This window comes from Nicotiana tomentosiformis, chromosome 2, assembly GCF_000390325.3.
Source record: "Nicotiana tomentosiformis chromosome 2, ASM39032v3, whole genome shotgun sequence".
NCBI classification, from domain to species: domain Eukaryota; kingdom Viridiplantae; phylum Streptophyta; class Magnoliopsida; order Solanales; family Solanaceae; genus Nicotiana; species Nicotiana tomentosiformis.
The window spans coordinates 90,497,449-90,641,627 of record NC_090813.1 but is presented as its reverse complement, the minus strand read 5'-3'; the positions used below and the strand labels follow the sequence as shown (position 1 = coordinate 90,641,627).

The 144,179-nt window shown below is 37.8% G+C and overlaps 8 protein-coding genes and 1 non-coding gene across 9 annotated transcripts; 1 reads left to right on the top strand and 8 right to left on the bottom strand.

Annotated features, from left to right (window-relative positions):
* Positions 1-5: 5 nt before the first annotated feature.
* On the bottom strand, positions 6-2,898 carry LOC104098785 (membrane-anchored ubiquitin-fold protein 2). Its single transcript, XM_009605607.4, has 5 exons — positions 2,517-2,898; positions 1,818-2,112; positions 748-912; positions 452-542; positions 6-366 (listed from the first exon to the last, which is right to left on the bottom strand). The coding sequence occupies exons 2-4, from the start codon at positions 1,948-1,950 to the stop codon at positions 487-489; spliced, it is 354 nt and encodes a 117-aa protein (XP_009603902.1). The 5' UTR covers positions 1,951-2,112; positions 2,517-2,898; the 3' UTR covers positions 6-366; positions 452-486.
* An 863-nt stretch (positions 2,899-3,761) lies between these two features.
* On the bottom strand, positions 3,762-9,460 carry LOC104098786 (probable galacturonosyltransferase 14). Its single transcript, XM_009605608.4, has 6 exons — positions 8,713-9,460; positions 7,648-7,703; positions 7,365-7,520; positions 6,547-7,137; positions 5,168-5,470; positions 3,762-4,719 (listed from the first exon to the last, which is right to left on the bottom strand). Exons 1-6 carry the CDS (start codon positions 8,939-8,941, stop codon positions 4,438-4,440), a joined length of 1,617 nt encoding a protein of 538 aa, XP_009603903.1. The 5' UTR covers positions 8,942-9,460; the 3' UTR covers positions 3,762-4,437.
* A 24,081-nt stretch (positions 9,461-33,541) lies between these two features.
* Positions 33,542-47,694, bottom strand: LOC138905242 (uncharacterized). Its single transcript, XM_070193747.1, has 7 exons — positions 47,422-47,694; positions 46,356-46,639; positions 45,650-46,284; positions 44,929-45,117; positions 43,601-43,715; positions 33,684-33,892; positions 33,542-33,600 (listed from the first exon to the last, which is right to left on the bottom strand). Exons 1-7 carry the CDS (start codon positions 47,692-47,694, stop codon positions 33,542-33,544), a joined length of 1,764 nt encoding a protein of 587 aa, XP_070049848.1.
* A 7,991-nt stretch (positions 47,695-55,685) lies between these two features.
* LOC138905241 (uncharacterized) lies at positions 55,686-56,180 on the bottom strand. Its single transcript, XM_070193745.1, has one exon. The coding sequence runs from the start codon at positions 56,178-56,180 to the stop codon at positions 55,686-55,688; it is 495 nt and encodes a 164-aa protein (XP_070049846.1).
* Positions 56,181-57,098: 918 nt separating this feature from the next.
* Positions 57,099-59,533, bottom strand: LOC104098789 (pentatricopeptide repeat-containing protein At5g39350). Its single transcript, XM_009605609.4, has one exon. The coding sequence runs from the start codon at positions 59,380-59,382 to the stop codon at positions 57,343-57,345; it is 2,040 nt and encodes a 679-aa protein (XP_009603904.1). The 5' UTR covers positions 59,383-59,533; the 3' UTR covers positions 57,099-57,342.
* An 800-nt stretch (positions 59,534-60,333) lies between these two features.
* LOC104098790 (BAG family molecular chaperone regulator 8, chloroplastic) lies at positions 60,334-62,350 on the bottom strand. The gene is made up of 2 exons (XM_009605610.4): positions 61,619-62,350; positions 60,334-61,392 (listed from the first exon to the last, which is right to left on the bottom strand). The coding sequence occupies exons 1-2, from the start codon at positions 62,213-62,215 to the stop codon at positions 60,709-60,711; spliced, it is 1,281 nt and encodes a 426-aa protein (XP_009603905.1). The 5' UTR covers positions 62,216-62,350; the 3' UTR covers positions 60,334-60,708.
* A 989-nt stretch (positions 62,351-63,339) lies between these two features.
* LOC104098791 (uncharacterized) lies at positions 63,340-65,358 on the bottom strand. Its single transcript, XM_009605612.4, has one exon. It carries the CDS (start codon positions 65,045-65,047, stop codon positions 63,677-63,679), a length of 1,371 nt encoding a protein of 456 aa, XP_009603907.1. The 5' UTR covers positions 65,048-65,358; the 3' UTR covers positions 63,340-63,676.
* An 11,691-nt stretch (positions 65,359-77,049) lies between these two features.
* LOC104088823 (UDP-glucose 6-dehydrogenase 3-like) lies at positions 77,050-80,212 on the bottom strand. The gene is made up of 2 exons (XM_009593564.4): positions 79,978-80,212; positions 77,050-78,783 (listed from the first exon to the last, which is right to left on the bottom strand). The coding sequence occupies exon 2, from the start codon at positions 78,759-78,761 to the stop codon at positions 77,319-77,321; it is 1,443 nt and encodes a 480-aa protein (XP_009591859.1). The 5' UTR covers positions 78,762-78,783; positions 79,978-80,212; the 3' UTR covers positions 77,050-77,318.
* A 16,646-nt stretch (positions 80,213-96,858) lies between these two features.
* LOC117274444 (U5 spliceosomal RNA) lies at positions 96,859-96,976 on the top strand. Its single transcript, XR_004504543.1, has one exon. It is a non-coding gene; the product is annotated as a U5 spliceosomal RNA (small nuclear RNA).
* Positions 96,977-144,179: the final 47,203 nt, after the last annotated feature.

Below are 144,179 nucleotides of genomic sequence, written 5' to 3'. Positions count from 1 at the left end.
GATGCTGGAGTAGAGAAATCCTTGGATTTCAAATGCAATATATTCCAAATCCTTTTTCGTATCTATATTACATCGACCAAGGTAAGAAGATATTCAAGATTTATGAATTTCACGAACGAGTTAATTTGTATTTTGTACAGACAACCGAGTCCTACAGATATGAAATGGTATACTTGACAGCAACACAAATTTTCAATCAATGCAGAATGGACTTTGCGCCCATCAAGCACTTAAAAAAAAACAGCAGCAAATACAAAAGAAAATGAGACCAGACCATACACGATCTTGAGAATGGACGCCCTGCCAGCAACTCATGTTTGTCACTAATCACCAATTTCAGTATCATGAACAACCACCAGTCTTTATCTGAAAGTAGAGGGTCCAAAACGTCGGTTTACAGAATTTGATATCTGTCAATGACAAAAACAAAACATAAAAAACTAGCACCTACCTTGCATAGAGCCATCCCTCTGTTGGAACTGCATATCATAGTATAACACAGAGGCACTTATTCTGCTTCATGTCATCTGATGCTTTTTTCTCTGTTAAACCAATGGTAGAATTCAAACAACAAACGTTAGTTCAGAAACAACGAGACAACAAAAGAGCACATATCCTAGAAAGGAAAATGGCAAAAGACAGGAAAAAACAAAATGAATCAAACATATTATAGGCAATTCAATGTATACTGCTTTCTGTTTCGATTCATGTATATGCCTATTGATATGTTTAGTGAATTTAGCTGACCTTTCTCTTGAGCTGGTGGTTGAACAACCACATGCATGGTTGTAACTCCTCCTGGAATATCACATAATGGGCTCCTGCACTCACCCACTGTTCTGTTATTTTCCAGTATTCTTCCAGCACTGATTAACTTGACATCTTTTACCGTCCGCGGACCATTATCCTTCTCTGTTAAAAAAAAAGTACAATACACGTTTCAGGGAAACATGACTTGAAATTCAAGATTGAAACCAAGAAATCATCCAAGAATAGATGATAATAGCAGATATTCTTTGACAGCAGAGAAAGTGCACAACATTTACGCAGATAATCTTAAAAATATAAAATGCAATTTGAGAAAATTGCTCAATTTTCTAAATTGCTAGATTTCTCTCTTGCCTTTTTTGCATTGCAGCCTAATGCTTCCTCTCTAAAGCTGAGAAACAGGATTTACTCTATACTTGCTCTGTTGAACTGAGCAAAGCATAAAGTTCAGTCAAGGTTTTGACGTACTTAGCAAAGTGCGAATTTAATAGATCATTCTAAACCATATGAATGAACATACTGCCATCGGAACTTGGTGCTTTGAAAATGTTGGTTGTTATTAAATGAAAGAAATGGATACCCAGTAATTGAATAACAGAACCGGCATGCTCAGACAATTTGAACTTGAAAGGCTTGATTAGCCAGAGGTTCATTATGCCAACTTTCTTAACTAATAGTATCTCTTTAGAGAAGCCTAGAACAATCTCAAGAGCAAGTATGCCACTGTTTGATTGAAGCTGCAAATCGCCTCAACTATCTGAATAACAACGTGTCAAAAAAATTTCATTCAGAGTCCTAACAAAATTTCTCCATAGAGGCATAAGTAAAGGAACTATCAACAGAACTGGATATCCAACATAAGTCACAACTACAGATCATAAGACTAAAAGAATCTAGGCAATTGACATCAATTAGCTGAAAGCTCCAAAGTAATTTTGGAGTCTTAACAACCACGATTATGGTTCTCAGAGCAATCAAGCATCCAACAGAAATCTTGGGTAATTGAAAAACTCACACACAATTAACAGCTATTGAAAGACTAAACTAACCTTTAGGCCACTGAGCAAGGATGTTCTCCTTTAAAGTCGCAACGCTTGTAGCCACAGAAAAACTCTTCGGACCAATGTCCGTTCCATCAATCAATCTAAACTTGATCTCCAGTTGATCTTGAGCTGCAGACATCCTTGTTCCAAATTACAAAACAAACCCCAATATAAGGAATCTTCCTAAAAGCTGTTCAGCCTTAATTAACACAATTGCAGGAGCTCACAGGACCAAAGAATTTAGTCTTTGGTTCTTGACACTCTATGGATCTCATCAAACTTCCAAATCCCAGCCTTAAATCTTCAGAAAAAACAAATTATATAAATTCATAAGAGACTATCAGATGCCAATATTGACAATATGTACATAAAAGCAAGCAAAATCAAATAAATCATAAAACCTTCTTAGATTAGAATATCAAGAAGAAGAAAAAACAGAGACAAAATATAATTTAAACAACAATATGCTATACAACCAACAAAAGAAATTCAATAATCAATACTGTGAGGTAAAATTAACCAATTAATCACTAAATTTAGGCACCTCAAAAGTCAAATAAGCATTTAAAACTAGAAAATAGCTACAATATTTACTCAAACTACAGACTGGATTCATCAAGTAATCATCAAAGTTTTAATTCTGCAAAAAAATGATTGGATCTTCAATAGGAAAAAAGAAGAAAATTTATGCATGGTTGTACTTACTGATAGGAAAAACTGATCTGTAAACTGTCCTCTTTTTAACCAACAGATTAATTTCATATGATTTTCCTCTCAAGGCAAGAGAGGAGCTACAAAAACTAGTCTAGGTAAGAAGAAAAAGAAAGGGTAGGTAATACGTGTAATGCATTAAGAATTTAAAATAAGAAAATAAAATAGTATTATTTTTTATTATTAAAGGGAAAAAAAAGAAAGGAAAGTGGTGGGGGGGGAAAGAAGAGGGAGGAGATGAAGAAAAATCGGCAGTTTCGGAGTTTTCAAAGTCTTCTTCTCTCTCTACATCTTCGGTCAATGAAGTTACTCTCTTCTTTGTTCCCTTCACCTTCTCTTCCTCACTCTATGGAATTATCGACATCTTTTCTTCTTCGAACTTTCCCCCTTTTATTTTTCTCTTTATTATTAGTAGTACAATTATTCTCACTTTTTGTTTTTAAAAGGTAAGTTAATATGGCAATTCAAGAGTATGAAAATTGGTTATTTTCTGAAGCCTTTCTTTACATAGGAATCTTTATTGCTTCTTTTTATCCTTTGAGTGCATTTAAAGGGATTCTTATCTAATTTAGTTTATTTAATATTGAAAGTTACACAAAAACAAGGCTGGTACGATGCACCATTAGTGTTAAGTAGCATATTACTTTCCTCGGCAGGATTTATTTATCAATTTCTACTTTGACCACCTAGTGATTCTCACTGTTACTTATCAAACCCATAATAAGTACATTAAAACCTTTCCCCCCACCCAAATTTCGGTTTCACTAATTGAATCATATCCGATGATTAGGATAATACCCTTCATTTTCTAATCTTTCCTTTATCACTGTTTACGAGCTAATCCCACCTTAAGAATTCATCATAAAAGAACATCCCCCCCGCCCCCAAGGTGGAATTCTTCCATCCGTGTACAAAACGCGTTGCTTATTGGAGTAGAATTGACAGGTATTACAATTCCTCTCACGAACACAAACATGATCAATAACAGAATATTCAAAGTTATATACAATAATAGAGCAAATAATTATGATACTAGCAGTACAGTAAAAATCAGGCTACACAATATTAGTGCACGGAATTAAAATAGTGATCCTCAATCTGTATTTCGATTACTACCAGCTAGCAATCAACTCCCTTGAGGACATATATGCAACTGAAATGTCTTGAAATATCAAACCCCAAGACATGCCAAGTTGCCAACCCACGTTAACAGAAGCAATAAGGTAAAGAGTAGAAAACTTTTCTTAAAAAGAATCTGCACATATCAATTGTATATCATGATTCATGAATCATACAAAACAAGTACATAAATAATAACCAAGGGAGTTTCCCAACTATATGAACCAAATTTCCATAGCCTACAGTCTAATATGACCAAGATGATTGAATCAAGAAAACGGTAGAAACGTGGAGTAATGACAGCAAAACTAACAAGGGAAAATGAAATTTATAGGTTAAAAGAATCATCTCTATGGCTAAATGGGGGCAATGCGGGAGCCTCTAAACAGGGTCAGCGCCTAGCTTTTCTTCTTCCAATGCACCAACATGCATCACTGATGGCAATAATAAGCATTTTCCTGGACGCCCCGTCATTGCCTCGTAAGCTATAATATAATAAAGGGTAGGCTACACCCCAGATAAGAGGCCAAAAATACTGTCCTTTGTCCAACCAATATTATTAGGCCACCAACTTCTATTTTACAGACTGAAAGAATGAATCTCATGCCCATGCTAGAGATGCAAGTTCTCTTTTGTAGGACTCAAAGCAGCAAATCTGAAAACCTGAATATATCCGGGCAATTAGCCAAGTGTCAGAATCTCCTTGTCATCTGGATTTGAAGTTCCCTAGCACCAAAGAAAGTTTGCAAAGCCTGTGGCTTTTAAAATTCTCCTGTGTTGTCCTTGAAACCATTGACTACTCCAATATGTGGCAATTCCTGATAAAATCGTTGGAGCTGTTAACGAACTTGGTCCAAAAAGGACGGAGATGCTCAAAGCCTATCTCAAGCCAAGGTTTAGCCTGGCCATTGTAATGGATTACGGCAGCCTTCTTCACATTATTGACATTGGTCTTCTTCTGATAGCCCAAGCCAAGCATGTGCCACGAGAGTTCAATTGGGTGAACATGACCCTTGAATGCAATCAAAGCAGGAGGTAGCGTTCCAAGCTTCCACATTGTCAAGTTTGACTTCAGATTCTACAATGATTAAAAGTTTAACAATATCTACTCAGAATCTAGAGATATTTGATGAGATCAAATCTTTAATAATTAGAACAGCAATAGCAAATGAAGACCCTTTGACCTAAAAAATGTAGGACTTCAAATCCTTAATCACTATATTTTTATGTCACAAACCGGAAATAAAAGTAGCAACGTAATTACATAAAACTAAGTAGTAGAAATACTGAAGTTCAAGACAAACTCAGTCCTAGACAAACATGTCAGTAGAAAAGGCTATATGAGCAACAAAGTGGACAACTAAGAGACAGACACAAACAGGATTGACAGAAGAATTACAACACTCTAGCAAGATCAAAAATCTAATCACATCGATGCTGGAACTCAGATGACCGAAGATTCTTTTTTATTTATTTATAACTAAAGATTCTTCTTTTAAATCACAAAGCATAAGAGATCTGCATACCTCTTTAAGCCATGCATGATAAGTATCCGTGATGTTCTTCTTTCTCCATGCACGCAAATCGAAGATATTCATCCCATAAGCCCATGCACAGTCATCCGGGTTCAAATGCTTTGCTATTAGAGGATGAGAAAAATTGAAGTAATTTCTGAATCGCTTAGACATCACCCACTTATCTTCACCTTTACAAGTCTCAACTGCTCCGTTGACCTTACCATGAAGGTCAATGTCCCACAAGGGAGATAAATCTCGCTGAATTACAACATCATCATCTAAGAAAACCACTTTGTCAAGGTTTGGGAAGAGCTGCAAAGTACAACACCAGAGAAATCTCACATTGCTATTTGAAAAGTGAGTGGATATCCACACAAATGCAGGACCGGGGAGCGAATTACATGTAAGATCTAAAGGGGAAAACTACAAACAAAAAAACGCAGTCCAGTGACAAAGCATCCCGCATCCATGCAGGGTCCGGAGAAGAGCCGCACCCCAAGGAGCAGGCAGCCTACCTTGATACAAGCATCAACGGCTAGTTCCATGGCTCGAACCCGTGGCCTATAGGTCCGTTGCTCCAAGTATTGTTGGGAGTAAAGAAAAGGAAACCGAAAAGTATTGCTGCATAAAATTCTTACTGAAAAGAAAGAAGTGCTTGGGGATGCCAAACTCGGAGTATTGGCAAAGACATTTTCAATTTTATCAGAACAAGAAGAAGATAATAACAAAAGCAAAATCTGATTAAAACTGTGCTTCACTCTCCATAATGAGTAATTAGAGAACTATATAAGAATCTGGGGTGCTAAGGTCTCGTCTTGAATGGAAAGATGATATTGGAACTTTGACTGGCCAATGTGGTTCAGGACAGTCACAAAGAAGAGTTGGCTATTCCATTTTATGGGCATGTATGTGTAAAGCAAATGATCTCTGGAGCGGAAAAAAAAATCTTAGGCTTAGCAAAATGAAAAAATACTATCTGCATAAGCATTGGAACAGTCAAACCTATAGGCTCTGCTTATATATATGTCTACACAACATTTTAAGCAAGAAGTCTCGATGTCATATAAAATTGGCTAAACTTTGTGTCAAGAGAAATTTGATCAACTTATTTTAGGTTTAGAACAATAATGCAAAGAACATTCACTAAACCAGGCCTTGTGCATGTTCCTTAAGCTATCCAAAGTTTCTCATTCACATGCTTAAGCCTACTGATTGACTCTATTTATATATTGGAAACTTTTTCTCGCCAGGCATTACTTCAATAGAGTACAAGAATGTCCATGTGCCTGTGAGAGAGGAATGGAAGTAGAAAAGACATTGGAATTGCACCCTCAAAAACATACTTAAGAGAAACAGAAGAAAGTTTACAGGACATGAGAAAGAGGTACCTCTGGCAAATATATGCGAAGATGATTGAGCAAAGATATATACTTTGGACTTCGAGACTGCAATTTGGAGGCAAAAGACCGCGGAGTTGTGTCACTGAGATTGGCACCCGTAACATGATTTCCATGGTAGTATTTCCGAATACCATGATGGCTCTCAACTGCTTCAAGCACTGGAACATTTTCTCTTGTCAACCAGTCAAACTGATGAACACCTTTAACCTCCACAAGAGCAGGAGTGACAGGATTCAAAGCAAACCATGAGTGCATGCCAGCATATGTTTTCTTATCAGTGACAACATGGAAAACAATCTTTTCAGGCTTCAGAGATGACTGCAGAGCAGAATTGACAACAACTGAGGCAGCCAAGATGTTATCAGTGGACACTACAAGGTGATGCAATGAATTGTCAGATAGCAGAGGGAGTAGCTCTGGTGACGGCAACTGTCTGCGTGCATGAGCATTTGAGGAGTACTCATCAGTCAACCGCAGTGAAAGACAGTGAATGCCTTTAGGAATTGCACTTGCAGCAAAGTGTTTATTCATCAGCTCTGCAAATTTTGATTCCTTAATATCCCTTTCAGATTTCTCCATCTGCAAAATAACAAATTCAACACAAAGTTGAGCTGAGAAGGACTATATCTTTCTGCGCCTGTGCACACTAAAAACCAAAGTGGGGGTCAGGAAGTAACTCAACCTAATCCCTGGCCCGAGTGTAGAATGCCCAACAGGAAGGCAAGAGCAAAATAAGGCTACTGGACATGCACACACCAAGTAAATATATCTTGAAAGAAAGCTAGAGAAGAGTTACGTGTACATACCATTCCCTTTAGCATCAAAGCAAATTCTTTTGCGCTGTACTTGTTGTTTTTCATTTCAACAACAAGTTGATTAAATGACTCTGGGAGCTTCAAGCCAGCAGGCACTTCCTCAGAGTTCACTTGATTGAGGATCTTAACAAAATCCTTGACCAGCCTCTGCTTAAAGAGCAACAGAGAAGCAATGACATAGAGTTGGGTTAAGAAACAGAATTCCACGTAAAAACTTAGCAACAGATTGGAATACAACAACAGCAACAAACAATGTAGAATGAAATTTACTCACCCCTGAATCATCAGTTCGTCCAAGAAGCTTTGGTCCTAATCGTCTACCTAAACAATCTGAATACCAAGGAGAAGAAAAGGAAATGATATTTTGCAAGAAAAATGGAGGGATAAAAAATATTGGAAGGGAACCCTCATAAGTCATAAGCAACAATATTTGAAGTAAGATTGGGTGACAAAAGGAAACATTAACTAGGAGCATCATAACCAAGTCCAACACTACCAAACAGGGTTCTTGGCACACTGGTACTTCAAAAATTCCCCCACCCACAAATCGAAAAAGGTCCCGCCTTCCTTTTTCATCCCACGGAACAAAAAAATAACATTAGAAGGCATCCAATAACAACTAACAGATGTGATCATAACACGTGATCCAACAGGAACTTGTTATTCAGGATAGCTTAATGCTACATGCATAAGAAACAAACGTTAACCAGACTCGAGCATACACATTGGTTACATACTTAAGATAAATAGTAGTAAGCTACATAAATGAGAAGCACTTACTAATTACCATACGTGCAAATTACTACAAATAACACTAAGCAATTTCATCCCCCTGCCCCCTCCCCACAAAAACACCATGCACTTACAATTCGGACAGAATCCACACTTTGCTTCCTAATGTGGACAAAAAATGCATAAACGGCTCTTTAATATGAATGGTGGAAAAGTGTAGAGTAAAATTAAAAGAATATGTAAGGATTGCAAAATCATGTATCCCTCTATCCCTTCTTTCCTTTTTGAGGAGTATTTGTCATCAAATTCAAATCCTTGGGCAAGTTAATGAAAGAAAAGTAAGTTCAGCCTTAATTTTCCCCTAATCCCACACAATCTTAAGATAAATACAGCTACAACAGCATTTCTAATTAGAGTGAAAAACAATAATTTCCAACTCAACTCAAACAACACCTATGATACCCAATAATATTCCGCAAAACAAACCACCAACATTGCAACATTAAGCAAAAGAATTAAGTAATTGCATAGAAACACATTAGGATCCGGGAAGTATCTTATAGATTAATAATTAAATGAAAATAAAGGGAGAGAGGAAAAAACGTACCAAAAGAGGAGCACTTGTTGACACCTTCAAGGGTAACAAGAGCAGTGAGAATGAAGACAAAGGGCAACAAGAAAGCTAAGATAAGAATGGTATGAAAAAGTGTTCGGTAGGAGAAGTGGCGAGCTGCGACCTTGATCTTCATCAAATCCCCAACATACCCTCCATTTCCACTATTGCTGCTGCTCGATATTGTTATACTTCTCATACTAGGTGAGAAGTGCAGCTGCATCTCTTCCTCCCTCCCTGCTTCTCCACCGTAACTTTCTCTGCACCCCTCACTACCCAATCCCAATTCCAATCCACCACAACTCCACCCCCCCTAGGGCTTGTTGGATTAATATTTTTAATATTATTCTCTTTGGAAATTCTTAAACAATCTAAATAAAAAATTCTTTTTCTCACCATCAGATCCAACAACACAGCAATCAAATGATATCGAAACTGGTCTCTTCCGAGACCAATGCATTTGGATATTATCAAAATTTCAGCTCTGCACCCAAACTCCCACAAAACTACACAAATGTGTGTGTATGAATGTGCGTGCAATGAATCTGGATATGTTAAGGTATGTATCTATTGATTTTTTTGTTGTATGAATCAATTAATCAATCGAATGGAATAAATTTAAAACAAATTTGGGAAATTGTTGTAACGTTGAAAGAGGATTTGGTATTCTCTTCCTGAGATCGGAAGATTGAATGTAGAGAGAGGAAAAAAAGAAAAAGGAAAAGCGTGAGAGAGAAAGAGTACGTGTATTGTGTTGCCTGTGTTCTTCCTTTCTAAAATTGATTATTGTTATTATTATTAATACTAATTCAATTTTTCAGCTGAGAAAATAAAAGAGTGACTCGAATTAGTGAGTTAAAAAAAAAGTGAGAGAATAAAATTGAAATAACGTGTATATTTTGAGTCAAAACCGTGTGGGCTAGAGAGAAAAAATGCTGAGTGAAAATCTAAGATAGAGAATATGCTGAGCTGGAGAGAGTGTGTGTAGCATCAGGTTGCTGATGGTGTGGTTAAATGGAAGCTAAATTATGAGCTTGTCCTAAAATTATGGGATGGAGTATATTATGATCGCTTTAATTTTTTTTATAATATGAAAATTTCATAGATGGAGTTTAATAAATATCCAAATGCAGTTTTTAAAATTTTGTGACAGTAGGTATTACTATAAATATACATTTTAAAAAATTGTTAAATCAGTATAGTCTCTGCTGTTTGCAACAAGCCAACAACTTGGCTACTATAGTCTCTGCGATAATAGTAACACAATTAGTAAGCTCTCAGATGGGCCTATTAACCTTTTTATTATTCTTTTCATTCTAATTTATTTATTTGATTGAGCACGGAGTTTAAGAAAAAATAAAAAAATTTAAAATTTATGATCATTCATTTTGGAACGAGTTATAATAAACTTGAACGGAGTGCGTAGTAGGGTTGCTTACTTGGAGTTGTATTTTAAGATGATTAATAAGAGATGCTCACTTTTTCGCTTTTTTCATGTGGATCTGAATAATACGAGGCACTAAGCTAAGAAAATGATTGGCAAAGCATACTATATTCTACGTACATCGAGTATATGTTAATTATTATTCTTTTTCTTTCTCGAATGCCTATACTCTGTATTTACTTTTCAATTGATGGGGTGCTCATAACTCGATTTGTTCGACCTCTTTGTTTCTGTTAATTTTCTTTTTAAAAAATCTTGCCACGTAAATATAGTTGCAGTCTACTAAAAGTATGGATAAACTTTTCATAAGTAAATGCATGTGTAGCAAAATTTGAGAGAATTGACTATTTAATTTATGATCTATTGAAATATTTTAACGTGAAAAAATCTCTCCACAGCAAAATATTCATGTACTCTTTCAAGCCTAGACCACATTTTAATAATTGTAAAGAATAAATAAAATAACTACGGAGTATATTTTTTTAATATAGACGGGAACTCAGTATGAAACTTAAACATAGGTTAAGGACGGGAAGAAGAATCAATATTTTTATTCCTTCTCTGTCTTATGTTTCGAATTTAGGAAGGTCTATAATATAGTACTCGAAATTGGAAAAGCTATACGAGGATTAATAAATTTTGGCTTGCAAATACAAAAGAACAATTAGAGTAAAGTATTTAAACAACACTTGCTAAGAGTCAAGTGACCATACATGTCAGAATTAAACATATTAATAAAGAAAAAATAATCTAATATAATAGTCATATTAAATAGAGCATTATGTTTCAAGTAAGGATCATGAATATGTCTAGATTAAATTTTTAAAAAATTATTTATAAGAATAAATATATTTATATGTCATTTGTTTGTTTTATGTTCAATATAAAACTATATCAAACGAAAACTAAGTCGGCCTAATTCAATTTTTCGGCACCCCCAACAAATGACGTAAAAACTAAACGGCGTTTTTCTGTTATTAAATTTATTTATTTATTTGGCGGTAGTAGTCCATTCTGTACTATTCAGTGATGCAACCTTGAACGTAGAAGAAGAATTAGTCGTGTAAGGCACGATGCATTAATAGGACTCTTGCCATTGAATTTTTGTGTCGGCAATCTTTATGTCAATAATGCAGCGCTAAGCGGCATCTTGAGGATCGTTTATCATTTTCTAACTTATGACTAATGTAAAAATATTTTATATAATTATGTCGCTTATAAGATAAAATAAATATTAATAATTGATAATATAATAAAAATAGAATAACTAAACTGTTATAATTGATTAAATTACATTATTGTTTACCCTCAAAATCGGATAACAATTAAATTTGTACATGGTTTTAAGGATACGTGATCTAACTTGATACAAAATGATAAATCAGATTAAAATTGAAATAAACAATGGGAAAGTAAATGCAAACCGCACAAGTTGAACAGTCTGAGCCTTAGAAGGTTAGCCGCCCTCGAGCCAAAAGTGTTTTTATCGATATTAGAACAGAATGATCAGATAATAATAAGAACTAAAAATAACAATATATTACTTTGGGATGTATGTTACAATGTGTTCAATGAATTATCACACCACATTTATATAGTAGAGGAGTCCTACTTTAGGTACAATTCTATAGAAGGTAAAAAATCTCTTAATTTGCTGATTGTCGGTTCCTTATTGATACGTCCCGAGATTCCTGCCGCAATATCCGACCGGTCACGGATATTTCAGTCTTTTGTTAGTTATCTCAACAATGTCTCTCCAAGCTCGTTCGAGGCTAAGGTCGACATCGGACTCACCGCTAGTCGAAGGTAGGCGTTCCGACCTCGGGTCCTAGCTCGGTGGGACTCGAGGTCGATCTTCATTCCTTGGTTTCCACTGTGATGACCCGGTAGGTCATCTTATGTTTTAGAACCTAATTCTGCACTATGAAGCCTTAATTACCTTGTTCTAACCTTTTTCGATTTACGTGTACAGTCCGAGTATTTTTTCGGAAAGCTTTTATGTTAAAAACTGAAAAAATATGAAATTTTTACCTTAAAATCCATTTGAGTTGACTTTGGTCAACATTTTGAGCAAACGGACCCGGATTCGTATTTTGACGGTCACGTGGATCCGTATCGTGATTTGGGATTTGGGCGTATGCCCGGAATCGAATTCGTAAGTCCCTATCTCGAGTTATCACACTTTGTTAAAATTTGAAAGTTAAAGGCTTAATGACTTTGAAATGTTTGACCAATGTCTGACATTTTAGATATCGGGTCCATATTTTGGTTTCAGAATTCGGTACAGGTCCAATACTATATTTATGACTTGTCTGTCGAATTTGGTGAGAAACGGAGTTGGTTTGACGTGATTCGGACGTCCGATTGTGAAATTAGAAGTTCATGAGTTTTCTTGAAAATTTCCTTTGATTTGATGCTAAATTCATAGTTCTAGGTGTTATTTTGGAGATTTGATCGCGCGAGCAAGTTCGTATGATATTTTTAGACTTGTGTGCAAGTTTGGTTTGGAGCTCCGAGGGCTTGGGTGAGTTTCGGATAGGCTACGGAGTGATTTGGACTTAGAAAACTCAATTGGTTCTGCAATCTCTGGTAACTGGTGTCTGATCTCACAATTGCGAGATCAGTGTTCGCATTTGCGAACATTCCCCAATCCTGACAGGCTTGCATTTGCGAGCAAATTCTTCGCATTTGCGAAGAGTACCTGACTCAGCATGAGTTTGCATTTGCGATCAAGAGGTCGCAATTGCGGGGAGGCCAGAGTTCGCATTTGCGAAGTGGGGCAGGCTTGGTCGCATTTGCAATCAATTTGATTGCAAATGCAGAAGATCAATGTTCGCATTTGCGAACAAGCCATCGCAAATACGATGAAAGCAGAGATGGGAGGACTTCGCTTTTGCGAATTGATTCTTCGTATTTGCAGGGTTCGCATTTGTGAACCCCAGGTCGCAAATGCGACATCTGCAACTGATCAAAATGGACTTAGACGGGATTTTGGTTCATTCTCTCAAATTTTCAAAACAAGAAACCCTATAGCCGATTTTTCGAAGAACCTTTCTTCCCCAAATCATTGGTAAGTAATTCTAAACTAGTTTATTTCAATCTTTCACTACATTTCCTAAGATTTTAACTAAAAATCTTGTGTTTTCATGGTGGAAATTGGGGGTTTGGGGTAGACTTAGAGATTTTTGTAAAATGGGGATTTAGACCTCAAATTGAGGTTGGATTCCAAAATAAATTACATAACCGGGCTCGGGGGTGAATGGGTAATCGGATTTTGGTCCGAATTTCGGGTTTGGACCAAGCGAGCCCGGGAGTTCACTTTTGTTGACTTTTTCAATAATGACCTAAATTGAATCCTTTGCAATCGTAGGTAGTTCATAAAGCTTAATTTGAATCGATTGGTTGGTAATTTTATAGATTTTATTAGTTCAAAGACTTGTTTGAAAGGCAAAGTTGTGATTGAGCTTTGAAGTAGACCTTGGGAGGGAGGTAAGTGTCGTGGTTAACCTTGACTTGAGGGATTAGGACTTGTTTGTCTATTTGATACATGTTTAGATATTAGGTACAATGTATATGTGAGGTGACGAGTACTTATGCGTTGTTGTCGGGTTAAAGCATGCGGGTGGGGACTTGTTCCTTGTAGTTTATTACTTACTTTGATCTTGTTATCCATGCTTAGACTAGTTACTTACTAAATTAATCATTCTTATCGTGTTTACAGGCCTTTGTGATAATTGAGTATTGATTCCAAAGTTGAGATTGGTATTGTGGAACCATTGTTGAAGTAAGTCTTGTTCTTGTTGATTCTATCTCCCTGGTATTATTGTTATGTGGTAAGGGAGAGTGTTAATGCACGAAGGGTGATGCCATGCCATATTGTGAGTGTTAATGCACGAAGGGTGATGTCGTGCCATATTGTGAGTGTTAATGCACGAAGGGTGATACCGTGCCATATTGTGAGTGTTAATGCACGAAGGGTGATGTCGTGCCATATTGTGAGTGTTAATGCACGAAGGGTGATGTTGTGCCATATTATGAGAGTTAATGCACGAAGGGTGATGTCGTGCCTTATCTATTGATTTATATTGTGAGGCTGAGAGAAAAAGCACGAAGGGTAATGTCGTGCAGTATTATTGTTTCATTGTGAGGTTGAGAGTAAAAGCATGAAGGGTGATGCCGTGCAATTTTATTCATTGTGTTTAGTTGTTTTCACTGGTTAAAAGCATGTTGCCTGTTCGGGTTATCATTTCCGTTATATCTCTTACATCTTGTGCCCTTTTAGCATGTCCCCCTCCCAATAGTACATGTTTAGCTGTTATTGTTATTTTCTTGTACATATATTATTATCTGCACAAGTTTATTATGTAGGTGTCATGTCATAGCCTCGTCACTACTTCGTCGAGGTTAGGTTCGACACTAACGAGTACATGGGGTCGGTTGTACTCATACTACACTCTGTACTTTTTGTGCAGATTTTGGTACCGGCCCTAGCTGATCGCGAGACTCGACAGTACGGACTTGCTTATCGGAGACTCAAGGTAGATCTGCTGGCGTCTGCAAACCTTGGAGTCCCTTCCTAGTTTCCTTATTTTACTATTTCTTTTAATTCAAAACAGTTGTATTTTCTTTCAGACTCTGTTTGTAGTAAATTTTAGAAGCTCGTGAGTTGTGACTCAAGATCTGTATTGTATCAAATATGATAGGCTTTATGTTATTCCGCATTTTAGTTTTAGCATCTATTTAGCTTAATTGATTATGCTATTGAAATTGACTAAAAATTGGTTTAAAGAATCCTCTAACGTTGGCTTGCCTAGCAAGTGAAATGTTAGGCGTCATCACGGTCCCGAAGGTGGGAATTTTGGGTCGTGACAAGTTGGTATCAGAGCACTAGGTTGCCTAAGTCTCACAAGTCACGAGAAGGCTTAGTAGAGTTTGGAGGATTGGTACGGAGACGCCTGTAGTTATCTCCCAGAGGCTATGAAATTTAGGAACAAATTTCACTTCTATTCTTCTATGTCGTGCGATTTTGTTCTCTCATTGCTAATTGAACTCTTCTACTCTTGTTCTCTCATGGATGGAGAGAACACGTACTGCATCTTCAGCTGAGCAGCAGCTAGAGCCCCCAGTGGCAGCTCCTACGAGGGCAGAGGTCGAGGTCGAGACCGTGCCAGAGGCCGAGGCAGGGGCAGAGCTCAGCCCAGAGCTCGAGCAGCAACACCAAGAGTGGAGCCTCATGTAGAGTTTAACGAGGAGGTTCCAGCCCAGACTGTTCCTGTAAGACCAGCTCAGGTCCCGGAGTGGTTCATCGCCACCCCAGTACTTCAGGACACTTTGGTCCGTTTGGTGGGCCTTATGGAGAGTGTGGCCCAGGCCGGTACATTTCCCATGGCACCAACCGTCTCTCAGGTTGGGGGAGGAGCACAAACCCTCACTACTCCCGCTCCGGAGCAGATGGCTCCCCAATATCAGGGCCCGCCAGTTAGAGTAGATCAGCCGGTTGTTGCGGCACAGGCCGGCGATGGACCAGCTATGTCTTCTGAGGGCTTATTGAGGTTGGACAAGTTCACCAAGCTCTTTCCAGTTCACTTCAGTGGTGCACCTTCTGAGGACCCATAGAATTATCTTGACCGCTGCCATGAGGTTCTGTGGAACATGGGGATAGTTGAGACCAATGGGGTCGATTTTGTTGTATTTCAGATGACGGGTTCCACCAAGAGATGGTGGAAGGATTTGTATCGACCAGACCAGTTGGGTCGCCTGCTCTTACTTGAGACCAGTTCTCTCAGATATTTCTTGAGAAGTTCCTTCTTGTCACACTGAGAGGGGATTTTCGCAGGCAGTTCGAGCGTCTCCAGCAGGACAGTATGTCTGTCACTCAGTATGAGACCCGTTTTGTATATCTAGCCCGTCATGCTATTCTTCTGCTTCCTACTAAGCGAGAGAGGGTGAGGAGGTTTATTGAGGGACTTGTTCAGCCTATCAAGTTGCAGATGGCTAAGGAGACCGGGAGTGATATTTCTTTGCAGACGGCTGCCAATGTTACCAGGCGAGTCGAGATGGTTCTTGCACATGGGGGAGGTTAAGGGTCTGACAAAAGTTCTTGTCATTCCGGTAGATTTAGTGGTGCCTCGTCTGGAAGCAAGGGTACTTTCGGTAGAGGCCAACCTCTCAGGCTATTTCATTCAGCACTCCAGGCATCTCACAATGCTTCAGATGGTCGTGGCCCTCATATGCCTTATTCCGACCATCTATCCTACAGTGCACCACCAGCTCCTATTAGTGCACCTCTGCTCCAGAGTTTTCAGGGTGGTTATTCGCGTCGACAGGGTCATTTTCAGGGTCAGCACTCACAGCAGCCGAGGTCCTGTTATACTTGTGGTGATCTGAGGCACATTGCTAAAAATTTTCCCTCGTGCATCGAGCAGTTCACAGCATCAGGGTTCTCGTGCCATGGTCCCGACAGCTGGTGCTCCACCGCCCGCTCAGCCAGCTAGAGGTAGGGGTCAGGCAGCTAGAGGTGGAGGTCAGGCCATTAGAGGTAGAGGTTAGGCCGCTAGAGGTGGAGGCCAGCCAACTAGGGGCCGTCCTAGAGATGTAGTTCGGAGTGGTAGGGCTCAACCCCGATGCTATGCTTTTCCAGCCAGGCCTGAGGCTGAGTCATCTGACGCTGTTATCACAGGTACTGTTTCAGTTTGCAGTAGAGATGCTTCAGTTCTATTTGATCCGGATTCTACTTATTCCTACGTGTCATCCTATTTTACTTCATATTTGGTTGTGCCTCGTGATTATTTGAGTGCTCCTATGTATGTGTCCACGCATGTGGGAGATGTTATTGTTGTAGACCGCGTTTATCGTTCATGTGTGGTCACCATTGGGAATCTTGAGACTAGTGTAGATCTTCTACTTCTCAATATGGTAGATTTCGATATAATCTTGGGTATGGATTGGCTGTCACCTTATCACGCTATATTGGATTGTCACGCTAAGATGATGACCTTAGCCTTGCCGGGGTTGCCTCGATTAGAGTGGAGAGGGACACCTGGCCATTTTACCAGAAGGGCTATCTCTTATATGAAGGATCGTCGTATAGTCGAGAAGGGGTGTCTAGCTTATCTGGCTTATGTTCGTGATTCTAGCGCGGGGGTTCCTTCCATGGATTCAGTACAAGTTGTCCGCGAGTTTCCAGAGGTGTTTCCTGCAGACCTGCCGAGGATGCCACCCGACAGGGATATCGACTTCTGTATTGACTTGGTTCCAGGCACTCAGCCCATTTCTATTCCGTCGTACCGTATGGCCCCGCCAGAGTTGAAAGAATTGAAGGAGCAATTGCAAGATTTGCTTGATAAGGGCTTCATTAAACCTAGTGTCTCGTCCTGGGGTGCGCCTGTGTTGTTCGTGAAGAAGAAGGATGGATCGATGAGGATGTGCATAGATTATTGGAAGTTGAACAAGGTCACCATCAACAACAAGTATCCATTGCCGAGGATTGATGACTTATTTGATCAGCTTCAGGGTGCCAAAGTATTCTCGAAGATTGATTTGAGGTCTGGCTACCATCGGTTGAGGATTAGGGTATCCGATGTCCCTAAGACAGCTTTTCGAACTCGGTACGGGCATTATGAGTTTTAGGTGATGTCCTTTGGGTTGACAAATGCCCCAGCAGCATTTATGGATTTGATGAACCGAGTGTTTAATCCCTACTTGGACTTCTTGGTGATTGTGTTTATTGATGATATCTTGATCTACTCCTGCAGTCGAGGGGAGCACGAGCAACATCTTCGGATTGTACTTCAGACTCTAAGAGATAGCCAGTTATATGCTAAGTTTTCAAAGTGCGAGTTTTAGTTGGATTCGGTCACTTTTTTGGGGCACGTTGTATTAGAAGAGGGCATTCAGGTGGACCTTACGAATATTGAGGCAGTTCAGAACTATCCTAGACCCACTTCAGCCACGGAGATCCAGAGTTTCTTGGGTTTGGCAGGCTATTACCGTCGATTTGTGGAGGGGTTCTCATCTATAGCAGCCCCATTGACCAGGTTGACCAAGAAGGGTGCCCCGTTCATATAGTCAGACGAGTGTGAGGAGAGCTTTCAGAAGCTCAAGACTGCTTTGACTACAACATCGGTGTTGGTGTTGCCCACGGGTTCAAGATCTTATATGGTATATTATGATGTATCCCGTGTTGGGCTCGGTGCAGTATTGATGCAGGATAGCAGGGTGATTGCATATGCGTTGCAGCAGTTGAAGGTTCATGAGAAGAATTACCCTGTCCATGACTTAGAGTTGGCAGCCATTGTTCATGCGCTGAAGATTTGGAGGCACTATCTTTACGGCGTGTCGTGTGAGGTTTTCATGGATCATCAGAGCCTACAGTATTTGTTCAAGCAAAAAGATCTCAATTTGAGACAGATGAGGTGGTTAGAGCTATTGAAAGACTATGATATCACCATCTTGTATCATCCCAGGAAGGCCAATGTGGTGGTCGACGCCTTAAGTAGAAAGGCAACGAGTATGGGCAGCCTTGCGTACATTCCAGTCGAAGAGAGACCGCTTGCATCAAATGTTCAGACTTTGGCCAATCAGTTTGTGAGGTTGGATATTTCGGAGCCCAGCCGTGTCCTAGCTTGTACAATTGCTCGGTCTTCCTTATTTGAGCGCATCAGGGAGCGGTAGTATGATGACCCTCATTTGCTTGTCCTTAGGGACACAGTGCATCACAGTAGTGCCAAGTAGGTTACTATTGGAGATGATGTAGTTTTGAGGATGTAGGGTCGTGTTTGTGTGCCTGATGTGGATGAACTTTGTGAGTTGATTCTTGAGGAGACACACAGTTCTCGATATTCTATACATCCAGGCGCCGCCAAGATGTATCAGGACTTGCGGTATCATTATTGGTGGAGGAGAATGAAGAAGGACAAAGCTGCATATGTAGCTCGGTTTCTAAATTGTCAGTAGGTAAAGTGTGAGCATCAAAGCCTTGGTGGTTTGCTTTAGAAGTTAGAGATTCCTGAGTGGAAGTGGAAGCGTATCACTAAGGATTTCGTTGTTGGACTCCCATGGATTCAGAGAAAGTTCGATGCAGTTTGGGTCATTGTGGGCAGGTTGACCGAGTCAGCGCACTTCATTCCTGTGGCAGTTACCTATTCTTCGGAGCAGTTGGCAGAGATTTACATTCACGAGATCGTCCATCTTCACGGTGTGCATGTGTTTATCATTTCTAATCGAGGTACGCAGTTCACCTCGTACTTTTGGAGGGCAGTACAGCGTGAGTTGGGCACGCATGTTGAGTTGAGCATGTCATTTCATCCTCAGACGGACGGACAGTCCAAGCGCACTATTCAGATATTGGAGGATATGCTCCGCGCTTGTGTTATAGACTTCGAAAGTTCTTGGGATCAGTTCTTGCCACTTGCGGAGTTTGCTTACAATAATAACTACCAGTCGAGCATTCAAATAGCTCCCTATGAGGCATTATATGGTAGGCGATGTCGATCGCCAGTTGGATGGTTCGAGCCGGGGGAGGCTCAATCGTTGGGTACAGATTTAGTACAGTATGCCTTGGATAAGGTCAAGATTATTTAGGATCGACTTCGCACAGCTCAGTCCAGGCAGAAGAGTTATGTCGACCGTAGAGTTCGTGATATTGCATTCATGGTCGGAGAGAGTGTGTTACTTCGGGTATCACCCATGAAGGGTGTGATAAGGTTCGGAAAGAAGGGCAAGTTGAGCCCTAGGTATATCGTGCCTTTTGAGATTCTTGAGAGAGTGGGAGAGGTGGCTTACAGGCTTGCGTTGCCACCGAGTTTATCAGCAGTTCATCCGGTGTTCCATGTGTCCATGCTCGGGAAGTATCACGGCGACCCATCCCACGTGTTAGATTTCAGCTCTGTCCAGTTGGACAAGGATTTGACTTGCGAGGAGGAGCCGGTGGCTATCCTAGCCCAGCAGGTTCGTCAGTTGAGGTCGAAGAGTTATCCTTCAGTCCGAGTGTAGTAGAGAGGTCAGCCCATTGAGGCAACTACTTGGGAGTCCGAGTCGGACATGCAATGTAGATATTCCCACCTTTTCACCAACCCAGGTACTTTTCTATGTCCGTTCGAGGACGAACGATTATTTTAGAGGTGGAGAATGTGATGACCCGATAGGTCATCTTATGTTTTAGAACCTAATTCTGCGCTTTGAAGCCTTAAATACCTCGTTCTAGCCTTTCTCGATTTACATGCGCAGTCTAGGTGTTTTTCCGGAAAGCTTTTATGTTAAAAATTTAAAAGATATGGAAATTTTGCCTTAAAATCTATTTGAGTTGACCTTGATCAACGCTTTCAGCAAACGGATCCGGATTCATATTTTTACGGTCCCAGTGGGCCCGTATCATGATTTGGGACTTGGGCGTATGCTCGGAATCGAATTCGGAAGTTCCTAGCTCGAGTTATCGCACTTTGTTAAAATTTGAAAGTTAAAGGCTTAATGACTTTGAGATGTTTTACCAATGTTTGACTTTTTGGATATCGGGTCCGTATTTTGGTTCCGAAACCCGGTAGAGGTCCAATACTATATTTATGACTTGTCTATCAAATTTGTTGAGAACAGAGTTATTTTGACGTGATTCAGATGTCCGGTTGTGAAATTAGAAGTTCATGAGTTTTCTTGAAAATTTTCTTTGATTTGATGCTAAATTCATAGTTCTAGGTGTTATTTTGGCGATTTGATCGCGCGAGCAAGTTCGTATGATATTTTTAGACTTGTGTGCATGTTTGGTTTGGAGCCCCTAGGGCTCGGGTGAGTTTCGGATAGGCCACGGAGTGGTTTGGACTTAGAAAACTCAACTGGTTCTGCAATCTCTGGTAATTGGTGTCTGATCTCGCAATTGCGAGATCAGTGTTATTCCCCAATCCTTACACGCTCGCATTTGCGAGCAAATTCTTCGCATTTGTGAAGAGTACCTGGGTCAGCATTAGTTCACATTTGCGATCAAGAGGTCGCAATTGCGGGGATGCGAAAGTTCGCATTTGCGAAGTGGGGCTGGGGCAGGCTTGGTCGCAAATACGGAAGATCAATGTTAGCACTTGCGAACAAGTCATCGCAAATTCCCATTTGAATGCGAACCCCGGGTTGCAAATGCGACATGTGCAGCTGATCAAAATGGAACTTAGACGGGATTTTGGTTCATTCTCTCAAATTTTCAAAACAAGAAACCCTAGAGGCGATTTTTCGAAGAACCTTTCTTCCCCAAATCATTGGTAAGTGATTCTATACTAATTTATTTCAATCTTTCACTATGTTTCCTAATATTTCAACCAAAAATCTTCTGTTTTCATGGTGGAAATTGGGGGTTTTGGGTAGAATTAGGGATTTTTGTAAAATGGGGATTTAGACCTCAAATTGAGGTCGAATTTCAAAACAAATTATATAACCGGGCTCGGGGTTGAAATGGTAATCGGGTTTTGGTCCGAATTTCGGGTTGGGACCAACCAGGTCCGGGAGTTGACTTTTGTTGACTTTTTCAATAATTACCTAAATTGAATCCTTTGCAATCGTGGGTAGTTCCTATGGCTTAATTTGAATCGTTTGGTTGGTAATTTTCTAGATTCTATTGGTTCGAAGGCTTGTTTGAAAGGCAAAGTTGTGATTGAGCTTTGAAGTGGACCTTGGGAGTGAGGTAAGTGTCGTGGTTAACCTTGACTTAAGGGATTAGGACTTGTTTGTCTATTTGCTACATGTTTAGATGTTGGGTACAACGTATATGTGAGGTGACAAGTACTTATGCATTTTTGTCGAGTTTAAGCATGCAGGTGGGGACTTGTTCCTTGTAGTTTATTGCTTACTTTGATCTTGTTATCCATGCTTAGACTAGTTACTTACTAAATTGATCGTTCTTATCGTGTTTACGGGCTTTTATGATAATTTAGTATTGATTCCAAAGTTGAGATTGGTATTGTGGAACCATTGTTGAAGTAAGACTTGTTCTTATTGATTCTATCTCCCTACTATTACTTGTTCATTGTTATGTGGTAAGGGAGAGGGTTAATGCACGAAGGGTGATGCCGTGCCATATTATGAGTGTTAATGCACGAAGGGTGATGTCGTTCCATATTGTGAGTGTTAATGCACGAAGGGTGATTGTGGGCCATGTTATGAGAGTTAATGCACGAAGGGTGATGCCGTGTCGTATCTATTGATTTATATTGTGAGGCTGAGAGTAAAAGCACGAAAGGTGATGTCGTGCAGTATTATTATTTCATTGTTAGGTTGAGAATAAAAGCACGAAGGGTGATGCCGTATAATTTTCTTCATTGTGTTTAGTTGTTTTCACTGGTTAAAAGCATGTTTTCACGAAGGTTGTACTCATACTACACTGTGCATTTCTTGTGCAGATTTTGGTACCGGCCCTAGCAGATCGCGAGACTCGGTAGTCCGGACTTGCTTATCGGAGACTCAAGGTAGATATGTTGGCGTCTGCAGACCTTGGAGTCCCTTCCTAGTTTCCTTATTTTACTGTTTCTTTTCATTCAAAACAGTAGTATTTTCTTTCAGACTTTGTTTGTAGTAAATTTTAGAAGTTCATGAGTTGTGACTCCAGCTCTGTATTGTATCAAATATGATGGGCTTTATGTTATTCCGCATTTCAGTTTTAGCATCTATTTAGCTTAATTGATTTTGCTATTGAAATTGACTAAAAATTGGTTTAAAGAATCCTCTAGCATTGGCTTGCCTAGCAAGTGAAATGTTAGGCGTCATCACGGTCCCGAAGGTGGTAATTCTAGGTCGTGACATCCACGTTCCAAACCTAATCTACCAAGTCGTAGGCGATCTCGATTTCGATCGTATACAGATAGTCCCCTCATTTTTCGGAGAGTAGATTACGAGAAACGACATGAAGTGGCAATCCCGAAGGGAGGCCCTCGAGGAAGTTCACGCTTAGAGTTTTGATTTATCGGCTGAGATCGAGAATGCCAAGGTGCTCGAAGTTGAGGCCAGGAAGTTGGCCTATCACGAGGAGGAAGATTCCGAGGAGTCTGAAGAATTGGGCGAGTCCGAGGGTGGCGGAGACCCCGAAGGTGATGATGCAGTCCCCGACAAAGACTAGGCCACTTAGGCCCTTTTTAGATGTTTTTGTTTTTTGCTTTTTGTATTACCTTTTTGTTGAGGTCGTTCGGCCTTTGTAAAAATTTGCATCGGGGCTGTTTGGCCCTTGTAAAAAGAATTTTTGATATGTATATAAGGCTTTTTCCCTTCAACGACTTTTGAATTTTCCCTTTGCTTTATTACTTATCTTTGCAAAGATCGAAATGCCTTAGCATGAAATAGTTAGGTTACGTTCGGAGGTTCGAACAAACCTTGCCTTCAACATTATTTCATTTTAAGGCATCGTGAGGGTTCGGTATTACCGGAAACCTTTTTGCAAAGTAGTTTAGATTATAATTTGCCGAGGGTAGCCTTTAGAATCGGTTATAAAATTTTGAAGGCCTTATTTTTTGTTACGGGTCTCGGACGTCTCTGAGCCGTTTTAGTATGGCTGTAGCCTTTTTAGTTCGGGTATTTCCCAATGGGTTTGTCACCTCGATTTATCCGGACTTGCCTTAGATAACGATCCCCGAACGGGGTTAGTCGTCGCTTTTTAGAGTTTGGGCAATGATAAATATACTTCGTGTCCTCGGGTTTCGATTTCCCAAAATGGCTGTAGCCTTATAATTCGGGCAACGCCAAATAGGCTTTGTGCCCCCGGGCTCCGATAATCCGAGTCGTCCGAGTTTGTTTTCGGACGGCAGCCTCCGATTGGGAGTAATCGTTTAAACCCGGATAAAGGCATCCCTTGGGCTCGATACCTTTAGGGGATCGAATGTAAGAAATTCCTTAAGAGAAAAAAGAGAAACTTTTAAAGGACAAGGTATTTATCTGCAAGGTAGAAACTTTTATTCTTATGCGTGATAGTTACACATGTGTACAAATTTTGTGCCAGGGCTCGAGTAGTCTATGCGGGCACGGTTCATGTGACCGTTTGGCCCTTATAGTAAATCCTATCAATCAAGTCGTGACCTTCAATCATAAAGTTTTCTTCCTTTCTAAAGTCGTTAACCGAGGGTGATCCCCCCAGTGTTCGGGGCCTATCGAAGAGAGGCTTCGAATACTGTTGTGTTCTTCGATACTTGTTCGTAATCGACCTTCAATTCTAAGTTAGCACGATTTACTTGTTGACTCATTAAAAACCTTGCCGAAAAATCCATTTGGGACAAAAACCGGTTCAAGGGAAAAGGAGTGCAACGCGTGCTTTCATGCCTAAAGGTTGTATCGTTCTTTGATGATTCCCTGCAAGTGTTAGTTCATAATGTAAATAAATAAAAGGAAATGAATGGGGTCGTACCTTAGCAGTAGTATCGCTTCAAGTGAGCTATGTTCCAGTTGTTCGGTAGTTGCTCACCGTTCATCGTTCCGAGTTTGTATGATCCTTTACCGGTGATCTCAATAATCTGATAAGGGCCTTCCCAGTTCGGACCCAACTTCCCTTCGTCGGGGTTCAGGTGTTTTGTGTAACCTTCCTTAGTACCATGTCCCTGACATTGAAGTGTTGAAGGTTGGCCCGTCATTATAATACTTTTCGATTCACTACTTTTGGGCGGCCAATCGGACAAGGGCTGCTTCGTGCCTTTCATCCATTAAACTTAGGCTCGCGTTCATAGCCTCGTCGTATGATTTCTTGGTTCCATATAGGAACCTGAGACTTGGTTCTCCGACTTCGATCGGTATTAGAGCTTCGACGCCATATACTAGTGAGAACAGGGTGCCCTCGGTACTGGACTTCGAGGTCGTTCGGTATGCTCATAAGACTTCGGGCAGGATTCGCTTCTATCTTCCTTTGGCGTCAGTTAACCTCTTTCTGGGGTTTTAGAGTATGGTTTTGTTGGTAGATTCTGGGGTGGTAGGGTGTTGATAGGATCTTTTTGATCTTATGATCTTCGAGAAACTTGTTTACCTTGCCGCTGATGAATTGTTTCCCGTTGTCGCACGCAATCTCGGCCAGCACTCCAAATCGGCATATGATATGGTCTCAAATGAAGTCGATGACTTCTTTATCCCTGACCTTTTCGTATGCCTGGGATTCCACCCATTTAGAAAAGTAGTCAGTCATAAATAATATAAATTGAGCCTTACCAGGTGCCCATGGAAGGGGCCGACAATATCTATTCCCCACTTCATGAACGGCCATGGTGACAAAACCGAATGCAGCAGCTCCCGGGGCTAATGAATCATCGGAGTGTGTCTTTGACATTCATCACATTTTCGTACAAACTCCTTTGCATCCCTTTCCATATCGATCCAGTAATAGCCGGCTCTGATAACTTTTCAAACCAATGATTCGGCACATGAATGGTTTCCACAGGTGCCTTTATGGATTTCCCTCAAAACGTACTCAGTGTACCCTGGTCTTAGAAATGTCGCGAGTGGGCCATCGAATGTCCTTCTGAATAAGGCTCCGTGTAAGGCCCCGTTACAAATTTTCTAATGATTTAAGATTTTAAAGTGATCCAACGATATTCGGGAATAACGTATTCGAGTATTAAAGGAGACCCATGGGATAGAACCACATCATTTTGAAATGAAAATATATGTTTAAGGTGTATTGGAACATACTAAGGAGTTTTGTGAATGGAAAGAATTTGTGTGGAACAAGTTGGATACATTAAGCGGAAAGGATGTCTCAATTCATACAAGATCCTACTTCTAATGCATGTTGCTACCAAACTATAAAGACTTAGGAGGTGATCTACATATCAAATTAAAGCCCTTTGAGTCTAGTTTTCAACGCATAAATTGTTCGTCATTTGGATATTTCTACAGAAAGTTATGGCTATTTTACCAGACCTATGCCATATGCGCGCCTAGATGTGCGGCCGTACATATTAGAGGGTATTCTGCCTCAGGTGCGCGACCAGATGCGCGGTCACTTGTCCATGTGTGCGATCACGCACGTAGGATCCCATTAAATACCCCCAAGGCCGGGTAGAGAGAGGGTCTAAGTCATTTCTTTGAGATAGGGCTTGCATATCAAGGGAAATCCGTCCAACACTTCCCTCCCATGAACCAAGGTAATGTTTTTGGAGTATTTTGAGTTGATTACTACTCCTAAACACCTATATTAACAAGGATTAATCTTGAAGATCCATAGATTTCCATTCAAATCCCCAAATTGGTCAAGAACCCTACAAGTTAGGATTTTTAAGAGTCTCACTACAAGAGGTATGTCTACCATCTCCAACTAATCTATGGTGATTATTTGATAGAATTTTGTTGGTTGGGTGTGGATGGTCATGTATGTGATGTTGGAAGTTAAGAATTGTTTAAGAATAATGGTGGGATAAATTGTTGGTAAATGGTAGTAGTTGGATGAACTAATTCTATGGTTAAGAGATGCAGAGATTCATGCCTACTAGGTGTTTGATAAAGTGCCTAAATGGCCTAAATTATGGAATTTGTTACTAATATTGGTCCCATTTGATGTTGTTATTGTAGATTGAAGTTGCTTAGTGTAGTGGATCGTTGTAGTATCATTAAGGGACGAATTTGAGGTATGTTGGCTAAACTACTCTCTTAGGATTGAATTCCATGATGTTCCCGTGAGTTTCAAGTATGGTTGGCTCAAGTTCCTAATTTCTATGTTCCGAGTTATATCTTATAAATTTGACTATTCTTAATGAGCCTTATGTCGAAAGATATATGTTCAAAGTATGGTTTGTGTATTAAAATGTTATGGCTTGGAGTCGTGTTCCAAATGAAAGCTAGCATGCCAAATTGTATGAGAAAAACTCGATATGCTTAAGACTCTAAATTGCTCATATGTGGTGTGTACCTAAAGTCTTGATTTGAAATGCCTTGTTGTTGATAATATATAAAGAAGCTCAAAAGTGAAAGAAGAGAGTTGGTGATATAAAGTGTGGCCACCGTGCCAAGAATGAAAGTTATACTTGTGGCCAATGGTGCCAATGAAATGAAATGACGTGAGAAAGGTTAATAAATGAGTCTTGATTCAACTGTTTCAAATTGACTTCGAAAATAGATGTGCCTAAAAGCTTATGTACTCAAATCATGCCCAAATGTGGTTGTTTCAATTAATGCTATGCTTTGTGTATTTCCAACGTGTTTTGAACTCCTATATATTCATGAGTTGAAATTGTGTATTGTCCCTTTTTTGGGGAAAAGTATCTCAAGAATAAATGATGTGTTACTCGTTTATGATTTTAACTTGTGCTTTGATTGCCAATCATTTTACTCCATTTTGTGGAATGAAATCCATTGTGTTTAAAGTCTTCATTACTAATTAATCTAAAGTTGTGATTTTCGAAATATTCTATTTGTTGATATTTATGATGATGATCCATGAAAGAAAAAAATAAAAGTGTGGAATATGAAATATGGTTATCGTGCCATGAATGATGAATCATATGTATGGACAAGAGAGCCAATAAAATAATGATATTGTAAGTGGTTGAAAGTACCAATGAGGCTATATACGGTATGAAAAGTTATGAGGTAAATGCATTTGTATTGTTGTTTCCTTTATATGCAAATTAAAAATATTTTTGGGTATATCGATAGTCACCGAGGAAGGGTAGGTTGAAATAACCTAGCCCCGAAACTACACATGCCAGCGTAGGAGTGGATTGTGATCATTCCCCTTATTTAGGATGAGATTGATGTGATAGAATTATTCTCCTTATTTGCGATGAGATTGATGTGATAGAATTATTCACCTTAAGGATGAGATTGATGTGATAGAATTATTCCCCTTATTTAGAATGAGATTCACGTAATAAAATTATTCCCCTTAATTGGGATGAGATAATTGATAAAAAAGGATGATGTCGATCCACACGACATTGTGGTGAGATGGCCTAGACGATCGGGTCGTGATCGGATTCCATGCCGCATACATGGTGGTGATTGTGCTGGAAATTATAATTGAAACTGTGATTGTGGTTGATGCCTTGGATGAGATGACCTAGCCGATCGGGTCGTGATCAGACTCCGTGCTAAAAGTACGGTGGTATTGGTATTATAAACAGTGGTATATCGGTGCTAAAGATCTCGCAACCAAAAATAATATTATCATCATATTTTGATTATCACTTCACAGTGTTATCTTTATATTTTGGAAATTATTATGTTTTAACTTGGCATTTGAATATTATTGATTGTTGATTGTTGTTTTCATGGTTTTCTCTTTCTTACATTGGCATTCTATTTTGAAAGAGGACAATTAGCTTTACATACTAGTACTATTCCATATGTACTATTACGCAGCGCCTTCCTGAAGTTCCTTGGAAGGGCGACGTAAGGCTAAGCAACCGATGTCAGTGCGATTGCTATCCGCCAACTGAGGTCCCCTCCGTACGCTAGACTAGATTGTCAGTACCGTACAGAAAAACCAATGTCGTGATCAATTGAGAGAGAGAGAGCAGAAAAGAGAATTGAGAATGAAAGAAAGTTTGATTGCATTGAATCAAAACTATTACAGAAAAATAATACGGTGTCGGGGGAGGGGGAGGGACACCAGTACAGAGAATTATTTGCTTGCTTGAAAGTTTGATTGCTTGGTCCCCCTTAATAATGCTTAAAAAAAAAAAACAAAGTTACATGACTAGACCTATGAAAGCTGGAAAATCACACTTAAAATAAATGCAGTAAAACTACTCTATATTTACAATGAAAAAGACTTAGTATTCTACAAAGCAGAAACAAGTCCGTTGGCAGCAACTTTGTCTTTAGCATCAGGGTCTGCACGCGCAGCATTGTCTGCGTGCGCAGTGTTGTTGGCATCTGCCTGTAGCTGGGCGCTGGCGATGGCTATCGGTGGGGCGACAGAGGCACATGCGCACTTGTCACTTGGAGCTGCCGAGACCACAGGGCCGACCGTGGCGATGGGCATTGGGAAGCTTGCCAGGACACCACGGGACGCGTCCAAGGGGTCATAGGGCATGGCTAGAAAGCCGCCCATGACAGTACTAATGTCCCTTTTGCCGGGGGCACTGCATCTTTAATGGATGCAGGTGGTTCATCAGCGGCCAGCTTTGGTCCTCGTTCGCAGTCACTCTCTATTCAGCAGGTTTTGGTGAGCTCTACTCTATTCCGGGCCTGATGTCATTTGAGTTGTACATTGTGTTTTGAGGTATAGCCGGGGCCTTGTTGCCGGCACTTCCATACTTCTCTTCTGTTATACTTCGAGGCTCCGTAGATAGGTTGTGGGTGGTGTTTGATGTGGGGAATTGAACTAGAAATGTTGGTATTTGGCAAACATGGTTTTCATTATATCTATAAACTTGTAATATTTTGGAAGTTATGAATGAAGGTGCTAATGAAAATGAAATGAGAGTCGTTAATAATATCTCTTCAGTGTTTAATTAACGGAGTGCATCTCCTCTTTATTCATAGATGAGTTTGGGTATAAGGAAATTTAAGAGGTTTGCTCGGTCGGGTTCACTCGGTTGAGCGCCGGTCACGCTTCCCGATTTTGGGGCGTGACACTCTGTCTTCGGATAGGTTAAACCAGGCTGCCTTTGTATGTAGGGCCCTCGATTCCTTTGGATCTGACGACAGTTTTCTGGTCTTCATGTATTCTATATATTTATTTCTCCAGTCCCAAGTTAGGCTAGTTGAGTTAATCTCGGCACGACCTTCTTCCACTACCGATCTCATAAGTTGTATGACTGCCCCCAAATTGAACTTCGTCTTCGACTGATGACCCTAAGTTAGCGAGGGCATCAGCCTCACTACTTTGATCCCGGGGTACGTGTTGCTAAGTCCATTCTTTGAACCGATGCAATGTTACCTGCAACTTGTCCAAGTATCTTTGCATTCATTCTTCTCTGACCTCGAATGTTCCATTAGCTTGGTTTACCACAAGGAGGGAGTCGCACTTGGCTTCGATCACTTCTGCCCCCAAGCTTTTGGCTAGTTCAAGGCCTGCAATCAAGGCCTCATATTCGGCCTCGTTGTTAGTCAATTTCACAGTTTTAATAGATTGTCTAACTACATTGCATATTGGTGGCTTCAATACGATGCCAAGTCCGAACCCTTTTGTGTTTGAGGCGCCGTCCGTAAAGAGGGTCTAGATTCCCGAGGAGGTCCTTGAGTTAATTAATAACTCTCTTTCGACCTCGGGTATTAGGGTCGGCGTAAAGTCGACCACAAAGTCTGCCAAAATTTGAGACTTAATGGTGGTCCGGTCGGTATTCAATATTGTACCTACTTATTTCCACGACCCATTTGGCCAACCGGCCCGAGAGCTCGGGCTTATGCATAACGTTCCTCAACGGGTAAGTAGTTACGACACATATTGGGTGACACTGAAAGTATGGTTTTAGCTTTCTAGAGGTGCTTAGCAAAGCGAGCGCCAGTCTTTGTAGGTGAGGATACCTACTTTCGGCCTCACCTAGGGTCCTGCTAACATAGTAAATTGGAAATTACGTACCTTGCTCTTCCCGGACCAGGACTCCACTTACCGCTATCTTCGAAACTACCAAGTACAAGTATAGTTGTTCGTCTACCTTTGGTGTGTGAAGCAGCGGTGGGCTCGATAAGTACCGTTTAAGTTCCTCCAAAACTCGTTGACAAGTAAACTTCCATTAATTTTTCTATTTGTTCCTCGAACATCCGGTTTACTAGGCGTTGATAAGTGGCACCGTATTTTTTAATCCGAATGGCATCACGTTATAACAGTATGTGACGTACTTTGTGATGAAGGAGGTTTTTTCCTGATCATCCGAGTCCATCCGTATTTGGTTGTACCCGGAATAGGCATCGAGAAAACTGAGGATCTCGTGATCAGTCGTGGCATTGATCATGCGATCGATGTTGGGCATAGGAAAAGAGTCCTTGGGACACGCCTTGTTCAAATCCTTATAGTCTACACACATTCTTAATTTGTCCCCTTTTTTAGGGACTACCACTATGTTCGCTAACAAATCTAGGTATTTAACTTCCCGAATGGACCCTATTTTAAGAACTTTAGATACCTCGTCCATGATGAAAGCATGTTTGACCTAGGACTGGGGCCTCATCATCTATTTGACCGGATGGAATTTTGGGTCCAGGCTTAGCTTGTGAGTGGTTATCTCCGATGGGATCCCTGTCATATCAAGATGGGACCAAGCAAAACAATCTTCATTAGTTATAAAAAATTGAATGAGTTTTATCCTGAGCTCGGAGCTTAACCCCGTGCCCAGGTATACCTTTCGATCGGGCAAGTGTTCTCTTCATATGACTTGTTCCAGCTCCTCGACCGTTGATTTAGTGGCGTCGGAATCATCGGGGGCTATGAAAGCTCTAGGAACCCCATAATCATCATCCTCGCCTTTCCCTCGTTTGTCCGAATCTGCCGAGGTTGGTATCAGTGATTGCTATTTGGGCCTATTTTTTACCATTTGGTTCGGATCCTTCGATGTTGAGATTGTAGATGCCGGTATCACCTCCTCGACCGTGAATATTTCCTTGGCAGCCGGTTGTTCACCATATACTATTTTGACTCCGTTAGGTGTTGAGAATTTCAGTGCCTAGTGCAGTGTCGAGGGCACTGCCCTCATGTTGTGGATCCATGGACTTCTGAATAAAGCGTTGTACCTCATGTCTCCTTCGATCACATAAAATTTAGTTTTCCTGGATGGTCCCAGCGGTGTTTACTGGTAACGTTATCTCGCCCTTAGTAGTTTCGCACACCATGTTAAACCCGTTTAGAACTCAGACTGCAGGCACGATTTGGTCTTGTAGACCGAGTTGCTCTACGACCCTCGATCGGATGATATTGGCGGAGCTACCTGGGTCAATTAGCACACATTTAACTCGAGATTTATTCATGAGTACAGATATTACCAGTGCATCATTGTGGGGCTGCACGATTTCTTCCGTGTCATCGTCGTTGAAAGAGAAGGTTCCTTCCGGTATGTAATCTCGAGTCTGTTTCTCTCTTCTAATAGATACTTTGGTGCATTTCAAAATCGGCCCCTGAGGAATATCGACCCCACCAATAATCATGTTAATGACGTGTTGAGGTTCTTCTTGCTCGTCCTGCTTGTTAGAATCCCTATTGCTAAAATAATTTTTTTTTGCTCGGTCACTCAGGAATTATCGAAGATGCCCGTTGTTGAATAATCGGGCTACTTCCTCTCTCAATTTTCGGCAATCCTCTGTTCTATGGCCGTGAGTGCCGTGATATTTACACATCTGATTAGGATCCCACTGGGACGGATCGGACTGTAATGGTCGAGGCCATTTGGTGTCCTTGATACGACCGATAGTTGATACGATGGCGCCAACATCAATGTTAAAGTTGTATTCTGATAATCTCGGTGCTTCCTTAGACCCGACAGGCCTGTCGAAGCCATTTTTACTCATGAGTCCCCGACTGTGTTGATCTCGATCGTTTCTCCTTTCGCCTCTTATGAGATTTCTCCTAGATCTATTACCTCTTCGGTCCATATTGCACGGTTGTTAGCGATCCCTACTCGATCTTGGTTCACGGTCGATGTCTCTCTTGGTTCTATCAACAGTTATGACAGGATAAACGAACAACGAAGGGCCCCCAAGTTGATCATCTTCGACTTTGATTTTCGATTGATACTGGTTATACACGTCGGTCCAAGTAACGATCGGATATTCTATCAGGTTCTGCTTCAACTGCTGTGAAGCCACCGAGCTTCGAATATTGAGTCCCTGAGTGAAAGCTTGAACAGCCCAAGCATCAGCAACCGACGGTAAGTCCATCCGTTCCATCTGAAACTGGGACACGAACTCCCTAAGCATCTCGTTGTCCTTCTGACTTACTTTGAAAAGGTCCGATTTCCTGGTTTCAACCTTAATAGCCCTGGCGTGTGCTTTCACGAAAGAATCCGCAAGCATAGCAAATGAATCAATAGAATTAGGAGGTAAGTTGTGATACTATATCATAGCCCTTTTTGACAAGGTCTCTCTGAACTTCTTCAATAGGACAAACTCGATCTCATTATCCTCCAAATCGTTTCCTTTGATGGCACATGTGTAAGAGGTCACACGCTCATTTGGGTCGGTCATTTCGTTATACTTAGTAATCTCGGGCATGCAGAATTTCTTAAGGATCGGCTTCGGAGCCGCGCTCGGAGGAAAAGGTTTCTGCACGAACTTCTTGGAATTCAGGCCTTTCAATATCGGTGGTGCTCCTGGAATCTGGTCTACCCTGGAATTGTAGGTTTCTACCTTCTTGCCATTAGCTTCGATTTTCTTCTCCCCTGATTCCATCCATTTTGTCAACTCTTCGAGAATCTTTATGATCTCAGGGTTAGCCTCTGATTCATGTTCATTCGACCTTTCTGCGATCGGTTCATCCATGCGGGTGACTTTCCGAGTGGATCGGGTTCAACTCTGCTTGGTGCTCGGCTTTGGTTCTGTAACTGAGCTATCACCGCCTATTAAACCTGCAACATTTTGAAGATCACCCGTAAACTGATCCTGTCCCCTCCAATGTTTTATGTATTTTGAGTTGCCGATCGGGCTCTACCATGGACGTAATTCTCGGGGTCAGTTGGCAAGTTTGAGTCGATAGCCACATGTGAATTAGCGTCAATTGGGTCTACGACCAGAATCTCAAAGGGATCAGCGGGTGGTACCTCGTTACCGGGTGCTACGTTGTTATTTTCACCGTGGTAACCGGACTCGTTGTCAACATGTAGGGGTGCTGATTGAGAGTTCGACATTTTGTGTTTTAACCTGAAATCAGAGACATTTCAAAGAGCAAGCGTAAAGTAATATGTGTTATGGAGATTTGTATCAAATAACCATTGTTATCTTTAGCCCCACGGTGGGCGCCAAACTGTTTACCCTCAAAATCGAATAACAATTAAATTTGTACGTTGTTTTAAGGATACGTGATCTAGCTTGATACAAAATGATAAATTGAAATAAACAACAACAACAACAACCCAGTATAATCCCACTAGGTTGGCCTGGGGAGAGTAGTGTGTACGCAAACCTTACCCCTACCCTGGGGTAGAGAGGTTGCCTGAAAACTCTTCATGTTTTCAAGCAAAGAGGGGCAGCTGCGAGCACCTAATTTTTGACTATATTTGAATTTTTATCACCTTCTACTATGTAAATATTTCAAAATTTAATATATATATTTTTTTAGCTTTGTTACATATATATATATATATATATATATATATATATATATATATATATATAGAAAATCTCTCTCTCTCTCTCTATATATATATATAGATAGATAGATAGATAGATAGAAATAATTATTAATAATTTAAAAGGTCAATTATTACTATTAGTATTATTTTTATTATTATTTTTATCTTTATTTTTAAATAAAATGAATTAAAAAACGAAAATAAATAAAAATTAATTTTTTTTAAAAACAAATTTTGGATGGGAATTAAAAAATAGGAAAAGTAGAAGTATAAAATTAAAAAATAAAAGTAAAAGTAGGTAGAACTTGTTTAATAAAAAAAGTAAAAGAAAGTGGAAAATTAAAAAAATAAAAGTAAAAGAATGTGGAAATTTAAAAAATAAAAAGTAAAATAAAGTTGGAATTAAAAAATAAAAGTAAGGGTATCTGATTTTTTTTATTTAAAAAAAGTAAAAGTAAGTGGGAAATAAAAAAAGAAAAGTAAAATAAGTGGGAAATAAAAAAAGAAAAGTAAAAAAGTGGGATTTTAAATATATTAAAAGTAAAAAAAGGTGAGAAATTAAAAAATAAAAGTAAAGGAAAGTGGGGAATTATTTTTTTAAAAAAATAAGAAAAATTGGAAGTGGAAATTCTTTTTAATTAAAAATAAAACAATAAATAAAAATAAAAAATAAAAATCTGAAAATTCCAAAAGAAAATTCTATAAATAGAAGAGAAATGTGGTGAAAAAAAGAGGGAGAGAGAAAAAAATAGGGAGGAAGGAATTGAGAGAAATTTATTTTCTTCTTCTAGGATAAGGAAATTTCTACTCGTGTCATTCTTTCTTCGTCTTTCTTTCGAAAAATCCAGCAAAATCACTCCCCCCAAAATAAATAGCCTTAAAACCCAGCAAAAACAAGTAACTAAATCACCGGTCTTGCAAGGTCGATTGAGGTTGCAAGTCGCGATTTGTTGTTATAGGTTTCGTGGCCGGTGAAAGCTCCAGTCAACACTCGTCGAATTGTTTAGCGCTCTTGTAATTTTATCTCTGTTAATTTATATCAAAGGTCCGTTATTTCCCTTTCTTCACTGATTATAATTGTCCATTTACCTTCTTGTCTATTGGTGTGATTATTGGGTAGCATGAAGTAGTAGTTCACTCTATTGATATTTGGATCATTTGAATCTGATTGTTTCCTTGTTCATATGTTTATTGGACCATGATGTTAATTTTAGAGTTGCAAAGTTTTATTTTGAGTTGATTTAACCGGATAAAGGGTCTATTGAATCACTGTAATTTGGCTTGTTTACTAATTTTGTTCATGAGATTGTGGTGTCATTAGTTTTGTTTAAGAAATGTACAGAATATGGGATAATGAGTTGGATAATTTTCTTGGGCCACGATTTGTTTCTAAGAAAATTGGTTTTTCTGCTGTTGGAGAAGAAAAGATTTTGGGCCAAAAGATTTAGTCTCATCAGGCCCAACGTAATAAATAACATAGTTGGCACATCTTTCTCTAAACTAGCCTACTTTTCTATAAATAATAAATCTAATTCTTCCACAAATAATTACATACCTCATGACCTTACAATAATCTCAAAATTAGTAATTGAATAATATTCGAACATCGTAGCTTGCTTTAGGTGTGATTAATAATAAATCATCGTGACTGTGGGTACGGTTCTCGTGGCATGGTCACGATACGTAATCCCCAATTCGAGTGTGCGTTTCACGTGACTCGACCACAACTTTAAACAATAATAAATAAAATTAAACGCGTTGTAGATTGCGGGTGCGTTTCACGTGACGCGATTTGCGATGTGTATAAACAACGAGTGTACGACAACGTAACTCGTCTAATATTAATTTCATAAAAGTTTAAAATGCAGTAATGTAATAAAAGCGGTAAAAGGAATAAAAATGCACATATAGGTTTAAAACATGTATTAAATCAAATAACTAGGCCAATTATTAATAGTTGAGCGACCGTGCTAAAACCACGGAACTCGGGAGTGCCTCACACCTTCTCTCGGGTTAACAGAATTCCTTACCCGGTCTTCTGTGTTCGCAGACCATAAATAAGAGTCAATTTTCCTCGATTTGGGATTCTAAAATAAATCGGTGACTTGGGACACCATAAATTATTTCAAGTGGCGACTCAAAAAAATAAATAAATAATCCCAATTCGATTAATGTCACTTAAATTGAAAAAACTCCCCTATCCCTGTGGGAAAAAGGAGGTGTGATGAAAAGAGGATCCTCACAGTCACTGGCATCGACACAGTCCTGGGCAAAGTTTCTCAGTCTCAAAGCAAGAGTTGTGATGAATATCTGAGAGTTGGACGGTTTACACAGATCAGGCATCTAGTCCAAGAGGCATGTCATGTTCATTGAAGTCTGTATACACTCCATATAAGTCATTCTTTCTTTTCCTCGAAAGGGATACCTCTTGTCTAAATTCATTTGTCCAGTCCATTATTTGCTTTTCTTTGAATCCTTTTCGGTTTAACTCTATTCTGAAACTAAGACAAAGAAGGGAAGGCAGGACTGATTTACAAGGTTCTCACTTGATACAAACCAATATGCAAAAGAAAAGGCACCCAATCTAGTCAAGGGCATCAAGTTGACTCCAACTGGCCATGTTGGCCGATGTTTCGAAATCAAAAACTGTTGAAAGAGGAAATTCAAAGTCAAATGCCCACAAGGGCAAAATAAAAGTTGAAAAGGTTAAGTCCCACGTGACTAACCATCATGGCAAAGTTCGGAAAAGCCAGAGGTTCTCCGAGGTTAAAAATGCAATCGATATTCAGGAAACAACCAGTTGCAACTGAAAGGACCGAGACCAAGTGACTGAAACAATCAAGGCCACAAAACCAACCACCATTTCAAACTGACAAATTATTCTTTGTTTGAAAAAAAAATAGGGAAACAGGTGCAATCCAAAAGCAACCTTGCAAGAAGCAGGTGCAACCAAAACGAAATTACGCAAAGGCTAGAAACAGTTTTGCAGCAACTACTGCAAAAGGGAAGTCTTCTCCAAACTCTTTCCCGCATTTTACTCATTATCTTAAAACAATATATGAAATTAAAAGGAAAGAAAAAAAATCATAGAAGTATAGGGTCTCCAATCCCTAGCTGCGTTTTCCAACATAGGGTCTTCACTCCCTAGTTAATAATTTTTAGACATAAGGTCTCCACTCCCTAGTCTCTTTTCCAACATAAGGTCTCCACTCCCTAGTTGATATTTTTAGATATAGGGTCTCCATTCCCTAGTCTGCTTTTTCAACATAGGGTATCCACTCCCTAGTTGATATTTTTAGACATAGGGTCTCCACTCCCTAGTCATTTTTCCAACATAGGGTCTCCACTCCCTAGTTGATGATTTTTAGACATAGGGTCTTCACTCCCTAGTCGCTTTTCCAACATAGGGTCTCCACTCCCTAGTTGATTTTATTTTAGACATAGGATCTCCACTCCCTAGTCTATTTTCCAACATAGGGTCTCCACTCCCTAGTTGATAATTTTTCAACATAGGGTATTCACTCCCTAGTTGATGATATTTTATACATAGGGTCTCCACTCCCTAGTATCTTTTCAAACATAGGGTCTCCACTCCCTAGTTGATGATTTTTCAACATAGGGTCCCCACTCCCTAGTTGATGATTTTTAGACATAGGGTCTCCACTCCCTAATTTATTTTCCAACATAGGGTCTCCACTCCCTAGTTGATATTTTTAGACATAGGGTCTCCACTCCCTAGTCGCTTTTGCAACATAGGGTCTCCACTCCCTAGTTGATGTTATTGTAGACATAGGGTCTCCACTCCCTAGTCGTCTTTTCCAACATAGGGTCTCCACTCCCTAGTTGATTTTATTTTTGACATGGGGTCTCCACTCCCTAGTTGATATTTTTAGACATGGGGTCTCCACTCCCTAGTCGCTTTTTCATTATAGGGTCTCCACTCCCTAGTTGATTTTATTTTAGACATAGGGTCTCCACTCCCTACTCGCCTTTTCCAACATAGGGTCTCCACTCCCTAGTTGATTGATATTTTAGACATAGGGTTTCCACTCCCTAGTCTCTTTTCTAACATAGGGTCTTCACTCCCTAGTTGATGATTTTCCAACATAGGGTATCCACTCCCTAGTTGATGATATTTTAGACATAGGGTTTCCACTCCCTAGTTGATATTTTTAGACATAGGGTCTCCACTCCCTAGTCTTCTTTTCCAACATAGGGTCTCCACTCCCTAGTTAATGTTTTTAGACATAGGGTCTTCACTCCCTAGTCGCTTTTCCAACATAGGCTCTCCACTCCCTAGTTGAAGTTATTTTAGACATAGGGTCTCCACTCCCTAGTCGCTTTTCCAACATAGGGTCCTCACTCCCTAGTTGATGATTTTTAGACATAGGGTCTCCACTCCCTAGTCGCTTTTCCAACATAGGGTCTTCACTCCCTAGTTGATTTTATTTTTAGACATAGGGTCTCCACTCCCTAGTCGCCTTTTCCAACCTAGGGTCTCCACTCCCTAGTTGATTTTATTTTAGGCATAGGGTCTCCACTCCCTAGTCGCTTTTCCAACATAGAGTATCCACTCCCTAGTTGATTGATATTTTAGACATAGGTTCTCTACTCCTTAGTCTCTTTTTCAACATAGGGTCTCCACTCCCTAGTTGATAATTTTCCAACATAGGGTATCCACTACCTAGTTGATGATATTTTAGACATAGGGTATCCACTCCCTAGTCTCTTTTCAAACATAGGGTCTCCACTCCCTAGTTGATGATTTTTAGACATAGGGTCTCCACTCCCTAATCGCTTTTGCAACATAGGGTCTCCACTCCCTAGTTGATGTTATTGTAGACATAGGGGCTCCACTCCCTAGTCGTTTTTTCCAACATAGGGTCTCCACTCCCTAGTTGATTTTATTTTTGATATAGGGTCTCCACTTCCTAGTCACTTTTTCCAACACAGGGTCTCCACTCCCTAGTTGATTTGATCTTAAATGCAGGGTATACCATTCCCCGATATCTTTGCCAATATAGGTTATCCCATTCCTTGCCCACATTTTTCCAACATAAGGTACACCAATCCTTAGTTGAGACATCCTTTTGATAATAAAAGAACACAATCCAAAAAACAAAAAAAAACACATGACATTTTCAGGGTACACCACTCCCGACCTTTTATTGCTTTCAATAAAGAAGTAGTTTAGAATTTTGTTACAATAACTCACGAAATTTTCTTAGTACAAACTGGGGCAGAAAAATTTTGTTCGATTGTTTGTTTTGGTGTCTGGGTAATTTTTACCTCGAGCCACAAGGTTCGAGATGATCAAAAGAAGAAGTCTCAATTCAGAATAAAAGAAAAGAAAAAAATAAGTGAATCCAAAATGCAAAAGCAATTGAAAAGATGTGGAATGCTAAGACATGACTGAAGCCACGAGCATTGGAGTCCCGGTTTGATTAGAAGAAGCTATAGAACAATGAACTAGAACCTAGAGCTAGCGAGCATCAAGGTTTAGATCAGAGTCTGCATGAAGAACCAGTCAAGACTCAAGATCAAGTTTCTGAAGACTCATAGATAGGAATCTTGTAACTCATAATTGATAGGCTTGTTTAGTTTCTTTTTTTATTTTGATATAATAGCAGGACCGCGGACCGGGGCCTCGACAGAACCTCACTCTACTCCTCAACTCATCATTCCACCATTCTCCTTGAACTACATGCGACCTGATTCCCCTATAACCCGGGATATGTAGGCTGTCCAAAATCAGGACTCGGTTGCACCCTATCTTTTATTTCTTTTCCTTTTGAATAATGGTTTGGTCAAAAATTAGTCACGTGGCTCACCTAGTCTTTGCCTGAAAACTCTTCATATTTCCAAGCAAAGAGGGGGCAGCTGTGAACACCTAATTTTTGACTATATTTAAATTTTTATCACCTTCTACTATGCAAATATTTCAGAATTTAATATAAATTTTATATTAGCTTTGTTAAATTATATTAGAAAAAATTATTAATAATTTAAAAGGTCAATTATTATTATTAGTATTATTTTTATTATTATTTTTATCTTTATTTTAAAATAAAATGAATTAAAAACTGAAAATAAATAAAAATTAATTATTATTATTTTTAAAACAAATTTCGGATGGGAATTAAAAAATTGGAAAAGTAGAAATATAAAATTAAAAAGTAAAAGTAAAAGTAGGTAGAAATTATTTAATAAAAAAAGTAAAAAAAAGTGGAAAATTAAAAAATAAAAGTAAAAGAATGTGAAAATTTAAAAAATAAAAAGTAAAATAAAGTTGGAATTAAAAAATAAAAGTAAGGGTATCTGATTTTTTTTAAAAAAAAAGTAAAAGTAAGTGGGAAATAAAAAAAAAAAGAAAAGTAAAATAAGTGGGAAATAAAAAAAGAAAAGTAAAAAAGAGGGGTTTTAAATATATTAAAAGTAAAAATAAGTGAGAAATTAAAAATAAAAGTAAAGGAAAGTGGGAAATTATTTTTTTAAAAAAATAAAAAAAATGGGAAGTGGAAATTCTTTTTAATTAAAAATAAAACAATAAATAAAAAATAAAAATCTGAAAATTCCGAAATTATTTTCTATAAATAGAAGAGAAATGTGATGAAAAAAAGAGGGAGAGAGAGAAAAAAAAAGAGGGAGGAAGGAATTGAGAGAAATTTATTTTCTTCTTCTAGGATAAGGAAATTTCTACTCGTGCCATTCTTTCTCCGTCTTTCTTTCGAAAAATCCAGCAAAATCACTCCCCCCAAAATAAATAGCCTTAAAACCCAGCAAAAACAAGCAACTAAATCACCGGTCTTGCAAGGTCGATTGAGGTTGCAAGTCGCGATTTGTTGTTAGAGGTTTCGTGGCCGGTGAAAGTTCCAGTCAACACTCGTCGAATTGTTTAGCGCTCTTGTAATTTTATCTCTGTTAATTTATATCAAAGGTCTGTTATTTTTATTTCTTCACTGATTATAACTGTCCATTTACCTTCTTGTCTATTGGTGTGATTATTGGATAGCATGAAGTAGTAGTTCACTCTATTGATATTTGGATTATTTGAATCTGATTATTTCCTTGTTCATATGTTTATTGGACCATGATGTTAATTTTAGAGTTGCAAAGTTTTATTTTGAGTTGATTTAACCGGATAAAGGATCTATTGAATCACTGTAATTTGGCTTGTTTACTAATTTTGTTCATGAGATTGTGGTGTCATTAGTTTTGTTTAAGAAATGTACAGAATATGGGATAATGAGTTGGATAATTTTCTTGGGCCACGATTTGTTTCTAAGAAAATTAATTTTTGGGCTGTTGAAGAAGAAAAGATTTTGGACTAAAAGATTTAGTCTCATCAGGCTCAACGTAATAAATAACATAGTTGGCACATCTTTCTCTAAACTAACCTACTTTTCTATAAATAATAAATCTATTTCTTCCACAAATAATTGCATACCTCATGACCTTACAATAATCTCAAAATTAGTAATTAAATAATATTCGAATATCGTAGCTTGCTTTAGGCGTGATTAATAATAAATCATCGTGACTGTGGGTACAGTTCCCGTGGCATGGTCACGATACGTAATCCCCAATTTGAGTGTGTGTTTCACGTGACTCTACCACAACTTCAAACAATAATAAATAAAATTAAACGCGTTGTAGATTGCGGGTGCATTTCACGTAACGTGATTTGCGATGTGTATAAACAACGAGTGTACGACAACGTAACTCGTCTAATATTAATTCCATAAAAGTTTAAAATGCAATAATGTAATAAAAGCGGTAAAGGGAATAAAAATGCACATATAGGTTTAAAATATGTATTAAATCAAATAACTAGGCCAATTATTAATAGTTGAGTGACCGTGCTAAAACCACGGAACTCGGGAGTGCCTCACACCTTCTCTCGGGTTAACAGAATTCCTTGCCCGATCTTCTGTGTTCGCAGACCATAAATAAGAGTCAATTTTTCTCGATTTGGGATTCTAAAATAAATCGGTGACTTGGGACACCATAAATTATTTCAAGTGGAGACTCTAAAAAAAAAATTCCAATTCGATTAATGTCACTTAAATTGGAAAAACTCCCATATCCCTGCGGGAAAAGGAGGTGTGACACTCCTCACCTTGCTCTTGGGGTGACTCGAACTCACAACCTCTTGGTTGGAAGTGGAGGGTGCTCACCACTAGAGCAACCCACTCGTGCCGAAATTGACATAAACAATGGGAAAGTAAATGCAAACCGCACAAGTTGAACGGTCTTAGCCTTAGAAGGTTAGCCGCCCTCGAGCCAAAAGTACTTTTATCGATATCATAACAGAATGACAATAGAATAATAAGAGCTAAAAATAATAATATATTGATTTGGGATAATGTGTTCAATGAATTATCATATCTCCTTTATATAGTAGAAGAGTCCTACTTTAGGTACAATTCTATAGAAGGTAAAAAATCTCTTAATATGCTGATTGCCGGTTCCTTATTGATACGTGCCGAGATTTCCGCCGCAATATCTGACCGGTCACGGATATTTCAGTCTTCTGTTAGTTATCTCAACAATGTCTCTCCAAGCTCGTTCAAGGCTAAGGTCGATATCGAACTCACCGCTAGTCGAAAGCAGGCGTTCCGACCTCGGGTCCTAGCTCGGTGGGACTCGAGGTCGATCTTCATTCCTTGGTTGCCACGTTCCAAACCTAATTTACTAAGTCGTAGGCGAGCTCGATTTCGACCGTATACAATTATAGTATCGTGCAAATAACGTTAAATAATTTTTGTTAGTGAAATGAAAAGGGAAAGGAATTGCTTTTAAAAATGTGGAATTTAGGAGCTTGTATATAATTTGGCAAACTTACAACCAATACCGTACAACTTTCCTTTTAATACTATAGCAATCGACAACTTAATATTTATTTTTGTTGCTTTGTTTCACATCTTCTTTTCTCCTATTGCGCATTTTTCGATTTCGTCTGGTGATTTAGTAACCAAAGAGATTTGAATAAGGTTAATTTGTTTGGCACACTATTTTGTATTAGTCCAAAAAATTTAACATAGTTTTATATTTAAAAATAATCTATTCATGTTTAAATTATTTAGAAAATACAAGGTTATAGGATCGGCCAAACCTGCTCTCTGCACTTTAGTCCAAGTGAACACAATAGAATATAGGTTCGTTTTGTAATTTACAAATGTTATAACAATCATGGTTAAGTAATACGTATGTTCATTTTAATCTTTTAATTACTAAGATTAAATTATTATTATTATTATTTTCGTGTGATATTTACTTATGTAATTGCAGTATATGGCAAAGTGCAAAACACTGATTGGTTAAACTGTTTTGTTTCATCTGCTGCTTAGCCCTTCTTGCATAACTTAGGAGCACAACTACTTGACGAAAAGCTACAAGACAAGTGCAACATTAACATAAGGAGGGGACAATGTCCCACTTATCCACATGCTATAAACATGGTCCTAAAAGGGGAAACTTAAAAGTAGAATAATCCATAAAACGAGAACAAATAGCGAGTCAACACCTATTCTCACAAGGCAAATTCTTGAGTCATAGGTTCAGTTTTTGTGATCTAAATGAAGATTTTAAGAGATAATGAAGTTTTGTATCTTCGATTGAATAATCAGGTGTTAATATATACAAACCTATATCTTGTTAACTAAGAAAATTATCTTAGAAAATAAGGCAACCACTACTATAGTCTCCAAAACATATACAGTTTCCTAAAATAAACATAAAATAATACTACATCATATTTATAATTATGTTATATCTCCCAATACTCCCCCTCAAGTTGGAGCATGAAGATCGTGAATGCCCAACTTGCGAAGTAGGTACAAAAATTGTTGTTTCCCAAGTGCTTTAGTAAATATGTTTGCTAGTTGTTCAGAAGTGCGCACATGAAATGCAACAATGTTACCAACTGTTATTTCATCACGTACGAAGTTACAATCAACCTCAATGTGCTTTGTACGCTCATGCAAAACTGAATTTGCAGATATATATAGAGCAGCTTGACTATCACAATACAAACGAACGAGATCCTTGTGAAAGACACCTAAGGATCATAACAGGGCCTTGAGCCATTTTAACTCACACATCGTTGTCGCCATAGAACGATATTCCGCTTCGGCCGAGGAGCGAGAGGCAGTATGTTGTTTCTTGGTTTTCCAAGAGATAGGTAAATTTCCTAGTAGAATAAAATAATCAGTTAAAGAACGTCGTATCATCGGATAGCTTGCATAATTAGAATCACAATATGCATGTAAGAGCAAATTGCTATCAGCTCGTAAGAAAATTTCCTGACCTGGATTGCCCTTCAAAATCTCAGTACACTCAATGCTTCCTCCCAATGTCTCTCTTTTGGACAATACATGAACTGAGCTAATATATGAACTGAATAGCACAGCTCGGGACGAGTGATGGTCAAATAAATTAGTCGAACGACCAATCATCTATATTTTTTAGGTTCAACAAAATTATTACCATTGTCCAATGCGAGCTTATGATTCTGCTCAATAGGAAAGCTAGCAAGTTTGGCTCCAAGAAGTCCAGTTTCACTCAAAATATCAAGTGCATATTTTCTCTAACAAAGAAACAGACCATTTCTGGCCACTTCTATCCCCAAAAAATATTTTAATGGCCCAAGATCTTTCATGTAAAAGCAACGATGCAAATATTGTTTAAAGTAAGCAATAGCACTAGAATCGTCTCCGGCAATGATCAAATCGTCGACATAAACAAGAACATGTAATGTTAAACCATTTTTTATACAAGAGAATAAAGAATAATCTGCAAATGATTGCACAAAACCAAATGTCCTTAAGGAACTAGCAAGTTTAGCAAACCAATCTCTTGGAGCTTGTCACAATCCATATAAGGATTTGCGAAGGCGACACACTTTCCCTTGAGTCGAGGTCTCAAATCCGGGTGGAAGTTGAATATAAACTTCTTCATCTATATCCCCATGCAAGAATGTATTATGAACATCCATTTGATGCAACTCCCATTTTTTAGCCACAACAATGCTAAAAAAAATTCGTACAGATACCATTTTCGCCACCGGAGCGAAAGTTTCATTGTAATCAATTACAGTCACCTGCTTGTTACTAAGAACCACAAGCCAAAGCTTTAAATCGCTCAATTGTACCATCAGAATTATATTTGATTTTATATACCTACTTGCATCCGATAGTCTTCTTTCCCGGGGGAAGAAACTCTAATGTCCATATACCATTCTTTTCCAATGCGTCAATTTCTTCTTTCATAGCACGTCACCAAAGAGGGTCATGCACAACATCATAAAACCTTGTGGGTTCAATACCTGCAGCAACAGCTACCAGAAAGCTCTTGTGTCTAGAAGAAAAATTATTGCAAGTCACATAGTTAGCTATGGGATACGGCATACCTGAGGACTGTGAATGAGTGGGTGATGAGCTTTGCGTTGGGGTATCTATGCACATAGTAGTATGATACTGAGTTGTGTAACATACATAATCTTTTAATCTGGTGGACACTTTATGTTCCCGATGTCCCCGACCAAGAGCTTTACCCACAGTAGTAATAGTAGTATGAGGAGTCTCTGTACCCACAATGGTAGAACTTGTGTTCATATTTTCCTCATGAATGGGACTAGGAGAAGTAACATCTACCCTCATTTCTTCATTTATGTTAGGCTCAATATCAAAACTCCCCCTTGAGTGAATAGAGGCTGCGTGATCATGTTGCATGATATGATCATTAGTGGGGGAAGCACCAGAGAAATCCAGCGGAGTGCTAGGCTCAGAGTCAAACACTAAACCAACATAAGGGAAGACTCTTTCATCAAAAATAATATCACGAGACACAAAAAAGTCTCCAGTCTCTAAATCATAGACACGCCATCCCTTCTTCCCGGAAGGATATCCAACAAAAATACATCGACGACTCCTAGAGCTAAACTTATCTTTTTCATGGGACCTAAGATGAGCAAAGCATAGACATCCAATACTTTTAGAGACTTATAGGAAGGTTCTTTTTCAAAAATTAACTCATAAGGAGTCTTTCCATCCAATATGGGAGTAGGAGTATGATTAATAAGATAAACTGCAGTCAAAACATATTCTCCCCAAAATGAGATCGGCAAATTAGCTTGGAAACAGAGTGCACGAGCAACATTCAAAATATGACGATGCTTCCTTTCCACTCGTCCATTTTGCTGAGGTGTATCAACACAAATTGTTTGATGGACTATTTTCTGCTTCGCATAGAAAGTACGAAGACAAGCGAACTCCTTACCATTGTCGCTTCTAAGTATTTTCACCCTTTTCTGAAACTGAGTCATAACCATGGAACAAAATTATTTTATTTTATGTTTAACCTCACTTTTCTCGGCCATTAAGTAGACCCACACACCACGAGAAAAATCGTACACAATAGTAAGGAAATAGACAGCGCCACAAGAAGAAGGAACACGATAAAGGCCTCACACATCACAATGAATTAATTCAAATAAATTACTTTTATTCATACTATTAGGAAATATTCCTTTTGTTTGTTTTGCTCTTAAGCAAACATTACATAACTCATTTGTTCTAGTATGACTACTAATTCTAGGAAGAAGAGAAACTATCTTATTGGAGGGATGACCAAGCCGACGATGCCATAAATCAAAATTATCCACCTTATAGGTGCTATTTGTTTGTGCTCGTGCCACTAACATCAAACAATATACCCCATCGCATTGTTCACCCATACCAATCATTGTCCTCAAAGTCCGATCCTAATCACACAAAGCATATCAGCAAATATGACTAAGCAATTATTTTCATTAGCGAGCTTAGACACAGAAATTAAATTATATTTTAATTGAGGTACATAAAGAACATGATGCAATTTGAGATTATTTTCGAATATAACAATCCCCGCCTTCGAAGCCGTAGTCGTGGAACCGTTTGGAAGGCCTACTAGAAATGGTGTCACATCATATAAATTTATAAATAATTTGGCATTACCACTCATATGGTAAGATGTCCCCGAGTCGACAATCCAACGAATTCCAAAAGTGTTACTTGATAATTTATCATAGTTCTTATTGTGGAAATTAAGCATAGATACCAGTACACTCCACTGGTCATTAGATAATCTCGTCCAAGCATTAATATCTGCCTTTATTTTACTATTTGACTCAGTTGCTTGTGCAGCATTAGCAACTGCTGTAATCCCACGTCTAGTGCCACCACGTCCATAATTACCAATGTTTCCAGATCGTCCACCACGACCACATCCAGTAGTCTTTCCTCCTCCTCGTCCTGTACCCCACCATTCAGGATACCCGATTAACAGAAAACAATCTTTCTTTTCATGTCCAAGTTTTTCGCAACTATACATGTTGGTTTATCCGAATTATTAGATGTTCTGCTATTGTAGTTGATGCGAGCATTAGATAAGGATTGCACAGCAAAAGTGTTGAGGTTCTGTTTTTAAGATGAAATAGTCTTAAAATGAGGGTGAATGGGAAATAGAGGGAAAATAAAATTTTTGAGTAAAATTTTAAGTTTCCTCCTCTTGACAATGAGACATTGTCCCATATTGGAAGAGGAAAAGATTTTTGGTGGGTATATATATAATTGCTCTTCTTGTAGCTCTTAAAGAGTTAAGAAGAAAGCAAGCCTCGCGCCGTCGTCGTCGTCGCTCGCTCGGCTCGGCCTCGGCTTAAATTTTTTGGACCAAATTTATTTGTTAATAGTAAATATTAACGTAAGATTATCCGCATTTATAACGGATATTTTCCAATCCGTGTATTGACCACCAGCTGCAATAGCAGCCCTTCCCACCATGGCCAAGTGCTTGCTCCACAAACAAGCTAGTGCATGATTCACCATGGAGGATGGAGGGTCGTTCATCTTCAAAGCTGGCTGCTATATATATGTGCAGCAACTGTTGAAGAAAGACACGAACGAAGAACGAAAACACCAACAAAACTGCAAAATGCTCAACTTTGGCTATACATTGCACTCCTTCCTCTCAGCATTTCCATACGATTTTCTGAGTTTCTACTCCTTCGTTCTGCATTGTTTTAACGTCAAACAAAGCAACTGTAAGTATGATTTGCTACCGAACTTTGTGTTCGCTGAAACACTGGGGTTTGAAGTACCGCTACACCAGTGTGTGATTTGTTCTATCCTGAGAGGAAATAATTCATTACCTTGGGTACTAGGAGGGGATTAAATTCCTTAAGGAAACACTGTGAATTCAGTGGGCTCGAATTAATTACTGTTTCATTACGATAACTTATATTTTATAGAATTATTATTTACAAATACAGCAATATTGGCGGGACTAACAAAAAGCAATAGAGTCTGCACGCTCCACTTAGCTCGAGCAACATTCTGATGTCGTTCCTCTTGTATAATCATGGCATAAACTCGATTCAACGTAGGTAGGGGTTCCATGCTTAATATGTTGGAGCGTGTAGTCCCAAACACATCATCATCAAGTATCATTAAGAACTTATGTACTTTCTCATTTTCGCGTTCTTGTACCAGTTCCTTTGATGCCCCACACCTACACCCAGCACATGTACATATCAGATTCTTTGTGTAACAATAAGTTCTTCCCACATGCTCTTCAATTTACCGTAGTACGCAACAACAATCTGTCCTTCTTGTTTACAAGATGCAAGTTCGTTTTTCAACTAATGTATTCTCGTGTCATTACCAATTGAGAATCGTTCACTCTAGTCTTCCCATAGTTCTTTAACAGTTTCTATGTAAGAGATCGTAGAACGAAGTGGACCCATGCAATCAACATCGAATTGACGGCATACCAATCATCGAGTTCAAATCCTTCTTCCTTGGGCTTTGTAATCATTCCCATTGATAAAATCCAATTTCTTTTTTGCTCTAAAAGCATTTCTCACGGCCTTAGCCCATTCGTCATAATTGTCGCCCATCAAAACCACATGAGTTATGCATATTCCTGTGTGGTCTGCTGAAAGCAAGAAATATGGCGATGTTGGATTATTCATGGGAGTTTTGCTGCTTCGTGATTCACTGCCTCCGTCTCCGTCCTTTTTCTTGTTGGCGGCGGCCATCTCACTCAATTCCTTCTGGGTTATGGCTCTGATACCATGAGGAGTTTAAGAGAAAATGAAGTTTTGTATCTTCTATTGAACAATCAGGTGTTAATATATACAAAATATATGTCTAGTTAACTAAGAAAGCTATCGTAGAAAATAAGGCAACCACTACTATAGTCTCTTAAGCATATACAACTTCCTAAAATAAACACAAAATAATATTACACTATATTTACAACTATGTTATATCTCCCAATACTAAATGCAACATCTAAGTTTGCATAGAGTTAGTTATAGTCTACTTTATTAGGTAGCATTGCCCGTGATTATGAATATTTTGTGAATAGGAAAAATAAAGCAGTAGCAATAAGCAAGCTTTCTTTAACCTTAGCAGGAACATTTGTTTTATAACATCTAAACTCAGAAGCGCATGGGCGTATCTAGGGGGTTCCATGGGGCACGTGAACCCATGCTCCCCGCCCTAAATATATGTGTGTGCACCCATGCTCAAAGTATTATATGATGTGATGGTTATTGAGTGTACCTCTCTAGGTGAGGTTGTGAGTTCAAATCTTATGTCAATCTTGTTCCCTCCGCCTCCGTCTAAACCAGCCATTCCTAACATGGAAGTATCTTTGAACTCCTCCCACCACGGCATAGTAACATGTGGGAACAACAAACAGAATAATAATCCCATTATTGTGTTAAATAATGAAAGGCACATGGCTTTATTATAGGGTCGATTTTTCGCAATTAACTCAACATTAGGGGCTCACACTCTTCCACAAGGATGCTAGTGACACAAAGTTATGGGGGAAAAAGTCTTTAAAATAAACAGAACAAACCAATTAAAGAAAAATAAGAAGATCACAGTCCAAATGCCTTAAAGCTCAAATCTGCAAACGAGCATTGCTAACTTTTTTCAACGGGAAGAGGCTTTCTACATAAGTATAAATGCCATAATTGTCAATCCAACCCTTTACTGAATGCATCAATATTTCCAATTTTCTCCAGCTATTTTCCCTAACGTCATAATTATATCTCAAATGATCTAAAGCAGCATTCCACAATTTGATATTTCTTTTAACATGGAATGCAACTATAATTTTTTTGGAATAATTCGACATATAGATAACTCCACTAATGCAAATTCCACTTTTATATGGTAAAAACTCAGCCATGCTTTTAATCTCTCTCCAACGTTCTTCTGTTCCTAAAGTGAAAATCCAATTTCTTGTGAACCCTCTTGAAACACCAAGTGTCATCAAAATCTTCTGGTTCATCACCTAGTAAATAGGAACATTCATAGTATAATAAAAGATCAAGTTCTTTTAATCGGGGAAGAAGTCTTACTTCTTTTGTAGCGGGATTGAAAATTCTAACAGACTCTATCTTTTCCTCACAGAAGCAGAAAAAAACCATTAGCGTGTGATATATTAGGGGTGTACAAAGTACAAACCGAATCGGGGGAACCGAATCGGAGAAACCGCACAAATCGAAAAATCCGTCAAAATCGAACAAATCCAAACCGATATAGTTTGTTTGGTTAAGTTTCGATAAAAATCGAATCAGCCCGGTAAACCAAAATTACATCCAGAGACTTTTCCATCTTTCTTCATCTCTATACTATAAAATCCTTCTCTTTCTGGCACAGAGAATTTTATTCTACTCGGGTGTGTCATAGAGCGACATTGATGGATATCGACCAAATATTGATGACGTTGATGGATAACTGTTTGCTCAATCCATTTTGCTTCCACTATGTGGCAACAATATTTTGGATGACCAAATTTGTTTTACAGTAGTAACTAAAGCAGCTTATCGAATTTCTTTAATGGATAGAATTTTTTATTTTTATTTTTACCTCTCCCAAATTGGAATTACAAAGTAAAATTCAGTTTAGAGTTGAAATTCTTATTTTTCAAGCTTATTGTTAGAACTTGAATTGTGAGCTTACAATCTATGAATGAAGAAGTGAGATCAAAGGAATTTTCTAGAAAGAGAAAGAGAGAGAAGTCTGTTATTCTTCTTACATTGTTACCGAGAAGAATGAAAGAGGGAAAATGAATTAGTACTAATTAATTTCTGAAAGTTTACTATTTATTAAAAACTAACCGACTGCTAACAAACTCTAACTTTCTCTAATTACACATTAACCCTATAGTTTTGATACTACCCCTCAAGCTGGAGGGTGAAATACATCTAACACCCCCAGCTTGGACAATAAAAGATGGTGTTGGCTTACACCTAATCCTTTGGTCATAATGTCTGCAATTTGCTCGTTGGTGGGCATGTAATCAGGTGCAATCAGTCCTTCTTTAATCTTCTTCCTCACAAAATGAAAGTCTATTTCTATGTGCTTGGTCCTTTCATGATAGATTGGATTAGCTGCTACTGCATTGCTGCTTTACTATCCGTGTATACTCCCACATGTTCTTGTACTCTTACATTGAGATCCTTTAGCAGTCCCACTAGCCAAACAATTTCAGCAGTGACTGCTGCCATACTCCTGTATTCTGCCTCTGCAGAACTTCTGCTCACTATCTGTTATTTTTTAGACTTCCATGAAACCAATGAGTCACCCAACTTGATCACATAACCAGTCACTGACCTTCTTGTGTTTAGGCATACTACCCAATCTGAATCACAATAGGCAGTTACTTGTGTTAGTGCTCCTTTTTTCAGAAATATACCCATGCCTGGTGACTTCTTGATGTATCTGACAACCCTCATGGCTGCTTCTAGGTGAGACTGTTTTGGATGTTGCATGAATTGACTCAGCAACTGTACTGCAAAGCAGATGTCCGGCCTGGTTATAGTCAAGTATATCAACTTGCATATTAACCTCTGATATCCATTGATATCCTTCAGTTCCTCATCATCTATCTTGTTCATGTGTTTGTCATAATCAATTGTTGTCAGCTTCAGATTTTGTTCCAATGGAGAACTAGCAGATTTTGCACCACTTAATCATGTGTCTGAGATGAGTTGTAGAGCATATTTTCTTTGGTTTAATAGGATCCCTCTCTTGGACCTCATGATCTCTATTCCCAGAAAATATTTAAGTTCTCCCAAATCCTCATTTTGAAGTTGTTATGCAGTGTGTTCTTTGCTTCATCTACAAGTGTGTTGTTGCTGCCAAAGTTGGTGATTGAGTGTGCATTGTTCCGAGTAGGTGTCCACCCAGTGACAAAATCTTTATGCCAAATAGGTGGTTTCACTCCTCTACCAGATCTCCTCAGTTCAGTAGTGCCATTGACTGGTTGCATAGGCTCCCCTATTGAAGATGTTGTAGGTGCTGAGGCATCGGATGGATCATGTGCTATTTCTTGTGTAGGATTTCCATCTGGTTCAACTGCTGTCTGATCTGCTGCTGTTGGTACTGGTAGTTCTGCTTCAGCTCCTGTTTGATTTGCTGCTACTGGTACTGGTAGCTCTTCTTCAGCTGAATGTGCTTCATCTTCTAAAATAATATCTCCAGCACTTGCAGTATCATCTCCATCTACTGCAGCAGCATTTCCATCTCCTGTAATAGAAAAATGCTCACCTTCATGTGTTGGTCTTCCTTCTGAGTGTATTAGTGCACCAGTAAATTGAGTAAATATATCCTCATTGTCTTCTGTGAGATGCTTAAAAGGAAATATGTCTTCCCTGAAGCTTACATCCCTGCTAACTAGGAAATCCCTGGTGTCCAAGTCATATAATTTGTACCCCTTTTGAGTTTCTCAATACCCAAACAAAACAGTCATCCTTCCCCTTGGTAAGAACTTGTCTTTCCTAGGTAGTATACAAGCATAACATAGGCACCCAAATACCCTCAAATGGTCTATTTTAGGTGTCCTACCAAACAGCATTTCATAAGGTGACTTTCCCTTTAACACTTCAGTAGGCAACTTATTAATCAGATAGACAGTAATTTTTACACAATCACCCCAAAATCTTGAAGGCAAACCACTTTGGAATTTTAGAGCCATAGCTACTTCCAAAATATGCATATGCTTCCTCTCAACCACCCATTTTGTTGGGGTGTATAAGGACACTACGTTGATGTATAATTCCCAGTGAAGATAGTAACTCATTACATTTGCTATTGAAGAACTCTGTTCCATTGTCAGATCTCAATGTCTTTACACAAGTACCAAACTGATTCTTTATTAATAATAAGAAGTCCATCGATACAACTATCACTTCACATTTTGAATGTAACAAACAAGCCCATGTATATCTACTAAAGTCATCAACCAAAGTAACAAAATAATACTTCATGTCATAAGGTGTTGTCTTATATGGACCCCATACATCAATGTGCACAAGCTGAAAGATACTATTAGTCTTACTGATACTAATAGGAAACTTTAGTCTACTTTGTTTTGCTAATGGACAGATATGACAATCTCTTTGTACATCTAACTTGACTTTATTTTGCAAATCTAGTAGGTGTTGCATAGCTGTTGTTGAAGTATGTCCTAGCATGTTGTGCCATAGTGTAGTGTTTATTTCTTCCCTTTGAACAGATGCTACCGCTATATCCTTCTCCCTTCTAAGTATGTACAATCCATTGTCCTCTCTACCAATCCCCAGAACCTTGCCATTGTAGAGGCCCTGAAAGATGACAAAGTAAGGATAAAAGCAAGCTGAACAACATAGTTCTTTTGTCAGTTTTGATACTGAAAGCAAGTTGAACTTAAAATCAGGGACATGTAGAACATTTGTAATTCTCTGTGTATCCATTACTATTGCATCCCCTGTGTGTGTAATTTCTGATCTAGATCCTGTTGGAGTTTGTACTTCATCATTACTCTGTCTGTTTATGCTCTGGATACTTTCCAAAACATTTTTGCAAAAAGTAATATGATGTGAAGCTCCTGAGTCTACTATCCAATCATAACATTGGGCATTAGACAGTAGTGACATAGTACCTGCCAAGTTTGAGGATGCTCCCCGAATTGAAGAGTTTTCACCTATTGAGGTCTTTGACAACAAGTTCACCAACTGATTGTACTACTCCTCAGTAAAGTAACTCCCCTGCTGAATTTGAATCTGATTCTTCCCAATGACACTTTCTTCAGTATTTGCAGTGTTGGCAAAAGGTTTGGTCACATTGTATTGTCCTTTCTTTTTGCTCTTGAAGTCAGGTGGATACCCGATGATTTTTGTAGCAATTTTCCTTTAGGTGACCCTTATAACCACAATGCTCACAGATCATTCCTGGCATTTTGTTCTTAAACACTTGGCCTTTTCCTGCTGCTAACATCGTTAAAGGATCCTTATTGGAATCCACTACACCTAATCTTCTTTGGCTTTCCTCCTGAACTACAATTGCATATTGTCACGGGCCCAAATCCTTACGTTGGGTAGCGGCACCTGCTCGCCCGTGCGGCGCTCGCGGCTCCCCTCGCCGCGGGCCAGCCTTTTTCCTGTCCCAGGATTCCCAAGCACGATCATGTGCCTGTTGGTGGGGCTCGCCCGTAGGCATGCGCCCCACCTTGTGCCGCCCGTAAGATGCCTAGGCCCTAGACATGTCGTGGCGCTTCATCTTAGGATCACAATCCATGCGCGCCCTGGGGACTTGGCTTAGGACATGTCTTGTCCTTAGCCCGAGACTGAGCATCGCTCCCGCGTGCACAGCCCAATCCTCAAGCTTACACTCGTCTAGTGCATCCGCGACTAGCTCGTGCCTCGCCCGAGTTAGGCAACCTTTAGCCCTTGGCCGTTGTCATGCGCCTCTTTCGTGCCATGCCCATACATAGCCCTCTTGCAGTACGCTTCCATTCCGAAGTAGAGCAGTGTCGCCCATACCTGCACCTTTAGGCCAACGGACCCTTGCTTGCATGGTTAAACCCAAGCCATACTCACAAGTCGACACATGATGCCTCTATGACAGGTGCATCAAGTATCTAATCGGCACGGAGGTCTCGTTCCAACATTCGGTAGCCCGCGGGGCTGGCCGTTCCACACATCGAGCCTCCAACACCACTTTGATGCCCAACGCATGCCCGAAGGCATTGCGCAGTCCATACGAGTTCCCAAACTCGTGTGGATACCTTTGACACTCCTTTGAGTCATCTAGGCAGGCCCTTGAGGTTGCCCCCAAGGCAGCTCGTTCGATACGGCTCGGTGGCAGCACGTATGGGGGAGGCAGGTCGGAGCTTTCATCACCTATACCCCCCTTATATATGCTTAAAATTAAAAAGCCCAAGTTGCCCGAGTAGACTACTCTACGTCAGACCATCAGAAGGACCTTTTCTCACCAGTTCTTGGCCGAAATCACAACTCCAAAATGCGAGTTGTGACAATATGCTTAATTAACACTTAAAACTGGTCGTTTCAGCAAAACATCACTCCTAACATGACTATAACTCCCATTCAGTCCCATTAGAAATTGTAGCAGCCTTTGTCTTACTAGGTGTTCTACATAAGGTCGAGATTCCTCACAATCACATGAAGGTAAAGGTGCTAGTATATCTAGCTCATCCCACGGATCCTTCAATTTTGAGAAATAACTTGTGACAGAATCTGTACCTTGTCTTAGGGTTGCAATCTCTGTCCACAACTGATAAATTCTAGTCAAATTGTCTTTATCAAATCTCTCCTTGAATTCAGCCCAAACCTTCCTTGCACTAGAAGCGTACGTGATGCTTGGTACTAATTCCGCCGAAACAGTACTGCTCGGCCATGACACCACAACCGCGTTACATCTTTCCCACTTTGTGGCCAAATCACCTATATAAGAGCTTTTGACAGAAGTGCCATCCACAAACCCTAATTTGTTCTTCACCAGCAGCGCAACTCGCATAGATCTACTCTAAAGGGCATAGTTTTCTGGCCATGTGAGTTTGAGCGAGATTAGAGTTGTTCCTGGTGCATCAGAATCTTTTAGGAATAGTGAATGATTATGATGTAAATTCGCAATCTCGTCGTCCGCCATTGATGAACTTAGGTCAAGCTTCGAAGAATGAAATTGATGAAACAGAGTCGCAAAACTACTTCAATCCAGTAATCGATGCTCCGATACCATGTTAGAACTTGAATTGTGAGCTTACAATTTATGAATTAACAACATGCAATGAACGAAGAAATGAGATCAAAGGAATTTTCTAGAAAGAGAAAGAGAGAGAAGTCTGCTATTCTTCTTACATTGTTACCGAGAAGAATGAAAGAGGGAAAATGAATTAGTACTAATTAATTTCTGGAAGTTTACTATTTATCAAAAACTAACCGACTACTAGCAAACTCTAACTTTCTCTAATTACACATTGACCCCTATAGTTTTGATACTTATGTATCAAAAGGAAACAGACAAATATATTACTTCCAAAATGATCTGATGGACTTGAGAATTCTATTTCCGTCTGAGGACCTGGAGTGACAAACAAAAAATTAAACATAATGAAGAACACAAGTCCAAATGCCTTAAAGGTTAAACTTGGTGACGAGTTTTGCAATTTCATTCCACTGGGAAGAGGCTTTCTACTTAATTACTAATTATAGCTTAATGATTCATCAGGAGTCCTAAATCCATTTTATTATAGAAAGCGAAAGCAATGACCATACATCTAAAACAAATAAATATATAAAAGCTTGGACTTCAGTTTCTGCTCCAATAGGAAATTAGGAATCACAATATCACTCAATGGTTTTCAACCTTTTCTTGCCATAGTGACTCGAGCTATGTAAATTCTTAAAGTTAAATGGTGATATCAACCAGCTTCAATTTCAGCATATGAACAGTTGTGATTGACTGAATGTATAAAACCAATCAACCTAACTATTGCAAGTACGAGGAGCATTGCAGATTTATAATTACAATAGCAAAATCGAGGAGGTCATTAGCAACTAATAGGTCTCATCCTACTATTGCATATTCCTCGGATGTTTCCATCCGCTTCAGCTCTAGTTTGGATCTATTTGCATCGGAAAATGGCTTTCAGCTACAAGGATAAGGAAAGTAAAAGAAATCACCTACTTGTCACCCCAATGACACTTTGAGCTGGAGTCTTTACTAGTCCAATTTCATCCATCAAAAGTCTCACATTCTCTGCATCTTTCCATCTTCCAACTGCAGAATAGATCTTTCCCAACAGTACATAATTTCCTGTGTTCTCTGGCTCCAGCTTAAATAGCCACCTTGCAGCCAATTCTCCCAGTTCCACATTTTCATGTATCACACAGGCACCTAGCAGTGCGCCCCAGATGGCATGACTTGGTTCGAAAATCATAGTTTTTATAAGTTCATATGCTTCCTCAAGTCGTCCGGCTCGACCAAGAAGATCAACCATACAGGTATAATGATCTGTTCTAAGACTATCAGAGTGATTTCTAAGCATGAAATTAAACAAACAAAGACCGTCATCCACCAATCCAGCATGACCGCAAGCATGCAAAGCCGAGGTGAAAGTGACTTCGTTAGGTTTGATCCCAGATTGTACCATCTGATTAAACAGCGACAGAGAAGTCTCGCCGTGCCCATGCATCCCATAACCAGCTATTAACGTACTCCACAAAATTATGTCCCTTTCTTTCGTGGGTATCCCATTGAAGATCTTGTGACTATTATCTAAATTTCCACATTTTGAGTGTATATCAACTAATCCAGTAGCCACCTCAGTTCTTGTAACAAATCCAGATCTTACAAGATAGCTGTGTATGCTCAACGCTTGCCTGAGATCAGCTTCAATAGCAAATGCAGGAAGTACACTCTTCAAGGTTGCATCATTAGGTTTGACAGCTTCTGACAACATTAGCTTGAAAAGCTCTATCGCTTCTCTTGCAAGCTGATTATGAAGACACCCGGACAAAATTGCATTCCACGGAACAGTCCTTTTCTTGCTAGTCCTTGCAAACACCTGATAGCCAAGTCTAAAACAGTTGCATTTAGCATACATGTCAATAAGGCCAGTTTCTACATTAACATCAGACTGAAGGTCCTGCCTGATAGCCCAGCCATGCAGGCATTTACCAAGACTCAAATGAGGCAACCTAGCGCATGCAGCAAGAAGGGATGACAGAGTTACTGCATTCGGCTTTGCACCTTCAAGCTGCATCCTTTGAGAAAACCATAGTGCGTTTTTTATGTCACCATCTGAAATGAACCCGTGGATCATTGTAGTCCAAGTCACCACGTCTCTATCAACCATCTTCTCAAAAACCAACCTTGCCTCATCCATTATACCACACTTAACGTACATATCAACGACGGCATTCCTAACTGACAAATTGTCCCAAAAACTTAATTCTTCGACCAGTGAGTGAACCTTTCTACCCATCTCAAAATCCTTCAGACGCCCACACGCAGGCAATAGGGAAAGCACAGTGGCACAATCAGCATCAACACCAGCATCTTCCATTCTCTTGAAAATCATTAGGGCCTCCTTGGGACTATCATTTCGGCAATACCCACTGATCATAGTGTTCCAGGTCACAACGGTTCGAGCCTGCATTGCATCAAAGACCCTCCTAGCGCCCTTCTTATCTCCACAACTCATATACAAGGTCAAAAGTGAATTTCCCACAAAAGTATCCCACATAAACCCACTTATAACAGTCAACCCATGAATAACAACACCCTGTTGAAGTAAGAACAAGTCACTGCACGCCCTAATCACATACGGAAAAGTATGTCTGTCAGGCTTGTGTTTATCCAATCGCAGCATTTCCCCGAAGATTTTGAGCGCAACTTTAGGCAACCCCTTTTCGGTGTACATTCTTATCATGGACCTGTATGAGAGCAAGGTTCGTTGAGGCAATTCATCGAACACTTTGCGAGCGTATGAAGTGTGACCACAGAGTGCATATGCAGCTGTCAGGAGAGAAAGCAAATGATTCGAACTGAGGGACTGAAGGAGGCCGAGGGTAATGGTATGGGCATGGACTCCTTTTGTGGTTCTTAAAGATTTGGTTTTGGCGCAGTTTTCCAGGAGAGACTTGCATGGCTCTGCTGTGGCAGTTGTTTTAACGACTCGTTTAAGGTGCGTCAACTTCTTTGATGGGCCATTCATGAATTAGAACAGATGTCTTTTCTGCGCTAAAAGCAATTGACCATTTTCTATACCATCTCAGTTATAGTACTCTCTTTTTTCACTAAATTTGTTCCTCTGTTTTTATGACCTCTTTTCTTGTTTTTGGTCTAACTTTTCGGTTTATGGCAGGTCAGCTAGTTGGTTAAACTAGATGATTATATGCAACAACTATAATATTTTTTACTCACTTCTTACCAAAACCATTTTTTGTTCATCCAAAGTTAATTTAATCAAGTTTTAACATAATGACACAAATTAATTCCTTCTTTGAAAAATAAAATTCAAATATTCAAAAAGTTGCATACCAAATTCGAATTCAACTTACCAAAAAAAGTTTTACATCGATACATTTTAGTCAAAGTTCACGTAATTTGATCCTCCGAAAAGTAAAATATGAGGAAATAAAGGATTTTTCTTTTCTTCGTTCTCACTTTCAAATCGATCTGCAAGTTATCAACGGAAGCTCTGAAAATAATATTATCAACTTGGACCTATATTTCACAAATTAACACTAGTAGTAAATTTGTGCGTGTTTAGGCTCTTTGACTCTCTCAGATTAACTTAGAGTGACTCCCTTCTTGAAACTTCCAACATATAAGCCTTTTGACTTTTCTTGAGCTGATCACCTGTAAGTTTGTTTAGGCTTTGTTAATAAGTCGACCACACTTTTATCTAGAAGAAACTTATGCATCCTCAACATTCTTTTAACATCAAGCGACAGACATAAAATGTACTTTAGCTTTCAGGACGACAAGTTTGGAATGGATTTTGTTTTCTTGTAAGTTTGGAATGAAATTAGGAGGCTTTTACTATAAGAATTTGATATTTATCATAAGTTACCACTGAAAGCAAAGTAGTAGTACTTCTCCAAATTGACCATTCAATTCAGCAAGAATCAGGAAGAAAGAACTTTTTTAAAGGTTAAAACAATTCCACAAGAAATAGCCACCTGTTGATTTATTTTTGAACAAAATGCGACCTCTAACACTTCAACAATCTTCATTAAGATTTAAGACTTACAGACCAAGGCCATTACACCCAAAAGATCTCCCTTTCGTACAACAATGGCAGAAAAGAAAACAGCCAAAATCCAAAACTCCAAAACACATGAACTCTCATAACCAAGCCTAACAGTAGTCATCAAGATCAATATCATCACTAACAGTTACAAATAATTCCTGAGAATTGCAGAAGCTCTAAACTTCCACCTAATTGTCAATGCTCAGCAAAATCCAGCAGGAGACTATTCAATTGTCAAAGTTCAAATCTTGACATCTTGTTGGGAACCAACTATTCAATTGTCAACTATTTTGACACCATTTTCCTGTTGATATAATTATCAACTGCTCTAGCTTCCATCTTCACAGGCAATGGTGCTGAGAACAAGAAACTCTCAGTTTCATTCTCATTCTCATCCTCATCTCTCACATTCCTTTCATTATAACCATCATCTTTTCTTGAAATGTAGTTAATTGGATCCATTATTTCATTATCACTACTTCCACTATACCGACCTCCATCTTCTTCCTCATCAACTTCAGCGCCATCCTTTGATAAAATTCCAATTTTTTCAACTCTTCTGCTAAGGTTTTTCATGAGCTCTATCTCATCAGCATCAAATGATTCTTGCCCATTAACATTCTCTGCAAAGCTCACAGATTTCTTTTGTTTTGGTTTAAGCCCACCTTCATCCCTATTTCGTCGTAAAACCCCAGATTTTCTAGCTTCAGAAACTCTAGGATTTTTTAGGTGCTCCTCCTCTTCCTCTTCAGATTCACTTACCGTCGCAACAAACTTATCAATGGCTTCGTTAAGATTTGTGCCAAGTTCCACTTCACGGTCACTGTTAAAACACCTAGATTTGTTGCCACTCCTCACATTCTTCACTACTCTACTTGAAAATACCGAAACCCCATTAATTACCTTCATAAATCTAGTCAGTTCGTTGTTTATCGACCTTTTACCATCTCTAATTAATTGATCATCCCCCTGCAAAAAAGAACCCCTTTTTCAACACTTTTGAGCTATTCAGTCACGAATCCAGGAATTTCCATAAGGTATTTAAGATTTAATATATATGTATAAAAAATTAAGATTTGACCTATATACAATTTTTCGTCCAGAGGGTTGTGATTCCACCACAAGGTATTCACATAGGGTTATGATAAGTGTATAAAGCAAATGTACAAAATTGCAATTAGAGCATAATTATTACCTGAATAGAATCAAGTTTAACAAGTAAATCCATAGCTCTGTGAGAAACTGCTTGAGTATCAAAATGGGGTTTACCAGAAACTGACGATTTGAGAATATTGAGAGTAGTTTTGATGGAAGCCAGCTGTTTTAGCTGCCGGAGGGTTCTCGATCTACGAGCAAGGAAGGCTCTGAAGTGCGTTTGAATAGTACGCGCTGCAGCATCGCGTAGGGACTGACGATAACGAGGAGAACTAGAAGAGCTGCGGCGGAGGGATGATTCTAAGGCGGCGATCCGACGGAGAAGTGAGGTAACAATGCGTTGGGTTTGTTGGTCTTGTACTTTGTTGGCTTGATTAACTTCTTCAAAATAGTGATGATTTTGGTGAGGGGGTTGAACACATTGGCATTGGTTAGGAGGGTTGTAGGGTGGTGGTGGTGGGCAATGGGTATAAGGGGTAGTGGAGTGTGGATTTGGTGGAGGAGGAGGGTGAGGGTAGGGGGAGTGGTATGGGGAAGGGGTGGGGTGACAAGAGTAGCAGTAACAGACGGAGGAGATAGGGGTGGGGTTGGTGGCGGCCACCGTGGGGTGGTGGTGGTAGTAATGGTGAGAAGCCATTTTCCGAAATGGAATCTTTGGGAAAAAGTGAAAGACAGTGTTTGGCTCAACTTCTTTTTAGGTAAATAGACATTTGGTTAAGTTAGAGAGACGTTGATATGATCGTTCAATACTGTACTGTACTGTTCTATTTTGAGTGCTATGTAACTGTGGTTAAAGCCTAGAAACTTTATTCCCCATAAAAACCTTTTTAGAAAAAATAATCTTTTCTCAAGCACGTGCGAAGCGACAGTGAGGGCACCAACCTGGCACAGAACTGCATTTCCTATATATGACTGTTGTTGACTGAAAATTGCTTATATATTTAAGTTTGATTTGAAAAAAGAAAGGTCATTTTTACTAGTATTGTTCGGATTTAGGAAGGGGGTATTTGAAAGCTTTACAAAAGTTTTGGAGAACATTAAATTTTTTGGTTAGGGAGGTAAAAATCATATGAAAGATATAAGCCAATATTCAAGGAAAAATGATGTAATATACCTAATTTAGAACATTATAGAGCCCGTTTGGATTGACTTATTTTAAGTACTTTTAAGTCAAAATAGCTTGAAAGTCAAGTTGTAGTGTTTGTATAAAGTAAAAAAAATACTTTTAAGCACTTGTTTTTAAGCTAAAATGACAAAAATAAGCCAAAAGTCAAAAATTAGAATTCCTAACTTATGGCTTTTGGCTTAAAAGTCATTTACAACAAGCCCATCCAAATGGGCTCATAGTTCATTCGTCTTATATTATCAGTCGTGGATCCTAAAAATAGTTGTCTCAAATTGTTTGTCATTTTAGAAGATCACCCTTAGTAATAATTATCCTTGAAAACTACAAACATCTCAATTATGACTAAATATTAAATAAAGAGAAATTATATCATAAAACATAAATAAGGGTAAATAGTCAAACCATATTATATTTTATATTTTCTTAAGGGACATGAAATGAGAAACACAACATATAATTTCAGACAGATTACTAAATTCATAACAGGGTCAAAGATTTTTCCCATATTAAAGGGACACCTACTTTATCTTCTCTCCTTGTAGTCAACGTTTATAATCTTCCAAATATATGGGGGGCAGGAAACATCATCTAAACATGTTTCTTTCCAATTAAACAAATTAAATCCAACTCTTGACTGCACAGTAGCCAAAAACAAGAAGTACTCCCAAGAGTTAAAAAGTGATAAAGACATTCATAGGTGTACTGTGGCCTGTGAAAAGATGTAGTAATACCATGCAAGAATGCAAAATGAACAGAAAGTAAACAGTAATGTGGGTACTGATTTGTATGCCTTAATTCTCATTATGGTTTATTCAGCTAACTGGAAACTCAAATCTTTCCTGTGTTATTACAGAAATGTAGAACTATTCCAAGACTCAAACTATCTTTACAATGATGAAATTCAAACATGCAAAAGAATCATGAATTATCTAATTCTAAAACCTTTTCAACAGAAAATCAGAATGAATTATCTCAACTACTTCCACCAACCCACCAAAGGTTGAGCTCAACAACATCTTTTTCCCCTCCATCCACAGCATTTACAGGATTATTCAGATCAAAACTTCTATGATTATCAGCAAGGTCCTCCAACTTTTTCACCATAGTCTCTTTAGTTTTGCTTTCACTGAATCCAGTGTAATGAGCCCTCTTGTGCCCTCCCAAAGATTGGCCTGATGGAAAAATCTTGAAGCATATTGGACATTTGTGATCCTTGCTTTTGATAGGCTCAGGACTTGTCCTCATTGCTTCAATTGTTCCCAGTTCAACTGGAATATCAGATACAAAGGTTGTCTCTGGATTCAGCACTTGAAAATCAACCCCTGCATTCTTAAGTGAACAAGAATTCAGAAAAGCAAGATCCTCACTTGGATCATTATCCAACCCCAGCATAGTAGTAGAGTAACAGGCCCTTGTAATCTCAGTGTTGATCATCATCAACTTGCCTGAAAATTCATCATTTATTGCCTCATTTTCACACTTCTTTTCATAACCATCAACACAGCCAGAATCAGAACAGCCAGCCTGAGACAAATTCTTTCCAGTAAAAGCATTAGCAGAAATGACATTTTCATTTTTAAGAGGCTTTGAAATTGAAATGTATTCATCCCAGTCCCTCACACCACATGAAAGCATCATCAAAGTCTTAGCAGCCTCTTCCATTTCTTCAACTTCACTAACCGCAGAAGAGGAAGAAGGGTTTGCATCAATCTGGTACTTAATCTTTGATCTCTTCTTCCGAATTGGACACACAGTCTCAAAATCAGACAAGCTTTGTTTTGATGATTCAGATTCTTGATCAACCCTTGATCTTTTCACGTGAACTTTCATGTGACCATAAAGAGCCCTAGTTGAACCAAAACCTTTACCACATTTCTCACAAATATGACTTTTTTCAGTCGTCGTCCCTTTTTTCGAATGAGTCCTCAAATGACCTGCTAGAGCTTGTGTAGAGGAAAATTCTTTGCCACATTCTTTACAGAGGTTTTTTGTTTTCAAAGAGCTAAGCTTTAACTCAGAAACCCTCCAAGATTTTCTTGGATTTTCTCTTAAACCATAACCAATTGAGTCAATATCATCAACATCGTTGGTGCTGATATTATTGGCCTTTTCTTGACTCATGCTACTGTCAGATTGCTCTGAAATGCTCAAATTTTCGAAATGATTATCAGCTTCTTCTTCTTCTTCTGCAAAACCCATCTTGTTTTCAGCTTTAATTTTCTGTTTTTTTTCTGCTGAAATCAAGTCTAAATGAACCCGCATGTGACCTCCCAATGATCTCCCACTACTGCAACTCAGGTTACAAAACCTGCATTTATGCTTCTGTTCTGGTGTTTCTTCCATTTTGATTCGTAAAAGAATCTGAATTGAATGAGAATGATCAGTAGAAAATGTTGAAAGAATAATGATGCACTCAAAGGAAAGGCAAAAAAAATTACTGAATCAAGAAAAGTGTAATGGGAGTTGTGTATTCAGAAGTAAAATTCAGATACTATGGAACTATGAAACCCTTTTAAGTCGGCCACTCCAGTTGCCTCAAAGCATAAAACTGAGTCTTGAACTTGACTCTAACTAAATGGAGAAGATGGGTTGTTACGGGGGTTGGTTTTTTGGAGGTTTTATATACTCGGAAACTAACCAATTAAAGAGTGAGCTGAAAACAGGATTCTTGAATTTTGAATTCTTGAAATTCTGGTGCGACTTTCAGTCTTTATATCTATAGGACTAACTAATAGAGGGGAGAGCCTTGCATGCCAGCAAAAATTTGACACGTGATCTTTTTATTTTTGCAAAATAAAACAAAAAAAGGACAAAAAGAATAAGTAAACTTTAAATTGTCTGGGCAGCTTAAATAAACTTAATATTATGTTTAAGTTCCTAAGATCAAATATTGAGTTTTTGAATTACCAGTCAACGATGTAAAAGAAGTGGGATTACAAAAAGGGCAAATGCTGTCCGTTAACGAAAAAAACAAATGAGATAATAACTCCGATTAACTATCAAATGTCAATCAACCAAGTCCGCATCAAATTAGTTAAATTCCCTATCACTATTGCTCTATTTAGAGTGAACTCATATCCAACGGATTTGGTCTGAACTCATATCCGATTAACTATCAAATGTCAATCAACCAAGTCCGTATCAAATTAGTTAAATTCCCTATCACTATTGCTCTATTTAGAATGAACTCATATCCAACGGATTTGGTCTAAATTCAATATAGTTAAATATAAATAAGTTGTTTTCTTACTTGGAACCGGCTAAAAAAAAAGAGGAAATGAAGAGGCGTCAAGAAATTGGGAAATGTACAAGTCACTTATAAATATATTATATAATGGATATTCATTTAGTACTCCGTTATAAATAAGCTTCCTCAAGAAGCTTATTCATGTGAGACTCCGCCGTAAATATGTTTATCTATTTAGTACTTTATTGGAAATAAGCCTCCTGAAGAAGCTTATCCTTTCGGTACTCCGTTATGGATAAATATTGTCATGGTAGAAGATTATCTATATCTGGCACAATAGCTTAGAGTAGCAGCTTACAAACAGCTTACACAGCAGCTTGCAGCAGTAGCTTACACATCAGCTTCCTTTCTTCTATAAATAGAGGAGAATTCAGTTCATTATGTAAATAAGTTTGAAGTTTGAATATATCAGTTTCTCTCTATATTTGTCTTTACTTTACTGTCTTTATTTTATAACACGTTATCAGCACGAGACTCTGCCATCTAGAGAAAATACTTTGAAAGTATCAGAGGTACGAACTTTCTTTTTCTAAATAATGTCAAATCTTTCTAAACTTGAGTTTGTAGCCCTGGATATATCGGGCAAAAGCTACATGTCTTGGGTGCTTGATGCCGAAATTCATCTTGATGCGATGGGTCTGACAGACACCATCAAAGATAAAAATCAGGCATCAAACCAAGACTGTGCCAAAGCAATGATATTCCTACTTCATCACCTTGATGAGGGCCTGAAAATGGAATATCTTACTGTTAAAGATACAGTCATACTGTGGAATAATTTGAAAGATAGATATGACCACCTGAAGATGGTCGTTCTTCCACAGGCACGTTATGATTGGACTCATCTAAAGCTACAAGATTTTAAATCTATCAGTGAGTATAATTCTGTTATGTTCAGAATTATTTCCCAATTGAAACTATGTGGTGACAATATTACTGATCATGATATGTTGGAGAAAACTTTCACCACTTTTCATGCCTCGAATATGCTCCTGCAGCAGCAATATCGAGAGATGGGATTCAAAAAGTATTCTGAATTTATCTCATATCTTCTTGTAGCCTAGCAACATAATGGGCTATTAATGAAAAATCATGAAAGACGACCTATTGGTTCTTGTCCATTCCCTGAAGTGAATGAGACGAACTTCCACCAAGCTAAGCATGGAAGAGGACGTGGCCCCAATCATGGTCATGGCCGTGGTCGGGGAGGAAACTCTAATCGTGGTAATAACAATGCACCAAAGAACCCTCCTCACCACTAGCAGTGAAAAATGAAAGAACAAAAGCATGAAGCAGTGCAAGCAGCAAAGCCAGAAAATGCATGATATAGATGTGGAGGAAAAGGGGCACTGGTCACGTACATGTCGTACGCCAAAGCACCTGGTTGAGCTGTATCAAGCCTCCCTGAAGAAGATAGAGAAAAATGTTGAAGCAAATTTTATTTTTGAAGATAATTTAGACTTCATGCATTTGGATATAGCTGATATTTTGCACTCCCGGAAGGAGAAACAAGTCATGTGATCGGTAGTGAATCTGTAGAAATATAAATATTTTAATTTTTGTTGTTTGCAGTAGATAGTATGGTTATATAATCGTTGTACATAAATAAAAGTTATGCTTTGAAAATGATATTTACTATCATATTTATTTTGTTTATGTCATTTTAAAGAATATGGATAATCCTCAAATTATGTTTGGATCAAAGACCAATCATGAAGATATTTGTGTAATTGATAGTGGAACAACTCATGCCATATTCAAAGATCAGAAATACTTTTCTTATTTGCATAAGGAAAAAGCAAATATTTCAACAATTTCTGGTAATATAAGTTTGATTGAAGGCTCTGGAAGAGCTACTGTATTTATGTCTAAGGGAACAAAACTTATTATCGACAATGCATTGTTCTCCTCCAAGTCCCGAAGAAACTTGTTGAGTTTTATAGATATCCGCCGAAATGGGTATCATGTTGAGACAATAGATGAAAATGAACGTGGAATATCTTTGTATTACAAAAAATATTTCTCGCCAGAAATGCATTGTAGAAAAGTTACCAACTTTATATTTTTGCTTATACTATTCAAAGATTAGTACAGTTGAAGCATACTATATCGTAAACCAAAAGTTTACTGATTCAAATACTTTTGTGCTTTGGCATGGCCGTTTGGGCCATCTTGGATCAATAATGATGAGACGAATTACTAAAAATTCGAGTGGGCGTCCATTAAAGAACCTGAAGATTCATACAAATGATGAATTTTCTTGTGATGCTTGTTATCAAGGCAAAATGATCACTACACCATCACCAATGAAGGTTGGCATTGAGTCCCCTGCCTTTTTAGAACATATACATGGGGATATATGTGGACCTATTCACCCACCAAGTGGGCTGTTTAGATATTTTATAGTCCTAATAGATGCATCTTCAAGATGGTCTCATGTATGCCTACTATCATCTCGCAACCTGGCGTTTACAAAGTTATTAGCCCAAATAATTCGATTAAGGGCACAATTCCCAGATTATCCTATAAAGGCTATTCGTCTTGATAATGCTAGAGAATTCTCATTTCAAGCTTTTGATGATTATTGTCTATCAGTTGGGATAAAAGTTGAACATCATGTAACTTATGTTCATACTCAAAATGGCCTTGCATAGTCATTTATTAAACTGCTACAATTGATAGCAAGACCACTACTTATGAAAACAAAATTGTCCACTTCTGTTTGGGGCCATGCTATCTTGCACAAAACATCATTTATCCATCTTAGACTAACACATTATAATAAATATTCTCCGTCACAATTAGTTTTTGGTCATGAACCAAATATTGCCCATCTACGAAATTTTGGATGTGATGTATATGTGCCAGTAGCGCCACCACAGCGCAGTAAGATGGTCCTCCAAAGAATGTTAGGAATATATATTGGGTTTGAATCACCCTCTATTATTCGTTATCTTGAACCATTGACGGGAGATTTATTTACTGCTCGATTTGCAGATTGTCGATTTGATGAAACAAATTTCCCACAATTAGGGGGAGAGAAAAAGGAAATCAAAAGAGAAATTGTGTGGAAAGTTTTATCATTATCTCACTTTGCTCCACATACCCCCTATATATAATCAGGAGGTCCAGAAGATCATCCATTTACAGAATATAGCAAATCAAATACCGGACGCATTTACTGATTTGAAAAGGATAACTAAGTCGCATATCCATGCAGAGAATGTGCCTATCTGAATTGATGTCCCAACAGGACCATCTACTAGCATGAGAGCTAGTGAACCTAAAGAACGCCTGAAGCGTGGTAGACCTTTGGGTTCTAAGGATCAAAATCCTAGGGAAACAAATCGACAAATGATCAAAATGATATTATGAAGGGATCTCCTGAAGAGACCCAAGATCTGATTAGTTCTGAGATTCCTGAAGAAATCAATGAACCCGAGACTCAAGTGAGTGAGGAACTTTTAATAAGTTCTACTGGTGATGGGATTAATTTAAATCGATCTGAAATAGTGGTGGATAATATTTTTGCATATAATGTTGCACTTAACATTATACAAGATAGTGAGGATCTTGAACCCCGATCTGTCGAAGAATGTCGACAAAGATCTGATTGGTCAAAAGGGAAGAGTCAATTCAATCGGAATTGAAGTCACTTGCTAAAAGAGAGGTCTTTGGACCAGTAGTCCAAACACCTGCTGGTATAAAGCCAGTTGGTCATAAATGGATTTTTGTGCGAAAAAGTAATGATAAAAATAAAGTTGAAAGATACAAGGCTCGCCTTGTTGCACAAGGATTCTCACAACGACCTGGAGTCAATTATGAAAAAACATATTCACCAGTTATGGATGCCATAACATTTCGATATCTCATCAGTTTAGCCTTACGTGAAAGGCTTGAAATACATCTAATGGATGTGGTTACAGCTTATCTGTACGGGTCACTTGATAATGAAATTTACATGAAAATCCCTGAAGGATTTAAAATTTCTGAAGCATATTCAAAATCTCAGGAAATGTACTCAATCAGATTACAAAGATCTTTATACGGTTTAAAGCAATCTGGGCGCATGTGGTATAATCGCCTCAGTGAATATTTGCTGAAAGAGGGTTACATAAATGATGTTATTTGTTCATATATTTTTATAAATAAAATGGCTTCAGAATTTGTTATACTTGTTATTTATGTTGATGACATAAATCTTGTTGGAACTTTAGAAGAGCTCCAAAAGGTAATTGAGTATCTTAAGAAAGAATTTGAGATGAAAGATCTTGGAAAGACAAAACTTTGTCTTGGTCTGCAAATTGAACATTTAGCAAATGGGATCTTTATCCATCGATCTACATATACAGAAAGGATCTTAAAACGTTTTTACATGGACAAAGCGCACCCATTGAGTACACCAATAATTGTTCGATCACTTGAAGTGAATATAGATTTGTTCCGACCTCCAGAAAAGGATGAGGAATTCCTTGGTCCCGAAGTACCCTATCTCAGTGCAATTGGTGCACTAATGTATCTTGCTAATGCTACAAGGCCTGGCATAGCATTTTCTGTTAATTTACTAGCAAGATATAGTTCTTCTCCTACACTGAGACATTGGAACGGGATTAAGCATATATTGCGATATTTAAAGGGAACTCTTGATATGGGTTTGTTTATGTTAACAAAGATAGTGCATATCTTCTTGGTTATGCATATGCAGGTTATTTATCTAATCACCATAAAGCTAGATCTCAAACAGGGTACGTTTTTACATGTGTAGGTACTATCATATCATGACGCTCCACAAAATAATCTATTGTTGCTACTTCTTCAAATCATGCTGAAATAATAGTTATTCATGAAGCAAGTAGGGAATGCGTATGGTTGAGATCAATAATTCATTTTATTCGAGAAAAATATGGTTTGGAATGTGAGAAAAGATCCATAATTTTATACGAAGACAATGTTGCATGCATAGCCCAATTGAAGGGGGGATTTATAAAAGGAGATAGAACGAAGCACATTTCACCAAAATTAATCTACACACATGATCTTCAGAAAAATAGTGACATTGATGTGCAACAAATCCATTCAAGTGACAATCTGACAGATTTATTCAATAAATCTTTACCAACTTCAACTTTTGAGAAGATGGTATACAAGATTGGAATGCGGAGACTCAAATATTTAAAACAAGGTTTTCATCGGGGGGAGTAAAATACGCGATGTACTTTTTTTTCCTTACTAAGGTTTTTTCCCACAGGGTTTTCCTTATAAGGTTTTTAATAAGACAGCTAGTAATGCGTATTACTAAATATGTGTACTCTTTTTCCTTCACTAGAATTTTTTCCCACAGAGTTTTTTCCTAGTAAGGTTTTAATGAGGCACATTATCTTTTAATGAATATTCAAGGGGGAGTGTTATAAATATATTATATTGTGGATGTTTATTTAGTACTCCATTGTAAATAAGCTTCCTGAAAAAGCTTATCCTTATGAGACTCCGCCGTAAATATATTTATCTATTTAGTACTCTATTGGAAATAAGCCTCCTGAAGAAACTTATCCTTTCGGTACTCCGTTATCGATAAATAATGCCCATGGTAGAAGATTATCTATATCTGGCACAACAGCTTAGAGTAGCAGCTTACAAGCAGCTTACACAACAACTTGCAGCAGCAGCTTCCTTTCTTCTATAAATAGAGGAGAATTCAGTTCATTATGTACATAAGTTTGAAGTTTGAATAATATATTATTTTCTCTTTATACTTGTCTTTATTTTACTGTCTTTATTTTATAACAAAGTCAACTTTAAAACAGTAAACGAGTCGAGCTTCTTCATTTTCTTAAAGCAGTTTTTATAGTAATTTGGCCAAGCTTCTAAAATCTGCTTATTTTGAGAAGTGCTTTTTTCAAAAGTGCTTTTCAAAATAATACTTTTGGTGAGAATCGATTTGTATTTGGCTAATTAATTTGAAAAGTACTTTTGAGCAGTAATTAGTATTTGGCCAAGCTTTTGAAAAACTGTTTCTAAGTGTATTTTTCTCAAAAGTGCTTCTCAAAAAGTGCTTTTGGAGATAAGCTACATTTTTCTGCTTCTCCTTAAAAGCATTTTTTTTCCTTCTAAAAGCTTGGCCAAACACCTCAATTTTTGGCCAAAAGCACTTTTGGCCAAAAACAAAAAGCTTGGCCAAACAGTCTATAAGAAAGGTCATCACTTATACCCTGTTTGGCCAAGTTATTTTTGGGTTAAATTTTTTTTTTTTGGTCAACAAAACGTTTGTTGCACTTCAGACCTTTTGGCCTTAAGTGCATCTGAAGTGTAATTTTTCACTTCAAGAGTTATTGGCCTAAGTGTAGCAAAACGTTTGTTACACTTCAGACCTTTTGGCCTTAAGTGCATCTGAAGTGTAATTTTTCACTTCAGACTTATTGGCCTTAAGTGCATGAAACCATTGGTTACACTTTAGACCTATTTAGTCTTAAGTGCATCTGAAGTGCAAATTTTCACTTCAAACTTATTGGCCTTAAGTGAATGAAAACGTTTGTTGTACTTCAGATTGTTTGGCCTTAAGTGCATGAAACCATTGGTTACACTTCAGACATATTTGTCCTTAAGTGCATCTGAAGTGCAAATTTTCACTTTAGACTTATTGGCCTTAAGTGAATGAAAACGTTTGTTGCACTTCAGACTTTTTGGCCTTAAGTGCATCTGAAGTGCAAATTTTCACTTCAGACTTATTGGTCTTAAGTGCATCTGAAGTGCAAATTTTCACTTCAGACTTATTTGGTCTTAAGTGCATCTGAAGTGCAATTTTTCACTTCAGACTTATTAGCCTTAAGTGTATGAAACTATTGGTTGCCTTCAGACCTATTTGGCCTTAAGTGCATTTGAAGTGCAATTTTTTCATTTCAGACTAATTTTTTTAACTTCAGGCCCGATAAGTCTGAAATTGATCGTAAAGTGGGTACACTTACAAATATTTTTGCAAAGTGGGTATAGGTTCAATTGTGACCCCAAAATCGAGTATAGATGCAAAAGCCTCGACTTTTTCCTTGAAGCCCATGAAGATTAAGAATTTAATGGTACAACTGTAAACTCATTGCTTTTTAGTTTTAAAAATAAATAGTTATCTTGTATTTTCAATTTTAGTGCAATGAACCAAACCTGCACCCAACAAAAATAATTTATATACTATTAAACCTTATATAACTAATCCTACATAACTAATAGCATGTTTGGCCAAATTTCTAAAATCAGCTTATTTTGAGAAGTGCTTTTCTCAAAAGTACTTTTCAAAAAAGTGCTTTTGGTGAGAAGCAGTTTGTGTTTGGCTAATTAATTTAAAAAATACTTTTGAACAATAATTAATGTCTGCTTCTCAAAAACTTCTTCTTCTCCTCCTCAAAAACACTTTTTTCCATCTAAAAGCTTGGCCAAACACCTCAATTTTTGGCCAAAAGTGCTTTTGGCCAAAAAAGCACGTTTGGCCCAAAAGAAAGCTTGGCCAAACAGGCTATAATTCTTGTATTATAATCCACAAATGTAGGAGATACAAAAGATAGTCTATATTCACTGACTTAAAATCTTGAATTTTTCTCAAACAAGAAACTGTAAGAATTCTTCTTAAAACCTGAATATGCCCTGAAAATAATAGCATGTTTGGCCAAACTTCTAAAATCAGCTTATTTTGAGAAGTACTTTTCAAAAAAGTATTTTTGATGAGAAGCAATTTGTATTTAACTAATTAATTTGAAAAATACTTTTAAGCAGTAATTAGTGTTTGGCCAAGATTTTAAAAACTACTTCTAAGTGTATTTTTCTCAAAAGTACTTCTTAGAAAAGTGCTTTTGGAGAAAAACCACGTTTTTCTGCTTCTCAAAAACTATTTCTGCTTCTCCTCAAAAATATTTTTTCCATCTAAAAGCTTGGCCAAACACCTCAATTTTTGACCAAAAGCACTTTTGTACACTTAAGGCCAATAAATCTGACGTGTGAAATTACACTTAAGATGCACTTAAGGCCAAAAGGTCTGAAGTGCAACCAACGTTTTTATACACTTAAGACCAAATAGGCATGAAATGCAAATTGCCCAGAAACAAAAAATTGTTATTCGAATTATAACAATATAATATACGATTTAATACCTAAATCTATTCCAAATGAGCTCAAATTTGAAACATAACCTCCAAATATCACCAGGAACAAACCACAATCATCAATTTGTCAAAACACCAATAAATCTAATGAACTCATATTGCAATTAAGAAAAAGAAGAAGAAACCCTAAGCAATAGTAAAAACTAAAGCGTCATAATAGCTTGTCATTGTAAAACATCATAAACAACATTAAAATATGTTCACAGCCACCATATAAAATCATTGTCACCCAAAGAAGAAGAAGAAGAAGAAGAAGAAGAAGAAGAAGAAGAAGGAGGAGGAGGAGGAGGAGAAGAAAACGAAAGAGGAGAAAGATATCTGAAGTTGTTTAAAAAGTGGATACAAGTTAAAACTTTTTAAAAAAGTGGGTATAGGTTAAATGGAGGAGCCCAAATAGGGCGCCCGTGCAATTTTTACGAAAAAGCCTAAGGTAATTTTATCCTCTCGGTGCTTTATCCATGTATTAGTTATTTATAAGTGAATTAGTTATTTCATGTTGTTGACCATATTCACAATTTATAAAGGTGGATGATTGTTAGAGTGCCATTTCAAGAAGGGGCGGGATCTAGAGGTATGGAACGTACAAGAATATTTAGATGGGAACCCTGTTCAATCTACCTGTGACTAGGAGTGAACAAACAAAACCGATAAACCGCACCAAACCGATAATTCGAGTCAAACCGAAAAAAACCCCGATGTGGTTTGGTTTGGCTTGGTATTGGAAAATAAAACTCAACCATAATTGGTTTGGTTTGGTTTGGTTTTAACTATAAAAAGTCTAACCGAAACCAAACCAACCCGATAGTACATTTATATAATTTTTAAAAATATTTTATACATATAAATATTTATTGTAACATAATTTATAAATATTTATTAAACTTTTTCACAGTTTTATCTTTTAACGTGTTATTTCAGTTTAGACTTAACATTCTTGAATGGTAAATAAATTTTAAGGCACATAAATGTAGTAACTCAAACAAAGTTCAAATCAATATTAATGCTAACAAAAGAAATTCAATTCAATACTAGGAATGGCGATAGTGTTGGATAATTATTTTAGTTTTACATTGATTTATCATGACAATGCATAACTTCGTTTATCTTTTTCTTTAGTGCTTAGTTATGTAATTAATATTAGTACTTATTAGCTATACTTATTTTAGCATGACCTATATAGTATTTCTAGATTATGTTAATTTTCATTATGGCTTATTAATTAGCAATATTTATTTTATGTAATTTTATTATTTTATCTTTGTTATTGAATATTTTAGTATAATGTTATGACTTATCTCACATTATTGTGTTAGTTTCTTGGAAATATATTATATAATTGTATTTTACTAGGACTTAAGAAATACTTGGAGCACAAGTTACATATTTTATGCCATGAAAACTTTACCGGAAAAAAATTCGAAAATTCGAAAAGTCCGAGAAAAATCGAGATTGAAAAATCCGACTTTGTTGGTTTGGTTTATAAATTTAAAACCCGACACCATTGATTTGATTTGATAATTGAAAAATTCAAATCAACCCGACCTATGTACCGGGTGAGCCTGTGACCCAAGGATACTGGAACCCAGCTTCTGCACACTACCTGTGACCCATTGATGCAAGTTTATAAATCTCTTTAAGCACATTCACTTTTCCCTTTATTTTTTTCTTGGGCTTTTAACAAAACGTTACAAAACACCACTCGATCTTACAACTACACTTTTAATTTGTTTCTTATTTTATTTTTTAAAATAAAACATAATAAATGACTAAAGTCAAACTAAAAAGAGAACCGAATCCCAATTTTCCAAATCAAACATTGAAACAAAAAGGGTGAGAAATAAGAAGAGGTCTGGTTTTTAAAAGCTTTGTTGCACGACTAAGAGCCCGTTTGGATTAGCTGATTGTAAATAGTTGATAAGTTTGAAATGCGAAAAAGCATTTTTAAGAGCTGAAACTTATTTTTTAAATAAGCATTTACGTGTTTTGATAGACGAGCTGAAACTGATAATAAACAGTTGATGTATTTGGTAAAAAAATACAGATAAGTTATTCTTTTATTAAAATGACTAAAATATCCATAAAAACTTTACAAAAGATTATAAATTAAAAAGGTTCTTTGTAAAGAAAAAGATGAAGAATGAATATGGAATGAAAAGAAAGTTAGAAAATTTATTTTGGGAAAAATATTTTGTGAATTAGAAAATATTATTAAGAATAAACTAGTAAAAACCTTGGTCAAACTAAAAATGCTTATAAGCTAAAAAACGGGGTGACCAACTTACCCAACTTATAACTTATGATGATTTTAGCTTATAATCACTTTGAGTATTTACCAAACGCGTAGATAAGCCAGCTTAGCCAAACACCCTCTACTTTAAATTGTAAGAAAAAGTTCTTTCACTAGAAAATAAAACAAAATCGGAGCCAATTTTCGACTTTTGTCACTGCCACTTAAAGTAAGCCATTGCCATTTGCCAGGTCCTTCACCCTCCCTCCAGCTTTTTTTTCTTCCTTTCATTTATTTTCCTCTTATATTATATTTGTTATTTTTTAAAATATATGTTGAATATCTTACTCATTCATTAGTCAAATTATTATGATATATTAACTTGAGTTTGTGGTAGAAATCCATAATCTTCAAAAATTCTAGATCCGTGCGGTAGAAATTCATAAACTTCAAAAATCCCAGATCCGTCTGATTTCAAGTCGGAATACTAAAGCCAGTCTGTAGTACTGAATCTTATACTAACTAGGAAATGATGCTGATCAACATGCAGGACAGGGAAGGTTTGAAGTTTGATGCCATATGGCTATATCGATCTTTCATTTCATTAACTTTTTTTAAGCCTTTTACTTCCCCGTACATTCATTTTCTTTTTCTCATGGTGAGGAGCTGATTTGTTTAAACAAAAATTTGTCTGTAATAATACAAATTTGCTTTAAAGAAAAACAGATTCTGGTCCAAAATTTAAATACCTTTCATAATCGAACAAATAAATCCTCCGACATGACAAGTAAATGATAAAAAGAAGTTTCATCAATACAAAAAAAAAAACTTAAAAACATCTTACATACGACTCATATCAATGATGGTTTTATGACTACAAGGGACAAAATGAAGCAGAAATTGAAGTGGTAAAAAAAATAGTAAAGAATCCCAGCAGACTGGCTGATAACTAATATCGTTAATACCAAAACAAGCAACTCGAACAAAGTAATGCTCTTAAGCGACAGCAGGCATGTCCTTAAGCCAGGCATCGAGCGGCTTACCAATTGAGTAGACAATAAAGCCAATCTCTCTTAGCTTGTCAACATTCACAACGTTCCTGCCATCGAAAATGAAAGCGGGTTTTTGCATGTTTTCATATATCCTCTGGTAATCAAGGGTCTTGAACTCGTCCCACTCTGTGAGAATGCAGACAGCATGGGCATCCTTTGTTGCCTCGTAGGCATCCCAAGTCACACTGACTAGTTTCTTGGTTGTGGGACTCATTGGCTGGAGGTGAAGGGGATGATCCCAGTCAAACTTGTTCATTGAGAGGTCTCTCTGGATTTGGTCCTCTTGCACCTGAGGATCATATATGCTCAACCTAGCCTTATCCCCCAACAGTCCCTTGCATACATCAATAGCAGGGGTCTCTCGGGTATCACCAGTGTCTTTCTTAAAAGCAAAACCTAGGATTGCAACTTTCTTGTTTGAGACTGTGTTGAACATAGAGGCTACAACGCGGTTGACAAAACGATTCTTCTGATAGTCATTGATCTTGATAACTTGTTTCCAGTATTCAGCAACCTCAGGCAGACCATTGCACTCGCAAATGTAAACCAGGTTCAGAATATCCTTCTGGAAGCAAGATCCACCAAAACCAACACTAGCGTTGAGGAACTTGGGACCAATCCTTGAGTCCTTACCAACAGCATATGACACCTGTGAAACATTTGCGCCAGTAGCCTCACATAGAGCTGACATAGCATTCACCGAAGAGATTCTTTGTGCCAAGAATGCATTGGCAGCCAACTTTGAGAGCTCAGCGGACCACAAGTTGGTGGTAATGATACAGTCTTCAGGAACCCAATGAGCATAAACATCCTTCAATGTTTGGATAGCCTTCTGGCCTCCTGGAGTTTCCCGGCCTCCAATTAGGACTCTGTCAGGTTTAAAGAGGTCTTCGATTGCGGTACCCTCTGCAAGAAATTCAGGGTTTGAGAGGATCTGGAAGTTAATTCCCTTGCTGTTGTGGGTCAAGATTTTTTCAATTGCCTCAGCAGTTTTGACTGGAACAGTTGATTTCTCAACAACTATTTTGTCAGATTTCGAGACATCGGCTATCATACGGGCTGCACTCTCCCAGTAAGTAAGATCTGCAGCCTTGCCTGCTCCAAGACCCCTAGTCTTGGTAGGAGTGTTGACAGAAACAAAAACTATATCAGCCTCACGTACATGTTTCTCCACATCTGTGCTGAAGAAGAGGTTCTTGCCTCGGCACTGCTTAACTACATCGTCAAGGCCTGGCTCATAGATGGGAAGCTGGTCACTGTTCCAGGCAGTGATGCGAGGCACGGAGATATCAACAACAGCCACTTCAATGTTAGGGCATTTGAGTGCAATGACGGCCATGGTGGGGCCACCAACATATCCAGCTCCTATGCAGCAAATCTTCACCATTTTCCTTTCTTCTTTATTAACTCTACAACAGACAAAAGTTCACGTATTTCTGAGGCTAAACTTCTCACGGCAAAGCAAAATCCATAATGTAAGGAATAATAAGGAGCACATTGGAGAACATGCATAAACCAATAAACTAAAAGCTTAAACATGTTATAACTTTTGACCTCTTCAGCTAATAATTTTAGGTCCTATCATGATATTCGTAATGAAAACAATGATACCACGAGCACACTGCCTGCCCTATACTTACCACCAGATTTTAACTCACAAATGTAACATCTAACATAAAAGACTACTGTTTTATACATTTCTCATTGCAGAGGAAACAAGCTGAGAATGCATAAGGATATGCTGCCAAGACAAGGATACAATCGAAACTGGAGACACACAAGGGTTACAGCAACACAGAAAAGACAAAAATCTAGAGTTGGTTTAGAGTAACACCGTAAAATCAAGTCAAAATAAACAACAGTTAAAGGATGACATTAATTCAAACTATCTATCACATACACTACTGCTAACATGCAATTCCACAATTCAACCTGATATATAATACTCCCTCAGTTATATAACTTAGTTTGACTGGGCACAAAGTTTAAGAAAGATAAGAACTTTTGAAGCATGTGGTCTTAAATATGCCATAATGTGTATCTATCAGACTTTTGAAACTTCTTAAACAATGTATTTATCAACTATAAAAGTTTGTCATTAAGATTAAAATGGGAATTTCAAGTTAACTTATATCAAAAATTCTTTCTGCAAAAGAAAGAGTTTCATTCATTTTGGAACAGAGGGGATAAAACAACTGAAAATAGAGCGAATTTCACTAATTCGACACAGAAATTAATAAATGTTAAAGGCAATGAGAATTAGCAGGCATGATCTTGACCAGATCTAAGCCAAAGGCACTCAGATCGTCTACTAATATTCATATTTCAGATCCATCAATGAGTGATCTGAGCAACCACTAGATCTAATCAAAATCTAGCATTTTCACCATTAAATCGGAAAAGAAGAAAAATACAGCTTTTTCCTCAAATTAACCTTAAATACACCACAAAATTCACACTTTATGATCTATGAAATCGAACAAAATATAGCAAAGCTGAAGCATAAATGCATGCGATGTGACACAGGGAATCGTGTAAATGCAAAGTGTATGTAAAGCTGAAATTAAGAACGGAATAAGAAAGACAACTTCGCAAATTCGTACCTGTGAGAGATGATGAATTTAGGAGAAATAGAAAGAGGAAAAAGATGGATCTGAAAGAGAAGAGGGCGGGGACCTCCTTTATATAGTCGTAGCAGATCTAAGATCTATAAGCGGAGTGAGGAGTCTTTAATAAGGGAACTTTGAGAAAAAAAGTTAAAATAAATATTCCTACTTTTTCACGTTTCCAGCACTGATGCGGAGGGATCAACGACATGCCTCCACACGTAAAGCGAACAAAGTATTCGTCAGTTGCGGAGGTTGATCAATTGTCCAAAAGGCCCTTCACCTTCTCCGCAAAAAAATTGACTTGATTAACTATAAACAACATCTAATTTTCTATTTAAATAAATATAAAATTTATAAAATTTTAAATACACTCATATTTCAATTTATGTAATACTATTTGATTTGGACACGAATCCAAGAAAGAAAATTATTTTTAATTATAATCATAAACAAATCATGATATTTTTCATAGTTATAAAACTATGTTATTGTAGATAAAATAAAAGGTTAAATTAATTTATTTCTAAATAAATAAATAATAAATGTGTCATTCTATTTCTTACCTGATAATAAGTAGATGGTGCCATATTAAATGAAACAAATAGAATAATATTATAAAATTACTATTTTTTCTCGAACCGAGAGTTTATCGGTAAGGTCTTCATATACTTTATTCTTCCCAAATTATATTTGTAAAATTTTACTGGGTATGTTGTAGTTAAAATAGATTAATATTTACATATTTATAACGGTATGAAAAATACATAAATTATACGTAGTAGTTTGAATCCCTAAAATAATTGGTAGGAAAAATGCCAATTGGAGAGAATAAAAGAATGGAATAGAAGTGAGGAAGGTGGAATAGCAGAGATAGATATATTTTCCCACGCGTTTTGACGGTTCACGCACCACTGTCAAATCAGAACGGCGGCCGGTGGTGTTGCCCTTCCAGGAAAGGTGCAGTACCAATCCTCAATCCTGTGACGGTGAGAACCAATTTGTATGGACCATGGTTTCAGAATTCAACCCTTGAGTTGCCTAATTTCATTCCATAAACTGACACTTTTGCTTGCTTTTTTTCTTATTCAAATTGAAAATTATTGCGTATTACAAACTCCAATAACAAATAAACATTTCTTGCTTATTTCATTTTTAGTTGTGCGGCGAAAAAAAATTTAATGTGACTTGTTGTACTCCACAACTTTTATCTCGTAATGGTAATTAGACTCCAAAATATTCGTGAATAGTTTGGTACGGCCAATATCTGTTAAAAATTTATGAGGTACGGATTGTTTATACGGTAAGTAATAATAATAATATACTATATATTGCTATATGATATATAATAGTAGGAGTAATACATAAAATGCTCGATTTTCTTTTCCTTTAATTATTTTTATCCATATATTAATAGTATATGTGTGATTATATTTTACATTATATCCCGCATAAAATAACAAATTTTCTGCCTAACTTACAGAAGTTTAGTAAGACAACCAAACAATGTATTAAATTGTACAAAGATTTTTTTTTTTATATGGCCAACCAAAGAAGGTATTAATTATGTACAATTTTATACTGAATTTTTTTTTTTACCAATACAATAAACCAAACCAACCTCAGTGAAATTTTCTCCTTAATTTTTAAAGGAAAATGAACATGTTACAATTATCTCCTTTAGAATCAAGTTTCAACGAATCAATGGAGTAAGAAGTAAGCATTAATTTCACAAGACCAATTAAATCTTTAAACTTTTATTGCGTGATCTTATTCAGGAGTATTTTAGTTCCATATATATGAATGTTTAATGTAGGATTGGTGGGATACTGTTTTTGTTTTGTTTCTGTTGGCATTTGTCTTTCTTAACCAAATACTGCTACTACATCAAACAGTTTTGTGTTATAATTGGACGACACATAGTGTATAAGTCAAAATCTGCCCTAAAATATTTAGGACAATATAGCACTAAGGAATGGGTCAGTCGAAGTCGACCAGGAAACATCGAGGTTTGTGATCGAGATGTCAACAACGGGCGAGATCGAACACCGTTTGCAGAGTTGTAACGGCTAGTTTTCAAAATGAGATATTAAAGAAAATATTTTGGTGTATATTCTCTGCACTTGTACTATTATGGTGTGTTAGGGGTATGTCTCATACATATAGAAAAAAAGACAGTGATGTAGGACATGTGACATTTATTTGATAAGAACAGACTTTTGAGAAAGAATCTCTCTCTTTTATAAAGATACAGACACTGCCTTTTAATCAAGATTCTTGTTCATATTATTCCACACTTTTTCATCACATCCGAGAATAATTCGAACATTCGAGGATTTAGGATTTATCTGTCATTCATTGTTGTCAGGAGGGACAATCATCTAGTTCATCCTTTATTGGATGAATGTCACGCCCCAAACTCGGAGAGCGCAGCCGGCGCTCAACCGAGTAAATCCGACTGAGCAAGCATGTTAGATTTCATTCTACCCAAACTTATTCATGAAATAATAAGAGATGTACTCCATTAATCAAACACTGAGAAAATTTCATTAACAACTTCTATTCGTTCCATTAGCAACTTCGTTCATAATTTCCAAAGTATTACAAGTTTATAGATATAATGAAAAATATGTTTACTAAATAGCAACAATTTTAGTTCAATTCCCAACACCATACACCACCCGCAACTTGTCTACGGAGCCTCTAAATATGACAGAAGAATAGTATGAAAGTGCCGGCAATAAGGCCCTGGCTATACCTCAAGACACAAAGTGTAACATCAAGTGACATCGAGCCCGAAATAGAGTAGGGCTCACCTAAACCTGCTGAATAAGGAGTAACTTCTAATGAGGACCAAAGTTGCACCGCTGATGAATCACCTGCATCCATTGAAGATGCAGCACCCCCGGCAAAAAGGACGTTAGTACATATGAAATAGTACTAGTATGTAAGGCTAACTGTCCTCTTTCAAAATAGAATACCAATGTAAGAAAGGGAAAAACATAGAAACAAAAAGTCATAATCAATGATATTCAAATGTCAAGTTACAACATAATAATTTCCAAAATATGAAGATAACACCATGAAATGATAATCAAATTATGATGATAATATTATTTTTTTGTTGGGAGAACTTTAGCACCGATATACCACTGTTCACAATATCACCGTTCACAATACCAATATTCACAATACCAGTGCCACCGTACTTTTAGCATGGAGTCCGATCACGGAATCAACCACAATTACTATCAATATCAATACCACCGTAATTTTAGCACGGAATTCGATCACGACCCGATCGGTTAGGCTATCTCATTATAGAATCAACCACAATTATAATCAATACCAATACCACCGTAATTTTAGCACAGAGTCCGATCACGACCCGATCGGTTAGGCTATCTCATTAGAGAATCAACCACAATTATTATTAATACCAATATCACCGTAATTTTAGCACGGAGTCCGATCATGACCCGATCGGCTAGGATATCTCATTAGAGAATCAACCATAATCTCAATTTTAATTTCCAGCACAATTACCACCATGTGTGCGACATGGTGTCCGATCACGACCCGATCAGCTAGGCTGTCTTATTCGAGATATCAACCCTTTTATATCAATCAATCTTATCCCAATTAAGAGGAATAATTTTATCGCAACAATCTCATCCCAAATAAGAGGAATAATTCACAAAAATAACATAGGTGCAAATGTATTTACCTCATAATCTTTCACATTATATAAATCTCCATTAGTATTTTCAACCAATAACAACAACAATATTTCCTTGGCTCTTTTGGCCATTTACAAGATTCTTTGTTCAAGGCACGGTGGCCATATTTGTTATTTCACACTTTCATTTCATCCATCTCATGTATCATCATGATAAATATCAACATACATATAATATTCCGGGAATCACAACTTTAAGTTCATTAGAAATGAACAATTTAAGCACAATAGATTTCTTTCTGAGAAATAGAGTAAAATAATTGGCAATTGATGCGCAAGTTAAAATCATCAGCAAATAACACACCATTTATTCTTGACACCTTTTCCCCAAAAAGGGGAATACATAAATTTCCACTCACGAATATGTAAGAACGCAAAACACATTGAAAATACTCACATTTAGGCAATTCTATTTTCGAAGTCAATTCGGAATAGTTGAATCAAGGCTCATTTTATAACCTTTATCACATCATTTCATTTCATTGGCTCCATTGGCCACAAGTATAACTTTCACTTATATCTATCATCACATTTCATACTTCTTTCACATCTTTTAACTCCATTGGCACCATTAGCCACAATTATAACTTTCACTTATATCAACCATCGCATTTCATACTTCTTTCACATCTTTATAGGTTATCAACAGTAAGACATTTCCAATTAAGGGTTTAGGTATACATATGAGCAATTAAGAATCTTAAGCATATTGAGTTTTCTCACATAATTTGGAATCATAACCTTCATTTGAAATACAACTCAAAGACATAGTATTTTAATACACATATCATTCTTGAACACATTCCCAAAGTAAACATAATGTGTTAGGAACATTCGGAACACGTTTTGAATACTTAATTCTCGATACTTTGCTTATTCGGGACAATCGAATTTATTGGGAACAACTCGGAACATAGAATAAGGAACTTGAGACAACCATACTTGAAACTTATGAGAACATCATTGAATTCAATTCTAAGAGAGTAGTTTAGCCAACATACCTTGCTTTGAGCTTTTCTTAAATTACTACAACGTTCCGAAAATTCTAGCAACTTCAATCTATTTAGAAACATAACAAAAGTAAACCATAATTAGGAAGATATTCATGGGTTCACCTCACTTAAGCATTTCATCAAACACTAGGTGTGCAAATTGGTTATAAGGTTCTTCCACACAATTTCCTTCACTTCACAACCCAATCTTTACTTATTTGAACTCAACAAACTTCCCACAAACCTTATTGGTATATTCATGTATAAATAATACTCTTACACCCTAGAATCATACCCTTAATCAACCATCTTCTACCCAAATTTGAAATTGAAAACTAGGGTATGCAACCCTTACCTCTTAGATGAAGAACTTGAGAGATTTCTTGTTGGATTTCAAGGCTTGAACAAGATCTTGATGAAAAAATCACTTGAATTTTTTTCCTCTTTTTAGAATACTCTCACTTCTCTCTAAAAATATAAGATTTTTGCTCCAAAATGAGCTTCAAGGGTTATTTATCCAAGTTGGGTCGGGTTATAAAGATAAAAGAATGGATACTCCAAAATTTTGGACCGGGCTACAGACCAGGCTAGGCACGCTCTGTAGCCAGCTATAGACCTGGCGAGGCACGCTCTGTAGCCTGCTATAGACCTGGCGAGGCACGCTCTGTAGCCAGCTATAGACCTGGCGAGGCAAGGGATATAGCACGGTCCAGCACGCTACAGACCTGGCTAGTCGAGGGATATAGCACGGTCTAGTGCGCTACAAGCTGGGCGACGCAAGATTGAAAATTTTCAACTACCGAGCACACCGTTCAACCCAAAAACTCCAAAAATATAATACATTAGCCTACCTTGGCACCCCGAAACTTTAAATTACTTAACGAAATTTTTTGGGACCTTACATTCTCTCCCGCTTAGCATCGTTCATCCTCGAATGAGAAGTAGTGTCTGCCCCAAACACTTAACTTAATTTATCTCTTTTCTCACACACCTCAATCTCCCAAATTTTACTAACTCCAAAATGTTTTTCAGAAATTTCGGCAGAGTCTTCCCTGTATTTGGACCTAACTACCTGCTAGAGTAACACCAAAACCACCCTAACAACATTTTCATAACTCGACAAAATATCGTAATATATATATATATATCAACAATACTAATCTCAACATTGAGGGCATTACATTAACAAAAGCGGTATTTTGACATGAACCTTACACATTTAAATCATAACACATAGAAAATACCTTTTGAACCACAACCATTTGGCTATACAAACAAGTAAGGATATTTTCTTTCCACAACACTCTCGGCCTTCGAGGCGACCTCCTCGACTCACAGACTTAGCCACAACATTGTAACGGAGGCAATCCCAACTTCCGAACTTGTCTAATCAAGGATGACAATTAGGTACCACTCATAAGCCGATTATTCATTAACTTCACCTTCTCTAGCTTCTGCCGGAATGATAGACAAAGGATTTCCAACTACCTTCTTGGACATAGACACATGAAACACTGGATACATGGAGGACAATAATATGGAAAATACCATACTCATAGTTTGGCCTATTTTGTTCAAGATTTCATAAGGCCTAATGTGACTACACACACTTTACCTTTATTAACAATTCACATAGCATCCTCATGGAGAAGATATTGAGAATAACCCGTTCACTTTCTTCAACTCTAAATCTCTACGCCAAATACCCAAACTAAACTTTTGACGATCTCCAACAATTACTCTAAGATGTGCTAGTATGAATATGACCATAAAATTTCCTATCCAATATATCTGATCACGAGATGGTGTTTATTCTTTGACATGTTTGAACATTCAACCCTTTTAGGTTACTATAAATATGAATAACGAGGTTCGAGATTGGATAGAACTATTCAAGAATATATCAATGTGCTGAGCACGGTATTTCAGGAGGTTATATCCTAAGAGACATGAAGGTTTCTACCAATAGTACTGACATGGTTAATCATTGTAATAACTTCGTTTATTTGACACATGAGGCACAGAGTTGCCTAATAGGCATTGATAGTGTAGGGACAATATTCATGATTCTGAGATGTAACAGAAGTGAGTCATGAAAAGGACATCAACAATGATTTCATTCCATTCGTGCCTTATTTGGCAATAGTAGGCCTCAAAGAGAGATAACATTTATGTGACACCAGTTGCCTCTTGGAATGTAGGGAAAATCAGTTTAACTCGAAATGAGAATATTCTAGCACCCTGAATGTGATATGGGTTACAAGATACACGAAGTTGCATTACGATCTTAACTGTATTTGACAGAAGGAATCTATGTCACAAACCCATAAGGTTGAAAAAGAAGTTGAACACTTGTGAGACTATTATCATTCTGACAGCTTAACCCTTGCCAATAGTTGATCCTATATGAGAGGACTAGAGATACGACGAACTTGTCTTTCAAATCAACATGCTCTCATGTTACTAGACGGTGAAAAGGATTCGTGATAATATACATAAAGGAACAAAGTGATTGTTCAAACCATAGGAGCCACATACACCGGAGAGAAAAATAGTAGCTCAAGAAGGACCTCAACACTAGGCCACTATACATTGGATTTGATACCACATAGGTAAACTTTATGACTGTGCATGCATAAGCACAAGTGAGCAGATGTTATCCATTTGAATCAAAAGGTTCTTTAAGAAATTCATCAGGTATAGCCTCTTGTTGAGAATTTAGGAAATCAAGTGGGAAGTATTACTCCTAGAGTTATAACTCAATTCAAGGACATAATTATATAGCTCAATTCCACAAGAGGTTGTAAATAAGAGAATTTGTGATATAGTGGATTCACGAATAACGCGTCTCGTTCAAAGAGTAGGTACATGTATTGTTTTGTGATTCAACATCTTGTTAAGACTATATTTATGAGAGCTCTTCAATATGGGTGCACATAAACAACAAGTAAAAATTATGTGGAGTTCATAACGATATAACAAGGAGTGACTTACTTGGTAACTTTAGATTGATAAGGTAGTATCTTACTTGATTCCCCTAAACTCCATAACCATAACGTATTTCAAGAGTCATTCAACATGTTCCCAAGTGGCGTTTCTTACAAATCAAACATTCGACTTATTGGTACAAACAACCCTCTTTCGTTTCTTAGGTGCTCTTACCACATGATCTGGTGGCACGATAACATTAATAGGGACAAGTACACTTCTCTTAGAAACTGGTTCTTTCAATACCTCCTCGCTGCCTTGTCATGACCCCAAATTCCCTCTGTAGGAGGTCGTGATGACACCTAGTCTCTAAGACTAGGACACCTAGTCTCTAAGACTAGGTAAGCCTATCAATGCAGAATAATCATAAATATCTGAAATAAATAAACCACAATTCAAATAATTACAACTCCCAAAATCCGGTAGAAATAAGTCACAAGCTTCTAAAAATTTATTCTCAATGTCTCTATGTATCAAGGTCTAAAAAACAATAAGGAAGCAACATAAAAATGATAGAAGGGGACTTCGGAGTCTGCGGAAGCTGGAAGATATACCTCGAAGTCTCCGTGCGCAGGTAACTCACTGACACCTAGACTGGTAAGATGTACTTGGATCTGCAAAAAAGTATGAGTACACCACAGCGGTACCCAGTAAGTGTCAAGCCTAACCTCGGTAGAGTAGTGACGAGGTCAGGCCAGGCCCTACTGAAGAATAGATAATGACATGGAAAAATGTTTAAACAATTTAATAAGATAAAATGATAATGAAAATGAATCAAGTAGTATGTCACATTTAATTACATCAAATAATGGCAAATAAATACCTTGTGGAAACAAAACAGAGTTTCTTTTCAACTTTAAGAAAAATCACAATAAAAATCAAAGGCAACTACGGCCATAAATCAATATCAACAAGGGCACTACCGAGGTACCGCCTCGTAGTCCCAAATCATAATTAAATTCACAATATCTCATTTTCTTATCTCACCGCGGGAGCCTTCACAATTTATTTTAAAGAAAATATTTTTCCGAAATAGCATCCCGCGTTTTAGCCATCCTTATCACACCACATGACTTCTAGTAGTTCCCCTACTAGCCACGCGTATCAAGCCACCCTTATCTCACCGCATGTGTTTCAATACCCAAACCTTATACCACTGCATGCGTATCAATATCATAATATATCATAATTTGCACCTCAAGTGCTCAAATAATTTAACGTGCCAACATAATTCAACAACAATATTTTCCAAAATAAAGAGATCACGGTTCATGCCAAAATAATTCATAAATAATATTTTTCCACAATAAAGATCTCATGGCTCCATCACAATGAGTACAAAAATCTTACATAAATATTCAGGAATAAATAATTCAGCAAAATAATATTTCAAAATCTTTAATATGTTGCTTCAATACCAAATTTAAAATGTCAAATATTTCATATTAATAACATTTAAATTTAAGAAAATCAATTTTAAATAATGCACATAATAAAAGAAATCAAGTTTCAACTAAACAGGTAAAACAATTAGCAGGAAAAGGCCAAGCAAATTTAAAGTATACAAATCAAATCAATGATGAAAAATATAACAAGATTTAATAAATTAATTAATATGCAACAGTGATCTTCACAATTTAAAAACATAATCCTTCACATTTAGTCCATATACACACTCGTCACCTCGTGTACATGACTTTCATCACATTACAATTAATACCACCACACAAGGTTAGGCAAGTCACTTACCTCGACTTGCTCCAATTTAACCAAGTAGTATGCTTTTTCCTCGATTTTCCGATTCCGGTCGACTCGTATCTAGTCATAATTAATTCGATATAGTCAACAAAAGTTATAGAATTAATTCTATAAGAAAATACTATATTTTTCAATAAAAATCTGAAATTAACTCAAAAATGGCCCGGGGGCCCACGTATCGGAATCCGGCGAAAGTTACGAAATATGAACGCCCATTCAACCACGAGTCTAACCATACCAAAATAACTAAATTCCAATAAGAGTTCGGCCCTCAAATCTATCCAAGAGGGTTTTTAAATTTTTTCAACTTAAATCATCAATTAAATATTAAAAACAGTGATAGATTCGGGTAATCTAATAAAGATTGAGTTAAGAACACTTACCCCAACGTTTTCTCTGAAAATCTCTCAAAAATTGCCTCAATCTGAGCTCCAATTCGTTAAAAATGGACCCATTTTCTGAACTTAAACATTATGTCCAGTGGTTTCTTCTTCGCGAACGCGACCCTTGTCTCACGTTCGGGAAGCACAAAAGTGTGCTGCCCAACTTTCCTCTTCGCGAACGCGACCAACGCTTCGTGAACGCGAAGCTTTGCAAACTCAGATCTTCGCGAACGCATCCCTTACCTTGCGAACGCGTAGAACAAAAGACTGGGGTTCCCAGCTGCCTCACTCTCCTTCGCGAACGCGACGCCACTCACGCGTTCGCGATGCACACACTGCCCTACCCTTCGCGTTCGCGTCCTCTCCTCCGCGTACGCGTAGAACAAAAATCTCACCAACCCAGAACACTCTTCGCGAATGCGAGGCTCCTCTCACAAACGCGAAAGAGGAAACCAGAAAAATTGCAGCAGTAGATATTAGCCATCTCACCAAGGTCAAAAATAATCCGTTAACCAAACGGAACACGCCTGAGCCCCTCGGGACCTCAATCAAATATACCAACAAGTCCTAATACATCATACGAACTTAGTCGAGTCTTCAAATCACATCCAACAACACTAAAAATATGAATTACACATAGATTCAAGCCTAATAAACTTTAAAACTTTCAATTTCTACAAACGACGCCAGAACATATCAAATCAAGTCCGATTGACCTCAAAATTTTCATGCAAGTCATAAACGACATAACGGAGCTGTTAAAATTTTTAGAACTGGATTCTGACCCCGATATCAAAAAGTCAACTCCCCAGTCAAACTTCCAATTTTAAATTCCTATTTTAGCCATTTCAACCCTAATTTTACTATGGACTTTCAAATAAAATTCCGATCACGCTTCTAAGTCCAAAATTACCATACAGAGCTGTTGGAATCATCAAAATTCTATCCCGGGGTCATTTGCACATAATTCAAAATCCGATCACTATTTGAATTTAAACTTTTAATTTTATTTTTTTTCAAAATTCCATATCTCGGGCTAGGGACCTCAGAATTTAATTCCGGGCATACGCACAAGTCCCAAATCACGATACAGACCTACCGAAACTGTCAAAATACTGATCCGAGTCCGTTTGCTAAAAATGTTGACCAAGGTCAACTCAATTGAGTTTGAAAGCTCTAATTCACATTTTAATTCATTTTTCGCATAAAAACTTTCCGGACTGCGCATGCAAGTCGAGTAATGATAAATAGTGCTTTTTGAGATCTTAGAACACAGAATTAATCATTAAATTTAAAGATGATATTTTGGGTCATCACATGCCTCGAACCTGTGGGTTACTCATATGGAAAATAAGATGTGACAAGGAAATTAACTTCCTATCTTGAGCTCTATCGCACGATATGGAGTATCAAAGAAGTATGAAATTCCTAAATGTCCAAGTAGCCTCCTCATTATAGATGTAGTCGACAACACACCGATAAGTAGGACTCTACTGGACACGGCTCCGAGACATCCTAGGACACTTTAAAACCTTAGGCTCTGATACCAAGTTTGTCACGCCACAAACTTGGAGAGCGCGACCGGTGCTCAACCGAGTAAACCCGGCTGAGCAAGCATGTTAGATTTCATTCTACTCAAACTCATTCATGAAATAATAGGATATGTACTCCATTAATCAAACACTGAAAAGATTTCATTAACAACTTCCATTCGTTCCATTAGCAACTTCGTTCATAATTTCCAAAGTATTACAAGTTTATAGATATAATGAAAAACATGTTTGCCAAATAGCAACAATTTTAGTTCAGTTCCCAACATCATACACCACACGCAACCTGTCTACGGAGCCTCTAAATATGATAGAAGAATAGTATGGAAGTGCCGGCAACAAGGCCCTGGCTATACCTCAAGACACAAAGTGTAACATCAAGTGACATCGAGCTCGAAATAGAGTAGGGCTCACCAAAACCTGCTGAATAGGGAGTAACTGCTAACGAGTACCAAGGCTGCACCGCTGATGAATCACCTGCATCCATTGAAGATGCAGCGCCTCTGGCAAAAGGGACCTTATTACATATGGAATAGTACTAGTATGTAAGGCTAATTGTCCTCTTTCAAAATAGAATACCAATGTAAGAAAAGAAAATCCATAGAAACAACAAGTCATAATCAATGATATTCAAATGCCAAGTTACAACATAATAATTTCCAAAATATGAAGATAACACCGTGAAATGATAGTCAAATTATGATGATCATATTATTTTTTTGTTGGGAGATCTTTAGCACCGATATACCATTGTTTACAATATCATTGTTCACAGTACCAATGTTCACAATACCAATATTCACAATACCAATGTTCATAATATCAATGTTCACAATACCAATGCCACCGTACTTTTAGCACAGAGTCCGATCACTACCCGATCGGTTAGGCTATCTCATTAGAGAATCAACCACAATTACTATCAATACCAATACCACCGTAATTTTAGCACGAAGTCCGATTACGACCCGATCGACTAGGCTATCTCATTAGAGAATCAACCACAATTACTATCAATACCAATACCACCGTAATTTTAGCATGGAGTCCGATCATGACCCAATCGGCTATGTTATCTCATTAGAGAATCAAACATAATCTCAATTTCAATTTCCAGCACAATCACCACCATGTGTGCGGCATGGTGTTCGATCACGACCCGATCAGCTAGGCTGTCTTATTAGAGATATCAACCCTTTTATATCAATCAATCTTATCCCAATTAAGAGGAATAATTTTATCACATCAATCTCATCCCAAATAAGGGGAATAATTCACAAAAATAATATAGGTGCAAATGTATTTACCTCATCATCTTTCACATTGTATAAATCTCCATTAGTATTTTCATCCAATAACAACAACAATATTTCTTTGGCTCTTTTGGCCATTTACAAGATTCTTTATTCAAGATACAATGGCCATATTTGTTATTCCACACTTTCATTTCTTCCCTCTCATGTATCATCATCATAAATATCAACATACATATAATATTCCGGAAATCACAACTTTAAGTTCATTAGAAATAAACAATTTAAGCACAATAGATTTCTTTCTGAGAAATGGAGTAAAATGATTGACAATTGATGCGCAAGTTAAAATCATCAGCAAATAACACACTATTTATTCTTGACACATTTTCTTCCAAAAAGGGTAATACACAAATTTCCACTCACGAATATGTAAGAACGCAAAACACATTGAAAATACTCACAATTCATAACGTCTGTTAAAACAACCACATATGAGCATGACTTGAGTTTATATGCTTTTAGGAAATTCTATTTTCGAAGTCAATTCGAAATAGTTGAATCAAGGCTCATTTCATAACCTTTCTCACATCATTAGGAAATTCTATTTTCGAAGTCAATTCGAAATAGTTGAATCAAGGCTCATTTCATAACCTTTCTCACATCATTTCATTTCATTGGCTCCATTGGCCACAATTATAACTTTCACTTATATCAATCACCGCATTTCATACTTCTTTTACATCTTTTAATTTCATTGGCATCATTGGCCACAAGTATAACTTTTACTTATATCAACCATTGCATTTCATACTTCTTTCACATCTTTATAGGTTATCAACAGTAAGACATTTTCAATCAAGGGTTTAGGTATACATATGAGCAATTAAGAGTTTTAAGCATATTGAGTTTTCTCACACAATTTGGAATCATAACCTTCATTTAAAACACAACTCAAAGTCATAGCATTTTAATATACATATCATTCTTGAACACATTCCCAAAGGATAATATAATGTGTTATGAACATTCAGAACACGTTTTGAATACTTAATTCTCGATACTTTGCTTATTCGGGACAATCAAATTTATTGGGAACAACTCGTAACATAGAATAAGGAACTTAAACAACCATACTTGAAACTTATGAGAACATCATTGAATTCAATTCTAAGAGAGTAGTTTAGCCAACATACCTTACTTTGAGCTTTCCTTAAATTACTACAACGTTCCGAAAATTCTAGCAACTTCAATCTATTTAGAAACATAACAAAAGTAAACCATAATAGGAAGATATTCATGGGTTCACCTCACTTAAATATTTCATCAAACACTAGGTGTGCAAATTGGTTATAAGGTTCTTCCACAAAATTTCCTTCACTTCACAACCCAATCTTTACTTATTTGAACTCAACAAACTTTCCACAAACCTTATTGGTACATTCATGTATAAATAATACTCTTACACCCAAGAATCATACCCTTAATCAACCATCTTCTACCCAAATTCGAAATTGAAAACTAGGTTATGTAACCCTTACCTCTTAGATGAAGAACTTGAGGGATTTCTTGTTGGATTTCAAGGCTTGAACAAGATCTTGATGAACAAAGTACTTGAGTTTTTTCTTCTCTCTAGAACACTCTCACTTCTCTCTAAAAATATAAGATTTTTGCTCCAAAATGAGCTTCAAGGGTTATTTATCCAAGTTGGGTCGGGTTATAAAAATAAAAGAATGGATACTCCGAAATTTTGGACCGGGCTACAGACCAGGCTAGGCACGCTCTGTAGCCAGCTATAGACCTAGCGAGTCACGCTCTGTAGCCAGCTATAGTTCTGGCGAGGCACGCTTTGTAGCCAGCTATAGACCTGGCGAGGCAAGGGATATAGCACGGTCCAGCGTACTACAGATCTAGCTAGGCGAGGGATATAGCACGGTCTAGCGCGCTACAAGCTGGGCGACGTGAGATTGAAAAATTTCAACTACCCAACACACCGTTCAACCCAAAAACTCCAAAAATATAATACATTAGCCTACCTTGGCACCCCAAAACCTTAAATTACTTAACGAAATTTTTCGAGGCCTTACAGTGAACCACTTTTCTTATTTACATAAATATCATTTAATGTTATTTATTGTTAGTTCTCCCCCCATTATTGCTCACATTTTTTCAGAACAATCAATATATGTTATAGTCAACACATTTCCAGATCTGTCTAATGTTACTCATATTTTCAGAACTCACATCTAGAGATATTATTTTTTAACTAGGTTTAACCTATTATTATACAAACTCAACTGTTTTAGCCGAAAGTCATATTTTTTGGTCAAACAACATGAAATTTAAAATGTTATACTCCCTCCTTTCACTTTTACTTGTCACGTTTTGACTTTTCACGCCCCTTAAGAAATAATAAATGAAGTACATAATTTACCATGATACCCATATTAATTGATGGATATTTTTAATGGTTTTGAGAAAATGATTTGAAATGAGTAATTAATGTTGTGGGTATAGCAAGAAAAAGAAAATTATCTTATCTTGATATGCTAAAAGTGACAAGTAAAAGTGAAAATCTATTTTTAGAATACTGGACAAGTAAAAGTGAACGGAGGGAGTATTAACAACAATAATAGAAAATATTAAAATATTTTTAAGAAATAATTAATTTGTTACATAAGATGTCATGTTGGGCTTATTTTTAGTGCCTTTCAAACTCTCTAGTTAGATCGTTATTCGACCCCTTTCTTAAATTTTAAATTTAAATAAATAAACAAAATTAAACTTTTAGAAATTGCCGTGGACGGGAAACCATCATTGCTTTCAATAGGGACTATAAATATATAAACATAATATGCTTATTCATTTGCATACGAGTTAAAAAGAAATAAAAAACATAAATTATGGTGAAGTAATTAGTGTAATAGCATGAGATTATTTTTTGTGCTGTGGCTATTATTGCATTGATGATTTCAGTTGACAATTTAACACTAATTACGGGGAAAGTAAGCTTCAAATCAAAGAATCAGGTAATCGATCTACATGTGGTGTGGTGGGCACAACATGAAAAGGGGGAAATGGCCTTTGAGTGAGACGCAAGTGACTCACAACAATACTCCCTCCGGTCCGCTTTAACCGACTTTTTGAATGTTTTTACATATATTAAAAAATTCAACTTTTAGTATTAATTAATAATAAAATAGATGATATTAACCATAATTTGTTCATTAGAAATATAACAAATATTCTTAGTCTCTTTACTCCAAAAGTAACTTTAGAAGAAAAGGTTAATTCCTTTTTGATATCTAAAAAATTAAATATTGTGAATCACAAAAAATACCAAAAATTAATTAAAATGAACTGAAAGGAGTCTAATTTTGCAAATCGAGCGAATAATAATTAATGATGAAATTTGGGTCGGGTGGCTCTTTTTAGAGCGTTAGTCAATGAATAGCCATCAATCGCAAAGTTTTTGGAGAATAATGTCATGACCCGCTACATCATCATGCCACGTAGGTGTCATTTATCATATATTAATGCCATGTGGAACCTTACATATGAAATAGACTAGCACATGTGGGAAGGTTCTAGAAAAATATGGAGATTTTTGATGGAAGACCTTAAAACCCTATGAAATTGCTAGGAAAGTCAGTAGAAGTTTCTAGCTATGTAGAATATTCTAGAGAAGGGACATACTTGTAAATAATAAGGGTATTGTGTATAATTATTATTTACTCACTAGCCCTATGAAACTAGTATATAAAGAGGGTTATTCATTTGTAACTCATCAAGCAAAATATTCAAGTTCTCTACAATAAAAATTTTTATTTGGCAAATTTCTCTTGTCTTTCTTTCTACCATTCTCTTAGCGATCTTGAGAGTAGTAAGGCTGACTTGGCATCGCAAGAACACGAGCAAGTTGTGCAAGATCGTGAGCGAGTTATCAAGTGCCGCACGTGTACTTAGTTAACGACTAAGTACGTGACAATAGCCACACATGAAGTTTCGAAAAATAGCCGGTAGAAGCTCCAGGACAGTGTACAATCATTGCTCAATTTTCACTATATTGACCATATTTCAGACTTGGCCCAACAGAGCGCCCATTTCAAATGTGAATTGTGGAACCAGAAGAAATTCCCACATCGAGGAACTTTCTAAAAAGCTAGCAGATGAAACCAGATATAAAGAGCTTGTGCATTTTAACCAATCTCACGCAGCTACGCAATAAGCGCATAGCGAACTATTCTTTCGCCTTTTACTAAAGAATACCGTGTGCTTATTGCAAATAGTGGCATACGCCAATTTTTAGAGGGGTTTTCTTTAAATGAGAACCCTAACAAATGAAGTTTGAAATTATTTATGTGAAAATTTGAAAACGACTCAAGCGAGTCCTTCTGAAGATTGTGTTGTATTAACAACAACAAATCAAGTTGTATTATTATGTAATCTGTTTACATATTCAATTTTCTCTTAAGATTACTGAGAATCGAAGTATAATATATATCTATACATAAAAATGTTGCAATTTGTATAGATTTGTCTCCACGTGAAAATTTGTATGTTTAATTGAGATTTGTATTCATCAATTTTGTTTTCTTTTCTTCTTGTATTCATCATTACAGCTACAGGAATTGTTTATTTTGTTTGAAGGAAAAAAAAAAGAGAAATGCATACTAGAAATATGTAATATATCAAAATAAACATTCAACAGAAATAATCATGCATTATACAATTTTATATTATTAAATCTTTACATTACTGAACCTTTTTATAATTTGTTTCTAAATGAAACGACTCTTTATAAGAGTAGTTGAACAGTTAGAATATGAAAAAATTAAATATAAATAAATACTAAAGTAGTAGCGGTAATTTTAATGCTAATTGAAATATAGGGCATTGTCTCTTGTATTGTGTGAGAGAAACTATTCCTCTCGAAGAAATAAAAATTTCCTGCGTGAAGTATAAATATTAATAATCCGAAGAACAAAAAGGAAAGGATAAAAGACATCGGTTGACAACAATAAATTAGAAGAGAAGAAATGCCATCCTCGTTCTCATTTAAAGGCGATCAAGTGAATGGCAAAATTTAGTCACACCAAGTAACAAAAAAGTCCATTTAATTATATACCACTAACAAATAATTGCATGACATATGTTCTTTACATGTTTTAAGATTTATTATGGTTAATCAATAAGTCCTCTCACTACCAAAAAGTTGGGCCAGCACGGTTATACCGCTATTTAACTTGTACTTACTTTTAATTCTTTTTTACACATCTACCTACTTCAGACATTAAGTGTTGAAGTTAGGCTTTGTAACTTAGCCATATGCATGAACTTCAAGCAAAAATGGCTAAAGTCAAGCAAAACAATGGCTATCATGATATATGATAAGGAAATGAAGAATACTTTCTTTTGTATCTTTGTGTATGCTAGCACTGATAGAGATTAGGAGGAAGCAATGGTTCAAATTGATTCATAGGTCTTCTAATTGGGGAAATCAATGGATGTTGTTAGGAGACTTTAATGATATTGTAGATATGACTGAGAAATCGGGGGGAAATGCTCGGGCTCCTTGGAGCTTTAATGATTTTAAAGATCTCATCTTTAAGTTAGGGGCTGTTGACTTAGGATACAGAGGACAACCCTGGACTTGGTCTTGCTATAGAATGAATGAAGGGTTAATCCGGGAAAGATTGGATAGAATTTTAATTTCACTCGAATGGAGATTGAAATATGATCATGCTACTGTTCTTCATGTTAAAAATGATGCCTTGGATCATGTCTTAATCCTCTGTTCCACTGAAGGGGTGAACAACCTGAGGCACATAAATTAATTGAAAATGCTTGGTCTAGGGAAAGTGATGGCTGTAGACAACAGAGGGTCGGTTTTAAGATTAGACACTGCAGAAAAAACCTTCTGTCTTGGATCAAGAAGAGCGGATCCAATTCTAAAGTGAAAATTAAAGTACTAAAAAATCAACTCGAGGAAGCAAAAATAACCGAAAAGGACCCGAATTTGCGCGCATTGAAATATTGAAAAAAGAGTTGAGTAAGGCTTATAGGGATGAAGAAATTTAGTGGAAGCAAAAGTTTAGGGTGCAATGGTTAAATGAGGGAGACAAAAATACCTCTTTTTTCACATGTTTACTCTTCAAAGAAGATGCCGAAATCTAATAAAAGGAATTGAGAGTGCGTCTGGGGAATGGATAAGTGAAAAATATGGTATTGTGAAGGAACTGAAAGATTTTTATAGTGAGTCGTTTATTTCTTCATGTCCTTCAAACTTCCAGGGAATATTACAGCATATACATTATACATAATACCATAAATGAAAATATGAATCAAGGTCTTCTTTCTGAAGTCACGGACGAAGAAATTAAAGTTATTGTTTTTTCAATGCAACCCACAAAATCACCTGGTGTGGATGGAATGATGCCTCTATTTTTTCAAAAGTTTTGGTCTTTAATCTCCAATGATATGTGTTCAGCAGTTAGGTATTTCTATGAAACAGGAAATCTTTTGCCTCTTTGGAATCAAACATTGATAACTTTAGTTCCAAAAATAAAAACACCTACTACTGTACATCATTTTAGACCTATTAGCTTGTGTTCTACTTTGAATAAAATAATTGCAAAGATTTTGGCAAAGCGTATGAAACCCTTGATGCCTTTAATATTTCTCCAAACCAGGCAGCTTTTGTGGGAAAACGACAAATTATGGATAATGTTGTTTTAGCACACGAGTTCATGGGACTACTGAAGAATAAAAGAAAGGGGAAAGAGAAACTGATGGCATTAAAATCGGATATGTCAAAAGCATACGATCGTGTGGCATAGATTTATATCCAACACATGATGCACAAGATGGGTTTCCATAGGAAGTTTGTAGATTGGATCATGACATGTGTGACTACTACATCATTTTCTTTCAATCTGAATGGGAAAATTGTAGGTTCTGTGAAGCCATCTAGAGGTTTGAGACAAGGTGACCCTCTATCACTCTATCTTTTCTTAATTTAAGCTGAGGGTTTATCAGCAAAGTTGCATTCAGCAGAGCAACAAGGAACACTGAAAGGAATTAAATTTAGTAGATATGGCCCTTTTGTATCTTAATTATTTTTTGCTGATGATTCCTTTATCTTTTGTAAAGCTGATATGAGTAGTACATCTCATATTAATACTATCTTGGACACTTATTCACAATGTTCTGGACAGGTTATTAATTTTGAGAAGTCTGCTATCCTTTTTAGCAAAAATACTATTGAGAGTGAGAAGTCAATCATTTGTTCTTCTCTGGGAAACATTAAGATGTGCACAAGAGGGACTTATCTTGGCTTTCCAGCTGTGGTGAGAAGATACTAAAAAGGACTTGTTATCTTTTATAAAAGAAAGAGTTCTTTTTAAAATAAAATGCTGGAAAGACAAATTTTTAAGCCAAGCTGAGAAAGAGATTTTATTAAAATCTGTCTTGGCAGTTATTCCCTCTTATGCATTGTCTTGCTTACAGTTACCTAATGGGTTGTGTAAGAAAATTACAAGTTTGTTTGTCAAATTTTGGTGGGGTCACATAGAAGAGATATTGAGAGGTGGGATAAACTATGTGAACCGAAATTCAGGGGTGACTTAGGAATTCGAGATTTCAAAGCTTTTAATATGGCTCTTTTAGCCAAACTAGAATGGCGAATATTGACCGAACCTAACTTATTAGTCTCTCAAGTGCTTAAGAGCAAAATACTTTACTGATAAGTCATTGTTACAAGCCCAAGTGAATAATTCTACCTCTTTGATATGGAAGAGTATATTATGGGGTCATGATTTTTTGTGCAAAGGAGTTAGGTGGTGTGCTTCAGATAGAACAGATGTAAATGTGTGGCGAGACCCATGGTTGCCTAAAGAAAGTTCTTTTTATCCTTCTAGGTTGATACAGGGAGTGTCTTGTGAGATGAAAGTTTCTGAACTGATTGATAGAGATCTAAATTGCTGGAATATTCAGACTCTAAATTCACTCTTCAATCAAGATGATATGCTTGCTATTTTATCAATCCTCTTTCAGTTGTTGGGGGAAATGATAAACTCATTCGGCATTATACTAGTTCAGACAACTATGAAGTGAAATCTGGGTGCCATCTTGCTAAGTTGATATTAATGAATGACAGGCCTTCTAAAAGTACTCCAGGTTGTAGCTCTCATGTTTTTTCTAAATCATTTTGGAACCATATGTGGTTCTTAAAGATTAAAAATAAGCTGAAACACTTTTTAAGAAAGTGTATCTTGAATACTTTGCCTGTTAAAAGTGTTATTGCTAAAAGAATTCATTCCATGGATCCAATATGTCTAGTTTTTGGTATAGAGCGTGAAACCTTGAAACACATATTTTTTCGATGTTTAAGATCTGTTAATGTATGGAAAATGAGTCCAGTTCTTTGGCCTAATGTTCAGCTTATTACCGATTTTTCAAAATGGTGGTTTGGTTTGTACTTGAATACTAATGAATACCCAGAATCTAACAGATTGCTAGAACTTTCTGTATCCATTTTGTGGATGATTTGGAAGGCTAGAAATGACTGGACTTTCAACTCTATGCTATGGAATGAACCTGAGCTCTTGTCAAGAGCAATGCATGATTTTAACGAATTCTCTGATGTAGTTCAATGTTCTAAGACACCTCCACCTAGCGAATTGAACTCAATGGCTCTAACTCGTTCTTCAGAAATATACTGCATTTTGTTGATGCAGGGTTGGATCAAAAGACTCAGAAAGCAATCACTGGGATGGTAGCCTTGAAGGCTGACAATGTTGTGCTTCATGCCCATGGTAGTCCCACTCAGTTTGTTGGGAAGGTTGTGATAGGTGATGTGAGCACCTAATTTTTTACTATATTTAAATTTTTATTACTTTTTTGTATTTAATATTTTCTAGGTTTAATCTTGATATTTTAACTTTTATGTTATTTTTATTTGTAGGCTTTATAGAGAATGTGTAATATTTTTAACAAAGTCTATTACATAGAGGGCGAAAGAATTTTTTTTAATCACGGACCAAATCTAATAAAATAACTTCCTACCTCCCCTACACTATTTTCTTGTCTCATCACCCACCTACTACACTATTTACTTGTCACATCTTACTCTCCTTTCACTATTTCCTTATCCCATCGTTCATTTTTAACACTCTTCCTCTTTTTTTCTTCTTATTACTTATACACCCACAAATCCCAATAAAAAGGTAGCCAAAAATTACTTTCTTTCCTCCTAAAAAATACCATTCTTTTCGGCCCCCAAAACTCTGTTTTTCAGCCATGAAAGTCAATCCCTAAAGCTCCTTTAATCCATCGAAAAGCAGCTGCAACATGTGCAGAAATGCAGCAGCAGTTCGCCTTTAAAATCAGTCCAAATTTCAGCCCGAAATTACCCCCAAAACAGTTTAAAAATGAGCTGAAAAACAGCTGTAAATTCACCCCAAAAGCACCCCAAAGACCAGCTTTAAAACACCTCAAACCAGTCCAACAAACATGGCAAAAACAAGCCAAAAATCCAGTAAAACAATCCCCTTTCGCACAAACAATAGCAGCTCTAAAGTTGGTTGAAGTGAGGTCGCCGATGAGGTTCCGATCAACGTCTGTAACTCCAATCTGAGATCCTTGTTGATTCGAACAAAGCTTGGCACTTAAATATTCAGCAATAAAGGTCTTTTCTTAATCTAAATATTTCAAATGCAATGTTATATTTGTTTTAGTTGGTTTGTTTAAATTGAATATTTTATTTGTTCTCTTTAGTTAGCATCTTTGATGTTTTTCTTGTTTTGAATCATTTGTTTCATTTGCAATCTGTTTTAAATGCCTAAGATATGAATTTTCCCCTAATTTTTTATTAAATATGATTTATTTAGATAAGTTTTGGTTCAATGAATAAAAATGAGTTATTGGGTGAGTTTAGAATGAACCCGTTTTTGTAAAGCTAATATGGGTTTCTTAAGACTAATTAGTGAGAGAATGATTTTTGTCAAGTCAATATAGGACGTGAGTTAATTATTAAATATTGTTGGATTTGGGCCTTGGGGGTTTGTATCAATATTGTAGGGGCTGAAATTTTAGCACGTAAAGAAGCTTTGGGCCAAAATAATTTCTGTCAAGGCTCAATTTAATAAGAACAAAAGCTGACTCATTTTCCTCAATTGTTCCATAACTCCATGACCTCTCAATAATCTCAAATTAGTTTAGAAAAATAATTCAAGTGCGCTAGTTGTTTTAGGCACGCTTTAAATAATTAAATATCATAGCTATAGGTACGGTTCCTATGGCATAGCTGGGATGACGTAACCCCAAATACAAATGCGCGTTCACGCGACTTGACCAATCAACTTCGAATAGTAATAAATGTGTTATTGATTGTGTACACGTACGCGTGATATGATTCTTGACGCACCAAATAAAGTGAGTACACGTACGCATGACTTATTTCAAGATTATTTTCATAAATCTAATCAAGCAATAAAAGCGGACATAGGTAAAATATGAAAACCAATAAAACACAGTTTATCCAAAAATAATATAAGCCAAATATAGTCAATAAAGCGACCGTGCTAGAACCACGGTACTCGGGGAATGCCTTACACCTTCTCCCCTATCAACAGAATTCCTTACCTGGACTTTAGTTTTGCAGACCAATAATAATAAAGTAAAACCTTCATTTGACTAGGGATTCAAATTAAAGGTGACTTGGAACATCCAAAAATCAATTACAAGTGGCGACTATATAAATAAAATAATTCCTACTCAAGTTTGTCACTTCAAATGGAAAAACTCTTTTAACCCACATAATCCATAACACATAATTTCTTTTTAAGGTAAAAAAAAAGGGTGTGACAGCTCTGGCGACTCTACTAGGGACAACCAGAATTCGAGCTTGTACATATTGACTTTTATTTGGATTTATTAATTTTGTATATACTGTGATTTATTTAGGCCTAATGTGCTACTTGTCTGCTTTTTACTGCTTTGATATTGTTGAACTGTACATATAAATTGTCTTCTCATGCACTCCCATCTGAGTCTTCTTGAAATTAAAATTGGGCATTTGCTTGATATAGCCCGCTTTCTTTAAGATAGCCGAGGTGCTTTTCACCCGGTGAAGGATTTTAGTCACACATGATTTAGGCAGGGAGCACCACCAGCTAAGCCGGAAAGCAATACTACCGGTATGCTGACCCTCCTTGGCTCGAGTTGTCCGCTTGAGTAAGCCAGTCTAGATACATTCTCATCAGGATTTAAACATAGAAGAACAAACCTCATGTCAGATATCCCTAGTAGGTTTGCTTTATTTGCATAACGTGCATTTGACTTAGCAGGGCTCGACACAGGGGCTGAGTTCTATTTTAGGACAGGTACCTTGTTGAGACCATTATGTTCATGTTATGTGCTACTTGTTGTATTATTTGGGAAGCTTGCATGTTGACCGAATAGATTAGTTGAATGAACAGAAAAAAATGATGTGGTCTAGTGCGTATGGTTTATAAAGATTAATTTTTATTAAAAAAAAGAGAGAGATAGAAGGAGAAAAATAGTCTGTTTCATCGAACTACGCGGGTCTGATTCTCACCGGATGTGAGATATGTAGGCAAACCTCATCGGTTCAGGCCCCAATTTTTAAAAATTCAAAAATATTTCCCTTTAATTTCTTCTTTAGAAATCTTTCCTTAGAAAATCCCAAATAAAAAAAAATTTAAACCAAAAATATTTTCTTTCTTTTTAGAAGTCTTTCATTCGAAAAAGAAAATCAAATCATAATCCAAAAAAATATATTTTTTTTCCTTCTTTAGAAGTCTTTCTTCGAATTTTTTTCCTTTCTTCTTTAGAAGTCTTTCTTTTCAAATATACACACACAAAAAAATTCAAACAAATCGAAATCCAAAAATATTTTCTTTCTTCTTTATAAGTCTTTCTTTCGAAAATTTAAAAAAAAAACAAAAAAATTTAAAATCCAAAAAAAAGAGTTAGTTTATTTACTTTATTCTCAATTTTCTCGAACTACGCAAAGATCTTATTCATGTCCAAATATGATACGTAGGCAACCCACATCAGGTTCGATCGAATCATCTAAAAAGTGAAAAAAAAGTGGTAAAAAAAATAAAAAATAAAAGAAGAGAGAGTGTTTATTCTAACATGCTTGTTGTTTTGAAATAAAATCTAGTTAAAAGTGATCGATTTGTTGGTTTGCAATGGTGAGTCATAAAAACAATCCAATATCCCTAGAAAATAAAAGTATCTTCTCAACCACACCACTGTTGTTGATCCAAGGTCACAAAAAGGCAAGTAGGCAAGTAAGTTGGCGGTGTAAAATCAAAAATGGAGTCAAATGTAGGGTTGACTTTACCAGATTTGAGCAGTAGAACATGGTCTGCTCGGGATGATTTGTGATAGGGAGACATGAGAATTCGTCCAAGTCCTTTGGCAAATTAGTTACTGTGAAAATTCCTATGCTGTCAGTCCTGAAATTCGATAGCCAATATCGGGAACTAGTTTGATCAAAAAGTCAAAATTTGAATGTTGATTCCAAAGTAATCTTATTGAATTTCGTAGTAATGTTGATGTGCAAATGCGTAGCTAAGATGTAAAGCTTGGTAATTGAAAAGTCACATCCCTCCTTGTCGGGAAAGAGTCTTGGTAACTTATTTTGTCACAATTTCTATCACCTGGATTACTTTGAGGTTGTGATCCAGATGGTGTTTGTTTGTCTTGTCATCAAACCTATCTATCCTTTAATCAATAAAATACAACTTTTTATTTTGTATCATTTTAATATATTGTGTTTAATTCTTCTTGCATATATAGTTCTTTTCACGCCAATTTAAGTGACATGACATGCATGTTAAGTTTTCAGCTAGATTTTAGAAAGCATATCCAATCTTGAATTAAATCGAGAAAAAAATACTTTGAAGATAAAGAAAAGGTTGAAACACTTTGATGGTAAGCATGTGTCAAGTTCATGAGGAACCAAAATAGTTATATCCATAGATGATAAAGATCTTCATCTCAATCTATCATAAAAATCCGGCTTAAGAATATTTGAATGGGTTGAAGTTTTGTTGGACTAATTAATGAAAAAGGTTTTTTCCCACGGCCTGCCATAATTTATTCATATCAGGGAAGATGACCCAAATCTCCAGAGAAGGTGCATTCCAGGAAATTTTAAATGGATTAGCTGGTACTGAAGTGCATCATTTCACATCAAGATAAAGACCAAGAAAAAGTGGCTCCAAATTGTCAAAAGGTCATTTGTTGCAAATACGATATTGATGATGGAGCTATACCACTGACAAAACCAAGAAGACAGTCATGTCCATCAATGCCGAACCTGAGAAGAGATAGAATGTTTGGCATTCTCGAGGCTGGAAGTCCTTTTTCTGTTACCCAAACACTTTATATCTTTCGTCACCCCTTTTGAGCTTGCTTTATTTTTCTTTGACCCCCGTCTTTTGAAATCAAGTATAGAGTCCAAAAAAAAATTCAAATATCTATGCCACCAGAAAATAGGAGCTAGGACAATTTGATTATATAAAAAAAGGAAAATAGAAAAGAAAAAAAAGAAAGATGAAAAGAAAAATAACAAAGAAATCTTTCATGTTAGTTTGAACTACGTTTGACTTGATTCTTTTAAAGGATGCGTAGGCAGCTCTACACTAGGGTTCAGTCCAACCAAATCAAAAATAAAAATTCTCAGTATCTGAAACTGGGGCAGAAATGTTTTATGTTTTTCTTTATGAAGAGCCGATTCCAGGAGTTGTAATTTACAACCCTGTAATCTAGAATCTATTTTGGGCCTTCATGCAACCCTTTCTTTCTAACCCTATCCAAAAGCCTTCCAAATAAAAATCTCCCAATTAGTCATTAAGAATGCCAAGAGAAGCACACAATACGCAACAGTTTTCATACGACATAGAACGATGTCAAGTTGCTCGCACAAAAAGAAAACATGATAATGAGTAGGGGTAGGCATAATACCGGCTGAACCGTAAATTTTAGTTTTTCGGTGTCTGTTTAATCGGTTATTCGGTCGGTGTACGGTTTATAAATTATTAAATTTCGGTATTCGGTGCGGTTTACGATTTTAATGTTTCGATTTTCGGTTAAACCGAAAAACCTAAGTTAATAATTGTTGAGTATTCAGGGTTAATTTTCTTATCAGTTTCTTCTGATGTCTTACTGATTCTGATTGTTCTGCTCTTTCTCCGTGCAAACTATGCTGCCTTTAGGAAGAAGTATTATTCCCATACTCATCTCACTGATGTGTTAAGATTGTCTCTTTCTGTTTTTCGTTCTCCTATGGTGAAGTTCCCATACCCATACTCTTGCTTTCCTTCAACAATTGTAAGGTGCTTATGAATCTCAGTGTTTCGTAGTTTTACTCATTTCATGGCAAGTAGTAAGTATTACCTGAGGATAAGGCTGTCCAACGAGACGGGTCATCCCGTCCCGGTCCCGTATCCCGTCCCAGCCCACTTAAATCTAAACGGGATGAGCTCATGTTAAACGGTACATGGGATGGGACGGGATGCACATTTCGTTCCATTTATCCCGTCTCCGTCCCGCCTGTCCCGCGTGTTTATTAAATATTATGGTATATTTGTGGAATTTCTATTGTATTTGGGAAGTATAAAACAAATCCAACCTATCAGCAGCATCAGAGAGTGCTTTTAGCGCGGCAAAATTTTAAATCGGAGATCATAAATATTTATTAGTGGAAGATAGCCTAGAGATTTCAGTTTTATTCAGAGATTGGATTAACTTAGAAAGAGAAAATCTTGGTTTTAAAAAATTAACCATTAGGGAAGAAGAAGAATACAATGAGATACTTAGCACTGCGAGCGATGATGGCATGGAACCCATGGAACATCAATCAACATTGCCAATTCCAGAACAATGTCCAAGAGAAATTATAGATAAGTTACAACGAAGCTATATAGGAGCTTATAAATATTAGTATGATAATTTGTAATTGGCTACTAAGAGGTCTAGTTCAAACAGAACCCTTCCTAGAAGGTGACTGCGTATATTAGGTGCTTTTCTAAAGAATTATATTTGTATGTGAAATTTAAAAGTTCTATTAATAATAGAAAAGGCTCTAAGCCTTGAATTTTTTTATGAATTATCTTACACTCTTACTTAGTTCCTTAATGGCTTGAAATTATATTAATTAAATTATAACTCTTTTATAATTACTAAAATATTTCATTATAAGTATTTTGTTTTAATATTTTATAATTTTTTACTTAGTTTTCTAATTTCCTTATAATTTATTAAGTTTAAGTTTATTAAATAAGTCAAAAAACTAGTTGTTGCAAACTTTAAAAACTTAGTCATTGTCAAAAAATTAGCCGTTGCCAAACTTAATACTTAAATAATTATTTTTTTCTAAAATATGGCCCACTTAAGGCCCGCGAAACCGTTCCGTCCCGTCCCATCCCGTCCTATCTCGTCCCATCCCGTTTGTTAGCGGGATGGGATGGGCCTACCATTTTGTCCCGTTTAGGCCCGTCCCGACACCGTCCCGGCTAAATGTCATTCTGTTCTGTCCCGTCCCGTTGCACAAACTTTTCTGAGGATGAGGGAATTTTCGGAGCATAATCTGTGCTTTTAGTGCCACAACTAGATTCATCTCCTTTCTGGTTTGTATGCAATAAGTTATCCTCCTCGACACTATCTAGGTGGATATCACTGTTAATAACCGTAAAAATATTGCACCGTTAAAAACCGAAAAACTAAATCGGAAATAACCGAACCGAACCTTGAAAAAACCGCACTGAACCGTATTCGTAAATGCTTTGGTTTGGTTTGGTTATTAATATTACACAACCGATAAACCGATAAACCGAATCGTACTTTCATAATAACCGACCGACGCCCACCCCTAATAATAAGTGAAAATGAGAGAATCTTATTAGTGAAAACCCTCATGGGCACTGTAAGGCGATGGTAAGTAGAGATAAATAAATGATAGAGGTCGGTTAGTGAAAACCTTTCAGAGCACTGCTGATCGAAGGTGAGATGTGATTTGATGCAAATGATTGGCACAAAGCGGCCAACTTCAAATAACAAAGGGAATAGCAAGAAGAAATGGTATATTGACGGGATAGATTTGGCTTCTCAATCCAAAATACTTGTCATGATCATTAAAGTTGGCTATGACATTCAAAAGATCCCCTTCTTTCTTTCTTTTCCCCTAAAGTAGCATTTTTAGTTAAATACTATTCCTTCTCACTTTTACATTGCGTCATTGTGTCCATTTGCATTATTATTTTGAGTCAGTCTTTGTTAAAACACACAAGAAATGTTTTCAAAATCTGTTACCAGCTTTCTAACTGTACAAATCGAGTTCTCTCCTAGCAAATCAAAGAGGACATACCAGGAAGCAACATGCACAATAAATTGTTGAAGTTAAACAAGATCTCAGGGTTCATGCCAACGGAAGTTCCAAAAGTTTGCTGGTCTATTTTTTTAAAAGCTAACAAATAATGGGGCTACAAAATTGGTCACTGTTTTCTGGAAGTGCAAAACAAAGGACGTGGGGCATACGCAACATTGACAAAGGCACGAATCCATCTGTGATCTTCTACGATAAGCCGAACAAAGTTGTTTCAAAGAAATTGAAAAGGTCGCTAAGTAACACTTGCTTTATTGGCGAAGCTGATAGCACCACAAACACAAACTGATACTGGGTGCGAGATAATCGAGTTTGATTTGTAAAGGGAAAAACCGCCAAAGTGAAGACTTGCTTTGCAGACAAGGTTCAGCAACACCTTAGACATCTGGGTATGAAATAGTCGGGGGAGACGATGGAAAGCCAAGGTTTCCAGAAAGCAATGCAAAGTATCCGAGCAACTCGGTACCATGTTGAAAGAATCAGTTCTTCTTCAGCAAGGTGGTCGCAAATTCAAACTACTCAAGACATCAAGGCTACAAACCGACCACCACTGTTGAACTCACAAATCTTTCTTTGTTTGAAGCAGGAAACAAAGTAGCATAAAAATGAATTTCTTAAAGTACTAATGTCACCAAAGGTAAGTTCTTCAAAGTCTCTGTTTTTTCTTTCCAGGCATGCCCATAATTACATCATCAGCTACTTCATTTTCCAGCATAATGTACACTAGTCCTTAGTTGAGATTCCATTTTGATATAGGGACTCCCTAGTCACATGTTTAGTATAGGGTACACCAGTCTCTAGCTGTATTTTCCAACATAAGGTACACTAATCTTTAGTGAGGTTCCATTTCCATACAAGGTATCTTATACCCTAATTACCTTCTCACTAAGTATTACAGGGCACCAACCCTTGGTTACATCCTCTCAGCGATACATGGTGCCAACTCCTGGTCATATTCTATCTCAGTAATACCGGGTGTGTAATGACCCAATCGATCGTTTTGAGTATTTGCACTTCACTCGGTAGTTTACGGGCGTGAGTAGCTCCGTATGATGTATTTTGACTTGTATGAATCGTTGGTTTGGTTTTGAGGTTATTCGGGACTGATTTGGAAGAATGATTCTCAATTAGGGAGCTTTAAGTTTGAAAGAGTTGACCAAGTTTGACTTTTTAGCATTTGACCTCAGATTAGAATTTTGATGGTTCCGTTAGTTTTGTTGGGTGATTTTGGACCTAGGAGCGCGTCTGGATTGTGATTTGGAGGCCCGTGGTTGAATTTGGCTCGAAATGGCGAAAGTTAAAATTTTGAAAAGTTTGACCGGGAGTGGACTTTTTGATATCGGGGTCGGATTCCGATTCCGGAAGTTAGAGCAGGTCTGTAATATCGAATGTGACTTGTGTGCAAAATTTGAGGTCAATCGGACGTGATTTGATAGGTTTTAGCATCGGTTGTGGAAGTTGAAGTTTCAAAGTTCATTAAATTCGAATTGAGGTGTGATTCGTCATTCCAATGTTGTTTTGAGGCCTCAAGTAGGTCCGTATTATGTTGTGGGACTTGTTGATATGTTTGGACGGGGTCCCGAGGGGCTCAGGCGTAGTTCGGATCGATTTCGGGCTATTTTCCTGCATGTTCTCAATGCTAGTGTGTTCTGGTATCTGGTGTCACATTTCTTCTTCGCGTTCGCGTGGCAAGTATCGCGAACGCGTAGTGTATTTTGATGGCAGCAACAATTGTTCTTCGCGATCACGAAGTATATCTCGCGTTCGCGTAGAGTTGGGGCAAGTCCTCTTCGCGTTTGCATATGGAGGATCGCGTTCGCATAGTGTTGAGGTTGGCAGCCGGGAATTTGAGCGTTCTTCTATGCGATCGCGTAAGGTTTGTCGCGTTCGCGAAGCTTTGGCAGCAGTGTCCATCGCGTTCACGTGGGATGCATCGCGAACGCGTAGAGTCTTTTGTGGCAGTGTGCATTTTGTTCATCGCGAACGCGATAGTTTTCCCGTGTTCGCGAAAGAGGACGTCTGGGTAGTGTATATAGTACTCTATTTCGAAGGTTTCAGACATTTTTACATTTTGGGAGCTATGGAGCTTGGATTGAGGCGATTCTTGGAGCAATTTTTATCACAAGGATTGGGGTAAGTGTTCTCTACTCGGTTTTGGTTATATTTCATGAATCTACCTTCGTTTTTGGTAATTGGATTATGAATTTTAAAGAGAAAATTGGGGGTTTTGGCCTAAAGTTTCATAATATGAATTTTTGAGTTTTGAACATTGAATTGGAGTCGGATTTGAGTGAAACTAGTATGGTTGGATTCGTAATTGAATAAGTTATTGGATTTTGTAAATTTTGTCGGGTTCCGAGGTGCGTGCCGGGTTGGGCTTTTGGCCGATTTTGGGCATTTGATTCAAGATTTGATCTTTTTCGATCGGGATTGGTTCCTTTAGCATTGTTTGATGTACTTGAGTTGTTTTTGGTTAGTTTCGAGCCGTTCGGAGGTTGGAATGCGCGGGATCGAATTTTAGAGCATTGCTTGGCTTTGCTCGGTATTGGAATTGGCTTGTTCGAGGTAAGTAACTCTTCTAATCTTAGTGTTAAGGGTATGAAACCCTGAAATACGTGATATGTGATTGGTATTGAGGTGACACACATGCTAGGTGACGGGCATGTGGGCGTGCACCATGTGAATTGAGACTCTGTTGTTCCCATGGCACTGTATAGTGGTCCTACTTTGTTGATATCCGTGTTTTTTCCATGTGATAAAGTAGTTAAGGTGTCAATCATGCTAAATATCATGTTTAAGCTTTATGCTGATATGGTTAGGACCCATAGTGGTCGTTTCTTGCTTTCATCTCACTGATTTCATTGATATATTATACTCAGTCATATTCATGCATTCATATCATATCTCAGTCTCAGTTGTTATTTATTGAAAAATCATATCATTGTTGTCGGGCTAGTTTCATGGGATTGTGAGCCCGTGAGTGAGACTGGAGAGATTGATGACTGAGTGAGGCCGAGGGCTTGAGTGAGAGTGACATATTGGGATCGGGCTACACGCCGCAACATATGATATTGATTATATTTTATATGGATCGGGTTACACGCCGCAACAAGCCTTCGGGTTATATATATATATATATATATATATATATATATATATATATATATATATATATATATATATATATATACACACACACACACTATTGGATCGGGTTGCACGCTGCAACAATATTGGATCGGATTGCATGTCGCAATAATATTTGATCGGGTTACACGCCGCAATAATATTGGATCGGGTTGCACGCCGCAACAATATTGGATCGGGCTGCACGCCGCAGCAATATAGCGCTTGGGCTGAAGGAGCCCCCCCGGAGTCTGCACACCCCGAGTGAGCGCAGTCGGTTATATATAGATGCGGATCTGGCTGCACGCCACAGTGGGTATTGTACAACGCTGAGTGATTGATTGTGCTGAGCATTGAGCATAGTGAGAGAGGATGCGAGACGGTGACATTGAGTACTCTGAGAGTGTGAGTACATGAGCTCATCATCGAGATACATTGCATTTGACATGCGTACTTGAGATACATGCATAGAGGTGCATTTCCTTCTACTACCTGATTTTGGGGACATTTATGATTTTACCTGTATCTTGACATGTAGGTATAGAGAAGTACTTTCCTCATGCTACATGAAAATGAAATATTTTATTATTTATTGAAAGGAGTTTTGGGGAAAAATCACGGTTTTCAAACTTACTCGTATTTTGGCTTTTTTGGTAAAAGATTTAGATTTTCACTGAGATATTTTTGAAAAGAAATGCCTATTTTTCTGGAACTGTGAATGGACTGAGACCTTTTATTTCTGAGATACTCTTTTGTTACGTGTACTATATTGTTATGAACTGTTGTGGAATATTGGTGTTGGACCCGACCTTTCTGTTAGCTCGTCACTACTTTCAACCTAAGGTTAGGTTTGTTACTTATTGAGTACATGAAGTCAGTTGTACTCATACTATACTTCTGCACCTTGCGTGCAGATGTTGGTAGTTGATGTTGCTGTGTTCGATGGGAGCTGGATTGAAGATGTACCTACGTTCCGGTTGTAGCTGCCTTTTGTTCGTGGTAGCTTTGGATCTGTAAAACTCTGTTTATGTACTATTCAAATAGACTATGTATTTATTCCATTTCCGCTTTGTAAATTCTATTCTTAGAAGCTCATGATTTGTACTACTAGTTCTTGGAAAATGTATTAGATTCAGATATTTCTTTACTTAATTGCTTTATTAATTATTATTGGAATTGGTTAGTGGTTAATTGGCTTACCTAGCGGGTTGGGTTAGGTACCATCACGACTAATCGGATTTTGGGTCGTAACAAGGTGGTATCAGAGCTCTAGGTTCATAAGTTCTACAAGTCATGAGCAAATGTCTAGTAGAGTCTTGCAGATCGGTATGATGACGTCCATACCTATCTTTCAGAGGCTACATGACATTTAGGATATACTTCCCATCTTTCTTTCCTTATCATGCGACATTGATTCAGCTTGAAGTGTAACTCTTTAAATTCTTTCCATACATTCGTATGCGTATGTGAGCACTTAGTATCAGTTGTGTGCCGGCGGCTTGTGATTCTATGAACGAGGTTCGAGATATGTATTCTATGTTTTAGTGGTGGGACAGTTTGGAGGACTTGAGGCCATGGTTAGACCGAAGTTTGAGCTCGGTAGCTTTAGTAGTAACTTGTACATTTGGACTCATATGTCCGGTAATGTCCCTACGAGAGGAATTTGTGGCTCGATGAGCGGTGAAATGGCTATGTGGTGAGTATGATGTGACTGTGAGATGTGTTCGGATTGTTCGAATGTGATGAGAAGAGTTTACTTAAGATGTAGCAAGGACTATGGGGTGTTTGATTTCTGTCTTGATTTGGCGTATGGTCTCAAGTTATGGGTGTGTTGAAGGATCTCTCATGTTGTTTAGTTGTGGAGTGAAGTAGATTTTCATGTCTTGTTGATGAGTTCAGAATCAAGAAGATTAAGTGATTGCGTAGTAGTCGTGATTGTAGAAGGGTATAGAGAGATATCGGTTTGAGGCAGAGCAGGCGGGTTATCTCCTGCGAGGTGTCCTGAGGTTGTGTGGTCCTTATGATGTTTTGTAGAGAGTTCTCTTTTACCAGTGAATGATATATGTTGCAATTTGAGTTTGGATCGCTTGTGGAAGTTGGCTTTACTATTACAAGGGTAAATGCGAGATTTGCAGACGATTTGAGGTATTATATGATTTGTGTTACATGGGCTTGCGAAGGATTTAGTTGAATTTCAGTGCGGGATTCTGGCAGTAATAGAGTATGGGTATCCTGATGTTATCGACTGTTTTGTTCTATGGCTTTGAGCCAAGTGGGGGAGTCTGCTATCGATGAGTTATTTGCACGGTTATGTGTCGTATTGGTTTCGGTTCGGGGTATACTGGCGAATCAGTTATGACTTTCAGAGGTCGAGATCGAGGATGACTCGGGTTAAGAAATTTCTGGATACAGGTTGTATTACGCTCTATGGGTATATGGGAATCATAAAATAATTGAGTGGTTATTCGCAAAGGATGTAGGGTACACGGAGTAGGAATTTGCTCGATTGCTTAGGAGTATGGACTTCTCCCTTGGGTGTTGGTGTACTAATAGGGAACAGGTTGTTCGGTCCGTTTGGTCAGTTTAATTGAGATTTGAGTAAAGTGGATAACTCTCGAGAATGGTTCTAATGGATTCAAGAATTATATGTAGAAATTGAGAATTTCGGATTGGTATATGGCTAGGATCTGATATTTGCATGGGATGGTGTCGAGACTTGTGGCATTTTTATATCATGGTGGATTATGCATTTCAGTATCAAGAAGGTGAAGGAAACAATTTCAGGTTCACATAAAGTCTCTTTAGAGTGGGTATCTCGGTTGTTGTGCTTTGGGGTGCTTACGAGGGAAGTCAGCGGCTTATGGGTCCTTAAGGTGTCATGCCCTGTTTTCTCGCAAAAGCGGGATTCGGCATGTGACAACTCTTTTTAAATGGAGGATAGGTATTAAAAGAGAAGAGTCGCCGCCTAACGATTTTTAAGGTGCGTTAGGGCACTTATTATGCAAATGACTATGTTTGACTAGTTAGCGTCATCAAAGATTGGGTAAAGGCTCAAATTATCTCAAAGAGAGGGTGTTAGGCACTCTTCGAGGTCCACAACTGTGGGTCCCGACCGAACTTAAGATTATGTGGATTACAATTAGGCTAAGTGATCAAATAAACAAAGCGAATGTAAAGGTCAAAGAATTTCATTACAACATGATTAGTACAGATCTTAGTACGAATATAGGGATACAACTATTTGGATCAGATAACAACATATAAAAGAGGGGGAAAGGGGGGAGGGAGGGGGGTCCTAAGTTTTTTAGCCTAAAGGATCACCCCGTGCAACATAAATAATACTTCACAACTCCCTTAAGATAGGGAGTTACTCATATTATTCAGCGGGCACAGACTATCATCTCTTGCTATCCGATTACTATGTTAAAGCTGTTTACCTAAAGCGCACTAATTCAATTCTAAGTCTTGCTCTATGCGTGCACTACTCGTCTCATTCCTATGGTCTAGGAGGTATTGGACCTCTACTAGGGTGGTTCTAGACCTTACTTAGGTGGCTCAGAAATGTCAAAACTAGGCGACATACAAAACACATATTGGACTTCAAATATGGGCAGTTAAGGGCTTAAGTTAGCCTCCACACTTAAGCAACAAATGCACGCGAAACAAGTTTCCATGTTAGTCCGTTTTAGAATTAAGAACCTTAAGCCTTATAGACATGATTTCTATGTGACTATGCATTAAATAATACAAGCAGTTTCAGAGGCTTGGCGCTGCTTATCTCCAAATAATTATACGATTGTTGCATGTTGATTTGAGATTGCAGATTTCCAGTTATTTAACCTATAGATGTTGTGTCTAGGTGATTTACGCACTAAGTGACAATGAAATCTATTGGAGGAAAGCCCAGAATTATTCATGCTTTTCGAGCAGCAAACAACATTTAGAAAATTAAAACTTTTTGGTGAGTAGTAATACCATATAGGCAGGATCTCTAACAATTGGCGATTGGAACCAATTCTATTATTATACTTTAATCTTATAGGCATGTTTTCTAGGTGAACAATGCGATACAGTAGCTAATGAAATGATTAAAATCTTCTAGGCATGATTTCTAGTGGATATGCTGCAACGATGCAAATTGAAGGAAAATTCAATGATATTTATTTCCTATGGGCAGGTTTTCTAATAACATATAGCAACAGGGATAATTGAAGCATTTGAACTCATGCTTTGCTAGTAGACAAGTAGTATGAGTGTGTGCTTCTCTTAATGCCATGATTTCTACAGTGCACATAGAGACTGAATGGCATATATAGCAGATGAATCACTGAATCCTATAGGCATGTTTTCTAACCTTGCATGCAAACATCAAAATTTACCCATCCCCCATTTTTACTAACACCCCAATTGCTTATTACAAAGTTATTACAGGCCCAATAATGAATATGATTACAAATATTATATAAATAATGACAGCAGGCACACAACAGACTGCTGGGCCTTCAACAATTCTCCCGTGGTATACCCAGATTTTCAACAAGGAACCATATTCATCAGCACAACTCAGAATCCATAGAAGAGCTCAAAGCCAAATCACACAACCATAGATCAACCATATTACCCAGGCATTAAATCACTTAAACCAACCAGCTTACATGTTCATTAGACAATAGGAAGAAGGAATTGAGTAGGATAGTTCAGGTATCATTAGTAGAGAAAGTGGCTAAAAGACCCCAAACCCTAGTGTGTCAGAGTTCACAAAAGTCTCAAATGGACCCCGAGCAGTGCTCACACCAGGGAGGTCAGTAGCAAGAGTCTTGGTGGCATAGGTAACAAATGAGAGAGAATGGACAACGGTCAAGGGACAGAAGTTGAGGAAATGTACTTATAGCTTAAAGAAGACATAGCAAAGTTGAGCATACAGAGCAGCTAATCAAGCAGGTCACAAGACTTAGAAGCAGATTCAGCAGGACTTCAACACTTAGCAAAGTAGCACATAAGCAGCCACATAGTGAAAGAGTTAGGGGAGAAACAAGTTTGCAGGATTGACAAAAGTTATCATACACAGGTGTATAATACCAAACAAATTTAAGTAAGGCACTGACTTAGAGATTTGGAGCCTAAAGGTCCTAATTATGTCAAACATAGTATGGAAACACAAACTAAGATGACCATTCTAAAGGTTTCAAATAGTCATTAAGGATATAAGACTAAGCAAAACAGAAACATGCTGTGAGGGAGTAGATCATAGTTGATAGAAAAGGTCTTAGCACAGATTAGAACACATTACATATGCAAGACTATCATTACAGAGATTCAGAACAGAGTGAGAAAGTAAACACATGTCAAATAGCAAATGTAGGCATTCAGGTATTGACACAGTAGACTAATTAACTAGAGAAAGTCCAAGTTATGCCACGGATTCATCCTAATATCATGAAACAAAACAGTTCAAACATGGTAGGGAAAACAAGTTGAGATAACTGTTCTAAAACCTCAAGAAATCACTAAAGGAGTATAGGATCAAGTGAGCATGCTGAGTGACACAATAGCAGGGAAACAAGTCATAGTTAACTGTGAAGGTCTTAACACAGGTTAATACAAATGTGAGGCATTCATTATAGAAATTCGGGACAAAGCATGTAAGCATATTCATGAACATTCAGGCCCCAATACAGTAGCTAAACGAGCTTAGGAGGGTTCAGATTATCCAAGTTAGACATAGACAATCTCAGAACTAGCAGCATTAGGAGAAGTTAAATGCAAAAGAGATTTAAAACGAGTGTAAAACTAACAGAGTTGTGCATAAAGTAGCCCAGAAACACATTAAGCCATAAATTTTAGAAGCGAGAGCACATGTAGATCAGAGACACATAAAAAAATGAAATTGCAAAAGGTCAAGCGACTTACCAGTTTAACGAATAATAATAGAGAACAAAAATTCCACAAGAACCCAGAATCTCAATGTGTCAAAGTTCCCAAGAGCTTCAAAAGAACCCTGGGCAATGCTCGCACCAAGAGAAAGTTCGAATAATAGAATCTCAGTGGACTTGGCTTTCAGTCGGCCAAAAACAAAGTACAGAGTAAGAGAATGAGGGAATCACAGAACAAAGCTCTAATTTTTAGTGAAAGTATATCGATTCTGCTCCCTCAAAGGGGAATGGGGAGGGGTTTATATAGTGACATAAATCGAACAAGTAAACAAGAAAACACTGTAAAATCAAACATAAATAAGGAAGTAATAACATGCAGAATCAATAAAAAAAATCGGATTAGGGAAAAAATAGGTAAACCCTAGTTGACAGAAATCGAAAATTGACCGAAAATCTTGGCTAATCGGACTCATATAGCCTGGTCATGATGTATATTGACTAAATACTGTCCAGATTCAAGCGATTGAAGTTGAATGGCCGGATTCTGAGAGATAGTACTTGCCATGTTTAGACAAGTACTAGGTGATACCATAGTTTTGTAGAAAATAACGAGATAATACACAAAAGGTAAGGAAATCATGGAGAGAATCCATGGTTGAGACAGATTTGGAGAGATTTGAGAGGGCAACTAGGGTTTCTGTGGAGAGGAGAAGAGAGAATTTTAGGGCAGCGGGTTAAAGAGAATGAGAGGATTAGGGTTGGGTGGGTAATTAAAATGAGGGGAATAAATGAGGGTCGTTGATCTTGAAAGATCAACGGCTAGGATTTAAAATGAATGGGGCGGGTTAATTAAAATGGGTACCGACCGGGTCTTGTAAAAGGTTCATTTGACTTTGGGCTGGGGTTACTGGGCTAAGGTGTTGGGGCTTGTCTGGTCCGAAATTAATCCTAATTTTGGGCCAGATTTTAAAAATAGGAAATTAAGGGAAAAATAATTTAAATAAAATAATCAAGTAAATTATAAAAAAATGCTATTTATGCAAAGTAATATTTAAAATAATAGTAGAAAATTATAAGAATGTAAGATATTATTTTGACCTTAAATAAAATGACAAATGCAATAAAATTATAAAATAAATGCTATTATTGCAAGATTGTGCAAATGGCCTAAAAATACTAATGTTATTATAAAAAATAGAGTAAAATATCTGAAGCAAGTATTATAGATGCAAAATAATAATTTTAGATAATTAATTTATCACAAAATAATTGAAAGGAGTAATTAATTAATATTCAAGTAATTTAAATGCAGGAAAATCAATTTTAAAGCTCTGAAAATTATGGAAAATTAAAGAAAAAATGCTTGTATAGATTTGTAACTAAATACTGATGCCAAATGATGTTTTGAAAGTATATATACTGTTCGAGAAAATATGAGGGCAAAATTGGTATCAACAGTTGCCCCTCTTTACCTGGGAATGATGAAAGAGTTGTCGGGTAAAGAAAATGATGACCAATTTTGGCCGAATTGAGTGAGGAATGATGTGATTTAAAAAATGAGGGCCGAACCCTGGTTCCTGAGTTGCCTACATATCCCTGGTGTTACGAGAATCAGGCCGTGTGTAGTTCTGGACCCAACGGTGAACAAAACCGATGGAGTTGTTATATGAGTGTTCGCATGTTTCGGAGAGGGTTCTTTTTTTGGTAGGATAGTATCAGAGGAATTTATGCGGAGTCATGCATGTGAATCTGAAACGTTACGGATGTATCACATAGCAAATATCTGAACGTTCATAGAGTAAACGTGGACAATTGCTGGTGGTCGGTTGCATTTGAAACAATTGAAGAATGTGAACGTTGTGAATGGAAACCGGGGCGACGATTGCTCCCGTTTTGTAGAACGGTTACCTCCTGGATTACCTGCAAAACTTAAAGCACGGTGCATGCGAATATATATATGGATTATTGCAAAAATTTAAAACATGATGCAAATTCCCTTTGGACCATGAAGGTTGTCTTTGGACGGTGAGGATGATATCCTTAGACCATGACATCCTGGGCCATGAAGCGCATGACAAGGATTCGCAGGCCATGAAATGGTGTCCTCGGGCTATGAGGATGGTGCTTCTGGACGATGACGCCTTTGAATAATGATGTGCAATATTGAGAGATCCTCAGGCCATGGCATGGTGTCTCCCAGCTATGAGGATGATGCCTTCAGACTATGACGCCTTTGGACAAAACGACGATGTTTCAGCCCATGAAATGCAAAAATATGACGCTTGGTCACATGCGAAGGCGAGACAAAACAAGGCTTAGTCTTGTGTAAGATGAGGGAAGTGCTTAGCCCTAGGCGAAAAGGGGATAGTGCTAGGTCTTAGGTAGCGTAGTGGAGATAGTATTTAATCTTATGCGAGGAAAAGGCAGTGCTTAGCCTAAAGCAATTAGGGAGGCAATGTTCAGTCTCGATGTGAAGAAAGGCAGTGCTAAGCCTTATGCAATTAGGGAGGCAATACTTAACCTTATGCAAGAAGAGGAGAGAATGCTTAGTCTCATGCAGGGAAAGGCAGTGCTTAGCCTTATGCAATTAGGGAGGAAATGCTTAGCCTCTTGCAAGAAGAGAAGACAACGCTTAGTCTCATGCAGGGAAAGACAGTGATTAGCCTTATGCAATTAGGGAGGCAATGCTTAGCCTCATGCAAGAAGAGGAGATAACGCATAGTCTCATGTAGGAAAGATAGTGCTTAGCCTTATGCAAGATGAGGAGACAATGCTTAGTCTGATGTAAGAAGATGAGACAATGCTTAGTCTCACGCAGGAAAGGTAGTGCTTAGCCTTATGCAATTAGGGAGGCAATGCTTAGACTTATGCAAGAAGAGGAGACAATTCTTAGTCTCATGCAGGAAAGGCAGTGCTTGGCCTTATGCAATTAGGGAGGCAATGCTTAGCCTTATGCAAGAAGAGGAGACAATGCTTAGTCTCATGCAGGGAAAGGCAGTGCTTAGCCTTATGCAATTAGGGAGGCAATGCTTAGCCTCATGCAAGAAGAGGAGACAACGCTTAGTATCATGCAAGGAAAGGCAGTACTTAGCCTTATGCAATTAGGGAGGCAATGCTTAGCCTCATGCAAGAAGAGGAGACAACGCTTAGTCTCATGCAGGAAAAACACTGCTTAGCCTTATGTAAGAAGAGGAGACAATGCTTAGTCTCATGCAAGAAAGGCAGTACTTAACCTTATGCAATTAGGGAGGCAATGCTTAGCCTCATGCAAGAAAAGGAAACAATGCTTAGTCTCATGCAGGAAAGGCAGTACTTAGCCTTATGCAAGAAGAGGAGACAATGCTTAGTCTCATGCAATTAGGGAAGACAGTGCTTAGTCTCATACAAGGAAAGGTAATGTTTAGCCTAATGCAAGAAGAGGAGACAATGCTTAGTCTCATGCAATTAGGGACGCAATGCTTAGCCTTATGTAATAGGAGAGTCAATGCTTAGCCTCATACAAGAAGAAGAAACAATGCTTAGACTCATGCGAAGAAATGCAATGTTTAGCCTTATGCAATTAGGGAGGCAATGCTTAGCCTCATGCAAGAAGACAATGCTTAGTCTCATGCGAAGAAAGGCAATGCTTAGCCTTATGCAAGAGAGCGGTGAGAGATGGTGAGAAAGTAAAGTATTTCTTAGCTGGAGGTGTTTGCGCTAGGTAATTTGTCGTCATGAAGGTAGTGGCTTGATGTATATGGGGATAATATTATATTATCGTGCCTGCATCCAAAGAAAAATCGTGAGTTTTGTGGGGGGGGGGGGGAGGTCGGTTTGTGCTTTTGTCTTCTTGCTCGGCCTCTACTCCTGTTTTGGGATCCTGTTTGAGTTACCCTGGGCAACATCTGGCTGTCATAGAAATAAAATTTTTCAAAAATATGCAATGCATTTGATAAATTATTTGCAAAAAATATAGTTGTTTGAAATGTATTGCAGTATGTGATATCAAATAATTTAGATGAACCAGTGACTGTGACGCATTTAGAGACATTGCAACCTCCTTGCTTTAGAATTTTAAGGGTGGTCCTCAAAATTCTGCCCCAGTTTAAATGCATACTTCTGACAATGCTTTTTGGCTGTTCCACATATGACGAAGTTGGCTGAACTTGTGATCTTGCCCTAGTTTCTGATCATGGGAAAGTGAAGATTTTATTGAGATGTGACCGAACCCACAGGGCTGCCTACGTATCCCATCTTAAATGGGAATTAGGTCAAACGTAGTTCAGTTACATCAAATGAAGAAATATAAACAATCCTAAACATAGTATCTCTTGACTGCGTCTGAGTTGATAGGTTGTGGCCAAATCTCTCCGTCTATTTCTACAAGTATAAGTGCTCCTCCTGTTAATACTCGATGAACCATGTAGGGACCTTGCCAATTGGGTGAAAATTTCCCTTTAGCTTCATCTTGATGCGGGAAAATTCGCTTTAGCACCAACTGCCCCAGTGTGAATTGCCTTGGTCTGACTTTTTTGTTGAAAGCTCTTGCCATTCTGTTTTGGTAGAGTTGACCGTGACATACTGCATTCATTCTCTTTCCATCAATGAGGGCCAGTTGTTCATAGCGGTTTTGTACCCATTCTGCGTTGCTGAGCTCAGCTTCTTGTATGATTCTTAGAGAAGGGATTTTGACTTTGGCAGAAATAACCGCTTCTATACCGTAGACCAATAAGTAGGGAGTTTCCCCAGTTGATGTGCGACAAGTGGTACGATATCCAAGCAAAGCAAATGGTAGCTTCTCGTGCTATTGTTTGTAATTATCTACCATTTTTCTCAATATCTTCTTGATGTTTTTGTTGGCAACTTCTACAGCTCCATTCATTTGCGACCTATATGCTGTGGAATTCTTATGCTTGATCTTGAAGGGCTCACACATAGCCTTCATCAGATCACTGTTGAGATTGGCAGCGTTGTCAGTGATGATTGACTCTAGTACTCCAAACCGACAAACAATGTTGTCCCGAACAAAATCTGCGACGTCCTTCTTAGTTACAGCTTTGTAAAATGCGGCCTCAACCCACTTTGTGAAATAATCTATGGCCACTAGAATGAACCTATGCCCATTTGAAGTAGCGGGTTTGATTGGACCGATGACATCCATGACCCAAGCGGAGAAAGGCTAGGGTGCACTCGTTCCATTGAGTTCATTGGGTGACACTAGTATCATATCATCATGTATCTGGCACTGGTGAGACTTCTGGACATACTTGATGCAGTCTGTTTCCATAGTCATCTAGAAATATCCCGCTCTTAGTATTTTCTTGGCTAAGACAAAGCCATTCATGTGCGGTCCGCAGGTTCCGACATGTATTTCCTCGAGCAATCTGGATGCTTCCTTGGCGTCGACACACCGCAATAATCCCAGGTCTGGAGTCCTTCAGTACAGAATTCCTCCGCTTTGAAAGAAATAGTTGGCTAACCTTCGGAGTGTGCACTTCTGAGTATGAGTTGCATATTCCGGATACTCTCCCTTTTCCAAATATTCTTTAATGTCGTGGAACTAAGGATTCCCGTCACTTTCTTCTTCAACATGAGCACAATAAGCCGATTGTTTATGAATTCCTATTTGGATAGGATCGATGAAGTTCTTGTCTGGGTGTTGTATCATGGAAGACAAAGTGGCCAATGCATCTGCGAACTCATTTTGAATCCTCGGAACATGTTTAAACTCTATCTTCGTAAACCTCTTGATCAACTCTTGTACACAGTACATATATGGTAATAGTTTGGTGTTCTTGGTAGCCCATTCTCCTAAAACCTGATGCACCAAAAGATCGGAATCTCCAATCACCAGAAACTCCTGAACATTCATGCCAATGGCTAACTTGAGTCCCAAGATGCAAGCCTCATATTCTGCCATATTGTTGGTACATGAAAACCTGAGTTTTGCAGATACCGGATAGTGTTGGCCAGTTTCTGATACTAAGACAGCTCCGATACCCACTTCTTTGAAGTTTGCATCTCCGTCGAAGAATATTCTCCAACCATCATATACTTCGGTGATACCTTCTCCTACCAATGATACCTCTTCGTCGGGAAAATACGTTTTCAATGGTTCGTATTCTCCGTCCATAAGATTTTCTGCCAAATAATTTGCCAATGCTTGCCCTTTTACCGCCTTCTGAGTTACATAGATGATGTCGAATTCACTCAGCAATATCTTCCATTTTGCTAACTTTCCTGTAGGCATGGGTTTCTGGAAGATGTATTTTAGCGGATCCATCCTTGATATGAGATATGTGGTGTATGCACAGAAATAATGCCTCAACTTTTGAGCTATCCATGTTAAAGCGCAGCAGGTGCGCTCCAGCAAAGAGTACCAGGCTTCGTAAGTTGTGAATTTCTTGCTCAAATAATATATTACCTGCTCCTTTCTTCCAGTTTCATCATATTGTCCCAAAACGCAAACGAAAGCTCCATCCAGTACAGACAAATAAAGCGGCAGTGGTCTTCCTGGCTCTGGTGGAATTAGAATGGGCGGTTTGGATAAATACTCCTTGATTTTGTCGAAGGCTTTCTGACATTCTTCAGTCCAGCTTGTTGCAACATCTTTCTTCAGCATTTTGAAGATCGACTCACAGATCACTGTTGATTGTGCTATGAAACGGCTGATGTAGTTGAGACGCCCTAAGAAGCTCATTACATCTTTCTTATTCTTCGGCGGTGGCAAGTCCTGGATAACTTTGATCTTTGGGGGTCCAATTCAATCCCTCGACGACTGACGATGAATCCTAGCAATTTTCCATCAGGGACTCCGAAGGCACACTTTGCTGGATTCAGTTTCAGATTGTTCCTTCGAAGCCGATCAAAGAATTTCCTCAAGTCTGCTATATGGTCTGTGCTTCTTCTGCATTTGATGATGACGTCATCCATGTACACCTCTATTTCCTTGTGTATCATGTCATGGAAAATGGTTGCCATGGCTCTCATGTAAGTGGCTCCAGCATTCTTCAAACCAAACGACATCATTTTATAGCAGTATATTCCCCATGGTGTGATAAAGGTTGTCTTTTCGGCATCCTCTTCATCCATACAGATCTGATGATACCCCGCAAAGCAATCCACAAAGGATTGGAGTTCATGCTTGGCACAGTTGTCAATCAGTATGTGTATATTGGGCAATGGGAAATCATCTTTGGGACTCGCCCTGTTTAAATCTCGGTAATCAACACACACTCTGACTTTCCCATATTCCTTCGGAACCGACACAATGTAGGCCAGCCAAGTCGGATATTCAACTACTCTGAGAACCTTGGCTTTGATTTGCTTGGTGACCTCCTCTTTTATCTTCAAACTCATATCCAACTTGAATTTTCTGAGCTTCTATTTTACCGGTTGACACATGGGATTGGTAGGTAGCTTGTGAGCCACTATGGATGTGCTCAAACCAGTCATATCATCGTAGGACCATACAAATATATCTGCATACTCTTTTAGGAATCGGACATACTCTTCCTTCTATGATGGTGATAGGTGAATGCTTATACGTGTTTCCTTGACCATTTCGGAGTCCCCTAAGTTAACTGTCTCAGTCTCATCCAAATTAGACTTAGGCTTGTTTTCAAAATTTTCCACTTCTCTGACAATTTCCTTAGGTATTATATCATCTTCCAGATCCTCTGAATTACTATCCTTATGTTGCGTTGTCTCATTACATGTCACAGTCGTAGGTTCATCGGTATAGGTAATAATAATGCTGAAAAAAATGTAAAAATAATAATAAATACGAAAAGCAATAATGCATAAAACAAATCTTAAAAACATCAACAAGTGCGGCTTGATGGCTCGAGCAATTATTTCAAAATAGAATACTCAAATGCCAGGCTACCCAGGAACTCGACGGGCCCGGGATGGTGCAGCGGTCCAGTTCTTGAGAAGATGCCAGTATGTACGAACCAACCTTTGGGAATGAGAATAATCAAAAAGAAATAAAAACCAAAAGGTAACCAAGTTAGTAAGGAATATTAAAAGAGTTTTTGCGATATTAAAACATGTTTCACAAAGTCATGCAATAATTTGCTCCTATTTTGGGGACCTCATTATGACTGAGGTAGGCCTAAGTGACACGTAGACTTGGAGAAAATTGATGCCAACATTTGCGTCATTTCATTAATGCCAAAAATATTTACGCAATAATGATCAACATATTGGCATATTTTTTTCCAAGTAATGCACATAGTATGATAGCGTCCATTAGGATTGTGAAAATCGAGGTTCATCTTAGCGGGTTGTTATGTTAATAACGCTTCAACCCGTACTAGGTTTAGCATGATGCATATACATTTCAAGTTGGAGTAGGGTTTCTAGAATGGTCTAGACCGGTACTCCGAAGTGGACAACTTGAGAGGGAAAGGCACGGGACCGTCGATTGCACTGCTGATCGACTAGTCTACCGCAAATAAGCCTTTCCGATTCAAAAGGGTAATTTTCGGAAGAGCGCGGACACTCATCAAGTGCCGCTATGATGATAGTTGGCACGAGTGGAGTATGATGTGGAGCATGCTTTATGCAGCAATAATAACACGTTGTCAAGTATTTGCATGATATGTAAAAGCAGTAAATAATATAGCAAAGGTAAACATGGAAAGAATATAGAAGAAAGACAAAAGGAAGGAGTTAGTTTAGTTCATAAAAATATATACAGGAATGTAATAAAGCAGGTAAGGAAGTAGGCATGATATAGCAATTTTGACAAGATAAAAGAGTGTCCATAGCAAGTAAAGGTGAATAGGGGGAATGGATGTGCCTATCATAGCAGATTTAAACAAATAAAGGTGAGTAGGGGAAGGGATGTGCATGTCGTAGCGGATTTAAACAAATAAAGGTGAGTAGGGGAAAGGATGTGCATGTAACAAAGAAAGTAATCCACATAATCCAAGTTCATTATGGTAAGAGCCTAAGTGTAAGTCCCCAGCAGAGTCGCCATGCTGTCGCGCCCCGTTTTCTCTCAAAAGCGGGCTTCGGCATATGACAACTCTTTTAAATGGAGGATAGGTATTAAAAGAGAAGAGTCGCCACCTAACAGTTTTTAAGGTGCGTTAGGGCACCTATTATGCAAATGACTCTGTTTGACTAGTCAGCATCACCAAAGATCGGGTAAGGGCTCAAATTAACTCAAAGAGAAGGTATTAGGCACTCTTCGAGGTCCACAACTGTGGGTCCCGACCGAACTTAAGATTATGTTAATTACAATTAGGCTAAGTGATCAAATAAACAAAGAGAATGTAAAGGTCAAACAATTTCATTACAACATGATTAGTACAGATCTTAGTACGAATATAGGGATACAACTATTTGGATCTAATAACAACATATAAAAGAGGGGAAAGAGGGGGTCTTAAGTTTTTTAGCCTAAAGGATCACCCCGTGCAACATAAATAATACTTCTCAACTCCCTTGAGATAGGGAGTTACTCATATTATTCAGCGGGCACAAACTATCATCTCCTGCTACCCGATTACTATATTAAAGTTGCTTACCTAAAGCGCACTAATTCAATTCTAAGTCGTGCTCTATGTGTGCACTACCCGTCCTATTCCTATGATCCAGGAGGTATTGGATCTCTACTAGGGTGGTTCTAGACCTTACTTAGGTGGCTCAGAAATGTCAAAACTAGGCGACATACAAAACACATATTGGACTTCAAATATGGGCAGTTAAGGGATCAAGTTAGCCTCCACACTTAAGCAACAAATGCACGCGAAATAACTTTTCATGTTAGGCCATTTCAGAATTAAGAACCTTAAGCCCTATAGACATGATTTCTATGTGACTATGCATTAAAACATACAAGAAGTTTCAGAGGCTAGGCGCTGCTTATCTCCAAATAATTATACGATTATTGCATGCTGATTTGAGATTGTAGATTTCCAGTTATTTAACCTATAGATGTTGTGTCTAGGTGATTTACGCGCTAAGTGACAATGAAATCTATTGGAGGAAAGCCCAGAATTATTCATGCTTTTCGAGCAGCAAACAACGTTTAGAAAATTACCACTTTTTGGCGAGTAGTAATACCCTATAGGCAGGATCTCTAATAATTGGCGATTGGAACCAATTCAATTGTTATACTTTAACCTTATAGGCATATTTTCTAGGTGAACAATGCGATACAGTAACGAATGAAATGATTAAAATCATATAGGCATGATTTTTAGTGGATATGCTGCAGCGATGCAAATTGAAGGAAAATTCAATGATATTTATTTCCTATGGGCAGGTTTTCTAATTACATGTAGCAGCAGGGATAATTGAAGAATTTGAAATCATGCTTTGATAGTAGACAAGTAGTGTGAGTATGCGCTTTTCTACAGTGCACATAGAGATTAAATGGCATATATAGCAGATGAATCATTGAATCCTATAGGCATGTTTTTCTACCCCTGCATGCAAACATCAAAATTTACCCATCCCCCATTTTTACTAACACCCTAATTGCTTATTACAAAGTTATTACATGCCCAATAATGAATATGATTACAAATATTATATAAATAATGACAGCAGGCACACAACAGACTACTGGGCCTTCAACAATTCTCCCGTGGTATACCCAGATTTTCAACAAGGAACCATATTCATCAGCTCAACTCAGAATCCATAGAAGAGCTCAAAGCCAAATCACACAACCATAGATCAACCATATTACCCAGGCATTAAATCACTTAAATCAACCAGCTTACATGTTCATTAGACAATATGAAGAAGGAATTAAGTGGGGTAGTCCAGGTCTCAGTAGTAGAGAAAGTGGCTAAAACACCCCAAACCCTAGTGTGTTATAGTTCACAAGAGTCTCAAATGGACCCCGAGCAATGCTCACACTAGGGAGGTCAGTCACAAGAGTCTTGGTGGCCTTAGCTTTCAGCCGGCCAAGAATGATAGGTTCAGAATAGTGTAGGTAATAAATAAGAGAGAATGGACAACAGTTAAGGGACAGAAGTTGAGGAAATGCATTTATAGCTTAAAGTAGACATAGTAAAGTTGAGCATACAGAGCAGCTAATCAAGCAGGTCACAGGACTTAGAAGTAGGCTCAGCAGGACTTCAGCACTTAACAAAGTAGCACATAAGCAGCCACATATTGAAAGAGTTAGGGGAGAAACAAGTTTGCAGGATTGACAAAAGTTATCATACACAAGTGCATAATACCAAACAAGTTTAAGTAAGGCACTGACTTAGAGATTTGAAGCCTAAAGGTCCTAATTATGTCAAACATGGTATGGAAATACAAACTAAGATGGCCATTCTAAATGTTTCAAACAATCATTAAGGATATAAGACTAAATAAAATAGAAACATACTGTGAGGAAGTATATCATAGTTGATAGAAAGGGTCTTAGAACAGATTAGAACACATTACATATGCAAGACTATCATTACAGAGATTCAGAACAGAGTGAGAAAGTAAACACATGTCAAATAGAAAATGTAGGCATTCAGGTATTGACACAGTAGACTAATTAACTAGAGAAAGTCCAAGTTATGCCACGGATTCATCCTAATATCATGAAACAAAACAGTTCAAACATGGTAGGGAAAACAAGTTGAGATAACTGTTCTAAAACCTCAAGCAATCACTAAAGGAGTATAGGATCAAGTGAGCATGCTGAGTGACACAATAGCTGGGAAACAAGTCATAGTTAACATTGAAGGTCTTAACACAGGTTAATACAAATGTGAGGCATTCATTACAGAGATTCATGACTAAGTAGGTAAGCATATTCATGAACATTCAGGCCCCAATACACTAGCTAAATGAGCTTAGGAGGGTTCAGATTATCCAAGTTAGACATAGACAATCTCAGAACTAGTAGCATTAGGAGAAGTTAAATGCTAAAGAGATTTAAAACGAGGGTAAAACTAACAGAGTTATGCATAAAGTAGCCCAGAAGCACATTAACCCATAGATTTTAGAAGCGAGAGCACATGCAGATCAGAGACACATAAAAAAATGAAATTGAAAAAGGTCAAGCGACTTACTAGTTAAATGGACAACAATAAAGAATAAAAATTCCACAAGAACCCACAATCTCATTGTGTCAAAGTTTCCAAGAGCTTCAAAAGAACCCTGGGCAATGCTCGCACCAAGAGAAAGTTCGAATAATAGAATCTCAGTGGCCTTGGATTTCAGCCGGCCAAAAACAAACTACAGAATAAGAGAATGAGGGAATCACAGAACAAAGCTCTAAATTTTAGTGAAGGTATATCGATTCCGCTCCCTCAAAGGGGAATGGGGAGGGGTTTATATAGTGAGATAAATCGAACAAATAAACAAGAAAACACTGTAAAATCAAACATAAATAAGTAATAACATACAGAATCAATAAAAAAATCGGAATAGGGAAAAAATAGGTAAACCCTAGTTGACAGAAATCGAAAATTGACCGAAAATCTTGGCTAATCGGACCCATATAGCCTGGTCATGATGTATATGGACTAAATACTATCCAGATTCAAGTGATTGAAGTTGAATGGCCGGATTCTGAGAGATAGTACTTGCCATGTTTATGCAAGTACTAGGTGATACCATAATTTTATAGAAAATAACAAGATAACACACAAAAAGGTAAGGAAATCATGGAGAGAATCCATGGTTGAGACGGATTTGGAGAGATTTGAAAGGGCGGCTAGGGTTTCTGTGGAGAGGAGAAGAGAGAATTTTAGGGCGGCGGGTTAAAAAAAATGAGAGGATTAGGGTTGGGTGGGTAACTAAAATGAGGGGAATAAATGAGGGTCGTTGATCTTGAAAGATCAACGGCTGGGATTTAAAATGAAAGGGGCGGGTTAATTAAAACGGGTACTGACCGGGTCTTGTAAAGGGGTCGTTTGAATTTGGGTTGGGGTTACTGGGCTAAGGTGTTGGGGCTTGTATGGTCCGAAATTAATCCTAATTTTGGGCCAGATTTTAAAAATAGGAAATTAAGGGGAAAATGATTTAAATAAAATAATTAAATAAATTATTAAAAAATGCTATTTTTGCAAAGTAATATTTAAAATAATATTAGAAGATTATAATAAATTAAGATATTATTTTGACCTTAAATAAAATGACAAATGCAATAAAATTATAAAATACGGGCTATTATTGCAAGATTGTGCAAATGGCCTAAAACTACTAATGTAATTATAAAAAATAGAGTAAAATATCTGAATCAAGTATTATAGATACAAAATAATAATTTTAGGTAATTAGTCATCACAAAATAATTGAAAGGAGTAATTAATAAATATTCAAGTAATTTAAATGCAGAAAAATCAATTTTAAAGCTCTGAAAATTATGAAACATTATAGAAAAAATGCTTGTATAGATTTGTAACTAAATAATGATGCCAAATGATGTTTTGAAAGTATATATACTATTCGAGAAAATATGAGGGCAAAATTGGGTATCAACATAGGGCGTGGTGGTTTTATACTAGGGCCTCTTGTGTGGTGAATTTTGGTTAAGGATCGTTGTGTTCCAGCAAGGAGAAGTATCAACTTGAACGCAATTTGGAAGGGACTTTGAGAAATAGGACAGGGTGGTAGTAAGTTGGGTTAGCACAGTAATAGGTATGATCAGTTCTTTGGGTACTTATGACCTGGCTAGACTCTACAGGTGTTTTGTGGCAATGCTCTTGGGTTTTGGCAACCTGCATGGCTGGGCGGAGTTAGAGAGATTCGGTTCAGATAGTTTGGTTGTGTGCAAATGGGTTTCGAAGAGTTCTCAATGGCTTTTACCATGGTTCGAGGGGTATATTTCCTACCGACGTGAGGAACATGTTGCGTATTGAAATTTTCTCTGGGATGAGATCAAATGGAAGGTTTCTGACTGATCGGGTATGTATTCTGCTTGTGACTCATAGTTGATTATGAGATTCTTGTACTCTTCGCAGGATGGCATGGTAGACGCGGTGTATTGCGTGGAATTGAGATTTGCTTGTGCAAGGTCACAGTTCAGTTTTGAAGGGAAGGACATAAATTCGTAGGGAGCATGGACAGATTCAGATGACTAGGCAAATGATATTACTAATCTGTATGGCCTGATGAGAGTATACATTTCAAAAGGGGCAAGGTGTTTTGATTTATGGGCACTGCATTGGTATTACGGCACTCTCCTAGTTGATCGACTGCTGATATTCAAATTTTGCCAGGTGGCACGGAAGAATTTTAGAAGTATTCCTCATGGGATGATCGTGTATAAGAGATATATTAGACATTCAGGCGGTGGAGATGGAATCAGAAATGGTGATTCGTGTGTTCTATGGATTTGGAGATTGGGAGTTCTCAGGAGCAGACTGTTTCATAGTTGTGGATTGTGAAGTCGTTGCCGAAGCTAGACAGATGATAGTATGTGTTATGATTCAGTCATTGTGGGCTTTCGGAGGATTATTTATTTATTTGTGGGTGGTCGGAGTTGATTTGAGGGTCCATTGGTAGGCCCAATTAGGATGTGTATTCTACACTGAGCCGGATTGGTTGGATTCATACTGCTATTGTTGAGAGATGTACCATTCGGTTGTTGTTGAACTTATTCGTGGTCGGAAATACTATGTGAGTTACTCTTCTATGCTACGAGGAGTTGTGATCTGTTGGTTATAAGCACACCTGGTGCAGTTCTATTTGGGCTTTATAGCAGAATTTGAGCGAGATAAGTAGTTGGGTATTGCATGATTGATTGCATATTGGTTATGTCCTTCCGAGTTTTGGGTGGCATTGTGTTATTGGCTTCTCTGTGGTTATGGTAATGCACTTTGAGTACTTGATGTCGGATTCGCGTGGTTATTGATTTTGAGCATGGTGGCTGAGGTATTTCATATGGACTAGTATTTGGATAGGGTCGCTCATTGCAGTAGAGTTATGTGGAAATATGATCTTTTGTGTTAGAATTGTGTGTTATGGTTCTATAGTGTGTGATGGGTTTAAGCATTTCGTTGTGGTGGTACTTGTTGAGCTTGCGGGACGGTTCTCTTGTTTGAGTCATTTTTTCATGATTGAGTACATTTGGAATGTTGCTATTTGGTGCACGGATTGCACAGGTTATGGCTGTAGATTGTATTGATGTGTCATGTCACTAGAGTGGTCGTGTTGGATGAGATGAGATCATTGGACCTAGGATGGATACTATCGGATTTGATTACAGCATATTTGGAAGGATAATATCGAAAGTCGGCTTAGAATTGGCTATAGTTCTTGTTGAATAAGAGAGAGTTCCATGATTGGTTGATATGATGAATGGTTATAAGTTCTGAAAGTTTCTTTCATCATCGGCAGTGTATGAAGGTTTTAGAGCGAGGCTTTGTTTGATATGAGGTCTATTACCGGTATTGGGTTGTTTTGAGCAGCTACTATGATCTGAAATTGTTGCTATGAGTATTTGAGTTATGTGGTACATCATGTGATTACATCTTGGGTTATAGATATGTCTTGATACAACTTGTTCAGACTTACAGAGTGTGTAGATACGAGATTCTGATCTTATAGAAATTTTGGATGTTGGAAATTGGATTCTAAGGTTTATGGGCTAGGTTGAATTAAGAACTACAGTTATGTTGTGTTGTCGGGCATATATGGGATAGGGTGACGTGAGATCACCCCCGGGTATGTGCATGCCAAGGTTATACGACGGTTTGATGGCTTTGAGAACAACTCTGGACACGTTCGAGGACGAACGTATGTATAAGTAAGGGAGGATGTAACGACCAGAACGGTCGTTTTGAGCATTTGCACTTCGCTCGGTAGTTTACGGGTGTGAGTAGCTTCGTATGATGTATTTTGAATCGTCGGTTTGGTTTTCAGGTTATTCGGAACTGATTTGGAAGAATGATTCTCAACTAGGGAGCTTTAAATTTGAAAGAGTTGACCAAGTTTGACTTTTTAGCATTTGACATCGGATTAGAATTTTGATGTTTCCGTTAGCTTCGTTGGGTGATTTTGGACTTAGGAACGTGTCCGGATTGTGATTTGGAGGTCCGTGGTTGAATTTAGCTCGAAATGGCAAAAGTTGAAATTTTGGAAAGTTTGACCGGGAGTGGACTTTTTTATATCGGGGTAGGATTTTGATTTCGGAAGTTGGAGCAGGTCCGTAATGTCGAATGTGACTTGTGTGCAAAATTTGAGGTCAATCGGACGTGATTTGATAGGTTTCGGCATCGGTTGTGTAAGTTAAAGTTTCAAAGTTCATTGAATTCGAATTGAGGTGTGATTCATCGTTCCGATGTTGTTTTGTGTGTTTTGAGGCCTCGAGTAGGTCCGTGTTATGTTGTGGGACTTGTTGGTATGTTTGGACGGGGTCCCGAGGGGCTCGGACATAGTTCGAATCGATTTCGGGCTATTTTCCTTCATGTTTTTAGTGCTGGTGTGTTCTGGTGTCTGGTGTCACATTTCTTCATCGCGTTCGTGTGGCAAGTATCGAGAACGCGTAGTGTATTTTGATGGCAGTAGCAATTGTTCTTCGTGATCGCAAAGTATGTCTCGCATTCACATAGAATTGGGGCAAGTCCTCTTCGCGTTCGCGTATGGAGGATCGCGTTCGCGTAGTGTTGAGGTTGGCAGCCGGGAATTTGAGCATTCTTCTATGCGATCGTGTAAGGTTAGTCACGTTCGCAAAGCTTTGGCAGCAGTGTTCATCGCGTTCGCATGGGGTACATCGCGAACGCGTAGAGGCTTTTGTGGCAGTGTGCATTTTGTTCATCGCGAACGCGATAGTTTTCCCGCGTTCGCGAAAGAGGACGTCTGGGCAGTGTATATAGTACTCTATTTTGAAGGTTTCAGACATTTTTACATTTTGGGAGCTATGGAGCTCGGCTTGAGGCGATTCTTGGAGCAATTTTCATCACAAGGATTGGGGTAAGTGTTCTCTACTCGGTTTTGATTATATTTCATGAATCTACCTTCGTTTTTGGTAATTGGATTGTGAATTTTAAAGAGGAAATTGGGGGGGTTTTGGCCTAAAGTTTCATAATGTGAATTTTTGAGTTTTGAACGTGGAATTGGAGTCAGATTTAAGTGAAACTAGTATGGTTGGACTCATAATTGAATGGGCTGTTGGATTTTATAAATTTTATCGGGTTCCGATGTGCGGGCCCGGGTTGGGCTTTTGGCCGATTTTGGGCCTTTGATTCAAGATTTGATCTTTTTCGATCGGGATTGGTTCCTTTAGCATTGTTTGATGTACTTGAGTTGTTTTTAGTTAGTTTCGAGCCGTTCGGAGGTCGGAATGTGCGAGGTGGCATTTTAGAGCATCGCTTGGCTTTTTCGGTGTTGGAATTGGCTTGTTCGAGGTAAGTAACTCTTCTAATCTTAGTGCTGAGGGTATGAAACCCCGTAATACGTGTTATGTGATTGGTATTGAGGTGACACACATGCTTAGGTGATGGGCGTGCGGGCGTGCACCATGTGAATTGAGACTCTGTTGTTCCCATTGCAATGTATAGTGGTCCTACTTTGTTAATATCCGTGTTTTCACCATGTGATAAAGTAGTTAAGCTGTCAATCATGCTAAATATCATGTTTAGGCTTTATACTGATATTGTTAGGACCCACAATGGTCGTTTTTTGCTGTCATCTCACTGATTTCATTGATATATTGTACTCAGTCACATTCATGCATTCATATCATATCTCAGTCTCAGTTGTTGTTTATTGATACATCATATCATTGTTGTCGGGCTAGTTTCATGGCACTGTGAGCCCGTGAGTGAGACTGGAGAGATTGATGACTGAGTGAGGCTGAGGGCCTGAGTGAGAGTGACATTTTGGGATCAGGCTGCACGCCGCAACATATGATATTGATTATATTTTATATGGATCGGGTTGCACGCCGCAACAAGCCTTCATGCTATATATATATATATTATTGGATCGGGTTGCACACCGCAACAATATTGGATCGAGTTGTACGCCGTAACAATATTGGATCGGGTTGCACGTCGCAACAATATTGGATCGGATTGCATGCCACAACAATATTGGATCGGGCTGCACGCCATAGCAATATAGGGCTTGGGCTGAAGGAGCCCCTCCGGAGTCTGCACACCCCAGTGAGCGCAGTCGACTATATATATATGTGGATCGGGTTGCATGCCACAGCGGGTATTATACAGCGCTGAGTGATTGAGTGTGCCGAGCATTGAGCATAGTGAGAGAGGATGCGAGACAGTGACATTGACTACTCTGAGAGTGTGAGTACATGAGCTCATCATCGAGATACATTGCATTTGACATGCGTACTTGAGATACATGCATAGAGGTGCATTTCCTTCTGCTACCCGGTTTGGGGGACATTTATGATTTTATCTGTATCTTGACATGTAGGCATAGAGAAGTACTTTCCTCATGCTACTTGAAAATGAAACATCTTACTATTTGTTGAAAGGAGTTTTGGGAAACTTACTGAGACATTTTTAGCTCGTATTTTAGCTTTTTCGGTAAAAGATTTGGATTTTCACTGAGATACTTTTGAAAAGAAATGCCTATTTTTCTGGAACTGTGAACGGATTGAGCCTTTTATTTCTGAGATCCTTTTGTTATGTGTACTACGCTGTTATGAACTGTTGTGGAATATTGGTGTTGGACCCGACCTTTCTGTTAGCTCGTTACTACTTTCAACCCAAGGTTAGGTTTGTTACTTATTAAGTACATGGGGTCGGTTGTACTCATACTACACTTCTGCACCTTGCGTGCAGATGTTGGTTGTTGATGTTGTTATGTTCGATGGGAGCTGGATTGAAGATGTACTTGCGTCCCGGCTGTAGCTGCCTCTTGTTCGTGATAGCTTTAGATCTGTAAAACTCTGTTTATGTACTATTCAAACTGACTATGTATTTATTTCATTTCCGCTTTATAAACTCTATTCTTAGAAGCTCATGATTTGTACTACGAGTTCTTGGAGAATGTATTTGATTCAGATATTTCTTTACTTAATTGCTGTATTAATTGTTATTGGAATTAGTTAGTGGTTAATTGGCTTACCTAAAAGGTTGGGTTACGTGCCATCACGACTAGTCGAATTTTGGGTCATGACAGGGTGCCAACTCCTGGTTATATTCCTTCTCACTGATACATGGCGGCAACCCCTAATTATATTCCCTCTTAGTGATACAAGGCGCCAACCCAGGTTACATTCTTTCTTTGTGATACAAGGCGCCAACCCCTGGTTATATTCCCTCCAAGTCTTTGAACCTCACTCGTAGGAGACGCACTTCCTAGTTTGAGTCATTCCAATAGGAGACGCACTTCCTAATCTTAACCATCAATCCTAGGAGACACACTTCCTAGTTTGAGTCTCTCAACCTCATTCGTAGGAGACGCACTGTAAGGCCCCATAAATTTTTTCTTAAAAATCCGGATTCCGTGATGCCAAAGTAGGTGTAGAAGTAGGCATTTTCGCGGGCCATTCTGCGGCCGCAGAACCACTTTGCGGACCGCAGAGTGGGGCAGTTTTCTAGGGCGTTTTTATGTCAATTTCGCGGCCATTATGTGACCACATAACCGTTTTGCGGGCCGCACTCTTGTCGCATATCCCGCCTTGGGATTTTTCGAAGGGAGGTTCTGCGGTGCACTATGCTACCACAGAACCGTTATGCGATGCATTATGCGACCGCAGAACAGGTTTGCGGGCCGCATAGTGACTGCAAACCCGATCAATTCTTTTCTAGTTTTGGCACCCCAATTTCGCGGACCGCATAACCATTATGCGGTCGCATATGCGACCGCAAAACCTGTTTCGGAGCTTCATATTTGGGTTTTTTTAAACCCGACCCTATTCCGTTAAAACACATCCCATAGACCATTTTGAGCTTATTTTTTTATATCTTTAGAGTAAGAGAGAGAGTCCTAGATGGAGAAAGTGATCTTCATCAAAAATTTCCGTTTAAATTCTTGCTTAAAACCTTGAAGATTATCAAGAGAGGCGCCTAAGTCTTCTTCCTGAGAGGTAAGATTCTATCACCCAAACTCTTAATTTCAAAATGTAACTAGAATGGACCATTAGTAAGGTAATTCATGGGGATGAGAGTACTTACCTTGCATGCATATGTTCCTAAGGTATGTGGGGAGGTTGTGAGTTAAATATAGAAAAGAATGGGGTGTGGGTTGGTGGAGTCTTTCATAAAAAGGGCCATGAAACCTTAATACACACATAGTGTTTGATAGAATGCTCAAGTGAGCTAGAATTATGATCGTTTTCCTAATTTTGGGTTCAATTTTGCTATATTGTTAAAATAGATTGAAGTTACTAATATTCTAGAACATCTTAGAGTTTTATGAGGCTCAATTGAGGTATGTTGGCTAAATCTCCTCTTCTTAGAATTGAATCCCACGGTATTCAAGCAATCGACGTAAGTCCCAAATTGAACGTCCTAGAAATTGCTATCCGAATGTGCTTGCTTTGAAGATATATGTGTAATATATATTCCCATGCTTTCATCATGTTATCTCGTCATCTATGGAAATGTTCAAAACTTAGAATATGTGCTAAAAAAATGCCTAGACTCCAAGTCAAATTCGATTAAAAACTAATATGTCAAATTGTGTGAAAAGCCTCTATGTGCCTTAGATTCTAAATTTCTCACATGTGAAATCATAAGCCTTGAATGAAAAACTATGTTGTTATTGATGATAGCAATAATGTTGGAATGTGGAAAAGAACTTGAATTATGAAATACGGCCAAGTGCCCAGAATAACTTTATAATTGGGGCCACTCGTGCCATTGTATTGGAAAGGGGAAAGAAATATGAATTGAGATGATTAATTGAAAAAGGGTGATGTCTCAAATGAGATGGCCTAACCGATCGGGCCGAGATCGAACTTCGTGTAAGAACACAATGGCATTGTGTATGAAATTGTAAATATGGTTGATGTCTCAAATGAGATGGCCTAGCCGATCGGGCCGAGATCGGACTCCGTGAAAGAACACGGTGTCATTGTGGATGAAGATGTGAAAATAGTTGATGTCTCAAATGAGATGGCCTAGCCGATCTGGCCGAGATCGGACTCCGTGTAAGAATATTGTGGTATTGTGGATTGTGGCATATTGGCAATAAAACCATCCCACCTAGTAATGTGGAAATTGACTTGAAAACTTATGTGATCTTTAACTTGATGTTTTAATATTATTTGAAACTCTTATTGAATTCTTGAATGTTCCTCTTGTATTATTATTCATTCTATTGAGATGGTGTTTAGCTATACATACTAGTGTTATTCGACGGTACTAATGTCTCTTTTGTCGGGGGCGCTGCATCTTTAAATGGATGTAGGTGGTTACATAGCAGACAATATTGATCACATATAGTGTTGCATCCTCTTTCCAGCGGACTCGGTGAGCCCCATTTCATTCCGGGGTCATGTATTGTACCTTTTGTTTATATTGTGGTCATTTTTTGAGGTATAGTCGGTGCCTTATTGCCGGTACCATCTTTACTCTCTTTTGTATCTTTAGAGGCTCCGTAGACACTATGTGGGTTGTATATGAGTGTTGGGAATGTTAAACCAGTTATGTTCTGTTTGATAACTTTTTCCACTCGAACTAGAAAAAACGTGTATTTTAAGACTCAAAGGCGCCATGGCTAATGAAATGATTTAGTATTGCATGAATGAGCTCCCTACTATATAATTAATTAAATCACGTCTTTTCTTGATCATGGGTGAGTTGGGTAGACAATATCTGACAGGCTTGCTCGGCCGGGTTCACTTGGTTGAGCGCCGGTCGCGCTTCCCGAGGTTGGGGCGTGACACACACTTCCTAGTTTGAGTCATTTTAATAGGAGACGCACTTCCTAATCCAAACTACCAATCCTAGGAGACGCACTTCCTAGTTCGGGTCTTTCAACCTCATTCGTAGGAGACACACTTCGTAGTTTGAGTCATTCCTAGTACAAGTCCTTCAACCTCACTCGTAGGAAACGCACTTCCTAGTTTGAGCCATTCCAATAGGAGACGCACTTTCAAATATGAACCATTAATCCAATAGGAGTCGCACTTCCTAATCTGAACTACCAATCCTAGGAGACGCACTTCCTAGTTTAAGTTATTCCAATAGGAAACACACTTCCTAATCGGAACCATCAATCCTAGGGGACGCACTTACTAGTCCAAGTCCCTCAACTTCATATCGTAGGAGACACACTTCCTAGTTTGAGTCATTCCAATAGGAGACACTTCCTAATCCAAACCACCAATCCTAGGAGACGCACTTCCTAGTCTAAGTCTTTCAACCTCACTCGTAGGAGACGCACTTCCTAGTTTGAGTCATTCCAATAGGAGGCGCACTTCCTAATCTAAACCACCAATCCTAAGAGACGCACTTCCTAGTTTGAGTCATTCCAATAGGAGACGCATTTCCTAATCTAAACCACCAATCCTAAGAGACGCACTTTCTAGTCCAAGTCTTTCAACCTCACTCATAGGAGACGCATTTCCTAGTTTAAGTCATTCCAATAGGGGACGCACTTCCTACTCTAAACCATCAATCCTAGGAGACGCACTTCCTAGTCTAAGTATTTTAACCTCATTCGTAGGAGACACACTTCCTAATTTGAGTCATTCAAATAGGAGACGCACTTGCTAATCTGAACCTTTATTCCTAGGAGATGCACTTCCTAGTTCTAGTCTTTCAACCTCACTCGTAGGAGACACACTTCCTAACTTGAGTCAACCATGTTCATTCTAATAGGAGACGCACTTCCTAATATGAGTCATTAATCCTAGGAGATGCAATTCCTAGTTCGAGTCCTTCAATCTCACAGTCATTCCAATGCTACCCATGGGAGATGCACCTCTTAAATCTAAGTTTTATCAATTTTACACCTAAGATAAGAACATCCTTTTCGGAGCCTTTAGTTTTATTTTTGTATCTTTCAAATAAAATAAGTTGATCTACAGCTTTACCCAATAACTCATAAAATTTTCTCATTGCCAAACTGGGCAGAAAATTTTTGTTCGTCTATGATGGTTTTGCAGGACCCCGCCATAAAGCACAGATTGTGATGATTAAAGCTTGCAATTTTAGTTCTCGTAAGAAAGAAAAAAAGAAGAAGAAGAGATCTTTAGAGCACAAGATAGTCGGAGTCAGCTTTGATAATGTGTCAGCAACCCGGCTTTCCACAAATCAAGTTCCAAACTCTGATCGAAAAAGAAGGTTGTTCGAGCGCAAAGACGGTTGGGGTCAAGTTTTGACGTGATGCACACATCGACCAACATCTCAAAATCCATCTTCTCGGCTTCTAAATAAGAAGTGAGAATTCAAGAGTCAATCCAAGTCTCAGTTCAAGCTCGAGCTTCAAGAATCAATCTTCAATCTCAAGGCACCAATGCGGGTTTACAAGATTTGAAGTGAAGATGCAAGAATCAAGACAAGAAGAGTAGATAAGATCTTATATTTTCCTTTTCTTTAAAGTAATTTTCTTTTTATTTTGATGTAATAAACATGACCGCGCACCGGATCATTGACGAAACCTCACTGGACTCTCCAACTCATCATTCCATCACCCTACTTGAACTACACGCGACTTGCTTCCCTTATAATCCGGGATATGTAGATTGTTCAAATCAGGACTCGGTTGCACGCTTTTCATCTTTTATTCCTTCCCTTTTGAATAATGGTATGGTAAAAAATTAGTCACATGGATCACCTTGTCTTTGCTTGAAAACTCTTCATATTTTCAAACAAAGAGAGGCATGCTGTGAGCACCTAATTTTTTACTATATTTAAATTTTTATTACTTTTTTGTATTTAATATTTTCTAAGTTTAATCTTTATATTTTAAATTTTATGTTATTTTTATTAGTAGGCTTTATAGAGAATATGTAATATTTTTAACAAAGTCTATTACATAGAGGACAAAAGGATTTATTTTTAATCACGGATCAAATCTAATAAAATTATTTTTTACCTTCCCTACACTATTTTCTTGTCACATCACTCACCAACTACACTATTCACGTGTCACATCTCACTCCCATTTCACTATTCCCCTATCCCATCATTCATTTTCAACCTTCTTCCTCTCTTTTTTTTTCTTATTACTTATCCACCCACAAACCCCACTAAAAAGGCAGCTAAAAAACACTTTCTTCCTCCTAAAAATACCATTTTTGTCAGCCCCAAAAACTCTATTTTTCATCCATGAAAGTCAGTCCCTAAAGCTCCTTTAATCCATCGAAAATTAGCTGCAACATGTGCAGAAACGCAGCAGCAGTTCGCCTTTAAAATCAGTCCAAATTCTAGCTCGAAATTACCCCCAAAACAGTCCAAATATGAGCTGAAAAATAGTTATAAATTCACCCCCAAAAGCACCCCAAAGACCTTTAAAACACCTCAAACCAACCCAACAAATACGGCAAAAACGAGCCAAAAATCCAGTGAAACAGTCCCCTTTCGCAAAAAAAATAGCAGCTCCAAAGTTAGTTGAAGCGAGGTCGTCGTTGAGGTTCTGATCAACGTCCAGTTGTAACTCTGATCTGAGATCCTTGTTGATTCGAACAAAGCTCGGCACTTAAATATCCAGCAATAAAGGTCTTTTCTTCATCTAAATATTTCAAATGCAATGTTATATTTGTTTTAGTTGGTTTGTTTAAATTGAATATGTCGTTTGTTCTCTTTAGTTAGCATCTTTGATATTTTCCTTGTTTTGAATCATTTGTTTCATTTGCAATCTGTTTCGAATGCCTAAGATATGGATTTTCCCCTAATTTTTTTATTAAATATGATTAATTTAGATGAGTTTTGATTCAATGAATAAAAATGAGTTATTGGGTGAGTTTAGAATGAACCCGTTTTTGTAATGCTAATATGGGTTTCTTAAGACTAATTAGTCAGAGAATAATTTTTGTCAAGTCAATATAGGACGTGAGTTGATTATTAAATATTGTTGGATTTGGGCCTTGGGGGTTTGTATCAATATTGTAGGGGTTGAAATTTTAGCACGTAAAGAGGCTTTGGGCCACAATAATTTCTGTCAAGGCCCAATTTAATAAGAACAAAAGCTGACTCATTTTCCTCAATTGTTCCATAACTCCATGACCTCTCAATAATCTCAAATTAGTTTAGAAAAATAATTCAAGTGTGCTAATTGTTTTAGGCGCGCTTTAAATAATTAAATATCATGGCTATAGGTACGCTTCCCGTGGCATAGCTAGGATGACGTAACTACAAATACAAGTGCGCATTCACGCGACTTGACCAATCAACTTCGAATACTAATAATGTATTATTGATTGTGTACACGTACGCGTGACATGATTCTTGACACGCCAAATAAAGTGAGTACACGTACGGGTGACTTATTTCAAGATTATTTTCATAAATCTAATCAAGCAATAAATGCGAACATAGGTAAATTATGAAAACCAATAAAGCACAGTTTATCCAAAAATAATATAAGCCAAATATAGTCAATAAAGCGACCGTGCTAAAATCACGGGACTCGGAAAATGCCTTACACCTTCTCCCCGGTCAACAGAATTCCTTACCCGAACTTTATTTTCGCAGACCAATAATAATAGAGTAAAACCTTCATTTGACTAGGGATTCAAATAAAAGGTGACTTGGAACACCCAAAAATCAATTTCAAGTAGTGACTCTGTAAATAAAATAATTTCTACTTAAGTTTGTCACTTCAAATGGAAAAACTCTTTTAACCCACACAATCCATAACACATAATTTCTTTTGGAGTAAAAAAAAGGGTGTTACAGCTAAAGCATTGGCAATTAAGAAAGCTTTGCAGATTGCTATCAACTGTGGATGGAGGAAAATTACTATTTTATCGGACTCTCAAAGGCAGGTTCATATGCTCAATAGATGGATGGTTACCTCATGTGATGTAAATATAGTTTGTGAAGATGTGTGGCACCTTAGATATCACCTAAATGTTGTTATTTTGTGTATATAAGTAGGAAGTACAATACTTGTAGTCACAAGTTAGCTAAGTTTGCTATGACTTTAGGTAATGAGGTCTCATGGTATGAAAACTTCCCTACTTCGGTCGTCAATAAGGCCTGATATTGTGGTTTAATAGAAGCTACCTAGTTATGTTGTAAAAAAAAAAAGAAGCAAAACAATGGCTAAACTTCAGCCACGTAATATTTGAATGGCTT

Coding starts and splice junctions, on each gene's coding strand:
- LOC104088823 (XM_009593564.4), bottom strand. CDS start 78,761: ATGGTGAAGATTTGCTGCATAGGAGCTGGATATGTTGGTGGCCCCACC.
- LOC104098786 (XM_009605608.4), bottom strand. CDS start 8,941: ATGCAGCTGCACTTCTCACCTAGTATGAGAAGTATAACAATATCGAGC. Junction 5,471..6,546: donor TTCGCATATATTTGCCAGAG/GTACCTCTTTCT, acceptor TGTACTTTGCAG/CTCTTCCCAAACCTTGACAA. Junction 4,720..5,167: donor ATCATGCATGGCTTAAAGAG/GTATGCAGATCT, acceptor TAATCATTGTAG/AATCTGAAGTCAAACTTGAC.
- LOC138905242 (XM_070193747.1), bottom strand. CDS start 47,694: ATGTATAGTTGCGAAAAACTTGGACATGAAAAGAAAGATTGTTTTCTG. Junction 46,640..47,421: donor ATGACCAGTGGAGTGTACTG/GTATCTATGCTT, acceptor GTTATGACTCAG/TTTCAGAAAAGGGTGAAAAT. Junction 43,716..44,928: donor GATAGAAGTGGCCAGAAATG/GTCTGTTTCTTT, acceptor CTTGTCTTGTAG/CTTTTCGTCAAGTAGTTGTG.
- LOC104098785 (XM_009605607.4), bottom strand. CDS start 1,950: ATGTCTGCAGCTCAAGATCAACTGGAGATCAAGTTTAGATTGATTGAT. Junction 913..1,817: donor CCTTGCTCAGTGGCCTAAAG/GTTAGTTTAGTC, acceptor TTTTTTTAACAG/AGAAGGATAATGGTCCGCGG. Junction 543..747: donor ACCACCAGCTCAAGAGAAAG/GTCAGCTAAATT, acceptor TTGGTTTAACAG/AGAAAAAAGCATCAGATGAC.
- LOC104098789 (XM_009605609.4), bottom strand. CDS start 59,382: ATGAATGGCCCATCAAAGAAGTTGACGCACCTTAAACGAGTCGTTAAA.
- LOC104098790 (XM_009605610.4), bottom strand. CDS start 62,215: ATGGCTTCTCACCATTACTACCACCACCACCCCACGGTGGCCGCCACC. Junction 61,393..61,618: donor TTAAACTTGATTCTATTCAG/GTAATAATTATG, acceptor TCTTTTTTGCAG/GGGGATGATCAATTAATTAG.
- LOC104098791 (XM_009605612.4), bottom strand. CDS start 65,047: ATGGAAGAAACACCAGAACAGAAGCATAAATGCAGGTTTTGTAACCTG.
- LOC138905241 (XM_070193745.1), bottom strand. CDS start 56,180: ATGCGAGTTGCGCTGCTGGTGAAGAACAAATTAGGGTTTGTGGATGGC.